General features: G+C 43.2%; 2 protein-coding genes and 2 long non-coding RNA genes across 7 annotated transcripts; 3 read left to right on the forward strand and 1 right to left on the reverse strand.

Moving 5' to 3' along the window:
• Positions 1-24,739: 24,739 nt before the first annotated feature.
• Positions 24,740-34,851, forward strand: tnnt3a (troponin T type 3a (skeletal, fast)). Of its 2 annotated transcripts, XM_015965619.3 has the most exons (12): positions 24,740-24,956; positions 26,503-26,543; positions 26,871-26,884; positions 29,698-29,716; positions 29,809-29,854; positions 29,934-30,050; positions 30,511-30,588; positions 30,752-30,865; positions 30,951-31,063; positions 32,035-32,125; positions 34,321-34,361; positions 34,559-34,851. In XM_015965619.3, the coding sequence occupies exons 2-12, from the start codon at positions 26,524-26,526 to the stop codon at positions 34,593-34,595; spliced, it is 690 nt and encodes a 229-aa protein (XP_015821105.1). In that variant the 5' UTR covers positions 24,740-24,956; positions 26,503-26,523; the 3' UTR covers positions 34,596-34,851. The 2 variants fall into 2 exon arrangements, with proteins under 2 accessions (XP_015821105.1, XP_054602481.1); XM_054746506.2 differs by lacking the exons at positions 24,740-24,956; positions 26,503-26,543; positions 26,871-26,884 and adding an exon at positions 27,885-28,019.
• Positions 34,852-37,832: 2,981 nt separating this feature from the next.
• On the forward strand, positions 37,833-38,940 carry LOC139062651 (uncharacterized). The gene is made up of 3 exons (XR_011516224.1): positions 37,833-38,063; positions 38,204-38,384; positions 38,718-38,940. It is a non-coding gene; the product is annotated as an uncharacterized lncRNA (long non-coding RNA).
• A 200-nt stretch (positions 38,941-39,140) lies between these two features.
• LOC129164901 (uncharacterized) lies at positions 39,141-39,776 on the reverse strand. The gene is made up of 2 exons (XR_008564368.2): positions 39,639-39,776; positions 39,141-39,290 (listed from the first exon to the last, which is right to left on the reverse strand). It is a non-coding gene; the product is annotated as an uncharacterized lncRNA (long non-coding RNA).
• A 2,037-nt stretch (positions 39,777-41,813) lies between these two features.
• Positions 41,814-117,669, forward strand: LOC107389476 (anoctamin-1). Of its 3 annotated transcripts, none has more exons than XM_054746505.2 (24): positions 41,814-41,943; positions 65,590-65,679; positions 65,754-65,958; positions 75,988-76,086; positions 79,079-79,230; positions 81,316-81,370; positions 81,857-81,902; positions 86,820-86,875; positions 87,681-87,722; positions 89,099-89,163; positions 89,723-89,857; positions 94,576-94,736; positions 94,830-94,912; positions 99,750-99,818; positions 99,912-100,113; positions 100,570-100,681; positions 100,754-100,811; positions 105,706-105,806; positions 106,750-106,892; positions 107,332-107,484; positions 107,560-107,612; positions 113,518-113,702; positions 113,835-113,940; positions 116,808-117,669. In XM_054746505.2, exons 2-24 carry the CDS (start codon positions 65,609-65,611, stop codon positions 117,000-117,002), a joined length of 2,547 nt encoding a protein of 848 aa, XP_054602480.1. In that variant the 5' UTR covers positions 41,814-41,943; positions 65,590-65,608; the 3' UTR covers positions 117,003-117,669. The 3 variants fall into 3 exon arrangements, with proteins under 3 accessions (XP_054602480.1, XP_054602478.1, XP_054602479.1); XM_054746504.2 differs by lacking the exon at positions 41,814-41,943 and adding an exon at positions 56,507-56,648; XM_054746503.2 differs by lacking the exon at positions 41,814-41,943 and adding an exon at positions 56,418-56,648 and having other exon boundaries at positions 65,590-65,958.
• Positions 117,670-125,000: the final 7,331 nt, after the last annotated feature.

The following is a 125,000-nucleotide window of genomic DNA, read 5'->3' on the forward strand; positions in this document are numbered from 1 at the left end:
AATCAGCACTAAAATGTAAATCAGTGGTTAGTAATCATGTTCATGTTAATGTACCCCTAAGGAATTGTGATTAGTAAAGATTAAAAAAAACAAAATTTTGGACAACAGTACTATGTGGCCTAACCCACTCATTGTTACCTGGCCTTCTACCTGACTCCAGGAGCCCACAGCACGTCCGTCTCAACACACCTTAAGTCTGCACGTGACGTATAACAGGAAAGACAACCATGTACACTCACAAACAAACAAATTTGTGTAATCAGAGATAGAAATCTGTGGAACCAACGGGACGCGTTTATCACCCCCCTTTTGAAGTCGGTGGATTGTAGTTGTTGGTGTCGGCCAAATCTGTGGGACCCTTGTGCAGTTTGATATGGTCCCTGTGTACCCATTTGTAGACGGGCGCCTTGTTTTTGTCGGCAATCTTGATCTGATACACGACCGGAGAGATCTTATCTGTAATCAGGTATGGACCCGACCATCTGGGCAAAAGTTTCTTAGCCAGCTTCCCCGAGGTCGCATTGTTGTTACCCGTTTTGGGAGCGAAAATGTAGTACCAGGCCTGGTCACCTACATCGAGTTCGGAATGTGAGGCTTTCTTATCGTAATAAGTTTTTCTGCCTTCAGCTGACTTTCCCAGAGAGGCCTGTGCGAACGAGAATGCTGCCAGCAGGTGAGTTCGCAGGTTCTGGTCGTAGAAGTGGTCCATGACCTTCTCAATCTGTAACAGAAGTTCCGGGGGTCTACCCGGTGGCTTCGAGAGTGGTGGTGAGGTCGAAATCGCGTACCCCTGCGAAAGACACGCCACCGAAGGGCGTCCGCCTGTGTCAGGCCACGGTTTGCACGGCTTTGGCTCCCGCACACGTGCAAACAGTCGTCCGGACGCACCGCTGATTCCAGCGTCAAGGCGTTGGAGACAGTCCAACCCTAAGAGCATGGGCATCGGCATCTCCTCGGTGATGTACACGAGGTGTTTAAAGGACATGCCCCCTATCGAGATGTTGACCTCAGCCGTCGCAGCCGCGGGCGAGGGAGCGCCATAGAACTCGTCAAAATCCTTTGGGCCCGAAATGAGTGTGGGGGTTGAGATGTCCTCCCCCCTTTGTTCGCACATGCTGCTGTAAAGAGCTCCGCTGATGAGCGAGATGTCCGCTCCTGTGTCTAATAATGCGACACAGCGATGTCTCTGATTTACAGTGACCTCCACTGCGGGCCTATTAGATCCCTTTCTCACGACCAGAGGTGCAAGCAAAATTTTCTCATTTACGGCGGTGGTAGTAGTGGTACTGCGGTCGTCATCCGCGGGTTCATCGCCTAACATCGCCACGGATGGAACGACCGGAGAGGTGTTGTCGCTTTCCTTAGAGGTGTTGTTGTTTTCCTGTGAATCAGAACCTGTGAAAACATCAACCTGCAGCCTTCCAGTCTCATTTTGTGGCTTCTCAGGCAAACCCGGACCTGCAGCCCGTGTCGCCTGAGAATCACGCATGAATTGTTTGACGTCCTCGCCGTCTTTCTGAAGAGCGCAAATCATGTTCATCATGTTAGTCATCATGGGAAGGAAAGTGTTTTGAATCGCCGCCTGAAGTTGGGCTTGAAATTGCATCGCTACCTCTGAGTCCATTTTCCAAAATAGTAAATAGTCTTTTTTATTTTATTTATTAATTTACCCTTCTAATTAGATGTTTACTTAGAGAAAAAAAAAAAAACCTTACCTGTAGATTTTTTAAAGAATTAGTTACAGGGAAGCTTGGCTGGTGAATGAATATTTTGGGCAAAATTGTTCAATAATGCCAAAAAATATCATTGTCATTTGACCTGCCCAAGATGGCGGGTCGAGCTACGTGTCGGGCACCGAAGATGGCGGACCGCCGCGCATGCGTCGTCCGACACCCGGCCTGGATCCCCGTAGCAATCACACGATTCTGAACACTGGAGCGTGTTTCAGAACCGCCGCTAAGGTTACCTTAAAGTACTTTGTACCGGAAGGTTTAGCGGATTAAAGGACGCAGTTCCGCTGCGTCGGAACGGCTAGAAAGCTCCGCGGGACGCGTTCCCGAGCCTTCACACCGAGAGTGGCTAGTTAGCTCGTCGGCTAATGCTAGCGAACGCCCTGTAGCGATCAGGGTCTCAAAATTGCCTCGATCAACCAACGTGCCTCTCGCTCCGTGATTGATAGGGTCTTAAAAGTGTACGCAATCTGGATTCAGTACCGCTCTGCGGGTGTTCTCGGCTGACAGCGTTTACCGAGCAGTCAAGCAACGGCAGGTGCTAACGAGAATTCCGACTAAGAACAGCGCGAATCCTGCGCTCATCGAACGGAAATAAATTTCCGACGGAGTCTTCTGTCTCCGATTACACAAATGGACGCACACAGTGTCACAAACACCACGACAAACAATAAACAGACGGTTCCAATGCAATAAAACAGGAGAAATGTTTACCCTTAGATGTAGGCCTCAAAATGGCCACCAGCACACGTCAGCACTTAAGGTGTTTTGATGAAACAGCGCCTCCCGTCGGAGGGTGATGAATGTGCACCCCCCCTTTCTGAGAGCTGAATGAGGAAGCGCCCGCCTTTTTCTCTTTTCTCTAACACACAGACAGTGAACTAAAAATCCCAAATAAAATGTCTCAGAGTCGGCACAAAGTGTAATAAACTGTGCAGATATCAAGCTTGGCTCGCCATATGTAATGGAATCAAAGTGATGTAACTAACCAAAGTTGTATTTTAATACACTGTTAGTAGTTCACTTTTATAAACAGAAGAATAGGCTGTTTTTATCATCAGGGAGTTTAATTAAACACTCTGTATTGACTTTGAGACAAGAAAAGAGAGATATATGGGATCGTTTGAGAATCTTTAATTTCTGAATTATAAATTCTAAACAATCTACCAGGACTACTCTGTGATGGATGAGAATGGATTCGGATGTTGTGTTGGTGCGTGTGTGTGTGTGTGTGTGGGTCTGGTTCAGATTCTCCAGGATGACGTAATCGAATCTGGTCGTCTTTGTTATGACTAGATATCACGAGGCTTATAAAGTGATGACATGAGCCGCTATTTTGCCGTGTACGTACCCAGTGGGGTCTCCCAAGTAGATCAGGAATTGCCAGGTCTGGAAACCTCGGATGTACGATGGAGCTGTCGGTGCAGCGGTCACAACGTTTCAAAACCCGTCTGGAGGGTCGGCCCGGTACGATTCAGCAGCGTCAGCAGTTGCTCTTATTTTGAAAGGACGTCGTCTGGTTGTTAAACGACGAAAATCTCCCGTTTCACAGTTCTTAGTTTAAAGAAAACGCATCCGGCCAGGCTGCGCTTGTCTTTAGGATGATGGTGAATAGAACTGAAGTCAAAATGGAACTGACTTAAAATGGCGTTGCCTTGTTTTATATCTCTGACTTGTTGATAAGTTTCAGTAAAGTAGATTGGACACTTGAAGTCAACACCAGATTCTCCTGCGGCAGCCGAAAGCTCTGATTGGTTGGAACAATGTGTCATGCGTTTCTATGGAGATGAGGATCAGTATGTCTGCACCGTAGTCCTGGTTTCATTAAACATAATTCATGACATATTTATTACAGTATGTATGTATGTATGTATGTATGTATTTATGTATGTATGTGTAAGGTTATGAAGTTCATGGTTTTCAACTCCATACAGCTGGCCCCTGGGCACAATAACACCGTGTAGAAAAACCAAGGTCGGGTTGTTCCTCAGACTGTTTACATTCCAGGAGAAGAGTCCGAAGGAGAAGAAGAAGCTTTACCTAATCAAAGTACTTTATTTGTGATTAAAATTATTAAGCAAAACAGATGTTGATCAACAATAATCAAGTGAATGATCTGTGAAATAAATATGTCATGAATTATGTTTAATGAAACCAGGACTACGGTGCAGACATACTGATCCTCATCTCCATAGAAATGCATGACACATTGTTCCAACCAATCAGAGCTTTCGGCTGCCGCAGGAGAATCTGGTGTTGACTTCAAGTGTCCAATCTACTTTACTGAAACTTATCAACAATTCAGAGATATAAAACAAGGCAACGCCATTTTAAGTCAGTTCCATCTTGACTTCAGTTCTATTCACCATCATCCTAAAGACAAGCGCAGCCTGGCCGGATGCGTTTTCTTTAAACTAAGAACTGTGAAACGGGAGATTTTCGTCGTTTAACAACCAGACGACGTCCTTTCAAAATAAGAGCAACTGCTGACGCTGCTGAATCGTACCGGGCCGACCCTCCAGACGGGTTTTGAAACGTTGTGACCGCTGCACCGACAGCTCCACCGTACATCCGAGGTTTCCAGACCTGGCAATTCCTGATCTACTTGGGAGACCCCACTGGGTACGTACACGGCAAAATAGCGGCTCATGTCATCACTTTATAAGCCTCGTGATATCTAGTCATAACAAAGACGACCAGATTCGATTACGTCATCCTAGAGAATCTGAACCAGACCCACACACACACACACACGCACCAACACAACATCCGAATCTATTCTCATCCATCACAGAGTAGTCCTGGTAGATTGTTTAGAATTTATAATTCAGAAATTAAAGATTCTCAAACGATCCCATCTCTCTCTGTTAGTTACAACACTTTGTTTCCGTTACATATGGCGAGCCAGCCAGGAGATCTGCACAGTTTGTTACATTTTGTGCCGACTTTGAGACATTTTGGGGTTATCTGTGTCTGTGTGTTAGAGAATAAGAAAAAGGCGAGCGCTTCCTCAGTCAGCTCTTAGAAAGGGGGATGCACATTCATCACCCTCCAACGGGAGGCGCTGTTTCATCGAAACACCTTAAGTGCTGACGTGTGCTGGTGGCCATTTTGAGGCCTACATCTAAGGGTAAACATTTCTCCTGTTTTATTGCATTGGAACCGTCTGTTTATTGTTTGTCGTGGTGTTTGTGACACTGTGTGCGTCCATTTGTGTAATCGGAGACAGAAGACTCCGTCGGAAATTTATTTCCGTTCGATGAGCGCAGGATTCGCGCTGTTCTTAGTCGGAATTCTCGTTAGCACCTGCCGTTGCTTGACTGCTCGGTGAACGCTGTCAGCCGAGAACACCCGCAGAGCGGTACTGAATCCAGATTGCGTACACTTATGAGACCCTTTCAATCACGGAGCGAGAGGCCCGTTGGTTGATCGAGGCAATTTTGAGACCCTGATCGCTACAGGGCGTTCGCTAGCATTAGCCGAAGAGCTAACTAGCCACTCTTCTCGGTGAGAAGGCTCGGGAACGCGTCCCGCGCAGCTGTCTAGCCGTTCCGACGCAGCGGAACTGCGTCCTTTAATCCGCTAAACCTTCCGGTACAAAGTACTTTAAGGTAACGTTAGCGGCGGTTCTGAAACACGCTGCAGTGTTCAGAATCGTGTGATTGCTACGGGGATCCAAGCCGGGTGTCGGACGACGCATGCGCGGCGGTCCGCCATCTTAGGTGCCCGACACGTAGCTCGACCCGCCATCTTGGGCAGGTCAAATGACAATGATATTTTTGGCATTATTGAACAATTTTGCCCAAAATATTCATTCACCAGCCAAGCTTCCCTGTAACTAATTCTTTAAAAAATCTACAGGTAAGGTTTTTTTTTTTCTAAGTAAACATCTATTTAGAAGGGTAAATTAGTAAATAAAACAGGAAAAGACTATTTACTATTTTGGAAAATGGACTCAGAGGTAGCGATGCAATTTCAAGCCCAACTTCAGGCGGCGATTCAAAACACTTTCCTTCCCATGATGACTAACATGATGAACATGATTTGCGCTCTTCAGAAAGACGGCGAGGACGTCAAACAATTCATGCGTGATTCTCAGGCGACACAGGCTGCAGGTCCGGGTTTGCCTGGGAAGCCACAAAATGAGACTGAAATGCTGCAGGTTGATGTTTTCACAGGTTCTGATTCACAGGAAAACAACAACACCTCTAAGGAAAGCGACGACACCTCACCGGTCGTTCCATCCGTGGCGATGTTAGGCGATGAACCCGCAGATGCCGACCGCAGTACCACTACTACCACCGCCGTCACTGAGAAAATTTTGCTTGCACCTCTGGTCGTGAGAAAGGGGTCTAATAGGCCCGCAGTGGAGGTCACTGTTAATCAGAGACATCGCTGTGTCGCATTATTAGACACAGGAGCGGACATCTCGCTAATCAGCGGAGCTCTTTACAGCAGCATGTGCGAACAAAGGGGGGAGGACATCTCACCCCCCACACTCATTTCGGGCCCAAAGGATTTTGACGAGTTCTATGGCGCTCCCTCGCCCGCGGCTGCGACGACTGAGGTCAACATCTCGATAGGAGGCATGTCCTTTAAACACCTCGTGTACATTGCCGAGGAGATGCCGATGCCCATGCTCTTAGGGTTGGACTGTCTTCAACGCCTTGACGCTAGAATCAGCGGTGCGTCCGGACGACTGTTTGCACGTGTGCGGGAGCCAAAGCCGTACAAACCGTGGCCTGACACAGGCGGACGCCCTTCGGTGGCATGTCTTTCGCGGGGGGACGCGATTTCGACCTCACCACCACTCTCGAAGCCACGGGGTAGACCCCCGGAACTTCTGTTACAGATTGAGAAGGTCATAGACCACTTCTACGACCAGAACCTGCGAACTCACCTGCTTGCAGCATTCTCGTTCGCACTGGCATCTCTGGGAAAGTCAGCTGAAGGCAGAAAAACTTATTACGATAAGAAAGCCTCACATTCCGAACTCGATGTAGGTGACCAGGCCTGGTACTACATTTTCGCTCCCGAATCGGGTAACAATAATGCGACCTCGGGGAAGCTGGCTAAGAAACTTTTGCCCAGATGGTCTGGTCCATACCTGGTTACAGATAAGATCTCTCCGGTCGTGTATCAGATCATGATCGCCAACAAAAACATGGCGCCCGTCTACAAAGGGGTACACAGGGACCATATCAAACTGCACAAGGGTCCCACAGATTTGGCCGATACCAACAACAACAATCCACCAACTTCAAAAGGGGGGTGATAAATACGTCCCGTTGGTTCCACAGATTTCTATCTCTGATTACACAAATTTGTTTGTTTGTGAGTGTACATGGTTGTCTTTCCTGTTATACGTCACGTGCAGACTTAAGGTGTGTTGAGATGGACGTGCTGTGGGCTCCTGGAGTCAGGTGAAAGGCCAGGTAACGGTGAGTGGGTTAGGCCACATAGTACTGTTGTCCAAAATTTTGTTTTTTTTAATCTTTACTAATCACCATTCCTTAGAGGTACATTAACATGAACATGATTACTAACCACTGATTTACATTTTAGTGCTGATTTACATTTCCGTTTTTTTTATAGTACCTTTGACCAGTTGATTTTAACAGTGAAAATTATGTTTGTGATTATCAATTCTTTGATTTATCCTACTGGGCTGTAACCAATTTTGCCCCTGTCCTGACACGAGTATTTACAGTGAGGATTCACTGATACCGGTTAGGGTTTCTTTCATTTTTCTGCTTCTCGCATCATCCCTTTTTGCATCTTACACAGTCAGGGCTGCATCCATTTCTTCACTTAATGGGTAATTACACTTAAAACTAACACATAGTACAAAAGGCACTCATAGGGTTAGGTTTTTATTATTTTTATTTCTTTGATGACATGAAATGCACTTTTGTCGTGTCTACATTGAAGTGCCTACACTGTGCTCTCTCTCCTCTGTTGAGCTTGTGAGGATCCTGCGTCCTGGGGGTGGATCCGTGACTCGTCATCTGCATCGACTACTCCTGAGGGTGCTCCGGCTCGTTGGCCTTGGACGACTGTGGTTCCGGCGTGGCTGCTGGGACACCTCATTCGTTGGGTTTACTGTCACCCGCTCTTCCCTTTTTGTGGATTACGATAAGTACTCTTACATAATTCAATTTTTATTTGGAATATTGCCCTGCCTGCGGATACAACAATCGATTTTTAATTGGAATACTACCCTGTTCGTGGATACGTTCAAGATTTGCTCCTGCTTTGCTTTATTGCCCGTGAGGATATGACGTTGCTGTTGCTTCGTTTATGGCTTCCATGGGGAATAATTAATAACCTGCTGACTTGTGTTCTTCCTGAGGAGTGTGCGAGACTGTTCTCCGGCGTGGGGTTCGTGCCTCACCACAGATGGCTGTTCCCTTGGGATCGCATCCGGTTCTGTTGTGAAGATTCTTCATAACTTGGGTTTGTTCAACGACCAAGTGGTCTCTTGAAGGACCACATTGACCTTGAAAAGGGGGGATATGTAAGGTTATGAAGTTCATGGTTTTCAACTCCATACAGCTGGCCCCTGGGCACAATAACACCGTGTAGAAAAACCAAGGTCGGGTTGTTCCTCAGACTGTTTACATTCCAGGAGAAGAGTCCGAAGGAGAAGAAGAAGCTTTACCTAATCAAAGTACTTTATTTGTGATTAAAATTATTAAGCAAAACAGATGTTGATCAACAATAATCAAGTGAATGATCTGTGAAATAAATATGTCATGAATTATGTTTAATGAAACCAGGACTACGGTGCAGACATACTGATCCTCATCTCCATAGAAATGCATGACACATTGTTCCAACCAATCAGAGCTTTCGGCTGCCGCAGGAGAATCTGGTGTTGACTTCAAGTGTCCAATCTACTTTACTGAAACTTATCAACAATTCAGAGATATAAAACAAGGCAACGCCATTTTAAGTCAGTTCCATCTTGACTTCAGTTCTATTCACCATCATCCTAAAGACAAGCGCAGCCTGGCCGGATGCGTTTTCTTTAAACTAAGAACTGTGAAACGGGAGATTTTCGTCGTTTAACAACCAGACGACGTCCTTTCAAAATAAGAGCAACTGCTGACGCTGCTGAATCGTACCGGGCCGACCCTCCAGACGGGTTTTGAAACGTTGTGACCGCTGCACCGACAGCTCCACCGTACATCCGAGGTTTCCAGACCTGGCAATTCCTGATCTACTTGGGAGACCCCACTGGGTACGTACACGGCAAAATAGCGGCTCATGTCATCACTTTATAAGCCTCGTGATATCTAGTCATAACAAAGACGACCAGATTCGATTACGTCATCCTAGAGAATCTGAACCAGACCCACACACACACACACGCACCAACACAACATCCGAATCCATTCTCATCCATCACAGAGTAGTCCTGGTAGATTGTTTAGAATTTATAATTCAGAAATTAAAGATTCTCAAACGATCCCATCTCTCTCTCTTTTATTGTCTAAAAGTCAATACAGAGTGTTTAATTAAACTCCCTGATGATAAAAACAGCCTATTCTTCTGTTTATAAAAGTGAACTACTAACAGTGTATTAAAATACAACTTTGGTTAGTTACAACACTTTGTTTCCGTTACATATGTATGTATGTATGTATGTATGTATGTATGTATGTATGTATGTATTTATGTATGTATGTATGTATGTATGTATGTATGTATGTATGTATGTATGTCAAGTCAAAGTCAAAGTCATTTATTGTAATTTCTACCACATGTGCAATACATACAGAGAAACAAAATTGAGTTTCAGTACACTCAATTCAGAGATCAGACATACATGGGCAAGACACATGACAAGAATTGGTGACTGCGGTCATTCGCAACACGAGTCGCGCTACCTTAATAGATGAAAAGGGAATTACATGAGGATAAGTTGGGGGAGGGAAAAAACAGTAATACCAGAGTTACTCCTGACAGGGCGTAGCTGTACTATGCAAAAAAAAAAAAAAAAAAAAAAAAAACACACACATCTGTCTGCATTCCTTCCTTGTATGTATGTATGTTTGTTTGTATGCATGTATGTATGTATGTATGTATGTACGTTTGTATGCATGTATATGTATGTATGTATGTGTAGGGTTTGGGAAGTTGAGTGCTTTAACATATATATATATATATATATATATATATATATATATATATATATATATATATATGTGTGTGTGTGTGTGTGTGTGTGTGTGTGTGTGTGTGTGTGTGTGTGTGTGTGTGTGTGTGTGTGTGTGTGTGTGTATTGCCTCTACTTATGACCAATAAGCTGTGATACTCTGTCTAAATATAGAATATCAACCCTGCTTGGTCTTTACTGTGTTATCAGAAGATTCTAAAATGATTTATTTATTAAGGGATTGTACACACTTCGTTTTGATTCAGAAAAGAGTCAGGTTTATAAAAGTAAGAATTTATTTTACCAACAATTAAAACATGACAAGTTAACTAACATTTACTGTGATGGATGGAACTAAATGTGATGTAGGATACCTATGTGTGAACGCGATGTTATCAGAACTTCTGTATCTAGGAGAGCTGAGTTCTGGATGCAAAAGAATTTAGTTTGCGTTAAGCTATGAAGTTGATTATTGCCAAAAGCACATCGGATGCAATCGGTGTGTCTACTTCACCTGTTCTCGGAGACCCTCTTGGTGGATCCAAAGGTCAGAGAGGTCGGATGATCTCTGGCACCGAAGGGCTATAGAATACCGTAGCACAGACTCTTCAGTCCAGAGTTGTCTTGGGTCACGACAGATGGATGGAACCGCACGTCTGGGACTCGTAAGGAGGATAAACAATATCAGCTTGTTCTGCAGGAACTGTTTCTGTATCCTGAGGATGGTGTTAATTGGATTTACCTTTTCAAGTTTGGGAGTAACATTGACTATTCTCTGGTGTGGGGGTTTGCTTTCCTCACTCCTGATGCCTTTGCCTGGGAACTAACCTTTACTTCCTCGACTGAGTCCTTTGGGCCATTCTTCAAGGCACTCGAGGAGTACAGACGCTTCTCTCTTTTTCTCCCTATCTTTTTTTCCCCAAGGCTCTTTGTCCTGTCTGCCCACAGAGCGCTTCTCTGCATTTCTTCTGAAAAACTCTGTTTTTACTAACAATGGATTTGATAAACTGGTCATTCAATGCGATCGATACGATTTTTTTCAACAATGAGAACGGAGCAGGGGGCTCCCACATGTCCACAGGGTACACCCGATGGGATATATTTTGGATTCCTGGAAGGAGTGGAAGATCATATGCCTCAGCCAGCTGTCCATTGAGGATATCGAAGACGTGTGGATATTCGGCCTGATGATCACTGGATTTATCCTGATTGGAGTGGGAGGATATCTGATTTTCTGGAAATTTGGGAAGACGGGAGCGATTGGAGGGAGACCCGCACCCACGGAAAGCACCGTCCGTGTGGAGACTTCTCAGACTGGGACGTTACTCGAGGTGAATCGTTAGCTGGACAATGTTCTAGCTGCGATACCGGTATTAGTGCGCAAAATGGATGTCATCTCGGAGAGAGTCACCGGACGGTATGGACAAGTTTAAAAACCCAAAATTGGCTTCACTGAAGGACTGGAAATGATCAGTTTAATGACTGAAGGCAGAGAGGAAATTTTCTCAGCCTGACCCAAACAAATTCTTGTTATCTGAATCTGACGCCCTGGTAGCCTTGAGCTGCAAGCAACTAAAACCCCCACGAAGGAATGCAGACAGATGCTGTGAAAACCCGACCTACATTGATTGATTGATTGATTAATTGTTTGATTGACTGATTTTTCAATGACCCGTGGTTTCTGCCAGGACCCCGTGCCCTTGAAAAGGGGGGTTATGTAACGTCAAGCAATGGTCAATTTTTAGGTACAGTTTGACCATTTAACATCTGGTCAAAAAGGAGACACCAGACTGCATGTGTTCCCTTTTTGACCAGATGTTGAATGGTCAATCTGTACCTAAAAACTGACCATTGCTGGATGTATGTGTGTGTGTGTATGTGTGTATGTATGTATGTATGTATGTATGTATGTATGTATTTATGTATGTATGTATGTATGTATGTATGTATGTATGTATGTATGTATGTATGTATGTATGTATGTATGTATGTATGGGTAGTTGTATGTATGTATACATGTATGCATGTATGTTTTAGGGGCTCCTTTTACTGAGCTCCTTTTACTCTTGTTTTCGCATCTTGGTAAAGTTGTGGAATGACTCAGAGAGAAATGCCAACGAGATGGTAGTTGGTATCGTGGTGCAACCACATTGACAAGCTTGCGAAAACCTTTGTTCTCCACTACTAGGTAAGGCATCAGGTCAAGACAAATCATTTCTCCCACTGTGTTTGTTATTTGCTTTGCTGTGGGGTGGTTGGGTGGATAAGCCTGTTTTGCATTAAATGCAGCTATTACAGGTGATTGAAACTGACTTGCAGGGGCAGAGCATGGCTGTTTTGATGATTTGATGCTTGTGGGGGGGGGGGGGGGGGTTGGCAGACAGTACCAGGAGAGGATGCTTTAAGCTCATGTGATTATCCATAGCAGATGTTGACAGATGTCTGATATCTCTGCCTCTGCTGATTTGACTTTTGCACACATTGCATATCACTTTGGTTTTATCTGCAGCACTGACTGTGAAATGCTTCCACACAGAACTTGAGCACTTTTTTTGGCTGGTGGAGGACCAAGCAATGGCTCAGCAGCAGCCATGCTCGTTTCTATTGGGTTGCCCAAATCCATGTGGAGAGTTTCAGCTAAGTTAATGAGTGACGGGAAGCTATGCTAAGGCTAACTAGCCTACAACTTACATCTTGCTGTCTGCAAGACAGAGTATCTTAAATCTATCAAAAAACTCCCACAAGTCCAGTCAGTTTGGCACGACTACAAGCTTTGTTTTAACCTTTTTAACTGAATGTTAACATTACTCTGTCAACAGCCTATTGTCTAAATTACCAAGCTAACAGAGCTATGTAAGCAGAGCGAACATGAGAGTACTTGACTGCAGGCGTCAATAATGCAGCGCAATAGAATAATCCCTGGATCAAACTCCGCTTCCCGAAAGATATAAACTGCCTCCGGAACCCAGTTATGGTACAAAAATCTTCTCAACAAAAACAGTGATGCAGTTAAGTCTTTTCTCGCTCAGTCAAGCTGTGTGGGTCAGTCTGTCAGCCAGCACAACCTTATGTAACACACCCCCGCCAACTCCTGAACGTCACTCTCTCATCCGGGAAAGCACTGCGTTCTCATGAAGAAATGCAGCTTTTTGATATAACGTTTTTCTTGCTCCCGAGAACAAATATTTTTTTTTCAAGTATTTGTTCAAAATAAGTATTTGCATAAAACACGTTATTTGTGTCTTTCCGAATACCGTATTCGGGTTCGGCTCTACCCCTAGTATGTATGTATGTATGTATGGATGGATGGATGGATAGTTGTATGCATGTATACATGTATGTATGTATGTATGTATGTATGGATAGTTGTATGAATGCATACATGTATGTATGTATGCCCTTTCTCTGAGTTTTTTGATCAGATCTCGGATGCTTTATCTGATTTGGTGCTAAATACTGATAAGGTCATTATAGTGGGGGATTTTAACATTAATGTGGACATTGAAAATTATAGCCTCAATGTAGCCTTTAGTAATATCTTAGACTCAATTGGTTTTACCCAAAGAATACATAGCTCCATCCACTCCTGCCATCATACATTAAACCTTGTGCTGAACTGTGGCATAGAGGGTGAGGAAATAACAATATTTCCACATAATCCAGTCCTCTCTGATCACTTTTTGATAACCTTTGAGTTTTTTATAACTGAGTTTTGGAGAAATGAAAGTAAATTTCACCATAGTCGGTCTCTATCTGACAATGCAGTTGCATCTTTTAAATCAACTGTTCCATCTTTACTGTCCTCAGCATGACAGAGGAACGTGGCAGAGGGTAATATTTTTCATTTCTAGCCCTTCACAAATTGATGCTTTAGTTCATAATGCTACTTTCTCTTTACGTGTGGCATTAGATGATGTTGCCCCTTTAAAAAAGAAGGTAATTAGGGACAGGAAGTTGGCTCCCTGGTTTAATTCTCATTTACAAACTTTAAAACAAATTCTAGAAAATTGGATAGAACATGGTGCTCTACGCACCAGGAGGAGTCCTACTTATCCTGGGAAAATAGTCTTTTTCTGGGTCTTCATTACGACCTTGTTTGACTGGCAAAGCTAACTTTAAACCAGCTTCTTTAGCATCGTAAGTATATTCTCTTCAAATTGCAGCATGCTTACTAAACTTGGCAAAATTTGACCAAAAACAGATTAATTAATAGCAGTAACAAGTCTGAATTTAAGCTAGGTCAAACGACCCTCTGAACTTGACCACACGTGTTTAGAATTAGAAATAGCTAAAAAATTAAGAATTTCCATTAAAATACCTGTCTTACCTGCAGTCGAAGCAACAGCATCATCACGCTGTTTTTTCTTTTGTGTCTTTACTGCCCCGGACTCCTGCAGCCTTTTCGGAGCCACAACTGCCTGCTGCATCTCCGTAGGTGTACTGTGGGGGTGTGTCTGTGTGTGTGGGGGGGGGGGGGGGGGGGACACGGTGCGACGGATGGTGCGACACGGTCCATCTCCTTTCCTTTTGTATTGTTTTCTAAATGTAAACATGCTGTTAACTTGCTTTGCACATCTTCTAATTGAAATCTGTCTTTATCATATATATATTATTTTTTCATAGGCTTGCGTTTGGGGCCTAACCCTAACCCTAACCCGTCAAGATCAGGAGGTGTAAAGGTATAGCTTGACCTTATGGAGCCAGAGTCTGTAGAAGCAGTTGCGGCAGCCGACCACCCATCTTGAGATACTCCCGGGTCACGACAATTTTGTTGGCGTCTAGTGAGACCCAAACCTGGGTCGTGATGGGTCAGCTTTTATTCTGAAAGGAACCGTTGCAGCAGTTGGAACAGCAACAGATTTTATCCAGCTTGTCGTTGGTTCTTTTGACTGAAGAGGAAAGTTACGGATTGGCCACTCCGACAACTTCTCTAGAACGCTTTGAACTGGCGTTAAAGATGACGTGGGCATAGTTTTATTCTTCGGATGTTTTGGTTTATGGTCGAATGAAAAGTTGACAGATTTACCAAACACCACCAAAAATATGCCTCCGTCAGATCTGGCAGATTCTGATTGGATCAGTAAAACAATGTGTTATGTCTTTTAACGCTACGTGAGATCAGTCCTAATGGAACAATTAAAGTCATATTACTTTTATATTCTATAGGATTATAATAAAGTAATTAATATTTTGATTCCACAGATTGGTCACATCTTATTTATTGACTAACACTTTCCTCGATTAGCTTATTAAAATAGAGTTCTTTGATTAATTAAAAGGACAGAGTTCATTCTTCATTCTTCTGTTGAGCTGAAAAGAAGCAGTTTGTAAGCAAATGCATGAGACCTTGAGGCCATATCTCATGCAGACTAGTCCTGTGTCAGAGGAGAGGGGAAAAATGACTATTGGTGGAAAACAGTCATTTTATTCTGTTACAGTAATGTACTAGAGGTGCCACAAGATGGTGTTAGAGCTCTAGGCACAGTGCGGGAGGGGTAGTGTGCATCACTCTGTGACGTCACTCCGTTACGCACAGTGCCGTCATATAAAATGGCGGACGGGCTCGGTGGAGATCGCTTTATCCCAATAAAGTCAAAATATACACTCAAAACTACTAAAACCTGCTGGGAGCTTGTTTTGTATAGTGTAGCGAGTTATGACTAAGGCAACCGCTGCCAAGAACGGTTGACAACGCCGCTGGATCTGCGTGTCCGGTGGCATTGTCAGCCTTGTTACCCTTAGCTTAAGAGGCAAACAGGCTAAGACCGTCTTTTTGTGAAGCGTCTCTGTTGGCATGATTCACAAGGTAGAATCAGCCCGTCGACTGGCGGAATACTGTTCAGGTTCTCGCTCTAATATGTCGGCAAAAGTATCAGTTGCGGCATGCACTCATCCCTATGCTCCTTCCGTTTTTGTGCCTGATACTAATGTTTCTCAGCCGAGGGGGGGGGGGGGGGGCTATGGGAAGTAGCGCTAAGTTCTGGCTAATTAAATAGCCTCGGGCGTCCCTGGTGTAATTCTGATTGAAAAACAGAACTAATATCCGGTATTCTCGTCGAAAAAGCAATCGCCATGCGGTGTTAGTGTGCTAATAATCCCAGCTGATCAGACCGCATTAGCAAGCAGCTAAATGCTAAGTGGGAATCAGTTTCCTGGCCCAGTAACACACACTTACAACAGTGACAAAACCACACGAATAATGCAGCAGAATCACTTCAAAGACATGACAGACTCATACACATAAATGTATTTATCTTAAAGTACCAACAAATAGTTAATTACTTGCAGTTTAGCTCAAATGAAGCTTTCAAATAGACATGTAGATGGTGAATGACAAGGGAGAGCAGTGCCCCTTGGTGGCGAATAACGAGATTGCCCTCGTTTTTCACCCAGACACAGAAAATAGATTTTTGAAATGTTTAATTAATAATTAGAACTATCTCGAAGTGTACAATTCTAATAAAAGCTGGCTGGCTCGCCAATATGTAGTGTTACTAAATAGTATGTTTGGTTAAGTAAATTGCTTTAAGAGCTATTTATATTATTAACACCACTTGTGACCAATAAGCAGTGATACTCTATTTAACTAGAATATCACCTTGCCTGGTCTTTAATTTTTGTAGTCAGAAGATCCTAGGATTCTTTTATTCATTAAGGAATTGTACACACTTCGTCTTGATTCAAGAAACAGTCAGGTTTATAAAAGCAAGAATTTATTTTCAAACAATTAAAACTTGACAAATTGGTTAAACTATTATACTGTGAGTGGATGGAACTAAAAGGTGATGTCTGGAACCTATTGTGAATATAATATAGTCAGAATCTCCGTATCTGAGAAAGCTGAGTTCTGGATGTAAAAGAATTGTCTGTGTTAAGCTATGTAAATGGATTATTAGCAAAACCACATTCAGACGCAATCTCACTGTGTTCTACCTCACACTTTGATGACCCTCGTCACGGTTCCGGAGATCAGAGAGGTCGGATGACCTCGGGGCACCCAGGTCCAGTAGATTGACCGCAAGCACCGACTTCTGCAGTCCAGAGTTGTCTCGGGTAGCACAGACGGATGGAACCGAGCATCTGGGAGTCTTAAGTAGTCTAAACAATATCAGCTTTGTTCTGCAGGAACTGTTTGCTGTATCAGCTTCGCAGGTGTAACAAAGGTTTAAAAAGGTTTTCACGACGTGTCAAAATCTTTGATGGTTAAAGAGCGTTGCTAAAGATGGCCAGTCTGAAGCTTGCTCTCGAACTAGTGAGGAACCAGAGTGAACTGGTTTTAATGGAACGATATTATGATTGAATAGCCAACCACAAGTTGAAAAGTTTGAGGAATATTACCAAGCATCTCAGACACACACCCTCATCGATCTGGAGACTCTGAATCTGGGTAAAAGGTTAACTATGTGTCAAGCGTTTACTTTGTTTGTGTGTGAGTGCAGATGGTGATGGCCTCGTCAAGTAAACATGCTAAGCATATATCATTAAGCACAGATTAATGAAACATTTCATCATTTATAATTACTTTAAGTAGCAATAACAAAAGTTTATTTAATGATTATCTTTAATTATAAAAATCTTCTTTTCTTCTGATCTTCTGTGAGTCAAGGAGTTCATTTGATGAGTTCCTCTGTAGGGGGGGGGGGGGGGGGGTCCATTGCAGGGCAACACAGAGACACACAGGACAAACAGTCATGCACACACACACACACACACACTCACACCTAAGAACAAATTGGACAGACGACTTAACCTAACAGTCATGTTTTTGGACTGTGGAGGAAGCCGGAGTACCCAGAGAGAACCCGCGCATGCACAGGGAGAACATGCAAACTCCATGCAGAAAGACCCCAGGCCGGGAAGCGAACCCAGAACCTTCTTGCTGTAAGGCAACAGCTCTAACCACTGCACCGCTGCACAGCCTTACATCAACACTGGATTACTGTAATTCATTACTCTCAGGAAGTCCACAGAATGTAGTTAAAAGTCTTCAGCTTGTTCAAAATGCTGCAGCTAGAGTTCTGATGAGAATTAAAAAGAGAGATCATATCTCTCCTGTCTTAGCTTCCCTATATTGGCTGCCTGTTAAATTCAGAATAGATTTTAAGATCCTTCTTCTCACATATAAAGCTCTTAATAATCAAGCTCCATCATACATCAGTGATCTGATTGTTCCATACGTTCCTAACCGAGCACTTCGCTCTCAGACTGCAGGTTTACTGGTGGTTCCCAGAATATCTAAAATTAGGATGGGAGGAAGATCTTTTAGTTATCAGGCTCCTCTTTTTTGGAACCAACTCCCAGCTTTAGTCCGTGAGGCAGACACCTTGTCTACTTTTAAGACTAGGCTTAAACATTTTTATTTGATAGGGCCTATGGTTAAAATCTGATGTTGGCCTAGATCTGGACAAGTAGGGGAGTAGAGGGAGGTGGCGTGTACAGTCGGTAACATCTCCCTTGCCCTGCCTCCATCTACAAGGCTAGGCTATCCAGAGTTATCTCAGTAGTTATGCTGCTATAGGCTTGGACTGCTGGAGGACACACTGACCACATTTCACACTCCACCACTTTCTTCAACAGTCAGGGGCCTCATTTATCAAGCGTGCTTACGCACAAAACGGTGTCAGAAAACTGCGTAAGCAACTTTCCACGCAAACTTTGGGATTTATGAAGAAAACTTAGCGGAAAAATGTGTGCAACTTTAAGTTGACTAAGGACCTGGCTTACGCACATTTTTGGACCTTCTGGTCCTTAGGTTTTTCTCTTAGGTCATTTTCCTTTAGCTACAGCTGTTCATATTATTAGTCTCGCTAGTGTGTTCTTCCCATTGGTGTTTGAGGTCCCCCCATTAGATTATTAAGTTATGTTTCCTGCTCTTCTTGTCTTTAGGTTTCATTCATAGATCATGTTAGTTTTCCTCCCTGATTAGTAACTCAGTTCACCTGGTCTCTCTCCCCACACACCTGCAAGTCATCTCCCTCTCATCCTCCCCAGTGTATAAAGCCCTGTCTGTTTCTCAGTATCTTGTCGGTCCATTGTTTGGTGTCAGTGTTGTTTTGTGCCTCGTCTCTAGGTTTTGTGCTCTATGTGAGCTTTCGTTCTCCTGGTGTTCAGGACTTTGGTTTTGGCTTCCTGCCCTTTTTGGATTTTTTTTCCTCATCCTAAATAAAAGGATTTTACTTTAAAACCGCTCCTGCCTCATCTGGTGTTTCTGCATCTTGGGTCCTAACCTCCTCCTAACTCCCAACGTGACACAGGCAGGACTTTATTCCCAGACTGCCGGATGAGAGTCATGTGCACCAACCAGCCAGCCAAAGGGAATTCCTCTTGGCCAAGTAGCCATGGCGCGGGGGTTGTATCTTTATAATCTTTGGCAGTTTTGCCGTACTTCTAAAAGTTACAAAATGCATTTAAAGGGCATGTCCCAGTCAAAGTGTCAGCACAAAACCTTTCAAGTACTTGTGATGTTATTATGATCATTTTTCAAAACAATCCAACAAAACATTTCTTATAAAATGAAGTTGAAGATATTTTAAATAAAACAAAATGTGATGAAAAAACTCAATTCTAAATTTGCTTTGACCCCAAAGTCTGGACATACGGCCCTGTGTGGGACGAAGCTTGAAAGGTGATCTGAATTTTATTGAATATGTAAATCTTACATGCTTATATATTATTGCTATAAATCTACCTATATTTTCCTTTTCAAGCCCTTTTTTTTTGTCTGCTGGATTTTATTTGACGATTTTCCTGTTTTTTTTTCTGTCTCTGATCTTCCTGCATCTCCTCTCAATTCTCCAGAAAAACCTATCCAGTTTTAAACATCTTTGATGTTAGATATTATAGAACATTACTGTGTTATAGAACATCAGAGTAACGTGAATGTTACTTTGCTAGGTAACAAATTACTTTACAATTGTAAGGCCCGACTTGAGCTGAGCTGAACCGGAGCAAGAGTTCGGGATGTAGCGTGTTTTTAAACCCAAGCGGGGAGTGACTGACGCCGGGCAGATTGACACGTGGTTTGTTCTAGGAGTCAAACTGTATAATGACTGGAGAGCACGGCGGCTCCAAAAGGTAACAAGCAGACTTACTTTGAGTCGGCAGGGTGAGTAGCACGGGCTGATCTGGTCAGAATGGGCTGAGTGATCGGGTTGATCTGGTCGGAACTTGGAGCACAGTTCGGTTAGAACGATGACTGAGTGGTTTGGCGTTGAGCTGTACTTCATTATGTAGATGTGGCGGGTGATGTGTGCTGGAAGACTGGCTCTGGGAATGCTGGGTAGTGGAGTTCTGTTGGCCTGAGTGAGTGTGTGGTCCTCCCCCAGAGGATGTCGAGGGTTGTGAAGGGGGCAGCGTGACAGGACCCCCCACTGGAGGGACGGCCCCAGAAGTCCCAGGGCGGCGGGCCCAGAAGTCCGAGATGAGCGAGGGGTCCATGATTGCACTCGTTGGCTCCCAGGAGCGTTCCTCAGGGCTGTAATCCGCCCAATCCACTGGGTACTGCCAACCTCTGCCACGGCGACGGGCGTCCAGCAGGCACCGCACAGTGAAAAGCCCATCTTCTCCAACCCCTCGAGGCGGAGGCTCGGGATCTGGAGGAGGAGCGAGGAGAGAAGTCTGTACTGGTCTTAGCTGGGACACATGGAAGACGGGAAGGACTTTGAGAGGCCTGGGCAGGCGGATACGATACACCACTGGGTTAATGACCCTCTCCACAGGGTAGGGCCCCAAAAATCGTGGAGCGAGCTTCCGGGAGCCAGCGGGTAGGCGCATGTTCCGGGTAGACACCCATACCTTGTCGCCAGGTTGAAAAGTTGGCCCAGTCCGGTGGCAGCGTTTGTGCTGGCGAGAGTATTCTGTGTTAGCTCACTTGATGGCCACCCGAGCACGGACCCAGGCGAGGCGGCAACGCCAGACAAGGGGCGGGGCAGTGGGGACCTCAGTCCTGGTGGATGAAGAGAGGGGGCTGGTATCAGTAACATAACTCAAACGGGGAGAGACCAGTGGCTGAGGAGACATGGAGATTGTGGGACATCTCCGCCCACAAGAGGTATTTGGGCCAAGTAGTTGGTTGGGAGGAGGCAAAGCAGCGGAGGTACTAACCAAGTTGCTGATTTGCACGCTCAGTCTGCCCATTAGTTTAGGGGTGGTAGCCAGAGGAGAGACTACTACTGGCACCAACCAGCCAACAGAAGGTCTTCCAGAATCTTGACATAAACTGGGGTCCCCGATCCAAGACAATGTCCTGGGGAAACCCATGGAGGCGCACAACCTGCTCCAGGAGAATCTCGGCCGTCTGCTTGGCTGTGGGCAGGCCAGGAAGAGCCACTAGGTGGACCGCCTTTGAGAACCTGTCCACGATGGTTAGGATGGTCTCGAGCTGGTTGACAGGAGGTAACCCCGTGACAAAGTCTAGTCCGATGTGGGACCATGGTCGGTGTAGAATTGGGAGAGGGTGTAGATCTCCAGTTGGGGGTTGGTTTGGGGTCTTGGAGCAGGCGCAAGTGGGACTGGCGGCCACGTATTCTTGGACATCCTTGGCCATAGAGGGCCACCATAGCGCACGTCGTAGGAACTGGAGGGTTCGGGTCTCCCCTTGGTGACCAGCCAGGCGGGATGCATGCCCCCAGGCCAGGGCTTCAGGGCGGCAGGTGGAAGGTACATAAAGCCAGTCGGAGGGCGCGTCGGCAGGCACGGGATCAGTGGGCAAGGCAGCCCGGATGGCGTCCTCTACTGGCCAGTGGAGAGCTGCAAGAAACTTCTGGGCTGGTAGAATGGGTGGCGGTTCCCTGACGGGTGCAGATTGTGTGTAATGGCGGGAAAGGGCATCAGCCTTCAGATTCTTTGAACCAGGGCGGTAGGCCAGGTGGAAGTGAAATGACTCAAAGAACAGTGCCCAGCGGGCTTGACAGGGATTGAGTTGTCGAGCATTCTGGATGTGGATGAGGTTCTGGTGGTCCGTCCAAATGGTAAATGGGTCCGGCATACCCAACAACCAGTGCTGCTATTCCTCCAAGGCCCATTTAATGGCCAGGAGCTCCCTGTCGCCTACCCCGTAATTACTTTGGGTTGGAGATAATTTACGGGAAAAGTAGGCACAGGGATGATGCTTAGAGTCGGGACCGCGTTGGGATAGGACCGCCCCTGCCCCCACCTCAGAAGCATCCACCTCCACTACAAAGGGTCTTGTTAGATCCGGATGTACGAGGATGGGAGCAGTGGTGAAGCGGTGGACCAGGGTGCGGAAAGCCTGCGTGGCCTCAGGAGTTAGACGGAATGGGCAGGTCTGGTTTGACGATCTGGTTAGGGCAGTGAGAGGAGCCGCGATGGAGCTGAAATCGCGTATAAAGCGGTGATAGAAATTCGAGAAAGCCAGGAAGCTCTGAAGCTGTTTCAGGGAAGTGGGTATTGGCCACTGGGCCACAGCCTGGACTTTCTGGGGGTCCACTGAGAACCCCTGAGATGAGACAATGAACCCCAGGAAGGAAATGGTCTCCTGATGAAAAGCACATTTCTCTAACTTACAGTAGAGCTGGTTTTCCAACAACCGGGAAAGGACTGCTCGGACGTGTGTGACGTGCTCCTCCAGGGTTCAGGAATAAATCAATATGTCATTGAGAAAAACGAAAACCCATCTGCCCAACTTGTCCCTCAGGACATCCATGAACAGGCGTTGGAAAACTGCTGGGCTGTTGCATAGGCCAAAAGGTATCACTAAGTATTCCCAGTGGCCTGTCGGGGTGATAAAGGCGGTCTTCCACTCATCGCCTTGCTTTATCCTGACTAGATTGTAAGCACTGCGCAAATCCAACTTGGTGAAGATGATGGACTGGGACACTACGTCCAGGGTGGTAGTCATCAAAGGCAAGGGGTGACGATCTCGGACCGTGATCTTATTTAAACCCCAATAATCAATGCAGGGTTGAAGACCCCCTCCCTTCTTCTTCACGAAGAAGAACCCCGTGGCTCCTGGCGAGGTGGAAGGGCGGATGAACCCATGTTGAAGAGCGTCAGTGATATAGGCATCCATGGCCTGAGTCTCTGCTGGGGACAGGGAGTACATGCGGCCCCGTGGTGGAACAGAACCGGGCAGGAGTTTTATCTCCAGGTCATAAGGGCGATGAGGAGGAAATATGGTGGTAGGACTCTTTGAAAAAACCATACCGAAAAAATGAAGTGGAGACTTCTTGGACACTCTATTAGTGCAATTAATGCCACAGCAAGTCATTTTGTCCAACAATTGCACAAATAATATCCAAAAAGAATACACAAACACAGAGACTCAAAATCCCAGAACACTTTCCAAGCCAGACCGAGGCTCAGACTGAGGCCTTTCCACGGAGCTAGCTCTGTGGTCACGTGGGCCTGATGCTCATTAATTATACAGAATTTTAGTCTTTTAATACACTTAAACAGAAGAGTGAGAAAAAAATTCACCCCCCTCAGAGTTGTCATGAGTATAATCTAGATCATTTAAACCAAAAACATGTTTTGGTACCAGGCTGTAAAAATGTTTATTTCTGCTGTGAAATTGGTATTTTTAACATGGGAGTCAATGAGGATTTGCTCGCTTCTGACACCAGCCCCCAGCAGATGACAGGGGCGTGTCCAGGGAGTGGCCTGGGGTAGCAAATGCCACCCTTGGAATCTGATTGGCCACCCCAGGTGCCACCGCACTGAATTCCCTTTAAATAGGCTTTTCATTGTCCACAAAAGGCTTGGGGTAAAAAAAAAGAAAAAGAAATGCATAACCATTTGTGCCACCCATGCACAAAGTAGTGCCTCACCTGGGCCACCCCATTTTAAAAGATCTGGACACGCCACTGGCGGATGAGAGTGGAACCTCCTACGACCACGTACTACAACCGCTGACCAAAATGAAAACGGGTCAGGAGTAGAGCCAGAAGTCGATGTTCGTGGTGCAGAGGGAGCTCAAGCAAGGGTGCCTTGGAGTACAGAGTTTTGCACGGATGCTTTATCTTCAAACTGACTGAGAAAGTTCTCAGACAGTACAGGGATACGAGATCTTAAACTATCCAGCAGCATTTCCTTCTTTTGCGGTTCAGCAGAGTCGCTCCCTCCGGAACACTCGACCCTTCCATCTCCTTATTGAGATGAGGGGAAAGTATCTTTCTGCTGCTAATTTCACATCTCATTCATGTTGAAGCTGAAAATGTTTTTATAAAGTAAGCAGAGTAAAGGAGAAAGTAAGTCAGATAAACTTTGTCATAACATTTTGATTTGTTCTTTCCCTTGATCCCACCGCCAGCTCCTGAAAATCGTGGTTCGCTCCTCTGTCCCAGTAAAGAGCTCAGCTGATATAAGACCAGAGACAGGTCAGCAGCAGAGAAAGGGAGGGCATCGTTGACATTTAGATCTGATTTAAAAGTTTGTGATTGAGAAGACCACGTTGAAACTAGTTAGCATTAGCAACACAAGCTTATAGCTGCACTTTAGTCATCAAACACGGTAACAAGTTTAACAATGGAGGAACGATGTTGGCTAATAAATCTATTTGCGCTCACACCAAATGATTAATTTATGTGTTTAGGGATTTTATGTTTTTGCATTTTTTTATATTTTGACTGAATAACAAGTAGATGACTCAGTGTGTCAAATTTTAAGTTTCACCAACAAACTGGTTCTTGCCATGCTATGCATGAATTACTGTGTCAGAGGCTCTGGAAACACCACCTGCCATGCTTCCCTGACGTCAAGCTCCCTTCCAACTCCCAGATGAAATTTGCTTGCCTAATGTAGCATCCCCAGAATAGCATCCTGTGGACACCCTGGCCGTTGCCTTCACCAAACTTGAGGCTCCCTGCGAAACACTCGAGCCTTCCATCTCCTTATTGAGTGGCTGCTGGTGGGAGGGGGAATCTGAAAACAGGGGTCCTGTCCCATCACGAGGACAGCCTCACCTCCAAGCCCCCTCTTTGGCCAATAGGGAGCACGAATGGATCAAATGTCACTATAACAGAAAGACATAATCAGCGAGGTACGTTTGCAGAACCTTACAGCCTGTCTCGGCCAGCAGGGAGCTCACTTCGTTCAGCTTTTCTGAGGTAAGGAGGAAGGGGAAAAAATGAGTGTGTGAATGAAGGAAGAAATGGCTTAAAAGCAACGTTCCTGACACTGATCAGATTAAGACAGCCAGACCCACAGGCACAATAAAAGAGGAAGGACTTGAATAATTATAAATGTGGGTTTAAACCTCATTTTTAGGCCCAGTGGGAAATCCTGTGTTTTTGCCATGGTACCAAATGTTTGTTGTGTGCCAGAAGAGGGGCTGAGCTATGGATTTGTAGCACTGGGATGTTCATCTGAAACATCTGCAGAGTGTGGTTGATTACTGGTGTGTCTCTGCAAATGTGTGGCTGCTCTTTGCTTCTGTATGGGTCTGCTCTGAGGTCTGATGAATTCACAATCCACCTAAAGATGCAGACGTCCACTTCAGGAGACAGAGAATGAAATGAAGGATTTATGTAACACCACGAGAACGATTAAAGCTTGGCAAGTCCTTCCCTGGCTTTCGGGGTGAACATTGCTGATCGCTGTAAATTGCCGTGGCAGTTGCACACATTAGCCCTTGCAAAGCTAGTGGGTAAACACGGGGAATGTCTTAAACTCCACTTTGATGTGAAGAACAGTTTGAAGAGCATTCCTTCTGCAAACAAACATCACTTCATCATGTAGACACCTCAAGTTCAAGATTTAAAGATCAAATTAAAAGAGGCCAGGCACCTGAGCTTTAAACCTCCTGATTGCCTGTTGAGCTTATTATAATTCTCCAGCAATGTGGCCTCTGTCGACAGGCAGCCGAGGGAGATGATTGAAGGAACCATGTGAGAGTAGAACAGCCGCTTAAAGGGAACGATAGTAGTACAGGGGATGAAATCCAATCCTCAGCATGAAACCGGATCTGGACCCTGGGCAGCTGTCTCCTGGAGGATCAGGAGGGTTTTCACTCTAATCAGACTAATGGGCAAACATTTCTCAACACAGTTCAGTGACGGATTCCAAAACATCCTTAAAATCAGGTTCTGTGTGTTTGTTGCTGCTCAGTTTTAAACACAACTAGTCAACTGTGTTTGGCAGATTCAAATGTTTAACATGGGGACGTTTAACATCCAGATGAGACATACCTCTAAAACCATTTGATGCTAAATAGAGAACCCCCCCCCCCCCACCCCCACCCCAGCAGCAACATCTAACTCCTCTCTCAGCAGTTAAAAACAGACTGTTGGCATAAATCTGTGTTTGGTCTCCTCACCTATCATGAGAGATGCACATTCATGACTGGAGCTCACATTTCCTTCTGAAGTCCGACACTAATTATAAGGCCAGGATGCTTGGATGTGCTACATTTTATTACATATCAGCAGATTTATTTCCACTGATATTGACACAATCTCAAATGACTCTAAAATAGAGCCATGTGTTTCCTTTAAGTAGGTGAGAAACAGAAATGTCTGTGGGTTTGGTCAGGGTGGGTCCAGCAGCGCATATTTAAGGCATCTGCAAATGAATCCTGAGCTGTAAATAAACAGGCTGGACTCGCCCTCGTAGAAAAAGCCTAAACCTCTTTATTCTCTTTTCTTTGCTTTTCAGGTTTCAAAGTCCACTTCCACCATGTCTGACACAGAAGAAGTGTAAGTTCACTCATCTTTGTGTTCATGGGTTTTAATGCTTCCGTACAGACAAAAGGTTAATAGCTTTCTGTATGGGAGGAGGCGCTCCTGCGTTCAGATCTCCGTCCCCACTCTACAGACACTAGATTTCCAGCCATCATGATGTTCTCCACTAATGATGCTAATTTAGGCCTAGAGAAACATAAATGCCAGGAGATGTTTGAGCTTATTCTGGAAGTCTGTGGGAAACGGTCTGAAACTCTTTCCTACCTGTTGTTGAGCCAAACATCTGTTCTCAGCAGTGACGCTTTGCTAATGCCGACCCTTCGTGTGTGTTCTGTTTTGCAGTGAGCAGGTTGAGGGTAAGTAGCCCCATCTCCCCGGTTCAGGTACAGTTGGGACTCCCATGCTTAATCCGGTGCTAAATCTGGATCCCACATAACTCACCTTTCATCCCCTGTAGACAGTCATTAGCACTGGACACATTTGTATGTTTGCAGGTTTGGCTTGACTCCTCCAGATTCACGCTGTGCCGTGAAGGCTCTTCTCTGAATGAAATGCACACATACCCAAGTCTTGCTGTACGATTGTTGCTGCCGACAGGAAAGCTTCACACTTGCTGTGTGAACCCAAATTCCAAACTTAGACAGATTTAATCACCGTTGATCCACTGACCTGTTGGCACAAAGAGCACGGTCGCTCAGCATGACTACCTGCAGTTTGAGCAGTCCTTTGGAGCTGAACAGTGTTTTATAGCTGCTCCGTCAGCCCAAACAGACTGCTTTGTGTAAACCAGCATGGATCCCGAGTGTACCCACCATTTGCATTTGTGTTCTATCAAACTGGGTACAACTGGGATCTTTTGATGATGTTCTTCTGCTCCTTTCTTTCTCGGCTTCACGTGAAGATTATGATGGTAAGAAACAGCCAGTGAACTTTGGATGATAACTTTATGCCACCCGTACTAATTTGTAAGACATTTGTAAATCCCTCCAGCATGCATTTAACACCATCTGTGGCTCAAGAGAAGAAACACGCAAAACTCTTGCCTCTTCTATCTGATGACATGGGGTTCCTGGGCAGGTGTTCTAAGAAATCCATCAGACTTTTTGCGTCTGCAACTGCTCGCTGTGTCCTTTGCTTTGGCACCATCTAGTGGCGATTTCCCCAAACTGCTGCATTTTAAACCTCATTCCTCACATCTCTCCTTCCATTTACTCACCTCATCCACCTCTTCCCCTTTCCCCTGCTTCTATTAATGTTCACTATCCCCCTCTCCTTTTACCCTCTACTGTCAACTGCCTGCATGTTAAGTTGTACAAGAGGAGGTAGTAGAAGATGTAGAGGTGGCCCCTGAGGCACAGCCAGAGCCAGAACCACAGCCTGAGCCTGAGCCAGAGCCAGAACCAGAAGCAGTGGTAGAACCAGAACCAGAGCCAGAGCCTGTGGTAGAACCAGAACCAGAACCAGAGCCAGAGCCTGAGGCTGAGCCTGAAGGTATGTGGCAAGGAGGGGGGTGGGGAATATTCTATCATCCTTTACCATCAGGCATTAAAGCGCTCCGTAGACTAAAGTTAGCAGCCAGACCTGACTGAATCCTGTTAAACACGTGTCACAATGCTGCCTTCCCTTCACCTCTGCTGTGCAAACGCACACAAACGACCTCAGGCAAAACCCTTTCTACTCATTAGAAAGGTCTAGGTCTAAAAGCCATTTTCTCTCCCAAATGGGAATATTTCCTTTACTGGAGGTGGGAAACATGAAAGTAGTTTTATTTTATTCTTACTTTTGCAACATTCATACAAGTCTCAGTCTTTACAGTTAAGGTGAAACTCCAAAGTTAATGTCTAACCGAACTTCTTTAAAGTTTTAATATTTCATCCTGATCTAAGTAATGTTGCTGATATCAGACTCGCTCTTCAAACTAACAGTCCATACTTCTAAATAAATTACACAAAACAACCGCTGTTTCCTTCATTTTCAGAGGAAAATTCTCTAATGAAGTGCCTTCTGATTTTAGCTTTAGAGGCGCTATGAATATATATATATATATGAGGTGTGTATTTTGTCCAATTGAAGAATATTTTAATAGGTTAAAGTGAGATTCTGTGTTTAATGTGATTCATACTTGCTGAATGGCCTCAGTTTGGAGAAATAGAGTTTAACAAACTGAAACCCGCCACTGTTCACAGCATTAAGACCTTTAAAACCTTTGGAAACGTTGAAAAAAACAACATTTTTGTTATAAGTGAAACCCAGTAATAATGACGATGACATAATTATGTAGACTAGAGCAAAAGAAGGTTCATTTAATCCTGATTTTCCTACCAAAAACAAAAAATAAAATAGCAAACTGCACATTTTAAAATGATGTCTGATGCAGTTACAGCGTTGGTCTTTTATGAAGACACACTTCCATCCACAATGAACATGAAGTAGATGTTTTTCTGTCCCGATCTGGATGTAGTCAGCTCTTAGGTTTCAGAGCTTGCTGCTCGTGCTCTCATGTCTCTTTGCTTGCTGCATGCAGAGACCACTGAGGAGAAAGTAACTGATTCAGAGACTTCTGATGAATCCAAAATGTATTATTCTGTTTGGGAGTGACAGCATCTGGTCTGAGGCCTGCACTTCAGTCTGTCTGTCCAGGTGCGCTGCCTAATTGGCTCTGTCTAAATTTAATTAAACAACACGTCCCGATTCTTTTTTAATATGTTAAAAGACAAACTAAAAGTACGATTGGATATTTAAAAAGGGTGAAAGAATATAAGCTGCTAACATGCTTCCCAGCACAGCAAACCCTCTCTTGCTATGTGGCTCAAAGCGTGCATGACCCAGAGCCACCAGAATCTGGTTTAAAGTCAATCAATTGGGAAATAAAGTTTTTGTGCTTGTGCCAAATAGTTATGGGGTCAAGCCAAAGGACAGTGACTGGTCATTATGGATGTTTAGAGATAAACACCTCCAAGGCTCGAGCACATGGATGAACCCATTTCAGCTGTTTGGTTCTGTTTTTAACTGCTCAGTCAGCGATAATTCATGCTCATTATTTAATCTTTTTCCTCATCACTTTAACACAACCCTCACAGTTTCCTCATAAGAGCTGAGATAACTGAAATCATCTGCTCCCTTTTAATCCCATAATATGTACTTATCCCCTTTTCGTTTTAACCTACAGAGGAGAAGCCAAAATTCAAGTAAGTTTTCTAGTTACCAGCTGAGATCATCAACATTTTATAGATGAGATTTTTAAAAAGCTGACATGTCCAACCTTCTGACCCAATCACAGGCCCACTGCTCCGAAGATCCCAGATGGTGAGAAAGTGGACTTTGATGTGAGTGGGCCTGGAGCAGGATGTCTCTGTCTCTCCGTTGACTCTGGTTAACTTCCTTGTCTGGTTTCCTTCTGATCAGGACATCCAGAAGAAACGTCAGAACAAGGATCTGATGGAGCTGCAGGGTCTGATTGACGCTCATTTTGAGTGCAGGAAAAAGGAGGAAGAGGAGCTGATCGCACTCAAAGAGAGAATTGTGAGTTTTTCAGACAAAATCTCAGAAACAAGGTTCTCTGGTTGTTATTTGTTATAACTAACAGCACGCTTCTCAGGACCGAGCCAGTAGTTAGGGCAAACATCTGTGTGTTAAATCATGTGACTGGAATGCAAATAAAGAAACGTTTTAGAGAGTAATGTTTAATGTAGGCATGCATTGCTCGCCTATGGTTGTAGTGTATTCACTGCAGCTGTGAAGGACACCAACAGCCAGTAAAATGATCTCACTTTGGGCATCCAGCAGCCACCAGTTAGCTGGATCCCAACAACGTTTTTCATTTGTAGAAAAACCTGAAGTATTTTTAGTTCATTCTGTGCACCAGAAGACGACTATCATGTTTTCAATCTGCCTGGAAGTTGGAGATTTTTCCACATGACAGGATGAAAGCGTGGTGCAGGGAGCTACATGGAAAGAACCTTTTGTTTCTGCTGTCCTGCAGGAGAAGCGTCGTGCCGAGAGAGCTGATCAGCAGAGGGTTCGTGCTGAGAAAGAGAAGGAGCGTCAGGCCAGACGTGAGGTCTGTTGTCTTTAAGTTTTTAAATTGCAGATGTTCATTTTTTACTACTATCGTGTGTATTCTTTAGTTTTTGTTTTTAACATTAAAACTAATGTCCGTGGCCATTTATACCATTGATGTTCTGTGAGGCCTCACTCTGCTCGTTGTGTCTTCTAAAACTCAGGAAGAGAGGCGAATGAAGGAGGAGGCTGATGCCAAGAAGAAATCTGATGAGGAGGCCAAAAAGAAGTCAGCTCTGTCCAGCATGGGCTCCAACTACAGCAGCCACCTGCAGAGGGTCAGCACACACGCATGCACGGAAACACACGCGCGTACACACACACGCACACACACCTGAACCTGCATGTGTCGGAACCTAACAGGCTGACCAGAAGAGAGGAGGGAAGAAAGAAACTGAGAGAGAGAAGAAGAAGAAGATCCTGGCTGCCAGACGCAAGCCCCTCAACATCGACCATCTGAGTGAAGACAAGCTGAAGTATGTTACATTTCTTCCATTTGCTTCAGATCTGATATTCAGCACTTTTTCATATCCTTTAAAGGGATGTTCCACCTCTAAGTGAAATTTAGTCTTGGCCATGTTCCCTAGAATTATATAAGTGGGAAAAAGCATGTTGTAACCAGCCCAGTTGTTCTGGCAGTTAGCTTTAGCTTAGCATAAACAATGTAAGTGACAGCTAGCATCATGTGTGTAAAAGTCATGAAATTACTCATTAATGATCCGAATTCTTCTTGGTGATCTTATTAAACATATCAACTGTAAATGACAAAAATCGAAGAGTAGAAGAAATTACACAAGCAGATTTAGACTTTAGACTACTGTACGACAAAGCGCCGCTGTGAGACGCCGCTACAAGGTGCAAGGACGCAACGCAGCGGCCCCAAAAGACACTTACCCTTTAAAACACAAATGCATGAGCTGCACTAAGTTGTTAGATCGGGTATGTTACAATTTTAATGAAAGGAAATGGTTTTTGCCTGCGTAGCAAAGGGTTGTGAAAATACACAGCAACACGGTGATTCACAGAATTCCATCTAATGTTGAACGAGAAGACAATGGCTGCTGCCTTGGGAATTTCTCCAGTGACAACCGCGGAGAACATCTGGGTTCTGAAAAGCAAGTCTCAACACAGCACCACAATGAAATAATAATTGGGACCATTGTTGAGTAACTTTCATGACTTTTTCACATGAAATGCTAGCTGTTACCATTCACTTACATTGTTTATGCTAAGCTAAAGCTAACAGATTACTATGGGATTAGGAGAATGACCGGCCTTGTTACAAAATGCCTTTTCCCACTTATCAAACTCTGGGGAACATGGCAAGAAACAAACTTTATAAAAAGAAACATTACCACAGCTGTAATACGCATTTGAATGATCTGATTTAACGAACAGTTCTATTTCAGAAACCTAATTCACTGATTGTGTTTTGTTTGTGTTGCAGGGATAAGATCAATGAGCTTAATGAGTGGATGCGTCAGCTGGAGTCCGAGAAGTTTGACCACATGGAGAAGCTGAAGCTCCAGAAGTATGAGGTGAGACTGGCAACCAAAGAACAAAAGCTGTGAAGGGAAGGTGTAGAACACAACCGCGTACTGAGTCAGAGGATTAGGGGCTGAATGCAAAAGACTAAATGGTTATTCCAAGATTACAAGTTTCTGTTTGCTGCCCCTGTTGCAGCTGGAAAACAGAACGTATGGATTAGTCATGGGGATGGGTATGTTTGACATTTGAATCGATCCGGTACTAATTCCCGGTACCTAGGAATCGATACCGGTACTTAACGGTACCAATTTGCGATACTTTTGAGTGTTTAATATTTTAATTCTCCTTTATAATTAAATATATATTTTTCTCAATATATAACAATATTTGATAAATATCACGATAAATAACATTCAACTGTTTGTATTTAAACATCGTCCTTGTAGTTTTATAAGCTGACAATTAAACTGAAGCAAACATCTTTACTGTGAACTAAATTTACTGTGTATCTTCATTCCTTTGGCCATCTTTTTCATTTGATTTTTCCTACTGGGAAGTTAGAATTTCCGAGGAGAAAGCAAATGCACCATTAGCTGATAACAATGGTGGTGATGGAAGCTAAAATATCAAGCTAACGTTACTTAAACAGTTTATTTAGCTGCTGGCGCAGATTAAAACGATGATGCCTCACACTTAGATCGTTGTGACTGGTTTCATCTTCACCCAATCACCCGTCACTTTTAGTAAAGTGAAGCCAAACTTTAGAGCGTGTTCATGTTCTTGTAGTCGGAAATTCGGAGTTCCGAGGAGAAAGCGAACGCACCATTAGCGGAACGGAAGCTAACATATCAAGCTAATCTTATCTTAAACATTTTATTTACCTACCGGAGCAGATTAAGATGAGGATGTCTCACTTAGATCGTTGTCGCTGGTTTCATCATCACCAAGTTACCCATCACATTTAGTGAAGTGGACCCAAGCTTTAGCGTGCATTCTTTCTACCATGCTGCTCTGTTTAGCGACCGACATAACGTTCTTGCGCATGCACAGCTGTCTAGGCAAGTTCTCATTATGAAGGACGGGTACCGAAAAGAGGCACCGTTTCAAAAAACGTGAATTGGTGCTCAGTCGGTACTGTGGAACTCGGTCGGTACCTTAAAAAGTACAGAATTCGGTACCCATCGCTAATTAGTCAAGAAGTGGGCTCAAACTGTTGGCATCACAGAGGAGATCAATAAGGTCTAATAGGAACCCCCCCCCCCCCCCCCCCTTTTAGATAACTATAGCTCAGATATCTTACAGAGCCAAACTTTTTATGACTGAATCAGGATTTTCTTATCTTTTGAACATTTTATGGTTTTTGATATTTTACAATGCAAGGAACAAAGATGCTTTAGTCATTTTATCCACTGTAACAGATTACTTTCCTTGTAATCCCCTGAGTGTGTGTTACTAAACTGAGAATTTTATTTAGAAAACCGGAGGATCTTTTTTTTTCTCATTACATCTCTCGTACAAAACAAATATTTACGTAAAACAGAAACGTTTTATCAGGCATCCAAATAATAATAATAATAATAATAATAATAATAATAATAATAATAATAATAATAATAATAATAATAATAATCCCATTCTGAGTAGCTGCACTGGCATGTTTAACAGAGAGCAAAAGACAAAATAATATGAAAACATCTAATCAGATAAAATATTTCTGGACAACATGCTCTTGTTGGTTTTCATTTTATTCAGTGACAAAACATGAAAATTTTAAACATTTGGTTTATTTGACATGATGCATTTTCTAATTGATTTAATTAATTATTTAAACATTTTTGATGAAAATAATCCATTTGAAGTTTACTTCTGAAATGACCCTTCCAATGATGGAAATGTGTTTCAGACTTTAAAAAGAACTGCTATTGGAATCCTAGATGTTCATTTTCTAAGTACTTCTCTAATGTTTTAGCTGTAGGGACACAAAACTAAACTTAAAAGGGAAACAGCTCCTTTACCAGACTTCCTGTTCCACTCTCTGGACTTTTGTCTTGTCTTTTGTAAACTATTAATTTAGTGTTTGAATTCAAAAATAGCTTTTTATTGTTTCTGATGGGATGAGTTCAGGCTGATACTTGAAAAATCAGGCTTCCAGTCATCCCGGTCTTTTCAATGGTCTATGAACGACGTGTGTCTGTTTGTTTTTGATCCAGCGTTTATGTTTCATGTACACTTTGTTTTCCTCCAGGTCACAAGACTGCGCAGGAGAGTGGAGGAGCTCAGTAAATTGTAAGTAGCAGAGATGCAGACTTTTCAAATCTGAGAGAAGAATTATTATATCATCAGTTTTGATTTAGAAAACACTAAATAAGAAATGTGATGAGAAGCAGTCCACAGATTTTGCAACTGTCACATCCAAAATAATCACTTTAAAGCCAAATTTCTGACATGTTTGCTTGTTCTTTTCTCTGTCTTCCAAATAACAGCAGTAAGAAGGGAGCTGCCGCCCGCCGCAGAAAGTAGACACTCAGTCCGCTACAGCTCACAAACCAAACGAATCGTCAGGAACACATGTCAATCAAACTGCACGGGTAGGGGCTGCACCTGTGTCGACACCGTGCATTTACCCAGCCCCATCCTGATCCATGCAACGCAGAGTCTTTAGCTGCTGTTCAGTAAGAAGAAAAACGACTGAACACATTTGCCATCTTGCTTCTTGCTCGCCTTCAACTGTTTGGTTCTCAGTATTTTTGTAAATAAAGTGTGACTCTTCAAGCCATGTCTGTAGATCTGTTGTCATTCAAAAATCAATAAATGTCCATATTTTCAGATGTGTAACTTTAAAATCGTTTATTGAGCTCGAGCTCAGCGGGAACACAGAGCAGAGGCCAAGCCAGCTGTGGAGTTTGCATCAGTGCTGCTTTACCATGGTGATGCTGTGTCCTTACCACTGAGGCTTGGTGCTCCTCAATCAGATCATCTCAGCTCTGGTGCACGAGTGTCCTTAATAAACTCACGTCTCTCTTCTGCTGACGTGTTTTCTAGTGTGACCTCGCTGAAGGCGGGGCTAATGCTAGCTCATTTCCTCGGTTTTTCATTTATTAGTTCAGTTGATAAACATTGTTTTTGGATTTCTGGACACTACTGCACCAAAGGAAAAAAGGCATAAATACATTTCCCCTAAATTACAAATGTAGTTTGGATGTTTTTTCTGCTATTACCCACAGTGAACGCCAATGAGCAACCTGTGGGACAAACATGTAAGAGCTTTTCATCCAGCTTTCTAGGATCCAGACCAAGTCATGCAAATGTAACAGAATGAAATGACTGTTTCCACCTAAACGTCATTTTCCCCCTCTCCTCTGACACAGAACTAATCTGCATGAGATATGGCCTCAAGGTCTCATGCATTTGCTATAAAATGTTTTCGTTTCCTGCTCAAGAGAAGAATGAAGAAAGGACTCTCTCCTTTTAATAAATCAAAGAACTCTATTTTTACCAAGCTAATCAAACAAAGTGTTAGTCAATAAATAAGATGTGACCGATCTGTGAAATCAAAATATTAATTACTTTATTATAATCCTACAGAATGTAATAAGTAATATAACTTTAAATGTTTCCACTAGAGACTGATCACATGTAGCGTTAAGACATGACACATTGCTTTTACTGATCCAATCAGAATCGGCCAGATCTGACGGAGGCGTGGTTTTGGTGGTGTTTGGTAAATCTGTCATCTTTTCATTCGACCATAAATCAAAACATCCGAATTATAAAGCTGTGCCCACGTCATCTTTAACACCAGTTCAACGCGTTCTAGAGAAGTTGTCGGAGTGGCCAATCCATAACTTTCCTCTTCAGCCAAAAGAACTAACGATAAGCTGGATAAAACCTGTTGCTGTTCCAACTGCTGCAACGGTTCCTTTCAGAATAAAAGCTGAACTCACTGACCTTCCGGGTCCATCTGACGCTGTCAACCAACTGTCGCTTTTTGCCTGGAGACAATCCAAAGACTAGTCTGTCGTACAGCTGACGCTGTTTCATCGGCTCCTGTACCGAAAGAGGGGTTCGAGGACCTGGCAGTCTGGATCTGTACGGTAGTCAAACTGAGACATTTGGCAGGATACCAAACAAAAATCCAATTCCTATGGCTTTCAGGCCTCGAGGCGCTCGAAGAAAGGAAAAACAAACCAAATGAAGATTTTAAGGTGGCCACCATAAACCAATAAGAAAAAGAAGGCTACATCTCACATTCCCTTCAGACTTCTAAACAGTTTAACAGAGTATCAAATATCGAAGAGATTCAAGTGATGACAACCACTAATTTGGAATACCCCATCTGTAGTTTTGATGCAAACCGGCACTACTGAGCCATATATATACCCGGGTTTTGGGTTGTCACCACCCGAAATTCCCTGTCTGGATATGAAGGTTTTGGAAATTAGTACTTCCAGAAAGTAAACGGAAAAAGAAAAACCCAATATCCACCATAAATAAATATAATACTCGGGTCACAAGAGCAATAAATAATTAATAGTTGTGCCGCTTTTATTTTGGCTTGTTACAGGAGCTCTTTCAACCTTTAATTTGTTTTTATTTTAGGGTAAAACTACAATTTGGAGACTCCCTTTCGACCACCATTTTGATTTTTTAATTTAATTTCATTTGACTTCTAATTTTATTTTATAGCCCTTGGGCCTTCATTCAATTGATAAGATATTACTTGGTAAGTAATAACCAGGCGCAGCCATGATGTGGATTAACCTGCACTTGGCTAAACCTCTGAGGGTTTCTATAATTCCCCCTGTTCTGGGGGCAGAAGGTGGAAATGTGGCTCATTGGACTTTAAAGAGCAAGTAACGTCTAAATTAACTTTTTTTTGCTGATGAACTGTATAAATGAGTGTCTAATAGTGTTTTAAATGTGTGCATTCTTTATTTTAGCATTTTGGTGCATTTTCTTTAAAAATTAAAAATTCTGTCTAAAAACCACAGTAATGCGCCACCTTCAGCTGAAAACATAGAATTTGAGTCATTTTGAATAAATTTTAGCCAATGGCTAAAGAGTAAAGTACTACGTAAACCAGTAGAGTACTACGTAGCAGCTCCGTGCCAAAGTTATAAAAGCAACGAGCGTCTCGGCCACGCCCTGTGGCGAGTGGGAGTTGGATTTGCAAGCGAGTGTAGGAGGTCAGCGGTAGTTCAGCATTAGCATATAGCATTAGCATATCCTAGTCTTTAGCATATCTTTTAGTGTTATAAATACTTATTTAGTGTTAGCTTGGCTGTTGTATATTATAGTTTAGTTAGTGTTTGGCTGTTAGTGTAATTGGGAAAGTATTTCGGGTTTAGTGTTCCATATCGTCTTAGTATTGGTGAGTAGGTGTAGTGTAGTATGGTTGCGGTGACTCTGTGGGCATTTTACCCGCGATTCTGCACGTCTCCGTTTGAAGAGGGAGGCTGTGCCCACCGTGGCTCTTCCGCGATTTAGATGCAGCCCACCGACTCTGCTCCCCCACCACGGCGGGCTCCAGTCTGAGGTGAGTCAGCTAAATAAACGTTTTAACATCTTCTAAAGACAATTCCCTACCTAAATGCAAAGTCTGAGAGACGTGGTTCACTTCCTTTAGCTAGTCAGTCGGCAATTCTGCAACAGTGACTCTAACTGACGCAGCACTTGTTGACAGCATTACAGCGTGAAATCCAGCTTGTGACCCGGTTCTGTGAGGAATTCTGTTCAGGAGGTCGCATTTCAGGCTCTCCACATCATATGTGACTGACTTTTACGTTATAACAACGATCACACACTAGGAATGTTATAAAGCGCCTATATAGGAGATTCTTTTGTATATTATCTGACTATAAACTCCAACAACAATGTGCTTCTATTTTTTTTTTCAGGCTAAATCTACCCAAGACACTGGCTGTCAGACTGATTTAGCTGCATGAATGTACTTGTCCAGGCTGATGTGAAACCTTCCCTGTAGCAAAGGTGAATTATTTTTAATAATCTTCTATGCAAACATTTTATTATCACCTTCTAGTTTTAATTTGTTTTACAGATTATTTTTACACGTGATTTTATGCTCTTTTAAACATTTATAAATGTGCTGCTTCTTTGTTTTTACATAGCCAGCCAGAATGGAGTTCACAGCCGCAGTGTGTCTGGTGACCCACGGGGACCATGATGAAAATTCATCTTCCAGAAGGTCCCAGAGCGTCCAGACCCCCTGAAAAGACCAAGGTGTGAGGTGTCTGCTATTGATTCCAGCTTCCACCTCAGTGACAGTGCAAGCTCAGTGAACTGTTCAAGGTAAAAAAAAAATTAAAACATTTCAGAATTTTTAAGATATTAACAATTAAATAAGTATGTGATTACATCATGACGGAGGCTACTGATTCTGCCCGTGACACTTGGTGGTGACGTGTAAGCTGATTCTCCTGGAAAATAACTTTTACATTAAATATTTTGTTTTTGCTATCAAAAGTAAATTAACTAATAACCTGCATTATTGCAGGACATTCAGCAAAATATGGACTACACCATGAGGCATGCACACATTAATATTCTATAAGAGCACATAAGGTGAGCAACACCACATATTGTACACTGTCCTGAATTTGTTTTCTTTCTGCATCTCATTAGCCTGGCTGATCACCTGATAACTCCTGTCATCTGGTTATGACAGCATGAGGATGTCCTCACACACCTGTTACCTATCAGCTCATCTGGCAGAATAGAGAGAGAAGAGACAACACCACATCTCCTGTTCCTGGAAAGCCTTCAGCCTTCCTTCGATGACTGAGAACCTCCATCAGCTCTGTCTCCTGTCTGCCTACAATTATTATAATAAATATTGTGTTTGACACGTTTTTTGTGCTGCCAAATATCTCATTTAGATTCCAGTTTTGATATTTTAATGGATATTTATAAATTACATTGAATATCACATTTTTGTTGCATGTTTAACTAGCTATTGTGATTAATTAAACTAGCACCTCACTGTTAAAAGCTCGTTCTAATTTCAAGCATGTTTAAGTATTTATGGACATGAACAAAAACAGGAAATATATAAATTGAGATTTATTTAATTAATATAACAAATAAGGGGGAAAGAGTCATTGAAAGGCACATTCTTCTGGAAGTTCCTGATCCTGAGGACACCAGCAGAGGAGACCAGCTGCAGACACCAGAGACCAGCTGCAGACACCAGAGGACCTAGAACCGAGAGAGCAGCTGTTATTAGTAAATAAATAAAGAAATCAGGGCAGTTTTAGTGGGCTGAACACATTACAGAATAATTTTCTCATGGGGTATTTTCATAACTTTATATGCAGCAGACTGTACCTTGAGCCCAGGGCTACCGGAGAGCTATCCAGCATGTTTCAGTGGATTTTCCTGCTTTAACAGGTTAGATTAGCTGTTAAGCAGCTCAGCTATTTGTTGCTGATTAAAACCAGGTGTGCTGAAGCAGATAAACCTCTAAAACATGCTGAATACTAGCTTTTTGGGGCCGTGGAGACAAACCCTGCAGCTAATCCAATGCTATGGCTAACGGCTACTTACCTTTCAGAGGTGATTCTGTTGGGTCGGTTCTGGGAGTTTCAGGCAACTCACAAGCTCAAAACAATAAGACTCAGGTCCGCTTGTCTCCTCCAAATAGACTTGGTCCCTTTCTTCTCGAGTGTCTGTAAGGAGGGGGAGAAACGTCCTCCACTTCTATCAACTGCTCAGAGTGAAGGGAGCTAGCTTCGTCTAGTTAGCCATCGTCTTCGTCACTGCCGCGGCTCCGCCCTCTCGCTCCTCCAGGCAACGCCTACTAATGTTGCATTTTTTAAAATTGATACGTGGGTGGAGAAGGACTCCGAGGCTCAATTGACCCGCTCTTTAACTCTCCCACGCTCATCGACCGGACCTCATCCCTCTGGGTTAAGGGTGTAATTTGCCGTTTTTGACTAATTTAGAATTTTCCTTTGTATTTCCAAAATAAAAACCATAATAACTGCCTTATTCGGTATCAACCTTTTCAGCACATCCTGGGCTATATGAATTCATAACTATATATTTTATTGGGACCTAAAGGGGTTGCATATTAGACCTTAAATCATTCCAAACATTTTTAAAGCTGAATTGTAACTGAAACTCAGGGAGGAGGAGTTTTGCTGCTACAATGTTCCAAATCAGACCTGTTCAAAAGATGCGTATACGCGTCCTTAGACCTAAAGGGTTACATTTCCCCAAATCTTCCAAATCTATCCTTAACCCAACAACTGCCCTGTTTCTTTCCCTCTCCATACACACCCGTCGGACTCCAGTCAATTCTTCACAAACACACACACACCGTACCTGCCACACGCAACATTCCTAAAGTCCCGAGACATGCATACCTACACACACACACGCACGCGCACACACACACACACACACACACACACACACACACACACTCACACACACACACACACACACACACACACACACACACACACACACTGCAGCATGTTAGAATCTTTTGAATTATTTAGTAATAATTTCATCTCTTATTCTGGAGTAAAATAAAGAAACAGGCTAAATCATCACATATCTGTGGCATCAAGAAGCATCTTCTTAGTTCAAACACAGGGATGGAGCACAATGTTTACACCTGAACAGTATCAGGATGTTTTAACTCACAGAGGCCTGCAGGTCTTCTGTTTTATGAGCAGAGCGCTGAGAATCTGCTTGTTATGAGCGCTAAACGTTATTTTGCCGCTTCCGTGCGGAGTGGTAGAGAAACACATTTCAAACACGGAACCGAGTCTGGTTACCGAATCGAGCAGAATTCTGATGACGTAATACCGGTGCGCGAAGGTGCGGGTTCCAACCCACAGGAGAGGAGGGAGAGAGGAGGTAAACAGCGAGTGGATCACAGGGACTGAACTGATGTTTTTGAGCGAAACTGCGGTAAAAATGGCTGTTTGTCCTCATTATCAATGATAATGTTTAGGTGCTCATGCAGGTGTCTCTTTTTGTTCCGACGCTGCAAAACGTAATATTTTTAATTTATTAAGCCTACAATTTATTTTTACTCAGTAACGGATATGATTTAAAATGTAGCAAATTACAATTCTTTTTTAAAAACTTACTCAAGTAAAAGTAAAAGTACAGATTTTAAAAACGACTTAAAAAGTATAAATATACAAGAAAGCTACTCAATTACAGTAATGCGAGTAAATGTAATTTGTTACATTCCGCCTCTGGTTGTTACATAATCTCTGCAATAAAAAGTTCCAATCTTCTGGTTAAAAGCACCCACAGATCCATAAGGTTGATTTCATATTTACTATGGAATCTCATGTCTTATGGCTCAGTAAATAACATGTAATTAAACTCATTACACAAAGGACTGATGACAGCTAAGGATGACATCACAGTAGAAAGGAAACACATCACTGTTGTTTCTACCCATGACCACTAGGTGGAAGACTCTGTTTGATTTTGAAAATGTGTAAGTTGGCAAATGTTTTCAGGATGAAATTAAAAACTAAAAGAGTAGTTACAACACAGTCAAGAAAAGATGAGTCAAAAGAGAAGATGAATTGGATCGGAGCTTTGCTGAACTGCAATAGACTAATAAACACAACTTTTATATTTAGACTGTAATGTAGACAATAACACAAAAATAGATTACTATGATTCAACACAATTCCTGTGGGGTTGTATTCATTACAATATTTGGGATTTTAAATGATATTTCCTTCCAGGAGGACACCCTGATCCTTGGGGCCATCCCAGTTGAGCTTTCTGGGCTGGGGAGATGGTGGAGGGGCTTTCCTGGTAGATCTGCTGACCCAGAACTAGAGAAGCAGAGAAAGAGAGCCAAACTGTCAGGGTAAGGGACAAAACTATTTACAAGGGTAGAGTGAAGAAAATGTGAACTAATTTGTTTGTTTCATTGCATTACTTATGCAGGACAGCATGATGCTCATTTGTTTATAGGATACCACAAAACAACACCTCTGTTGTCCTGGACTAAGACGTTGCAGTTTGACACCACACACACACACACACACACACACACACACACACACACACACACACACACACACACACACACACACACACACACACACACACACACACACACACACACACACACCTCATCTGGGCCCCAGACAAGCTGGTTCCCAAAGTCAGAGACTCTCTTGGTCAGCTTGCTTCTCACACCAAACCTTCCGTCAGGAATCTTGGCGTGACCTTTGGCCCAGCTCTCACCCTGGATTCTCATGTCAGTTCTCTTGTTTGCTCTTCCTTCTTCCATCTCAGGAACATTGCTAAGCTGAGTCTCATTCTGTCCCGCTCTGAACTTGAGACAGTTATCCACACCTTCATGTCCTCGTGCTTAGATGATTGTAACTCTTTTCACATGTCAGAGCAAAACCTCCCTTAACCGTCTACAGGTGGTTCAGAATGCCAGTGCTCGGCTTCTGACCAAGTCCTCCAAACACACCCGCATCACCCCGTTTCTCCTCCGCTTCATTGATTGTCAGTCAACTTGAGATTTCATATCAAGATCCTGGTTCTGGTCTGTAGGGCCTTACATGGACAAGCACCATCATACATTGGTGATCTTCTTAGTCCCTACATCCCCAGCAGGTCCCTGAGGTCCAGTGATCAAAGCCTACTGGTCGTGCAGTGCACCAGGCTAAAGACCAAATGTGACAGATCATTTGCTGCTGTGGCCCCCAGACTCTGGAACTCTCTCCACCTGAGCCTGAGATCAGTGGGCTTAGTGGATTCCATTAAAAAGCAGCTGAAAACTCATTTGTTCAGGCTGGCTTTTGTATGACCTTCATCACCCTCTCCTTGTTCTGCTCTCCCTACCTATTCCACCTTCCTTAGGATCCTTTGATTTCCCTCTTTCCTTTTCACTCTCTCTCTCTGTCTTTACATTTTTAATCACAGTTGTCTATTTTCTGCTCATGTAGAAAATATTTTTAATCATTTTTCTAAATTATATTTTATATTTTTACATTTTTTGTTTTTGTGAAGCGCCTCGAGATTTTTATCTTGAGAGGCGCTATAGTAAAGATCATTTCTTCTTCTTCTTCTTCTTCTTCTTCTTCTTCTTCTTCTTCTTCTTCTTCTTCTTCTTCTTCTTCTTCTTCTTCTTCTTCTTCACAGAATATGATTGTAAACCTGTAGATTGAAATAAATAATTTTGTAAGGAGTAAAAGCCTTGTCTTCTGCATGGTCCTTGGAGTAGTGGTTCAGATAAATGAGTCAAGAGGAGGATTTGGTTATGGCTAACTATTGGATGCTGCTGTAAGGAGTGTTTAAGCATGGAATTGTTTTAATATAGGGAAGAAAATGGGAAATGGCCTGTGTTTGAGACAGTGCCTTCTAGAGTCCTGAAACCCCCCAAGGCACTTTACATCACAATCAGTCATTCACCCATTCACACACACATTCACATGCTGGTGGGGATGAGCTACGTTGTAGCCACAGCTGTCCTGGGGCGCACTGACAGAGGCAAGGCTGCCAATCACAGGTGCCACCGGTCTTTTCAGCCACCACCGGCAGGCAAGAGGGGTTGAGTGTCTTGCCCAAGCACACAATGACAGCGACAAACTGAGCGAGGCTTGAACCTGCAACCTTCCGATTGCAGGGCGAGCACTTAACTTCTGTGCCACTGTCGCCCCAACATTCCTAGCAGAGGAAGGCTGTTAGACACCCGACTGTGTATTTGACCTCTGACATTGTTGTGGACAAATACATTTGTTAGCCCTTCACAACATTACACAACATTGCGACAAGTGGCATTACTGACTTCATTTAGCCAGAGTTACAAATATGATCCCTCATGAAGTTACTTTACATCAGAAGAAAGTGGAGATGTTTTACTTCAGACTGAGCAACACTTATGTGTGTGTTTATATTGAAAGTTTTGGAGTTTTTAGACTCTGCCGAGAGGTTTTTGGTCAGGGAAAGGATGAGAGGACGAGAGGAGGAGACGAGCACAGCACGAAGATGGTGAATATTAGAGGTATAAAACTTTGCCGGCAGGTCTGGTCTTTGTTGATTGATCTCTTTGTCTGGTTATGACTGACTCTGATTATGAAGCAGATTATTGACTCTCTGATCAAGAAATTCACTCATCCAGGCAGAAAGATTTATGCTGCTTCAGCACACAGCAACAGGCAGCTGGTGCTCCACGAAAGTAAGGTATATGGAGCTTACAAGCTCCAAATGTTGGTTTTGAAGTTTGTCTAACCATGCTTGGGACATGGTGGATGTAGAAATAATGGCAAAACACTGCTAATGTGGCTGACGTAGCAGCAATGCAAAAAAAAAAAAGCCGTAAAAAGTGGCAGATGTGTTATATATGGAAGAAGAAGAAGAAAATATCATTTCTATAGCGCATTTCAAGATAAAAATCACGAGGCGCTGGAAGTCGCAGTGTGCCACATAGTCATTTAACATTATTTTACTTGGATAAAATGAGCATAACATTCAAAGGAAGGACATACTTGAGGTAGTGCTCACTCCTCCCCCCTGCCACGTGGACCTCATGGGATAAACCATCAATCCTGCTCAATGGTCAACTTTCCTCTTGGGGCCACCCATGAAGACAGTGGGACGGTAATTATTTCAAACTACATCCTTTTGAAAAAGTAATAACAAACTTGAATCTTTTGTTGAAAAAACTTTGGCACTCAAAGGGCTAAATGTGGGTCAAAAAAGTAAAAAACTGAAGAGATTTTTAACAGGAATTACTCTTTACACCATTATGTATTCATATTTAGTTTGTATAATTGTGAATATATAGTCTAAATATTTTATATAAAAGATCCATGTGTCCTTTTCAACTAGCTGAAGCTTGTTTTTCTTTAATAAAAACTCAACTCAACATTTGGTCTGGTCATTTTGGAGAAATTTTCAGTTTTCCACATGACCTGACTCACATGTGAATTAAAAGGACTGTGTGTGTGTGTATTGGAATCAACCAATCAGTGATGATCTGTGTGAATATTCATGAGGTCCTGCTATTACATAACCAACCACTTGGGGCGCTGTGGATGACACACAGATTATACACAAAATCAGGTTTATGTGTATTAAACGGTCATCCTCGTTTTTGGGGGGTTAGTGGACCAATAGAAACACTTCTACGTTTTTAGAATTTTCTCAAAATTAGCAGGACACCGTCCTTGCCCTGTTAATTCAAAATGTCTCTCTAGTGTTGCGTGTATTCCTACAAATTGTCCTTCTAATACACATTCACCAACGCACACACACACACACACACAATCGATAGATCGGCCACCGATCAAAATCGGCTGATTTCCGATCTACTCCTTTTAGAGCCAATCACATGTCTCTGCAGCGGACAGAGGACCTGTGTAGCTGCAGCATCACATCTCCCTCACCTGCGTGCTACACTAACCAACCTTCGTCTGCATGAGCGTGACCAAGAGAAACCAGAACAACTAACCTGAAAAGTAATTAAGTCATCTTGCTGGATGCCTTTCTGTGGTAGACGACACCGTGTCCAGCCCGCTAGCATCCACTACGAGTAATAAATAAATAAAATTTAACGCAACGACTCTGACTTTCTCAGGTTACTTGTTTAGGGGTCTTTTATTCAGACTGCTAACCCACGCCTTACAACTTCTCCATTTATCCACAGAACAGTTCAGAACAGAGCCGCTGACCGGAACCGGAAGCAACCCATTCCACCCACTGAACTGCCCATCAAAATAAAACTAACACATAAAATGGCACTCTTGTGCCCTTTTCAGACAGACATTCTGGAACATTTGCGGACAATTCAATCCGGTTTTTAACGGAACTGTGTTTTCAGACACACCACTTTTGTACCGGAACTTGTCCTTTCGGCTGCGTTCACACAGCAGGGAAAAGTTCCACTTGTGTGACGGCGGTGGGGGGTGGGGGGAATCGGACTTATGTTAAGAAGAAGAAGAAAATATCGTTTCTATAGCGCCTCTCAAGATAAAAATCACGAGGCGCTTAAGCATAATTCTGCGCACACGAAGACGCATAAGAGACCTGGATGATGATTTTTCTTCAAAAAAGCTTTGAGTCTACTGATTTAAAAACAACATCATATTATTCCGCATGTTAACACTGCCATGTGAGAATATTTTGGTAATTTTAGGATGAGTTATGTATTTTTCATGATTTTTTTAAACATTTTTTTAAACATATGAATTTTTTAAATATTTTTTGGGGAATGAAAAAGTTTTTTTAGCATAACTTCAAAATATTTGGACATTTTTCAAAGCTGTTCATAACAGTCAAACCTAAGGTCAATTCAAGTGTATGTCTTGATTTTCACCTTGATTAAACAATAGGGGGCGCTATAAATAGCAATACATTATACTGCTGACCTGGTTAAATGGATCTGCACGAAACTTAGTGGTTGTCATCATTGTAGAGTCCTAAGACTACATTATCAATATGGTAATGATTGATCAATGTGGGCGTGGTTTATGATCATTTAAAATTTCAAATTTGAAAAATTTCCTAAAAATCATTATTTTCATGTAAGAAGCTACGTTTTCCAGATTATGTTAACTGGATAGCCATGAGCTTAGATATTGAAAACCGCAGCTCCACGAAGATGTTTGCGCTTTAAATTTACAAAAATACATTTTTAGGCTAGCAATTGTAGCGCAAATTCTGTTTTCACAATCGTATTGACATTTGCCATAAAGTTCACTCTTAGGTGGTTAATGAAACAAAAAAATGTCGTCTTGATTTGAGCTCCCCCTTGTGTTTAATTATAGGACATATTTTTGTCTACAGCAACTAACGCAAATATTATTTTATTGTAGGTACAATTTTACATTTATGACCCCAACAAAAATATAAAAAGAATTCTCACATCACAGAGGCAATCTCGGAATATTTTGAGATTTTTGTACGAAAGCATTGATTTTTAATGAATTTTTTACTTTTTGCCAGTTTTTTGTATAGTTGGACAAAAAGTAACTAATTTTTGTAAGAACGTTTTTTTTAGGTACAAAATAAATATAACAAATTGATAACATTCCACATGTGCCTATGGTGATCTGAGATTTTTCTATAAATTTTAGAAAGTAGCACTATTTTTTATGAATATTTTAATTTTGACTGTGACCCTTACAGTTATATTTACTGATTTTTCTTCAAAAAAGCTTTGAGTCTACTGATTTAAAAACAACATCATATTATTCCACATGTCAACACTGCCATGTGAGAATATTTTGGTAATTTTATGATGAGTTATGTATTTTTCATGATTTTTTGAAACATTTGGTCAGTAAGTCACAAAATGAAACTCATTGTTTTTGTTGAAAATCAATTAAATCTAAAGACATTATCAAGTATTTATGTTGTTTGTAATATTCTGTACATGTATAGATTATTGTTTGATAATCTCACTCATTAAATCTTCACGTTCTTTAATAAGGAAACAGTGGAATTCCATTGTAATCACGATTGAGAAGTCAGCCATGCCTCTGAAAGATGTGTATAGGCTTTGCAGGTTTAATGACGTATCCTGAGTGTTACTTTCATTGCGCCGGTTGAGGTGAGCTGACGGGACGCCGGCGGGAGAACGTGTTTTTGGGGCGGGACCGCGTGAGGACCGGCGAAGTTGAGGGCGGGGCGGGTGGGCGACTGGCGCTGGGGGCTTGGAACCCGTTGATAACTGCTTGCAGTTCTAGTTTTAGTTGCTTTCCTGCACTATTTAGAATGTTTAGAGCTTCTTTTAAATCTGTTAGATTGTTACTGATAGCGGCTACATTGTGATGCTTCAGCATGTTGGTGTAGATTCTCAGTCATCCTGGACATTGTCATCTTAAGAGATTTACTTGAAAATATCTGGACTCTTCTGGTTATTACCTCTCATCCAAGAGACATTTTCAGCTCTAAACCTTGGGTTGTGAGCAGGAGGCGTAGTAGTTGTGGTCATAAACAAACACACTAATTGTGCTGCAAGCCTTTTTGTCTCTTCAAAAACATAAAAAAAATTTTAGTCTAAATTTATACCGGCCATGTAAGGTGATGTTATAGTTCCTTTATTCTCAGATCATGTAGCCTGTAGCAATCACTATAACTTCACAGAAAATCTTTGGCCAATCCGTGTGATCTGTATCGGTGATCGGCACTTTTGGAAATCTGTATTGGTGATTCCTGCAGAATTTCTGGTTATTGACAGGGCATAGCTTTTTATTGCGCAGATTGCCACTGAGCTGACTTCTTAGGACTTGCCTTACCAGGTGTACATATTTGGCTGTGGCTCCTTTCCTTGCAGCTTCATCAAGCTTGTCATTTGCTTGTAGGATACCAAGGTACTCATAGCTGTCCTCAATGGCTGCTATTGTTCCTTCTGGGAGTGAAACCCCTTGTGTTGTTGTGAGACACGAACGTAATAGAAGACAAGGGGCGTGGCTAAAACACAATTCAAATCACACTATTTTCTTAGGCCTATTAATAACACACACACATGATTTTGTTCATGTGGAAAGTTTATGTGGTTAAATCCACCAACTACCGGTAAACACATTCTGAACTTCAACACAGCGCATCAGCGCATAAGGAGCACGAGCCATCAGCGCACGCAATGAGGAAGTGCAAGTGTGCTCTAAACCAGGTCTGAACCAGGACTAGACCAGTAAAGTGAAGCATGCTTTTGGCTGTTTTAATTTTCACAATGTCTGGATTGCACTGATGTGTTCCGAGTCCCAAGCCCGCACAGATGTTTTACCGGTACGTTTTACCGTGCCCGCGCCCTATAACCCGGTGCGCCTTTTGTATGTGTTAAATACCAAAAAGACACCCCTAACTGAAGCTGCGCCCTATAACATGGTGCACCCTATGGTTGTGAAAATACGGTACCTTCCTTTTCTTTGTCACCATCCGACCACACTTCTCAAGTCCAATGACATTCTGACATCAGTGCTGTAGATCCCGGTGAAGTGGATCAGCGAGTCGATGTCTTGCTTGCTCTTGCCGTACAGCTTCATGTCATCTATGTGGAGGAGGGGGCTGATTGAGGTTCCTTTCTTGAGTCGGTATCCATAGCCAGTCTTGTTTATTATTTGGCTGAGAGGGTTCAGATCTATGCAGAACAGTAGTAGCGATAGCCACATTTGATGGAGACGTGTGCAGTTGGCCTCAAGGGTGGTTTTCCACAGTCTCATTGAGTTCACAATGTAGGCTCTCAGAATCCTGTTGATCTACGAGTGTGGCATTGAGTCGTAGGCTTTCTTGTAATCAATCCAGGCCGTGCACAAGTTGATGTGTCTGGCTTCGCAGTCTTGGGCAACTGTTTGGTCTATCAGCAGCTGGTGTTTGGCTCATGTATTGACCACTTATCCTAGCCGCTATGATGCCTGACATAAACTTCCATGTTGTAGAGGGACCGGTTATTGGCTTTCATGATCAGGATTGTGTGCCCTTCAGTTAGCCATTCAGGGTGAGTTAATTTGTGCTGCCAGGCTTTAATGGAGTGCAATGAGCTTCTTAAGCCAGTAGGCGTGGATCGTCTGGTGCTGTCTAGTTATTTGTACCTGAGACTCAGTTGCTGCTTCGTTCAGCGTTGTTTCACTTATTGGGGCTTCATACCGAATCTCTGACCTTGTGTCTTGGCTCTCCCTTGCCGTAGCATTTGTGTTGTAACTCGTCAGTCTCAAGTTTTAATGGCAGTTGCCGTTTGTGGATATTGGAACACTGAGCTACTAGTTGTTTGGCAGTTAGTGTTGAGTGCGGGGTTCGAAGTCATCATTCTTCCCACATTCTCTGCATGTAACCCCTCTGACTAGGGTTACTGGAGGTTCTTGCATCTCACCCACCTGTCTGCACCTGACACAGGCCTTGTTTGGCCGGGCGACGTCTGAGCCAGCATCTCATTAATTTTGGTGGCTCGCATCATGGTGTGAGGTATAGGTGAATAGCACAAAGGGTCTTGCCTAAGGGCCCACACTGGATGTTGTTGTTTTTTGTTTTTTGCCCCAACCCAGTTTTGAACCCACTTTTCCTTATTTTAAGTCCAGTGCTTTTCTATTTATTTATTTTGTTAAGAGTGCACCATTTCAGCCATGCCAAGGGATAAACTATCGAACATGTTTAATCACCCCGTCCTTGAGGGGTCCCCTGACAGTGGAAGGGTTAAATGAGCGCCATTCCTAAGCCAATGCAATCTTTGTAGTTTTATTCCATTGCAGCTCTTGTACTAAGCATGCTCAATGTCTCTATAAAAATAGAGCACTGAAAGGCTGATAGTGATTGACTGGTCACAAAATTGTTCAGTCTAATGGTAGACCTACCGAGGCCAATGGAGCATGGCTAGACTGACCTGCAGAGCTAAAATTTTTGCACAATTCTTTTTAGAACAGTCATGCTCCATCAGCAGCCCTCCGCTCAGCTGACAGAGAACTGTTCCACGATCAAAGTAACAATGGCAAAGTCATCTGAATAGCTGAGCACACCAAAGGTGTGCCGAGTAGTTAATGGTCAGAATACAGTCCCCCATGGTGCTGTGCTGCTGATATCCTGGTCAGACACATGTTTTTCTAGTTTGATCATTGATGATAGAAAATCTGCAGATTCAGAGAGAAAAGGGCCAGCTGGACCGGGAGGTCGGTAGATAAAAATACAGTGAAATACATTTTGTAACCCTGCTTTGATGACCTGACATTCAAAAGTTGTAAAAGGGCAATTTTTCACCAGATTACCGACATGTTTGTCTTTAAAGACCACAGCAAGACCTCCACCACGACGTGTTGGGCGAGGTGTGGTAAACACAGAGCAGTTTGGTGTCACGTTCTGAGGATGTTAGGACCCAAATATGCAGTTACCCAGGATGACACGAGGCAGAGATGATGAAAAGTAAAAATTCTTTATTTTGAAGGCGGAACAAAAGTAAATCCAGGCAGCGAGCCAGAAGTCCAAAATTCCAGATAAGCTCTGGAGATCAAAAACTCTAGAAAGTCCAAGGGGCAAAGAACACTGGTAATCCAAACGAGACGAGACTGACAGAATAACAAACATTCAATGGACCGACAAGAACACAGAGACAGACAGGGCTTAAATACGCTGGGAGAAGTGATTAGGGAAAATGGGAGCAGGTGTGTGAAGTGAGAGCTGGAGGGAAGACAGGTGAACCTAATAATCAAAATGGGCAAACAGAAACAGAGGAGGGCCAAATAAACCTAAGAAACTCTAAGACACCAAAACTAAATCTAAAGGCTGCGGGAAGGACTAATACACACACACCAAGGCACTAATATATAAACGGGAAAGGGGAATGGACAAGCACACACACACACAGAACAACACACACACACACAAACACACAAACTGAGCAGGAGACTGGATCTCACACACACACGTTGAGCTGGGGACAAGGAAGCTGGGGACTACAAGGACACAGAATGTAAACGAGACCTGGAGGACCTGGGGAAGAATGAGATGACACAAAACCTGGGAGGACTAGACTTAAAGGACTATAAACATAAGACACTAAACTGACACGCAGAAAAAGGACACATGAGGGCGCCAAAGAGCTACAGCACAAGGGGAGAACATGGAGTGGAGCACAAGAGGAGCTGGGGAACAAAGAGACACAAGAGGGAATCTAGAGAGGGATGGAGGACACCAGGAGACACATGGGGAAGACAGACGCAGACCATGACAGTACCCCCCCCCCCCTCTAAGGGCGGATACCAGACGACCATAAGACAGACAAACACCACAAGCAAAAGACAAGACCAAAACCAGACACGAAACAACCAGAGGGAGGGAGAGGAGGGAGCAAACAAAACACAACCCAAAAAGGGGCGGGCGAGGAGGGAACAGAAGAGTCTGGGGGGCCGGCGACGGGGAACCAGGAGCTGGGACTGTAGGAGTCTGGGGGGCCGGCGACGGGGAACCAGGAGCCTGGACTGTAGGAGTCTGGGGGGCCGGCGACGGGGAACCAGGAGCCTGGACTGTGTCAGCCTGGGGGGCCGGCGACGGGGAACCAGGAGCCGGGACTGTGGGAGTCTGGGGGGCCGGCGACGGGGAACCAGGAGCCTGGACTGTAGGAGTGTGGTGATAGGGGAAACTGGACCAAGACTAAGACTGAGAGGGAAAACTGGACCAAGACTAAGACTGAGAGGGGAAACTGGACCAAGACTAAGACTAAGAGGGGACACAGGACCAAGACTAAAACTAAGAGGGGACACAGGATCAAGACCAAGACTAAGAGGGGACACAGGATCAAGACCAAGACTAAGAGGGGACACAGGATCACTACCGACAGGGGACACTGGACAAAGACCATGACTAAGAGGGGACACAGGACCACTACCAACAGGGGACTCTGGACAAAGACCATGACTAAGAGGGGACACAGGACAACTACTAACAGGGGACTCTGGACAAAGACCACGACTACGAGGGGACACAGACTGGGGAACTTCAGACTGGGGAACTTGAGGGGGACTACTACTAACAGGGGACTCTGGACAAAGACCACGACTACGAGGGGACACAGACTGGGGAACTTCAGACTGGGGAACTTGAGGGGGCGTAGACTGGGGAACTTCAGACAGGGGAACTTGAGGGGACGTAGACTGGGGAACGTCAGACTGGAGAACTTGAGGGGACGTAGACTGGGGAACTTCAGACTGGGGAACTTGAGGGGACGTAGACTGGGGAACTTCAGACTGGGGAACTTGAGGGGACATAGACTGGGGAACGTCAAACTGGGAGGCTTGAAGTGACTGGAAGGCTTGAGGTGACTGGAAGGCTAGTGACTGGAAGGCTTGAGGTGACTGGAAGGCTAGAGACTGGGAGGCTTGAGGTGACTGGAAGGCTTGAGACGACTGGGAGGCTTGAGGTGACTGGAAGGCTTGAGGTGACTGGAAGGCTAGAGACTGGGAGGCTTGAGGTGACTGGAAGGCTTGAGGTGACTGGAAGGCTAGAGACTGGGAGGCTTGAGGTGACTGGAGGGCTTGAGGTGACTGGAAGGCTAGAGACTGGGAGGCTTGTGACTCGGGAGGCTGGGAGACTTGAACACTCGAGATGGGAACACTTGAGGCTTGGGGAACTGGAACACGTGTGGGGAGACTTGAGACAGAGATGTCCGCTTCAGAGCAGAGGCTCGAGACGTCTTCTTTGGGGTCCGAGCCGGGTGCGTCCACTTCGGGGCTCGAACCGGGTGCGTCCACTTCGGGGCCCGAGCCGGGTGCGTCCACTTCGGGGCCCGAGCCGGGTGCGTCCACTTCGGGGCCCGAGCCGGGTGCGTCCACTTCGGGGCCCGAGCCGGGTGCGTCCACTTCAGGGCCCGAGCCGGGTGCGTCCACTTCGGGGCTCGAGCCGGGTGCGTCCACTTCGGTACCCGAGACGGGAGGCATCGACTTCTGGCCCGGGGGCCCGTGGACGGCCTGGACCAGAGCCCGTGTGTCCTCCACTGCCGAGGCAGGATGCGATGCGTCCTCCTGGACCATCACGGAGACAAGGTGCGATGCGTCCACCTGGACCACCGCTGAGGCGAGGTGCGATGCGTCCACCTGGACCACCGCTGAGGCGAGGTGCGATGCGTCCACCTGGACCACCGCTGAGGCGAGGTGCGATGCGTCCACCTGGACCACCGCTGAGGCGAGGTGCGATGCGTCCACCTGGACCACCGCTGAGGCGAGGTGCGATGCATCCACCTGGACCACCGCTGAGGCGAGGTGCGATGCGTCCCTCGGGACCACCGTCGAGACAGGATGCGAAGTGACCCTCGGGACCCCCGCTGGAGCAGGACGCGATGCGACCCTCGGGACCACCGCTGGAGCAGGAGCCACCTGAACTGTTGCCCCAGAAGACCTCTGACGGCGGCTGCGGCGACGTCGTCGACGTGGGTAGTCTTGGGTCAACAGAGGTGTGGAGGTGACGCTGGCAGGCACTGAGGATGAGATACAGCCCACCAGAGAGGAAGTGGTGGTGCTGTCGGGACCAGGTGAGGGTGTGGTAGAGCTCTCTGGAACTGGTGGAGGTGTGGTGACACAGACCATAGGAGGCTGAGTTATGGAGACGGCAGGAACAGTTGGAGAAGTGTGGTGGCAGCCCACCGTAGAGGAAGTGGTGGTGCTGTCAGAACCAGGCGGAGATGTGGATGCGTGGTGCTTTTTAGATGCTGAGAAGGCAGCTCTTAATATGGCGCTTGCTGATGGATTATAATCCACAGAGAAGGAGGGAAACTGTGGGCTGCTGCAGGCGTCCAGCAGATCCTCTGCGAAGTCCCAAAACACCAACTCCTGAATTGGATTCTGATCAAAATATAGGCTGGCCCATTGCAGAGCTCTCCCCCTTAGGAGGAACACCAGGTTAATTACCAGATCAATGTCTGGCGTGTCCGTGTCATGAAGCCTAACAAAGTCCAGAAGAAAAGTCTTACAGGAGTCCGGGTCGCCGTGGAAGGTGTACATCCGTGGCCGCTGGGTCCTGGTTGGTCGGTCCATTCTGTCACGTTCTGAGGATGTTAGGACCCAAATATGCAGTTACCCAGGATGACACGAGGCAGAGATGATGAAAAGTAAAAATTCTTTATTTTGAAGGCGGAACAAAAGTAAATCCAGGCAGCGAGCCAGAAGTCCAAAATTCCAGATAAGCTCTGGAGATCAAAAACTCTAGAAAGTCCAAGGGGCAAAGAACACTGGTAATCCAAACGAGACGAGACTGACAGAATAACAAACATTCAATGGACCGACAAGAACACAGAGACAGACAGGGCTTAAATACGCTGGGAGAAGTGATTAGGGAAAATGGGAGCAGGTGTGTGAAGTGAGAGCTGGAGGGAAGACAGGTGAACCTAATAATCAAAATGGGCAAACAGAAACAGAGGAGGGCCAAATAAACCTAAGAAACTCTAAGACACCAAAACTAAATCTAAAGGCTGCGGGAAGGACTAATACACACACACCAAGGCACTAATATATAAACGGGAAAGGGGAATGGACAAGCACACACACACACAGAACAACACACACACACACACAAACACACAAACTGAGCAGGAGACTGGATCTCACACACACACGTTGAGCTGGGGACAAGGAAGCTGGGGACTACAAGGACACAGAATGTAAACGAGACCTGGAGGACCTGGGGAAGAATGAGATGACACAAAACCTGGGAGGACTAGACTTAAAGGACTATAAACATAAGACACTAAACTGACACGCAGAAAAAGGACACATGAGGGCGCCAAAGAGCTACAGCACAAGGGGAGAACATGGAGTGGAGCACAAGAGGAGCTGGGGAACAAAGAGACACAAGAGGGAATCTAGAGAGGGATGGAGGACACCAGGAGACACATGGGGAAGACAGACGCAGACCATGACATTTGGTGGACGTATTTCATTGAAGTGTACACTTATCTATCTTGCTGCCACGTCTCTGTAAGAAATAAATAGTCCAACTTTTCTCTAATGAACAGCTCATTTAAAATAAAGGATTTGTTTGAGATGGAGCGAGCATTTAACAGGGCACACTGAACTGAATCCTGGAGAAAATTTGTCTTCTTAACCTGTTGGAGAGGGATTGGTCATAAACGTCTGGTGTTCTGGGTTCTCCAGCCATTAATACAGTTTATGTCTTTTTCTATGTATTTTGGGGGATTTTATATGCAATATTTAAAATGTAATGTTGAGTCTGCAAGTAAGCACTGATGCATTAAGTGAATAATGTTGCATGCTGGGGTTTAGTTGTGTTCATTTTTGTACCGTCATGTATTTCTCTTAATTATACTGGTTCTACTTGTGACTGTTAATAAGCTGATAGTTGACAATGGAAGATTAATGGAAGGAAGTTTACAATTTAATCTTGTAAACGAACCAGGAGAAAAGCAACCAGATACTTGCTGCTCTGCTGCATCATGGGTGTTGTAGTTCAGCAAGACACCTGAAATCCCTACTTCAATACAACACGTTGGCATAAATGACTGCTACCTCCCACCACACACACACACACACACACACACACACACACACACACACACACACACACACACACACACACACACACACACACACACACACACACACACACACACACACATTAATGAATAGAAGTAAATCATAACTAAACAATAATCCACTAAGTGGGTTTATTAACGACTAATAAGGTGTAACATTTAGAACACTAAGTGAAAGAATTTCTCTGATGTTTTAAGATGCAGCAAAAATGAAGCAGTTGCTCATTACAGTTTAGCAAATACAGAGATCCGAAGGGTGGGAACTTTTTCTTCAGCTTTATGGCTTCCTAAGTTTAGAACTTGGCCAACAGACAACATCTCAAGTGTCAAGGCTGGAGGCTCACTTCAGCAACTCCACACTGAGTGTGGAGCTCTCCTATAACTAGATGTTTCACGTAGTAGAGACACCCAGATGAAAGTGGAGCACAAAGTAGGGCATTTGCTTTCTTACTGCTGCTTCTTTTCTTCGTTCAATCAACATTATGACAGATGAGGCAGAGTCAGGACTACAGCCACCTTTAACCTCTGACTTCAAGCAGGAACCACATTTTCTACGAGATGTCATCTTCCACGGCAAGTTTAAGGCGAGTAATCATTTGAAACGGAAACATTTTGGATGGCAACAGAAGCATGGAAGGAGTGATGTGGCATTAGAGGTTCACTCTAAATATAAATGAAGATGAGTGTTTTTTAACAACTATCATCAGAGCAGGTTTAATATATTATATTTCATGTTGGTAATGTGGTTAACATGTTGATAATGTGGTTAAATAACATCCATCATAGTTTACGTGAATGTTTAGACAATTAAATTTCAATTCTATTCAATCTAAGAAAAATTCCAATGCACAAGGAATATTATTGGCCTGGAAATGTTCTCATCTGGTGAAGTTATGTTAAAAATGTCCACACGTGAAGCATCCGCCCATGCAGCGGACACCCTCTCCTGTCTGTTCATATCATTGCACCAGTTGCAGACCTGCAGGGAATGTTAGAAATTCCTCCCCTTCCTAAAAAGCATTATCAGAGGACTACAGGATGTCACAGATTTACAACACTATCACCAGATAAGCGGCGTGTTTCTCTACAACGTGTAGTCTCTCAGAACCAAAATAGAGGAACCCCATGATGAAGACGTATTTTGCATGCCGATAGTTGAGCGTGGTGGTGTTCAGTGACACCTGGCTCAACTTGAACATTCTCAACTCCATGATCAAAACAGAAAGGGTGTGGACTTCTTGTCTGTGCAGACTGAAATGAAACCCCAAGCAAGACCGCCTGCATGTTCTTCAGAATCATGGGAAACTCTGCGGAGGAAGTTTGGGAACAATGTTTTCTGTTTAGGACAGAAAATGTAGCCTAAGAAGGACCTTGTTGACAACAGAGTAGCTATTCCAGGAGCCTCTCTTCATGCTGTGAGATTTTAGTAACTGTAAAATGAATGATTTTTTATTGATATTGGTCCCTCTTTAGCTAAAAGCATTGTTGCCCTTTTTGCACAAATTCTAATTGTGACTATTTTAGATGAGTTTGACCCTCCAAACGCTAATGATCCAGGCCATGATGAGATAAAAGCCAGTCTTATAAAGAAAACAGCTCCATCTATTTTGGAGCCCTTTAAATATATTCCATCTTTGTCACTGAAAACCAGTTTTATACCAAGGGATTTATAAATAGCTAAGGTAACTCCATTATTAAAAGCTGGGGACGCTAGTTTATTTCATAATTATCAACCTATTTCGATGTTACCTGTGTTTTCGGGGCGATGTTGGCGCAGGAGTTAAGTGCTCGCCCCGTAATCGGAAGGTTGCAGGTTCGAGCCCTGCTCAGTCTGTCGCTGTCGTTGTGTCCTTGGGCAAGACACTTAACCCACGTTGCCTGCTGGTGGTGGTCGGAGGGACCGGTGGCGCCAGTGCTCGGCAGCCTTGCCTCTGTCAGTGCGTCACAGGGGAGCTGTGGCCAGATTGTAGCTCATCCCCACCAGTGTGTGAATGTGTGTGTGAATGGCTGAATGACTGATTGTGTTGTAAAGCGCCTTGGGGGTTCCAGGACTCTAGAAGGCGCTATATCAAATACAGGCCATTTACCATTTCTATTATTCTTGAAAAATGTGTTTATTCAGGAATCGTAGAGTATTTGTTTGAGAATAGCACTCTGTGTAATCATCAATATGGATTTAGAAAGCAATTTAGGCAGAAATGGCACTTACAATTTGTCAACAAGATTTTCTCTGATTTAGATAATAAAAACGTTTTCTGGGTGTTTTCTTAAATCTGTCAAAAGCATTTGATACAGCTGATTTTAAAATTCCTTTAGCACCATTGCAAAAGTACACAATAGGAAATGTTGCTTTAAGTTTATTCCATAGCCAACTTTTAGAAAAGGAGAAATATATTTGCATTAATAATCAAAATTCTACTAGAGTTGAATAGTGGGGTTCCCCAGGGTTCCATTTTGAGCCCTCTTTTCTTTTTAATCTCTATCTTTTTAAAATAAGCTTGCAAAAGGCACTGTCTCTGATGTTTGCTGATAAAACTTTTAATGTCACACACAAACATAGATGGTCTGGTAAGAGAAGCAAATGAAGAATTGTTTAATATTTCTGATTGGATCAAGGTTAAGAAATTGTCACTTAATATTCAAATAACAAGCTTTATCATTTTTGGAATAAAAAATAAAACCTAGTGCAGAAGACAAACATGGTTTTTGAGGGTATTAATATTGTCCAAGTTCAACAATTATCAACAGGCATTTGACAAAATTGAATCTGGGTCTGAAAGATAAATGAACATGTACACATACATGGAATGATTCTCCTGCACGCATGTGTACATGTTCTTTTATTTTTGTTGATAAATGCCTGTTGATAACCTATTATGTCTGATCTGTTATGTGTTTATCAGTATTTTTTGTTGTTTTTGTTGTATTAAAAATAATTTTTATTTATTATTATTATTGCTGTTGTGGTTGTTATTTTTCTTTTCTTTTATTATTATTGTTATTATTATTAGTTTTCCTTCCAAGACCCATTAGCCAGATCATGTTTGAAAATGAGAATATGTTCTCAAACGCACACACACACACACACACACACACACACACACACACACACACACACACACACACACACACACATCTATATATATATATATATATATATATATATATATATATATATATATATATATATATATATATAGGCATTATTATTGATGAAAAACTAACTTGGAAATAACTAGTGTTGGGAGTACCGCGGTACAAAAGTAATTAATTACTGTAATGCATTGCTTTTTGCTGTAATGTGGTAATGTAAGGCATTACAGGTAAAGAAAATGGTTATAATTACTCTGTACAAGTGTCAGTAACGCGATAATTACAATGCATTTCTAAACCCAGAATAAAGATGTGGGTTTCCTAAAAATTCAAATTGCGGGGAGCCTGAAACAAGATCCAGTATCCACATATATGATGTCATTTATGGACTCAGCTTTGCGGCATTCTATGAGCAGAGAGGACGCAGCGGTAATGGCTCAAATACTCCAGCTGCGTTCTGCGCGCGGCTACTGTTATATTCACAAAATCGCTCCACCAAAACAAAGTCATTCATTTGTGATCGTTTATATCAGCCCATATTCTCTGGTACTTCATGTACTTTTCAGCTGAGTTCATAATCTGTGCCCCGGTGATTTCAGCTCATTGCTGCTGGAGCGCAGCGCATATTAAGCTTTGTTTTGCGTTCGGTAGATCCCTTTGGCTGATTAGTTAGAAAGTAGGAAATCTAGGAAACAGTTTTGGAAGACGGAGAAAACATGCAGCATGCAGGAAGGTTAGAGAGAGAAAGGGCCGGAAATTATTCAAATAAAATCAAGAAAAAAAGAAAAAAGTAGGTAGATTTATCCCCAATACACATTTTTACCAGTGAAAAGCAATAATATATAAGCATTTAATATTTATACATGTGATCGAATCAGATCACTCCAGAAGTCAGTTTCACATTCAGGACCGTATCAAGGCATTTGGGGACCAAGGCAAATATAGGCTAGGAGCCCCCACCACCTCACTCCCTGCTCAGATGGCCCTATAAGATAGCAGCATGCTGAGAGTACAGATTGTTGTTGCTTTTATTTAATAAACAATCATTTTAAAGCACTGTTATTATATCTGACTGTTTTTAACAGCAATCCTAGCTCAGACACCACATCACTTTCCACATATATGTCATGAGCTCACTGAGCGTCACATTACCAGATTCATACTGAATTTGTTTTGGTGAAAGTAACTTAAAGTAATGTAAAAGTAGTGTAATGCCTTGCATTTTAAAATCAGTAATATTGTAATGTAATGAATTACTTTAAAATGAGGGTAGCAAGTAATAAATAATGCATTACAGTTTTGAAGAAACTTGCCCAACACTGGAAATAACACACTGAATTTGTCTGTAGAATTATATCAAAATCAGTTGGGATCTTGAGTTGAATTCGTCATTTTATTATTTGTTCTTGTACGGGATCATTATATTATAGTTTTATTTATCTTTATATACTGTGCCATGTTGTAAAATAGTTAGGGGCGTTACTTGTCAGTCATATCTTAAAGGGGCATTATGGAAGTTTGACAGCCAAAACATGTATAGAAATAATAAATTTCTTCTTAATACATTCTCCTGCAATGCCCTGGTCCTGTAGAATGAGCCCTGGCATTTTTACTGTGATTGCCTGTTTTTCTGTAAAATCACAGAAAAAGAGAGCTGCTCGGGTCGAGCAGGCTGCTTCATGCGCGTTCACGCTCGGGCACCGTTCTTTGAACATTGTTTCAGCTGTCATCAAGGATATAAATATTACAGATACAAAGGACATCATTGGTGCTTTAGCTCGCCTAGTAAGACATAGGACTTTTGTTCAGAAGACCTGGGTTCGATTCTGGATGTGATTACACTTTATTTAGAGTTTCTTTTTTACATTAATGGTATATTTTCTTACAGTAAGATGCCCACATTTTAATTTGAGACTCGCCGAACGGCATTGAATTCACAGATAAAAAAGATGTGGGTTCAACTTTCATTGTGGAACAATTTTTCAAGCAAGCGAAGGGAATGATCTGAGCATGCAGGAGGACTGACCCATCATAAACCTTTGTCGGCCCAACTGAAGAGAAAGGTACAGAACCAAATGATTTAATTAATTAGCTGCGCATTCTCCTGTCCTCTGTCCTCCGGGCCACACACACACACACACACACACACACACAAGGAACTGTCTTAGCTGTTATTTTCGTTAAGGAGTGTGCACTTACAGCATGCGCGCCTCGTGCACGAGCCTACTATTGAAGCTGCGATTATGCTTTTGGCCTGAGGGGGCAATCGCGAACATAAAAATTCAAAACTCAGTGAAGTCCCTTTAATAGGATGTTTTGTTTTGTGAACCTTTCAATTCAATTCAATTCAATTCAATTTTATTTATATAGCGCCAAATCACGACAAGTCGTCTCAAGGCACTTCACATAATAAACATTCCAATTCAGGTCAGTTCATTAAGCCAATCAGAAATAATGTTTCCTATAAAAGGAACCCAGCAAATTGCATCAAGTCACTGACTAGTGTCAGTGACTATACAGCAATCCTCATACTAAGCAAGCATAAAGCGACAGTGGAGAGGAAAACTCCCTTTTAACAGGAAGGAACCTCCAGAGAATCCTGGCTCAGTATAAGCAGCCATCCTCCACGACTCACTGGGGACCGAGAAGACAGAGCAGGCACACACACACACACACACACACACACACACACGCACGCACGCACGCACGCACGCACACACACACACACACACACACACACACACACACACACACACACAGGACAAAGTAATGTGTCTATAGTTATATTGGGATTTCTTAGTAAATATTCTATTTGGTGAGATAAACTTTATTGTATTTATCCTAGTGAATCTATAATTAAACGGGTAAACTAGTAGTAGCACATCCAACGTCAAGGAAAGCAAAAAGTTATTATCAGGAGAGAGAGAATGCATTAGTGGTTAGCAGCAGTGTGCTAGACGATGGACCCCTCCATGAGGCCACCACAGCTCAGCAGAACATCACTGTAGCTTCGTCTGGAGAGAAAATCACTTAGAGAGAAAATAAAGTTAACAGCTGAAATAGCAGAAAATAGTACAGTTAAAGAGCAGATTGTAGAAGAAAGCAGTAGAGTGTTGAAAGTGGTCAGTGTGTCCTCCAGCAGTCTAAGCCTATAGCAGCATAACTACAGAGATAACTCTGGATAATCTATCCTATTTAGATGGAGGCATGTTGGAGGCAGGGCAAGGGAGAGCCGTCTTTACCGACTGTACACTCCACCTCCCTGTGCTCCCCCACTTGTCCAGAGCTAGGCTAACATCAGATTTCAACCATAGGCCCTATCAAATAAAATGTTTTGAGCCTAGTCTTAAAAGTAGACAAGGTGTCTGCCTCACAGACTAAAGCTGGGAGCTGGTTCCACAGGAGAGGAGCCTGATAACTAAAAGATCTGCCTCCCATCCTATTTTTAGATATTCTGGGAACCACCAGTAGACCTGCAGTCTGAGAGAGAAGTGCTCGGTTAGGAACGTATGGAACAATCAGATCACTCATGTGTGATGGAGCTTGGGACTTCGTTGCCATGCTAGAGTTGACATTGATGAGCTTGCAGTGGGATAGATGAATCCAAGATGGCCTCTCAGCAATCTTTACAGCAGTCGGGGTGGTCAGAAGAACTTGAAATGGTCCCTCCCACCTCGGGTAGCGCCAGGTGTCCCTTTTCAGCACCTTGATGAGAACCCAATTTCCTGATTTCACGACCTGTGAGGGCGAAAAAGCACAAGAGGGTTCTGGGAGATCATTATTTATCTTGATTTGTATATCACTAAACAGTTTAACCATCCAATCTGCCAAAGTATTTTCTCTGTCACTGTGAATCACAGGATCCATGATGTGGGGGAAAGGAAATCATCTTCCATGAACCTCTTCAAATAGTGTTGGTCCACCAGAGAGAGCTGTTACCCTCATCCACAGTTTTACTAATGACAGACACTAGGCCATGGACATCCTGTCTCAGCCACTGTTTTAGCCAGCCTATTTTTAATTGTTCCGTTCGTACATTCAACTAAGCCAGCTGAAGATGGGTGATAAGAACAATGATGTTTCAGTTCAAACCCTAAGGTTTCAGAGCAACTGGTCAATACCTCATTCACAAAATGTGTCCCATTATCTGATCTAATAAACGATGGGATTCCATAAGCAGGAAAAAAATGATTGCACAACACCTTTGCCACTGTTAGAACATTGTTTTTCTTTGTAGGATATATTTCTGGCCACTTGGATAAGGCGTCTATTACCACCAAGCAATATTTTGTTCCTTGCGCCTGTGATAGTTCAATAAAGCCCATGTGTATAGTGTGAAATGGATAAGCAGGTGTTGGGGAGTGTCCCTGTTTCGGTCTTAAACGCCCTTGAGCGTTGTTTTTCATAAAGATTAAACATTTTCTGCAATAGTCATTAGCAAAAGTAGAAAAATTAATGGCATGAAATGTACTATTGATTAACTGAGACATCCCCCCTTTGAGACATGGGTCAACCCATGACTCATAAGGGCAGCAGTGGGAAACAAAGACTTAGGCAAAATAGGCTAGTTATTTACATGCAACACACATCAATATTTACAGGTTTAAATCTAAGTCAGGACCGCTGTTCCTGATCGGAAGCAGAAGTCTGTGCTTCATGTAGGATGTCACGTGAGATTGTGCCAGAGCTGTAACAGGAAGCTCCAAGGGTGAGAGGCAAGAGGGCTGCAGATTTAGCTTCTCTGCAAAATTATTGCCTCTCGTGACATCAGAGTCATGTTTGATGTGCAGGGCATTTGCACAGAGACAATTTGCGTGGGAGTTGTACTGCTTCCAATAGCTCCAAGAGCCTTGAAGTGTGAGTCAGCTGCTTACCAGAGGAGGTGACCATGCCAAGTTTTTCCAAATCTGGGCAAAGTGGTGCACTGAAGCATAAACATACTCACTATCAGTGAAAATGTTTATGTCTTGTACTGAGAACAGCTGGCAGGCTCTAGTCACAACCACCAGTGCACACTACCTGGGCAGAGCAATGAGGAGGCAATGGTTTAGCCTCAATAACTGATGTTTGAGTGGTCACTGCATAACCAACCAGGTTTTTCCCAGAAGCATCTTTAGTAGCCGACCCATCAACATAAAGAGAGATGCAGTCAGGCTGAGGAGTGTCTAAAATGTCAACACGTGGTTTTGCTATTCCATTCGTGAGTGTTTTGCAGCAATGTTGTTCTCCATCTATGTCAGCAGGTAAGAGTGAAGCAGGGTTCAAACCACCACAGCGCACTATTTCAATATGTCACTGCGACAACAGTGTAGAAACATATGTGAGATGTCTATTGTGTGTCAGAAAGGACAGGTTTGTTCTCAGCAGGATCAACGCAACAGAGTGCGGTACTTGTAATGTGAGGTGATGTTGCAGGACAACGTCAGCGCTCTGCATAACAGCCTCTGAAGCGGCAGCACACGCCTGTACACAGCTGGGCAGACCGGCTGCAACTGAATCGAGTAGTAAGCTGTAGGTCTGTGCTGGCTGCCATGTTTCTGAGGTAACACAGCTTTCATGTGCCCCTCTGCTACATCCACAGAACGGAAAAAGTCTTTGGAGTAGTCAGGCAACGAGAGAACAACATTTGTTTGTAAAAATTGGTTTAACTCCACAAAAGCCTTATCTGCCTCAGGAGTCCAACCATTGCTAAAGTCGTCAATGGCAGTGAATGAGTTCAAAAATGTAAGGAAAGGGAGAGAGAAAACTAATAAGAAAGAGAGAAAACAGTGGATCCCGGATAAGGTGAGATTAGCAAAAAGAGCAGAATAAGGAGAGGGTGATGAAGGTCACACCAAAGCCTGAACAGGTGAGTTTTCAGCTGCTTGTTAAAGGAGACCACTGAGTCCACTGATCTCAGGCTCAGGGGGAGAGAGGTCCAGAGTCTGGGGACCACAGCACCAAATGATCTGTCACCTTTGGTCTTTAGCCTGGTGCTGCACAACCAGTAGGCTTTGATCACTGGACCTCAGGGACCTGCTGGGGGTGTAGGGACTAAGAAGATCACCAAAGTATGATGGTGCTTGTCCATGTAAGGCCCTATAGACCAGAACCAGGATCTTGAAATCCTCTGAAATTTAACTTGACTGAAATTAACCTGCAGCCAGTGATGCTGGATGTATTGTTCACAGCCAACTCATAGGATAGAACACAATAGACTTTATTGATCTCACAGTGGAGAAAACTTAAGAAAGCATATTTTCACACATTCGAGTTTCCATGAAGAAAAAACATAAAGACACAACAGACACACACACACACATCATGACACAATTTGGAATAAACATATGGATCTTTTAGATTTTTGGAAATAAAATATGACATTCTTGTCAAAGAAAAGTAAAATAGGACCAATAAAATCCATTCTTACCAGCACTTTGTCTACCGTTGCAGGCTCTAACTCCAGAGGAGAATGCCAGTTGCCAGCATGGGCTCTTCCTCCAGGATGGTCAGAAGCGTGTTGACTACATTCTCACCTATCCGGTTAGGGAGCCAAGCGAAGGACGCTGCAGCCAACGGTCAGAGCAACGACTCACTGAAAGTACTGTAACCCACAGTGCATGCCACAGCCCACAGATCCAAGGTGGAGATCTTCAGCTGCACCAGCTCCAAAGGAGAGATGCCTCATCAGCAGTGGCTTATGTGGAAATGGGCTGTGTGGAAGAAAACAACAACAGTCAAGAAGATCACAGATCATTAAAGAGAGAAGAATTTGAAGAAAAACTGAGAAAAATGGGGCTGGAAATAGAGAAAGACGAAAAGGTAATTTGAAAATCAACATTTGTTCAATAGCATAGATTTTTTTATTGTCTACGTGAAGCAATGGCTGCAACACACGATGCTCAACGTGTCATTAAATATGAAAACCGTAAAGGAAGTGTGACCTTAGTGAGGAAGACTTTGGTTTCCCAGACAACATGGGAATATTTAGATGTTCCACTCTGCAACAACTTACTGTCATTGGGTCTGGCTCTGTTTCTGTCTCTGTCCAAACTGCTTCCTTCCTATCAAGGGTTTTTGGGGTTAAAGGCTGCAGCCCCTGCCCACCCACAATGTTGACATGGTTGAAAATCATCAGGCCGTGAAAGTGTGCAGCTAAACAACAGCGGTTTGTGTCACATGCCACGTCCTGGTCAGCTGATGGTGGAATGTGTGAGCACACAGAGAACTGAAAAGTAATATGGAGGCCTACTCTTAAATATTTCAAGTCTGGCAAGCGTTTGGAGCTAGAAGTCGTTCCTTATGATGTTACAAATGCCTTGATCCTTGGCCAGGAGACTCTCAATTACTAAGCTGTTTCCAAGAGCCAAAACATGGGTGCCCTATAACTTTTCCTTAACATGCCCATACAATATATATAAACCTGTTGTGATTGCATCATGAACATGTAACTAATTATCTGAACATGCTACTTATTAAGGACTGGCCTCTGGCACTAACCCAGCACATACCCTTTATCTATACGCTGCTCATTTGGGTTTATGATTCCAGTGACCGTACGGCTGCCCATCCCTTTTCTTTCTAAAACACATTTCCATCTCGCAGATGAAGCTCATCAGGCCTGCTCTTTCTACACTCACACTACACAGTTTCTTCTAATCAACAATGACGTTTTTTTTTTTTTGGTAAGAAAGGTGTATTATTCTTTACCGGCTTCTCACTTCAAGCCTTCTTCATGGGCTGTCATCTGTGTGGACTCAACAGAGATGAGGGGGCTGTCCCATACTTGGGACGTCCTCATCAAGGCAGCACCGAGCGCGTGTGGAAGGGTCCGCGGACTTGACAGATCCGCTCACCCCGCACACCAAGGTTTCCGGTTATACGCCATGTTAGCGTCCACACAGACGACAACTCATGAAGAAGGCTTCAAGCCAACAGGTGAAGAGTTTTCCCCCTTTCTTACCAAAACAATCATTCCCAAATAGAAGAAACTGAACATCTCCATCTGTTTTAGTCCTGTTTGATACTGCCCATGTCCTTTCCTCCTGTTTCCCATCATGTCTCCTCTCCTGTGTCATTTAGATTCCCTCTGCCTTTGGTTTCTCCAGTGTTTTAATCTAGTGCTTCACTTGTTGTTTATTTAGATTTAGATTAGATTAGTTAGATTGGTTTATTCCATTCAGCTTTCTAGTCTCACCCTTTAGTCCTAGTGTTCTATTTTAATCCGGTTTAGTTAGTGGCCTCTTCCTTTCCTGTTTTTTCTTCCCCATTCAGCTTGTTGATTTGCCATGCTTCCCATCAGCAGTCCCTCTCTACACACCTCTCCCCGTTTCCCTGAGCACGTCCCTCCGTGTATTTAAGCCCTGGTCTTGTCTTCTGTGTTTCTTGTCAGCATTGTTAGTCACCTCCTGTGCTGCTGTTAGTCTTATTCTCAAATTACACTTCTTGGTTCAGTTCTGCTTCCTGAGCCTCTGGATTTTTCTTTACATCATTAAAAATAAAGGACTGTTTATTTTTGCCACAACTCACTCTGTGTCTCTACTGGAGCACTGCACTTGCGTCCAAACCTGACATAACAATCGGACCAACATGGACCCAGCAGTGTATCCAGCGACACCAGCCCCACAGCACCCGGACAGGTGTGGAAATCCTGAAATCTGCAAAAACTTTCTTGGACTGGGCCCGCTGTTTTCCTTACCTGTCCGCCTCAGACTACGACAAAATTGCCCATTTGGTGCTCCATCTGGGTGGTGATGCTCTGCGGTGGGCTGCGGACGATTTTGACTCTTATCCTATGAGAACAGTCTAATTCAGAACATTTGTTGGTGAGCTGCTAAAGACTTTTGACTTTGATTCATTCGCCTGATCCTGTCAGTGCTGCCTCTTTACCTCTGGTAGTCCTATCCTCCACTCCACATACATGACTAACCCTAACCCTGTCAAGCTGAAGACCATTTTCATCATGTTTCTCCCCCATCCTCTGACCCTTTGCACATTGAGTTGCCTTTCTGTAGGACATTGCTATATAAATAAAGCTGTCTTGTCTTTAAGCCTGTAAATCCACAAATCCTACTTGTCCATTCATGTTGTTCAAACGACGCAGATTTTTGTCATTATGCCATCTGCATGCTTCATGAACTGTTTGTGCCAAATGGAAAACAGAAAACAACGTTAATGCACATTTTGAGCAACTTTTGTGAAAGGAGATAAATTTCCACTCTGGAAACACAAAAGCCATCTAAACCCAGATGAGAACGTATGCAAACTTCTCTTAGGTTTCCAGATTTTTTATGTAGAGAAGATGTTCTTACATTTAATTAGAAACCATAGAATGTGAAATATCATGAAATATGAAATATCACCTGAATGGATCTTTGAGTGAATTTAACCAGAAGATCGGATCTTTTTATTGCAGGGATTGAGCAACACTTCGTATCAACTCCAAGAAAGAGAGAGAGTCAGGTTTTAAAAGTTAAAATATTTATTTCTAAACAACTTGAACAAGACTAACTTTAAACACTATGTGATGATGTAACTAAGGTGGAGTAAGACTGAGGATGGTGTGTGTGTGTGAATATGTTCAGAACCAGCAAATCCGGAGAAACGATGAGTTCTGATGGGAGTGAAAAGGTGTTTCGCTCTAAGCTTTGGTTGGAGATCATAACACACATATTGAGACACCATCTGTCGGTCTACGTACCCCTACGGAAGTCCCCGTTTAGATCCGGAATGTCGGGGGTCCAGCCTGGACCTTCTTGGAACCGACGCCTGTAGCTATGCAGCGGTTGCTGACCCTTCCAGTCTTGAGTTACTCCTAGGTCACGACAGTTTATTGGCATCAGCGAGACCCTGAAGGGTCGTGATGGTTCAGCTTTTATTCTGAAGGAACCGTTGCAGCAGGTGGAACGTGCAACAGATTGAATCCAGCTTGTCGTTAGGTTCTTTCGGCTGAAGAGGAACGTTACAGATTGGCCACTCCGATAACTTCTCTAGAATGCTTTGAACTCAAGTTAAGATGACGCGGGGCATAGTTTTGTAATTTGGATGTTTTGATTTGTGGTTGAATCAGAATTTGCCAACAAAGGGGGATTTACCAAGCACCAACAAAACCACGCCTCACGTCAGATCTGGAAGGTTCTGATTGGAGAGACAAAGGAATGTGTCATGTGATTTTATATTACGTGTGATCAGTCTAGTGTGTAGTTTAAAGTTATATTACTTATTAAAATACTATCATAGTATTATAAATCAAATAATTAATATTCTCATTTCACAGATTGATTGAACATTAGCTTCACATGATTATTTGATTAACAGACGTTATTTAATTATTATTTAAAGTGAAAAGTTCTGTTTCTCCCCCGACCGTCGGGGGAGAGGTCCTACCTCAAGTGGAGGAGTTTAAGTATCTCGGGGTCTTGTTCACGAGTGAGGGTAGGAGGGATCTGGAGATCGACAGGCGGATTGGTTCGGCGTCTGCAGTGATGCGGACGCTGAGCCGATCTGTCGTGGGGAAGAGGGAGCTGAGCCACAAAGCCAGGCTCTCGATTTACCGGTCGATCTACGTCCCAATCCTCACCTATGGTCATGAGCTTTGGGTAATGACCGAAAGAACGAGATCGTGGATACAAGCGGCCGAAATGAGTTTCCTCCGTAGGGTGGCCGGGCTCAGCCTTAGAGATAGGGTGAGGAGCTCGGACATTCGGGAGGGACTCGGAGTAGAACCGCTGCTCCTCCGGATCGAAAGGAGCCAGTTGAGGTGGTTTGGGCATCTGGTCAGGATGCCTCCTGGACGCCTCCCCGGGGAGGTGTTTCGGGCATGTCCTGCCGGCAGAAGGCCCCCTGGTCGACCCAGGACACGTTGGAGAGGTTACATCTCCAATCTGGTCCGGGAACGCCTTGGGGTCCTGCCGGAGGAGCTGGTGGACAAGGCCGGGGAGAGGACGGCCTGGAGCTCCCTAATTGGGATGCTGCCCCCGCGACCCGGACTCGGATAAGCAGAGGAAGACGAAGACGAAGAAGTTCTGTTTCTAAAAGAGTTCTTCTTTCTTCTGCTGTCCGAAGCAACAGTTTAGATAAGATCACAGAGCATGAGTGGCCTTGGCCCATATCTTGTAGATGAGGCTTGTGTCAGAAACTTAAGGTTTTGCTTGGGCAGAGCAAATAGAGCAGGTCAAAGATGGACCGCTACATTTATAAGACAGTTGACAAGCATGCCATCTGTTAGGCTGTAGTAAAAACTGTAGACCCTTAAGTAGGATGCTATGGTGCAGCTAGTGTAAAAATAGTGTGAATACTTGTGCACAAGCAGCAGTGGAAAACATGAATAACTATGTTTCCAGCTCGAGTCTTAATCCACCAATATGGAGGCCAAGCCAGCATCATCTCCTTGATTATCAACCTTTATGAACTGTACTTGGATTGCAGCTACTGCTGAGGATAAATACATGAAACACACACACACACACACACACACACACACACACACACACACACACACACACACACAAAATGCATAGCTCTATTTCCTCTGTATCACATAACCTGACTAAACATCTACTGTTTCAGGGCTCCTGACGTTATTTCTGTTGGATCATTAAAGCTTCTAACTGGAGTAACACCTGTGGATGCATTTTAAGGGCCATGCCAAACACACTGGTTCTTTCTGTAACATCATGGGAATCCTTAGGAGTGTCCTGCCATTATGCCACACAGGACTGGTTCTGTGTTCCTGATATAAACATGTTATCTGAAATGTGTTTCAAATGCAGAATCAAAGCAAAAAGCTCAAATGAAGAGGCTGGCTGGCACTACCCACATGGACTCAAGGGTCACTCAGTAAGGATAAAGCTGTAACTCCAAAAGCAAAAAGCACATTAGAGGAAATGATTAAGTCTTTAGACGCCTACCAGGAAGAAGAACTACAGAGAAAAATATGTAAAGCTAAACTAAAATTAAATGAAATAATTGAGAAAGAACCCAGTTCGTAGCACAAAAACTGCAAATAGAAAACTGTGAACATTGTTAGAAATCAGGTTTTAGCTAACCAGTTGAAAATAAAGAGGAAACAGTTGTGTGAGCTGTTGAAGGACTTGCCTCTAAAACCCAGGCCACTGCATTTATTGGCTGTTACCCGGGACTGCTTCAAGTCCCTGTGAGGACTGTAGAGAAGTGGCACACTGCATGGCCCAGGATTTCAGTGATCCAAACTGCTAATGTCCCTCTGTTGCTGACTACACAAGCATTCTTGTCGAAATGCATCTGTCACTAAAAGCTGACGGATACCAAAGAAAAGAGGAAAACACCAACATTAACACTTCTTTTATTTGACTCCAAAGCAAATTCCAAAATGGAGTGGTCCAGCCGTTCTGGCATGTAGCCTCCTCTGTTGCTAATGTTGTTAAATTTTGCATTGTACACTCACACGTGTTTTCATTGGTCGATTGCAGACCAGAGTCGTGGGTTTTCTGATACTGCTGGAAGACTGTTGGAGACGGAATGAGGTCGAGAGAGTGCACGGTAACCTGGTCAGTAAAGCTCTTGGTCCAGCTGGGTTTCCAGCAGAGTTCTCTAAAGAATTCTGGATCATTCTGGCTCCAATATTCTTCAGGAAGATGCATGAAATTGAAGAAAATGGCATGCTACAGTCAACTATGAATTCAGCCAATATTATAAACCTGTAGTCTCATGTTACAACCAGCAGTCTCATTTATCAACTGTACTTACGCACAGATCTGTGCGTATTTTGTGTGTAGGAACTATACTCATTGTGTGGTATTTATCATTTTGTACTTGTGTGTGAAAAGGTTCCTAAACATAAGAAAACCTCTGACCATGCGTACAAACAGCATCTAGTAGTAGAACGGAACAACCGCAATACTGAAGGTCTCGCCCACACACGTTCCTCGTCCATAAAGTATTTTACCTAATAAATAATTGTTTTGGTGGAAAAACAGCTGTGTCGCATAAATGGTGCTAAAACCAATAAAAGACACCTGCGACCAACAGACGTTGTAACACGACTGATGTCTGGCCTGTTTCAACACTAGGCTTGTGAGGCCTTGGGATTGGGCTGCTCACCTTCTGATCAGTGGTCAACCATCCTTCTTGTTTAGCCACTGCCACCCTATGATACGCAGTTGATGTATTACTTTCTCTCCAGCATTCACAATCCTTTCTCTTTTAGACAATGGAATGGATAAACTCATTTTCAAGAGTTTCAGATTATTCAATAAACTGGTTAAAGTCTAAAGTTGTTCCAATAAACTGCCTTTTTCTCAGTTACCTTAATACACAACTAACAAGAAAGATTATGTACTTGTGCATAATTGTCTTTCCCAGGCTGGCAGATTTAACTAAAATTAACCACATGCCAAAACTGAACAAAGTGGAAGATGACCTTGTCGGGTGGAAATCGCTACTGATTTCACTCATATAGAAGTTTGCTTCAATTAAACAGGGCAGCAATAGATCAGGAGGTAGAGTGGGTTGTCCGGTAATCAGAGGGTTGTAGGATCAATCCCGGCTCCCGGCAGAGAATGCTTCTGTTGTGTCCGTTAAGACACTTCACCCAACTCGTCTACTGGTAGTAGTCAGAGGGACCGGTGGTGCCAGTGCTCAGTAGCCTCACCTCTGTCAGTGCACTCCAGGGCAACTATAGTTAAGATGTAGCTCATCACCACCAGCATGTGAATGTGTGTGTGCTTGTGTGGATGGCTGGTTGTGTTGTAAAGCACCTTGGGGGTTCTAGGACTCTAGAAGGTGCTATATCAAATACAGGCAATTTACCATTTAAAATGGTGGGGTTACAACAATCTACCTCTTATTCCCAATTATCCCAAGCAAGCCACCGTTTAACTGGTCTAGATCACTGGAATCCTCCATCTCTAAATTCCGTTGGAACGATAAACCTCAACATAGCAGCTCAAAAACACTACAGAAGACCAAAGGCAGAAGACCAAAGGCACAGTGGGGCTGACTCTACCCAACTTTTATCATTATTTCTTAGCCATCAGGCTCCAAGACATATCAAGGGTTGAAGCACCCTCCAAGGTGCTTTACAAGTCACTAGTTATTCTTTCATTCACACACACATTCACACACTGGTGGCGATTAGCAAAATTTAAGCCACAGTTGTCTTGGAGCTCACTAAAGATGCTTTTCCGGGAGCACTGCTCAGAGTAGCTCGGACCAGTGTAGCTCGGCCTGACTGCTGTACCAAGGGCATGGTTCGGCATTTCCCCTCTACTTTCAACACTATTTTAGTCCCTGCTCCGCTGAGGTACCTGGTAAGGCTGAATTAGCATTGGGGATCTGGCTGCTGATTGGCTAGGGGGGTGGAGTCACTGCTCCAGAGTTTTCGCAAATCATCCATTTTCATCTGCTTATCCGGAGTCGGGTCGCGGGGGCAGTAGCCTAAGGCGAGAGGCTTAGGCCAGCTCCTCCGGGGAAATCCCAAGGTGTTCCCTGGCCAGGTGAGAGACATAGTCCCTCCACCGTGTCCTGGTCTACCTTTAGGTCTCCTCCCGGTTGGACGTGCCCGGAAAACCTCACCAGGGAGGCGTCCAGGAGGCATCCTGACCAGATGCCTGAGCCACCTCAACTGGCTCCTCTCGATGTGGAGGAGCAGCGGGTCTACTCCGAGACCCTCCCGAATGACTGAGCTTCTCACCCTATCTCTAAGGGAGAGCCCAGCCACTCTTCGGAGAAAACTCATTTTGGCCGCTTGTATCCGCAATCTCGTTCTTTCGGTCACTACCCAAATCTCATGAACATAGTTGAGGGTAGGAATGTAGATCGACCGGTAAATCGAGAGCTTCGCCTTCTGACTCAGCTCTCTCTTCACCACGACAGACCGGTACAACGCCCGCATCACTGCAGATGCAGCACCAATCCGCCTATCGATCTCACCCTCCAGTTTTCCCTCACTTGTGAACAAGACCCCGAGATACTTTAACTCTTCCACTTGGGGCAGGACCTCATCCCTGACCCGGAGAAGGCATTCAACCCTTTTCCGAATCAAGACCATGGTCTCAGATTTAGAGGAGCTGATTCTCATCCCAGCTGCTTCACACTCGGCTGCAAACCGCTCCAGCGAAAGGTGAAGATCACGTTCTGATGAAGCCAACAGGACCACATCAAAACGGATGCCCTCCACACCTTTCTGCACCTAGAAATCCTGTCCATAAATGTTATGAACAGAATCTGTGACAAAGGGCAGCCTTGGCGGAGTCCAACTCTCACTGGGAAGAAACCCGACTTACTGCCGGCAATGAGGACCAAGCTCTGACAGCCTATATCAGAGGGCCTGGTATCCTCAAATCAAATCAAATCAAATCAAATCAAACTTTATGTATAAAGCACTTTTCATGCTCAGGAAGCAACACAAAGTGCTTAACAGATTAAATTGACCCATACAACACACATTCCCTCACTTTCCCACACTTAAAACAATTGCGACAGTTTCACCCCCAATCCACAAACTATTCCCACACACACACACACACACACACACACACACACACACACACACACACACACACACACACACACACACATACACACACACACACACACACACACACACACGCACACACGCACGCACGCACGCACACACACACACACACACACACACACACACACACACACTTGTACACATAACACATTAAAAGACCACAGTAAACACTAGGCTGAGCTCAGAATGGACAGGTAATGAAAGACACACCATCAAGGGAGCCATCTGCCTCGACAGCAGCAGATCCACGGCAGCAGCCAAGACACCAATCCAGGGCGCCCTGGGAGGGAGGGTGGCAACCCCCACCACCACCTGGGCACTACCCTAGGACCACCCCAGCCGCCGCCACTGACCACCGGTCCCGAGGCAGAGGGCTCCACAGAGGAAACACTGGAAGGATTAAATACGTAACATGTAAAATAACAAGAGTTAATATGGAAAATGTGTCAAATGTATGATGTCAAATATCCAATAAAATGTGATTATAGACATAAAACCTAAATGTGTAACCCAACAGTAATTAGAAATAAATAAATAAGTAAAACAAGCAATGTAATAAATAATAATCAGTTCAAAGCTAAACTAAAAAGGTGGGTCTTGAGCCTGATCTTATAAACATGAATGTTCTCTGCGACCCTGAGATCCTCCGGCAGCCCGTTCCGGAGGTGAGGGCCGTAATAACTAAAAGATGCCTTGCCGTGAGTGTGAGTTCTGCCCTCTACCTGCCTGCAGCCATTTCCTGGTTCAGAATCTGACAAAAAGCCATAAAACTGAGCAGAATATCCAACAACAACACATTCTTTCATCTGAGATGTGTTTCTGTGGAGCGTATAGTTTACCGTACACCCTTTACTGATCACCTCATGCTATTTTCATCATGAGTAAAAACTGTGCTCCTCCATAACTTGGTATGGCGATGAGCAAGTTAACTAGATATACCCACCATAGAGTTCCTTTTATTACAGTTTACAAGCTATCAGATTTCAGACCAGAGGTGATTTGGATTTTCAAGCATCTCTATGGAAAGCACTGCCTCTTACTCTGCAGATGTTAGCATCTGTGAAGGCTGTTTAAAAAGCAGCTGAAGAAGATGCACTTGTTTTAAAGGCGTTTGGTGCCTAGGGTATTATGGGTGACATTCTTGCTTGTATAGATTTGTGCTGCCTGGATTTAGTGCTCATGCTTGCTTATATGTGACTGTTATTTCATCCAAATATTTATTTAACCCACTGCAAAGTACCTTGTGTATTTGTTTCTGTGAAAAGTATAGATTACTAAATTTCTCGTATTTCTACTGGACTTCATTTTTTACATAAAATCTCCTTTACATATCACAGGCCTTGGTTCCTGGTGTGGGGTTTGTGAAGATTCATGCTCCCTGGAATGTTCTGTGTCGAGAAGCCGAACTCATGAAGCTAAAGATGCCCACAAAGAAAGTAAGACTGACTTATTTTAGCCACTGCCAGTGGCGCCATGTTCTCAGTTCTCTGTACTGTTGTATTGTTTGTTTGTTTGATTTGAACTACTTCCTAGAATTAGATTTACTCATACTTTACTTCAACGTTTCCCACTACCCAGATCCTCCCACGTGTTGATCTCTGCTTTGGTTGTTGGTAAAACAACTTCAGTCTCTAGTTCACTGATAGTTTATGGTCAGTGGAAAGACGCTATAGTTCAAACAGAATTGCATGTTGCCTTTAACCCTTTTGAAATAGAAAACAGATTGGAATAAATACATAAAAATATAGTGAAAAATCCAATAAAGTAGTGAAATAATTGAACAACAAAGCTTCTTTTCCAGCGAATATATATGATTTATGCTTTTAACCAAGCACTTCCCTTCCATTCCCAGCCCCTAAACCATAACGAAAAGGCAACACAATGTAGTTCCCTATGCTGACATGTTGTTAGCAAATGAGCTTTAGTTTTGCCCTGACTCGCTCAAAGGAATGATGAGATTGGACTCCTGTCAAAACGCTTCATATGTAATAAAACAGAAGGATTACGTCATTAGTAAAGTAGTTGTACTTCTAGTCATAATGCATGGGTGACAACACCATCATCTGACTAATTTCAGAGGAAGATGAGTCTGCATAACAAGGAGAGGTCCAGAAACATGATGTTCTGCAAACAATCTGTATCTAAGCACCTCAAAAAAACAAAATAAATCACTCTGGACTTCCAGTACAGCATCTCTGCAAGGTTTGCTAGGTATCCTCTGCACTTCTTAGAATACTTTGCCACTTGATGGTACATCAGATTCAGTAGGGCCCAAAACATCTTCAAAAAACCCTCCCAGCCTGTTCACCAGAACCAGCCGACTGAGGGACAGCTTCCTTCCCACAGAAGTCAGAACACTAAAAAAATTAATAAAGTCATCAGTGGAATCAATTCATGATTACTTGTTAAACGTTACTACTGCTGCAACAAACTATTTACCTTTTCTCTTATATCAGGGAGTCAAACAACATATAAGTGAGCCCAAACAACTCACCAGTTCCTGTTTAGATCCTGTTTACCCACAGTGTTTATAAAAAATACTTCCCATCTCACCCTCCACGGGTGGTCTCATCCTTCTAAGCTCTGGTGCTCTACTAGAGGCCTGGGAGCTTGAGGGTTCTGCAGTACCTTAGCTGTTCCTAGAGCGGCACTTTTCTGGACTGAGATGTCTGATGTTTCTGCTAGGATGTGCTTTAGCCTCTCCTCCAGTCTGGGGGTCACTGCCCCGAGTGTCCCGATGACTACGGGTACCACAGATGTCTTCACTCTCCAGGCGTTCTCAAGTTCCTCTTTGAGGCCCTTGTACTTCTCCAGTTTCTAGTGTTCCTTTTTCCTGATGTTGGTATCACTTGGTATCGCCACATCAACCACAACAGCTGTCCTCTCTTGTGTGTTTACTACCACAATGTCTGGTTGGCCCACCATCACCATTTTGTCAGTCTGGATCTGTAAGTCCCAACAGGAGCTTGGCTCTCTCGTTCACTTAGCCTTAACCTTACACCTTAGGGGGTGTTACCCACTTTGACCTTGGGGCTTCCAGTCCATACTCTGCTCAGATGTTTCCGGACACGATGCCAGCCACTTCCATGTATGCTTTCCCTGCCAGCATCTCACACCCTGCAGTTATGTGGTGGACGGTCTCAGGGGCCTCTAGCCTACACCTTGGGTCTTGTCTGGTGTGGTAGATCTTGGCCTCTATTGCTCTGGTTCAGGGACTGTTCCTGTGCAGACACGATGAGAGCCTCTGTGCTTTCCTTCAGACCAGCTCTTTCTAGCCATTGGTGGACATTTCAGCGAGACGAGGATCCCAAACACAAGATCAGGGAAACAATGAACTGGTTTCAAAGAAAGAAAATCAAGTTGCTTGAATGGCCCAGCCAATCAGCTGACCTAAACCCCACAGAACATCTACGGAGAGAATTGAAGATCAAAGTTCCTGAAAGAAGCCAAAAGAACCTTCAAGATTTGAAAAGCTTTTGTGTGGAAGAAAGGGCCAGAATCACTCCTGAGCAAAGACGATTGGTCTCTCCATAGAAGGAGCTAGAAGCTGTAATCACCAACAAAGGCTGCAGCGCGCCAAGCTAAAGACCAAAGGTGACAGATCATCTGCTGCTGTGGCCCCCAGACTCTGGACCTCTCTCCCCCTGAGCCTGAGATCAGTGGACTCAGTGGTCTCCTTTAAAAAGCAGCTGAAGACTCACCTGTTCAGGCTTTTGCGTGACCTTCTGCTGATTCGTCATCACTATCTTCTCAATCAGCTCTTTCTACTAAATCTGCCTTTCACAAGAAAGGCCTTGGTCCACTGACTACCCCTTCTAAACAAATTTTCTTTTCCCCTTTCCTCACATTTTTATCACAATTTATACTTTCCTCATTTTTATGATTTTTTTAAATGATCTTTTTTTAGCTGTTGTTCTTGGGAAGTGCCACATAATTTTGAGATTCTTCTTCTACAAAGTATTACATAAAGTGAGTCCAATACTTATTTCCTGTCATTTAACTTTATTTATTATGACTCAACTTGTATTCTTAAATGTTCCAATTTCTTTGTATGAATTTAATATTTGGTTTGATGGCAACATTTGATGCAAATTTTGTGACCAGAGCAAACTTTGAAATACAATTACTGATAAAAATGCTGATGTGTCAAATACTTATTTCCCCCGTTGTATAAAAACAAGTAGAATCAGAAAAAAGCACAAAGAAGCAGAGGAACGTTTTAATAAAACAAAGCAATCTGTGGCTAGACTATGACAAAAATATAAAAAGTTCTTTGAAATATTTTTCTTCACTTTTAAAATGTATGTCATGTTCTAAAATTAATGAGTGATGTAAAGCATGTATATCAGTTTGAAGGACCTTTTTATTCTCAACAGTGATTATCAGTATTTGTCAGAATGATTGTGCTAAATGTGTTTGTTTCCTCAGGTCTATGAAGTCAAACAATCAACCGGTGTTGTAAAAACAATCAGCTCCTTGGTCAATAAAGCTCTGGAGCTGCTTCATCCTCATGTTGATGAACATCAACAAACAAGCATCAAACACCTGTCACACACTTTCTCCAGGGACAAGCAGCACCTGTAAGTGCAATCGTTGGATCTGATGAAAAAAGTGTTAAACATTTATTGTATTAAGGTGTAAACATGCATCTGCAAAAGCTAGACGACTTACTGATTAAATATATATATATATATATATATATATATATATATATATATATATATATATATATATATATATATATACATATGTGTGCGTGTGTGTATATAAATATCAATACACACACACACACACACTCACACGTCAGGCGCTGACGGGTTTGGCCACACAGTTGAACGGACTGGGTGCGGGATGGTGTGACATAAAGGAAAGGGTAGAACTGATGTTGAGAAGATCTGAGCGCGTGGCATAGATAGATTGAATGAACTGATGACTGAGCAGCAACCGAACGAGTTTCACTTAGAGTTCCATGATGATGGGAGGTACACCGGAAAGCTCTGGCAGTCCTGAGAGACCAGGACTCATAAAAGCAAACAGGGCTATGATGGTACTTTACTTGTCCTCAAATACAAAACAATTATCTTGCTAAAGGAAACAAAATTGGCAAACCTAACTGTTATGTTATGGGGTGACGGTGGCACAGGAAGTGCTCAACCCATAATTGGAAGGTTGCAGGTTCAAACCCAACTCAGTTTGTCACTGTCGTTGTGTCCTTGGGCAGGACACTTAATCCCCCTTGCCTGCTGGTGGTGGTCAGAGGGACCGGATCACTAGATCACTTGTTTCACCATAAAACGTTGTTCTGTTTGATCACACATCACAAACTTCAAACATTCCTCTGTGCAGAGGGAAAAGCCCTGAAATGGTTCTGCTGGTTTGAGGAGCTCAATTCACAAGATTTTACCTCTCGTCTCGTCTTCTTCCACCTATCCGGGTCTGGGTCGCAGCATCCCAACTAGGGAGTTCCAGACCGTCCTCTCCCTGGCCACCTCTACCAGCTCCTCTGGCAGGACCCCAACTGGACCAGTTCGGTGATGTACTTTCTCCAACGAGTTCTGGGTTGACCAGGGGGCCTCCTGCCAGCAGCAAACACCTCCCTGGGGAGGCGTCCAGTCGGCATCCTGACAAGATGCCCAAACCACCTCAACTGACTCCTCTCGATATGGAGGAGCAACGGCTCTACTCCGAGTCTCTCCCAAATTTCCAAGCTCCTCACCCTATCCCCAAGGCTGAGCCCAGCCACCCACAGAGAAAACTATTTTTGGCCGCTTGTATCCACGATCTTGTTCTTTTCGTCACTACCCAAAGCTCATGACCATAGGTGAGGACTGGGCGGAAGATCGACTGGTAAATCGAGAGCCTTGCTTTTGGGCTCAGCTCCTTCTTCACCATAACAGACCGGTTCAGCGTCCGCATCACTGCAGAAACTGCCCCAATCCGCCTGTCCATCTCCAGCTCCCTCCTTCCCTCACTCGTGAGCAAGTCAAAGTCCAAGAATTTATGTTTTGGATGCCATCTCTGGATTTAGTGATTAAAACTAATCTAATTGAGTATGCAGAAATAGTAACTGTCTTTTTAAATTCTACTTGAAAGCCTATATTATCATAGATCATAGGATCTACACTTATCAGACACCAGTGATCCATACCTCTTCCTTCAAAAGCTAGGATTGGCTGCTTTCAGATCAAGGGATAGGGAGTTTTTCAAGGAAGTTAAGAAAAATACCAGAACAGCCATAAAATCAGCCAAAAGATTGACCAAGAGAAAGTCACTCAAGGTACCTATGGAAGGGTCTGCAAATCATCACAGAGTAAATAATTATTAGCTTTACTAAAATGACCGCATCACCCCTGATGACCTGGTCAAGTTTTATGCCCCCCGTCCCTCAGACTCAGGCCCATGCAGCTGTGAGGGAGATAAAGCCCCGATCCATTCCACCAGCTGTCTGAGGCTGTGTTTTAAAATGTAATACAGGCTGGGTCTACTGGCCCTTGTTAAGTCCGGCCTCAGCCAGCGTTCTCCTGTTTTTACACACATCTATGGCCTGTCCTGTTTAAAATGTCTGCTCTCTGATGCTGGTACAGTTGTTTTCTTTGGATGTAAAAGTCTCAATATAAACACAGCTACTGAAAACTGTTTTTATGTTTGTTTCTGGGGTTTACCAGGTTTGACCTCTCGGACAAAGACAACTTCTTCGACAGCAAAACCAGGAGTTCCATAGTAAGTTCAGGTTCAACACAAATATACAAAATATAAGATTTTGTTTTGGCACAATTATTTTATTTAGAACAAAAGTTGAAAGAAAAATGAAGCCAGTCCTGTTCCATTTGTTGTCTTTTACACTGTCCAACAATGTAGACACGGTCATCCTGGAAGTAAAACCAGAGTGCCAGTCAGAACTTGGTGCAAACATGCATGTGGCTGTACAGCTGTGGCTTTCTGGCCTGAGCCTAACGTTCAGTTAGAAGATCCCTCACAGCTTTTATGAAAAGTTGAAGCACTGAAGAGATGCTAGTCAGTTGAGTTTATTGTCAAAATCTCAGTTTTTACCAATGATGATGTTCATTTCAGCTGAAGCTTTATTTAACATACTGTTTAAATCTATTCTTGAATGATGAAATTGTGCCTCTGTCACTGGCAGCTCTTCCTGTTGCTGCATCTAGTTCTTTTTACTTCAGTAATATAAGTATTTTGATTCCATGGCAGGTGTTTGAAATACTAAAAAGGACTAAATGCAAGGCTGACAGTGCAGGTAAGTCTGAATCTTTGTTGTCTTCCTTCTTGGCTAACGTCTTCATTCCAAATTCCAACGGACAGATGGTTTTATACTTATTCAAGCACTTTATGGCTCAAGTTCTTGAACTTTTCATTTTCTTTAGATAAACAATTTCAATCAGAAAAATTGAAAAGGGACTGTCATGGATTTTATCAATAACCATCAATAACCAATTTCCTGTAGTGAAGAGAGAAGGAGACAATGAACAACAAGTCAAGCAGTTATAACTGTGGCAAGATGCCCGAAGCATAATGCACCAAACATCCGGTCACAGTTTATTTATAACGAGGGAGAGAGAGTGTGTGTGTGTGTGTATGTGTGTGTATGTGTGTGTGTGTGTGTGTGTGTGTGTGTGTGTGTGTGTGTGTGTGTGTGTGTGTGTGTGTGTGTGTGTGTGTGTGTGTGTGTGAGTGTGTGTGTGTGTGTGTGTGTGTGTGTGTGTGTGTGTGTGTGTGTGTGTGTGTGTGTGTGTGTGTGTGTGTGTGTGTGTGTGTGTGTGTGTGTGTGTGTGAGTGAGTGGCTTACTGCAGCTGGGTACGAGTGTGGACTGATTGGGTGCCAACTATTTGAAATATTAGTTCGTTTTTGGAACAGTGAACTTAGTTCAAACATTTTTTTAATTATGAACTAAGACATGAACTAGTTCGTTTTAAAATGTATGAACTGACCTTTGAACTAGTTCGTTTATTAAACAAACTTCCCCAACACTGCTTGACACTGGATAGTGTAAAGCTCTATATGAACATTAATATTGATTGACTGAACTCTGTCGAGAGCTATACTCTGAAACTCTTATGTCTTCATATTAAAACCTGAAAAGATCATTTCTCCTAATGCACGATGGCTAGAAGAGACAAAATGGTGAAAAAAAACAGGATTTGTTTGGTTACATTTCAAAGCAGCTTTCAGAGTACACTCGCGTGGTATTGTGCACGCTCTCCTTAAATATCAACAGGAAGACCACTGCCCTCATGTGACAGAGCAACGGTTTTTGTATTGTAAACAGTCTCACTCATTACCACAGCTCATTTGCTTGAGCAACACATTTTACTTTCAGTTTTGGAGCAGCTCATTCATTGCTTATTCCTATGCAGTTTTTTCAAATGGGGGGAAAAAAGACGTGTTCTAAATTCTCAACTAAAAGAACAGTGGACAATGAAAATGACTAGTTTAAAGATCAATATAACAATTTGCATTTATTCTTCCTCCATCCAGCACCAAGAGACCCTGGCAATGATAAAGATTTCCTGTTAGAAACAGGGGTATGAGACCAAGCACATGGATTTTGAAGTTACATTTCCTCAAAAATCTGAAACTGTAAGAACAGCAAAAATAAATGCAAGGAAGTCATCCAACAAAGCTGCAAGATGAATTTTAGTTACATCTGTGCAAATTATTAGCCAGCGAGCAGTCTTGCCCTCATTTAGATGATCAGATTTCTAGAATGACAGGGCCGCTTTTAAATATGATGGCAAGCCATCCCCATTTTCTGTAATATTTAATCTAAAATTAGCATTTTGTGGATGTAAAATAAAAATCTGATTATTGCACAAATCACATCTCCTGTCTTTTAGTCTCAACAAATTTCCCTCAATGGTTTTGGCTGATTGTCCCATTTTAATAATAATAAGAGCTCAGCAATAAAACAGGAGTCCGAACACCCTCCACCCCTCGCTCTGTGCAGCGCACAGCCATTACATCAGACCTGTCAGCTGATCAAAAAAGGATGAACCTCCAACTTTATTTTAATATTGTCAACAATATTAATGCTGCAAAGAATCATTTTACCTGCAGTTATTCACTAGTGAAGAAAACAACTCCTATGATTTTGGCATGCAGCTCATGAAAACCCAAAACTCCTATCTCAAATAATTAGAATATTTCATCCAACCAATAAATGAAAAGTGTTTTTAATACATAAAAAAAGTCAACCTTCTAATAATTATGTTCAGTTATGCACTCAATACCTGGTTGGGAATCCTTTTGCAAAAAAAATGACTGCTTCAATGTGGCGTGGCATGGAGGCAATCAGCCTGTGGCACTGCTGAGGTGTTATGGAGGCCCAGGATGCTTCGATAGCGGCCTTAAGCTCATCCAGAGTGTTGGATCTTGCATCTCTCAACTTTCTCTTCACAATATCCCACAGACTCTCTATGGGGTTCAGGTCAGGAGAGCTGGCAGGCCAATTGAGCCCAGTAATATCATGGTCAGTAAACCATTTATCAGTGGTTTTGGCACTGTGAGCAAGTGCCAGGTCGTGCTGAAAAATGAAATATTCATCTCCATAAAGCTTTTCAGCAGATGGAAGCATGAAGTGCTCCAAATCTCCTGATAGCTAGCTGCATTGACCCTGCCCTTGATAAAACACAGTGGACCAACACCAGCAGCTGACATGGCACCCCAGACCATCACTGACTGTGGGTACTTGACACTGGACTTCAGGCATTTTGGCATTTCCCTCTGCCCAGTCTTCCTCCAGACTCTGGCACCTTGATTTCTGAATGACATGCAAAATATGCTTTCATCCGAAAAAAGTACTTTGGACCACAGAGCAACAGTTCAGTGCTGCTTCTCTGTAGCCCAGGTCAGGTGCTTCTGCCGCTGTTTCTGGTTCAAAAGTGGCTTGACCTGGGGAATGCTGCACCTGTAGCCCATTTCCTGCACACGCCTGTACACGGTGGCTCTGGATGTTTTTACTCCAGACTCAGTCCACTGCTTCCGCGGGTCTCCCAAGGTCTGGAATCGGTCCTTCTCCACAATCCTCCTCAGGGTCCAGTCACCTCTTCTCGTTGTGCAGCGTTTTCTGCCACACTTTTTCCTTCCCACAGACTTCCCGCTGAGGTGCCTTGATACAGCACTCTGGGAACAGCCTATTCATTCAGAAATTTCTTTCTGTGTCTTACCCTCTTGCTTGAGGGTGTCAATGATGGCCTTCTGGACAGCAGTCAGGTCGGCAGTCTTACCCATGATTGCGGTTTTGAGTAATGAACCAGGCTGGGAGTTTTTAAAAGCCTCAGGAATCTTTTGCAGGTGTTTAGAGTTAATTAGTTGATTCAGATGATTAGTTTAATAGCTCGTTTAGAGAACCTTTTCGTGATATGCTAATTGTTTGAGATAGGAATTTTGGGTTTTCATGAGCTGTATGCCAAAATCATCAATATTAAAAACAATAAAAGGCTTGAACTACTTCAGTTGTGTGTAATGAATCTAATATATATGAAAGTCTAATGTTTATTAGTACATTACAGACAATAATGAACTATATCACAATATGCTAATTTTTTTAGAAGGACCTGTAGTTTTATGTTCATCCTGTTAGAAAATTTGTGAACAATTATAATAAAAAATAGAAATTAAATAAATGTATTTTTAGTGCAAGTACCCCTTTAAAACTCTGTCTGTCTGGGTGCTTCTCTCCTGTTACCAACACAACTTTTGAGACTGAGCATCTTCAGACACTCGAGGAGTACAGACACTTCCCTCTTTCGCTCCTTTATTTTTTTCTCAAGGCTCTTTGTCCTGTCTGCCCACAGAGCGCTTCTCTGCATTTCTTCTGAAAAACTCTATTTTTACTAACCATGGATTTGATAAACTGGTCATTCAATGTGATCGATAAGATTTTTTCAACAATGAGAACAGAGCAGGGGGCTCCCACATGTCCACAGGGGACACCCGGTGGGGTATATGCTGGATTCCTGGAAGGAATGGAAGATCAAATGTCTCTCCCAGCTGTCCATTGAGGACATCGAAGACGTGTGGATATTTGGTCTGATGATCACTGGATTTCTCCTGATTGGAGTGGGAGGATATCTGGTTTTCTGGAAATTTGGGAAGACGGGAGCGATTGGAGGGCGACCCGCACCCACGGAAAGCACCGTCCGTGTGGAGACTTCACAGACTGGGACATTACTTGAGGTGAATCGTAAGCTGGACAATGTTCTAGCTGCGATACCAGTATTAGTGCACAAAATGGATGTCATCTCGGAGAGAGTCACCGGACGGTATGGACAGGTTTAAAAACCCAAACTGGCTTCACTGAAGGAGTAGAAATGATCAGTTTGAAGACTGAAGGCAGAGAGGAAAATTATCTCAGCCTGACCCAAACAAATTCTTATCTGAATCTGACGCCCTGGTAGCCTTGAGCTGCAAGCAACAAACCCCCACGAAGGAATGCAGACAGATGCTGTGAAAACCCGGCCTACAAGAACCCCCCCCACCCCACCCCACCCCCACCCGCCTTCGGATTGGTGGACTTCAGCCTGGCGAGGTCATCAGCTGGAGGAGTCAATGTGCTCTTTGCTTCTCCCAAGATCTCCCTCTCACCTGTGACTGTACAGTAGATGAGCGCCGTAGATGGCTGCTCTCGCTGGGGGAAACAGGATCCCAGCCCCCCCCCCCCCCCCCCCCCTTCCTTTCTATTGGAGTCTCATGTTACGTTGTGTTGTCTGAAGTCTGTAGCATATCTGTTTGAGGTGTTTTTTGCAGAGCACAGCTGCCCTCCTGGTGGAGGGTAAGTTTGAAGTGCCTTTTTTCCCCTCCACCTGAACCAATTCCTCATTTTACCCTCTTATCTCTATTAATGTAGCGCGACTCGGGTTGCGAATGACCACAGTCACCAATTCTTGTCATGTGTCTTGCCCATGTATGTCTGATCTCTGAATTGTGTGTACTGAAACTCTAATTTCCCTTTGGGATTAATAAAGTATTGATTAGTTGATTGATTGATTGATTGATTGATTGATTGATTGATTGATTGATTCATTGATTGATTGATTGATTGATTGGTCGATTGATTGATTGATTGATTGATTGATTGATTGATTGATTGATTGATTGATTGATTGATTGATTGATTAGTCATTTTGATAACACCTCCTTCTGTTTTGTTGACAGGACTCAGTGATCTCCTTAGTAGCTGTGTTTATATAGCAGCTTACCCACTTCATGATGTAAGTACCAGTGTTTTATTACTCTACTGTCAAGTGTATTGGAGTTTTCTCACAGTGTTACATTTTTGTAAACACATCACATGTGGCTGATGGGATGGGCAGGTTTAATTCACTGTGTAACCAGTGTGTTTTTTCCTGTTTGTGAGAAAAACCCCTCCTCCGTAACCACGTTACTGGTACGGAAGCCTGGAAAGGCCAACATTCCTCAATCGTATTTTTCCTACTGACTGATAAGAATTTATTGAATAGCACAGAATAGACTTTATTAATCCCACAGTGGGGACATCCAATCATTACAGCAGCACACACACTTGGAGAAAAAGAATAAGATTACGGGTAAAACTGATTCCAGCCATGTTTGCTTTCATAACTTCAACAACTTCATGCTGTTGACCCACATGAACATAATCCTCTGTTTAGTTTAGCAAAAATAACAACTGTTAATATTGTAAATGTCATGGTATTTCCCACCCCTGGATGACATTTTAATTAATTTACATTAATTATGATTAAAAGTTCCTGTGTGTCATGCAGCTGTAACCCTTTACTGCTGATAGATAGATAGATAGATAGATAGATAGATAGATAGATAGATAGATAGATAGATAGATAGATGATAGATAGATAGATAGATAGATAGATAGATAGATAGATAGATAGATAGATAGATAGATAGATAGATAGATAGATAGATAGATAGATAGATAGATAGATAGATAGATAGATAGATAGATAGATAGATAGATAGATAGATAGATTTCTTTTCAAGACACTGATAATCAGTTTTTCCTTGTTTGTTTTTCAGGGTGGTATTAATGAAGAAAGTGCAGAGCCTAATGACAGAAAGGTAAGAATGATATTGACGAAACCCTGAAAGTCAAAAGAAGTGGAAAAAAACTAGCCTACATATTTCTTTCGAAGTTCAAAGTTGAGACGGGGGTCAGATGGATTTTGAGATGGGCAGTGGCCAAAGGCAGGGAGCTTGGCAGTCTGATCTTCTGCAACAGAACCATTGTGATGCTTGTACATTGGAGTTTGAGAGTGAGATGGAAGCCTGCTTCCGCCTACATGTGGGGAGACATGTCCTGACTGTTCTGTGTGCTTATGCACCAAACTGCAGTCCAGACTACTCATGGAGTGTTTGGAGGGGGTACTGCAGAACGCTTCTTCCGGACTCTCTTGCTCACCTGGAGAACTGCAGCGCTCACAAGGGCAACAACAGTGAGAGCATGAGAGCTGGAAAGGTGTGCTTGAGAGTAACCCCCCCAGCCCCCCGATCTGAATCAGGACGAGTCCAAATGGGTAATGTTCTGTGCGTCCATTGTCAAGTTGGCCAGCCACAGCTGTGGCCGCAAGGCTGTTGGTGCCTATCATAGCGGCAACCTCCAAACCTACTGGTGAACACAGGCGGTTAGGGATACTGTCAAGATGAAGCAGGAGTCCTATCATGTCTTTGTGGCCTGTGAGACTCCAGAAGACGCTGATGGGTACTAGCAGTCCAAGCGGAATGCAGCTTGGATGGCTGCAGAGGCAAAAATCTGGGGGTGGGAGTAGATCATTGAAGCCACGGAGAAAGACTTCCGTATGGCTTTGAGGAGATTCTGGTTAACCATCCGGCATCTCAGGTTGGGACAGCAGTGCACTAATAACACTGCTTGTATTAGGGACCATGTACTGTTGACCTTGACTTGGGTTGCTGTGTATTGATGAACGGAGTGCTTTGAAGACCTTCTTCAATCCCACCGGCACACTTCCAGTGAGGAAATTGAGTAAGGGGACTTTGGGTCGGGCTCTCCAATCTCCAGTGCCGATGAGGAGATTCAAAAGCTCCTCTGTGGCAAGGTGTTGGGGTGGATGAGATTTGTCTAGGGTTCCTTAAAGCTCTGAGTGTTGTGGGGCTTTGTTGATTGACGCAGTTCTAACATTTTGTGGGCAATGATGGCAGTTCACAAAGTGTGTGTGTGTGTGTGTGTGTGTGTGTGTGTGTGTGTGTGTGTGTGTGTGTGTGTGTGTGTGTGTGTGTGTGTGTGTGTGTGTGTGTGTGTGTGTGTGTGTGTGTGTGTGTGTGTGTGTGAAGTGGCAAAGAAAGGAAATGAGAATAAAATGTGTCATAAGTATCTCTACTAACAAAGCTCTTTGTCACTTGAAATATTGGCTAATAACAGAATGGAAGAATTCTTTTTTAAATCATTATAAAATTAAAAGTTTTATTTTTCTGCACAGCTCCTGTATGAAGAGTGGGCAAACTACAGTGTCTTCTACAAGTACCAGCCAATCGGACTTGTTCGGTAAGTAAAACTGGCTTAATATGTTGTCAGATCCACAGTTCTGTGATTTGTTATTGTCTGGTGATCTTTGAGACATTTTACCCTTAAATGCACATTTGAAATAGTCAAGTCCAACAGTTAACTTTGTCTTCATTTTTGTAACTGCACTATGCCTTACCCTAACCCTAACCTTATCTACAACTGAATTAACACCAGACCTCTAAAACCAACTGATAAGCTTAAAAAAATGTGAGGACCAGAAATATGTCCTCACTTTGTAGGGAAGATAGTGAAAATGGTCCTCAGTATGTCGTAAGTACAAGCACACTCACACACACACACACACACACACACACACACACACACACACACTCACACACACACACACACACACACACACACACACACACACACACACACACACACACACACACACACACACACACTCACACACCACATTCTCAATTACTTTAAGATGGCAGCTTTCCAAGTAGAGTTTGTGGATGCTTTTATTTAGTCAACAACAGCATCAGCATTTTTTATATTTATTGACTTATTTTTCTTCTTGTCTCTCTTTAAGAAAGTATTTTGGTGAGAAGATTGGTCTTTACTTTGCTTGGTTGGGTCTGTACACCCAGATGCTCATCCTAGCATCTCTAGTCGGAGTCATTGTTTTTCTGTATGGATGTGCAACAGTCAATGACAATATACCAAGGTAAGCTCAAACACATGCATCTATGGGAAAATAAACTCTGCTCACTTGTTTTAATGCTAGAATTTGAAATATCAGCTACAGTATTTATAAAGGTTACTTATGTAAAACCAGGATCTGAAACCTGCATAAGTATGTTTCCCTGGAAACGTTGGGATTCATAAAGAAAACCTTTATGGTGAGATGGTAAAGACTCTTAAACCCCTGGGTGCACACACAAATCCAAAAGTCAAATCTTTAAACTGAGAATAAAAATAACACCTGTAATTAAAATAAAAAAATAAATTTAATATATTATTTTCATATGTCTTCAAACTAATACCAGGCGTGACCAAGGCGCCATGCTCCACACCAAGTGCGGCAGGGGGAGGGGAGGCGAAGATGTACAGCATCAAAAGAAATCCCAGGAGAAGGGAGGAGTCAAAGGCCCCACCTGACATATACAGTCATACACAAACACAGTCACACACTCCGTCCCTCATGCTCACACATACACATACAGCCAAAGACTTACATGAATGCACGCCATACACCCACTCATGCTCCCCATACACACCCTATTTACTCTGGTCCCGGTACTGCTGCACAAAGGGTACAACCGGTTCCTAGAGTTCGACCCTTTCTGCTGGGGTGCTGATGAGCAGGCTCCCCTGCCCAACGCTGAGCAAAGCAACCCACCACCCCAGACCCCAACCAGATGGCCAGATCCCCCTCCTAGCCTCCAGCCTCGGGAAGCCAAGCGGCAACAGAGGTGTGCTAAGACCTCTAGTCTCCCTCGGCCTGCTCCAATACAGTGTTAGTGTGTGCTGATGAGGTGTATTACATGGCTGTGGTAAGCAGGCATCATCTGGCCTATGCCAGCTCACAGACATGTCTCCCACTGTAAAGTTGAGGAACACCACGTTCGGCAAGGTCATTTGACTTGAAGAGAAAGGATTGATGTTCATGGCGCAGGGTGTGAGTCCTAAGACGTGACCCTGTGCAGCTGCAGTCATGCGGACCTGCTCCCAGAGAGAGCTGGACGTGATGGTGAGTCCGTGATGCCCTCACATTCAAATGCCCCCTCCAGGGTCACCGGAATGTGAGTTTTTTCATTAGGACCGTCACGGATGATTTTGCAGGGAAACCTTAGTGGAAGTCTGATCGGTGAGCTAGGCTCGCCGGGTCTGGTGGCAGGTGCTAGAGGACCAGCCCAGACGGAAGCGACCACAGCAGACCTCGCCGAGGTCTCAGGTGTCAGCGGACGCACCGTTGTGGCAGGCTTAGCCTCTGCAGAATCTAATGCTGCAACCAAGCCACACGCAGGTTTGGCAGGTGTTGGAGGATCTGCCGCAGAGATGTACAGAACCGACTCACGTTCTGTCGAATCTTTCAACAGGTCAAGAAGTGAGGCACCCAGACCATGAATTTTTCCAGGAGATTGGCTCCTAGAATCAGTTATTGGCCTTGGGGCAGGACTGTAGTCCTTGCGACCACTACGCGGTGAGTTCTGGCCAGAAGGAGCGTGGCTCTCACCTCTGCCAGGCGACTCTCTCCTGGAGGAGTATGATGGACTCTCCTTTTCTCTAAAAGAAACATGATGTTTATCAGACCAAGTCGTGGTGACTTAGGGTCCCCTCCACCAGCCGGTGGAGGGGTCCGAGGTCTGTTAGAATTCTGGGGCTTGTTATTAAGAAAGCCTCGCGGCTTAGAGTTGTTATTAGATTTCTGGGCCTGTTGTTTAGCACCATTGTTGCAGTTTCTATTGATTGAGCATTGGGCTCACATTATTATTGGCAATAACAAAGTTGTTTGATTATGTGTTTATCAAGAAAGTTCTTCGTCTTGAGCTGTAAAAGGTAAAGCAGTTCAGATGAGCAGAGGGCATGAAAGACCTTTGCCAATATCTCATGTAGATTAGGCCAGACGCAGCAGATCATGACCTTTAGGTCAAAAACAGGACATTCATGACGCTACACCTGTGTTGAACCAGATTAGTGGAACACATTGGTCTGAACTTAACTGAATGGTATAAAATATGAATGTATTGAATTAAATCATGGATGTGGACATATTATACAAAACTCACCTTTTGCATTCTTTAGTGCATGGGGAATGAATACCATTGGAAGGAACTGTACACATATGTGCTATCCTTTTACAGTTTTTCTCTTACCGTCTGTAGCGCTATCAAAACGTATCTTCATTTGAAAAAGTACATTACAATTGTTGGTAGTATACAATTGCAGTAGCTCTGACATGTTTTGTAACAGAAGAATCTTTCTGGGATGGGGTCAAGTTTAAACATTTGAATGTCTTATTACGGTATATGAAGATTTTCTTATTGCTCAGAGCCCAACACAGCATGAGCCCCACGAACAACCAAATGAACAAATTCCTGAGTGGGAACTGATCGAAATAGATTTCAGCATGCAACAAAATCATGAGTAGACTGGGTGGGTGCACAAGTCCAGAGACACTGCAGGTTCTAGGTTGTGCAGTGCATATCGAAAGTTTACACACAACACCCTAAAATGAAAAAAGTTTGTTTGAAATTGTGATGAACTATGAATACTTGATTTTAATTGGCTCAACAGAGATAGAAAGGCATCATGTGTCTTGCATTGCTTGGTTCTAAGTGGCAGAAGAAAGTAGCAGAGTGTGGAAAGTGGTCAGTATGTCCTCCAGCTGTCTAGGCCTAAACCAATGTAACTACAGAGATAACTGGATAACCTGGGGGTGGTCAGAAGGACCAGTGATGCCAGTGTTTGGCAGATGTTGCCTCTGTCAGTGCATGCCAGGGTAGCTGTGGCTACATTGTAGCTCATTCCCACCAGCGTTTGAATGGGTGGGTGACTGACTGTGCTGTGAGCCACATTGGGGGGTTGTAGAACCCTCAGTAAAGCACTACACAAATACAGGCCAATTACCAGGCCATTTAACCTAACCTTTTAAATGGAGCAATGTGGGAGGCAGGGCCAGGAAGAATCGTCTTCACCACCTGTATTCCCCGCTGTACTCTCCATCTCTCTCTGCTCCCCCACTCATCCAAACATGGGCAAACATCAGATTTTAACCTAATAATATGGGGAGGGGGTCGGAGATCATCTTCAGTGTTCCTGTCACAGTCTCAGCAGCTTCCTACTGACCAGTTTTCATCAGTTTTCCCCTCTCTGCCTGAAGCAGCTTCATTTCTAAGGCTTGTTTTGCTGAGAAAGTTCTTCTAAAAAAGCCGTTAGCTATTTCACACGGAGATTATTGTTTATTGTTTACTGTGCTATTTGGATCCCCATTAGCTTCCACAGCAGCGGTTGTTAATCTTCCTGGGGTCCATTTTCAAACTACAAAATACATTTAACAATACAAATGATTAAAACATTGTAAATTATTACATTAGAATTTTAAAAGCTGTAGTGGCCAAACAATACCATCGACAAGATCCCCGATAACTTACAGAGCTCTCTGAAAATACCCTTCTTCTCGTTCTATAACAACTGCAAAAACAAGACAATAACAGAAGATGATTTTAATAGAATAGCTTGTTTTTATGTTCTTCTGTATGTTTATTTATGTTTATATATTTAGCAGACACTTTTATCCAAAGCGACTTACAATTTATAACCTATAGGGCATGTTGTGATCTGTGGGGGAAACCGGAGTACCCGGAGGAACCCCACGCATGCATGGGGAGAACACGCAACTCCACGCAGAAAGGCCGCAGCCGAGTTTCGAACCTGCAACCTTCATGCTGCGAGGCAACAGTGCTAATCACTGCGCCACCATGCAGCCCATGGTGGCACAGTTGTTAAACCATAGTTAAAAGAGCCATGATTTTGGATTCCCCTAACACAACCTGGTAGTTTATTCCACTCAACAGTCCCTCTATATAAAAGGGTTTTCTTCATAAAATTATTTCTAGGTCTTGGCACTATCACCATGTTATTGCTTACCAAGCGTGTTACGTGCTCATGGCAATACCCACTAAGCAATATTTTGTCTTTCATATGATGATGAATACTATTAGTCACAACTAATAGCACTATTAGTTTGAAGAGAGTGAGCAAGCTGGAAAGTTGGTTGCTTAGCAACAGTGACTATGTCTGTCATCCGCGGGAAAACTTTATCATGTAAACAATAGAGCCGTCAGACTGACGGCTTGTGGGAGACGAAGACAAAAACAACTACCTTATAATTGTTTATTGAGACATTATTTTATGGAAAATATAACACAAAAATAAGAAAGCCAGAACAACATGAGATCCATCCAACTAAAGTTATTACATATCAAAATATGAAAACAGTCAAAATGACTGCCTTGGGAGTTTTTGTGTACATTCTGTGGGTTTCCCGATAGTAAGGAATTACAGTAATCCAGTCTTGATGTAATAAATGCATGAACTAGTTTTTCAGCATCACTCCTGGAAAGGATGCTTCTAATCTTGGCAATATTCTGGAGGTGGAAGAAGGAAATCCTACAAACCTGTTGAACGTGACATTTGAACGGCATGTAACACAGAGGTTCTTTAATTAATGCTGTTGAGATCAGGTGATTGACTAAGCAGTTCACCTTTTTGAGGTTACTGTTGTGTTTAAGCTCAAACCATGATCTTTTACACAGTACGTGTTTCTGGTCCCATTGTTTGATCAGGTAAACATTACATGTGCATTTGATCAATTTAATTGTTCTTTAACTGAACAGAGAAATACAGCTTTGTTTATATACTTTGATGTGTAAATTCCAGCATGGAGATCTGCCATCCAAAGAACAACATCACAATGTGCCCTCTGTGTGACAGAGTGTGTAGCTACTGGAAACTTAGTACATCCTGTGGAACTGCCCGTGCCAGTTACCTGTTTGACAACCCTGCCACTGTTTTCTTCTCTATATTCATGGCTTTGTGGGGTGAGCACTAATAAATTAGCTTTATATTTATGGATTTATGAGTTCTCCTGAGCTAAATGTCATGACCCATTTATTCTTATTCCTGTTTCAAAGCCGCCATGTTCATGGAGCACTGGAAGAGAAAGCAGATGCAGTTGAACTATGAATGGGACCTCACAGGGTTGGAAGATAAGGAGGTGAGTGATAGCAAACTCACACAGCACACAATTCATAATAATAACACAAAGCGTGAAGTTGATTGTCATTTTCTTTATGAAGCACTTAAAAAACAACGGGAGCGGCACCAAAATGTTAGCAGTTTAAATTACGTACGAACGTAAAAGCACATTTTATATGTTTTTTTAATTAATGCATGAATTAGTCAGTGTTTACCCATCTGATCCATCAATATTCACTCTCATGTCATTTACTAAATAATTCTCATGAGCTCAGACCCAAAAGTAAAGAGACATTTGGTTTTAGCCAGTTTTATCTTGTCCAAGTGAACTTTTAAAACCTATTACTTTGGATCCTCTGCACATAGAGATCATTACAAGTAAAATAAGTTTGCATGTGATGTCATGCTACTCATGGTGACACCAGTTTAGTTGTGACCAACGTCAAAGGAACTTCGTAACCTATATTGCCGCACTAACAGACAAGGGTGTAAACACAGCTTGCCTTTTGTAAGTTTCTAAAGTTTGCATGTTTTCTACCCCTCTGCCATTCCTTTTGTAACTGATGCTCCTTTTAGCACTCGTCACTGTACTTTTTAACTGGTCATTTTTGCACACCTGTCATAAAATACATTGGTTTGTGTTAATTTACAAACTCTTCTTGGATTGTAGCTCAGGGGGTAGAGCAGGCTGTCCAGTAATCGGAAGGTTGCAGGTTTGATCAAAGCTCCGACAGGAGAATGCTGCTATTGTGTCCTTGGGCAAGACACGTAACCCGCCTTGCCTGTTTGTGGAGGTCACAGGGACCGGTGGCGCCAGTGTTCGGCAGACCTTGCTTCCATCAGTGCGCCCCAGGGCAGCTGTGGTTACATTGCAGCTCATCATCACCAGTGTGTGTGAATGGGTGAATGCCTGATTGTGTTGGGAAGCACCTTGAGGAGTTGTAGAATTTTTAGAAGGTGCTATACAAATACAGGCCATTTACCATTGAAAGTCTGCTAATATCACACCTTGCTTTCCTTGGTTTGGCTCCATGACTTGCTGCCATACTGTATGTGACTTTTGTTAAACCATCAGACAGAAACTAAACAGGAGGAACAGTTGTTAAGGTTTGTGTAGAGCATCCATCATCAGTTGAGTCCGTAGCAGAAAGAGCAGAGGAGAGCTCAGCACATTACAGTCTACATGAGAAATGTTAGAGAAATGTTAAACAACAACACTCATCTATCAATGTTGTTTCTACTGCACATACACCCACTTGGACAGATAATTGATTATTTTAATAATGTCTCTAATCACCTATATGTAGATGATATTCAGCTGTACTGCTCCTTTAAGGACTCTGAGCTCTACAAACTGTCTGAATTACTAAAATGTCTATCAGCTATCACCAGCTGGCTAGAAGAAAACTTCCTCCAGTTAACCCTCTGGAGGCAGGCGTTGCAGATTTGCAACGTTAAAACCTATCTGGTTACTCCACATAGGTATTTCATGAGCATTTTTTTACTCAGAAGTTCCCCTGAAGGACTTAGTTGTTCGTCCTTTTATCAAAACTTATTTTGAGCCTGAGAGGGTTAAACTCTGAAAAGACTGAATGTCTGATCATTGCCCCTGAGAGCATGGTTCCCCTCATTAGTGTAAAACCTGGTCATTTATCCTCTGCTTTCAAGCCAAACTTAAGGAATTTGGATGTGTTTAACCAATCAATGTCTCTTGAAGGTCACTCAAAAACATTGGTCTGAAACAGTTTATATCACTTAAGAAATATCTCGAAATTGCAAAGGTTGGTGTCAAAACATCAACTTGAAATGGTTCTCCATGCTTTTATTTCCTCCCGTCTAGATTACTGTAACACACTCTTCACATGTTTTAACAAAAAAGCCCTTGACCACCTTCAGGTAGTCCAGAACTCTGCAGTGAGGCTCCTAACTGGAGCAAACAGAAGAGCACACCTCACTCCTATTCTGGTGTCTCTGCACTGGTTACCCGTTAACTTTAGAGTTCATTTTAGAATCCTGACTAGAACTTTCAGGGCTCTACATGGTCAAGCTCCTCCCTATATTACTGAACTGTTAAAGCCTTATGGTCCAACCCGAGCCCTCGGGTCCACACACCAGAACCTTCTAGAAGTTTCAAAGACCAGAAGCAAAGGTCGAGGTGATCGCTCCTTCCAGACTGTTGCACCCCGACTTTGAAATGATCTTCCTTTATCCTTACGTAGCGTTGACAGTCTGGACACTTTTAAAAACAGCTAAAGACCCTTTTATTTAAAGCTGCTTTTACCTAAATCTTTTATTTTCTTATGTTTAACTCAAATTTGCAATCATCTTTCATTCACTTTATTTTTTCTGATGTTAATCTATTTCTGTTTTTAGATCATTATGTTTTATTTTGTTTTGATCTATGTGATGCACTTTGTGATTCTGTGATAAGTGCTATATAAATAAAATTTACTTACTTATATTAAAACCTAGATGGCTGGAAACTTTCTACAACTGAATGAAAATAAGACTGAAATCCTCTTCTCTGCCCAACACAATTGTAAAAATTTAATTTAATTATGATTATATAACACTTCGTATTAACTCAGAGACAACAGAAGAGAGATTCAGGTTTTAAAAGTTTAAAGATTTATTACTAAACAAATTAAAACTAGACTAACTTTAAACACTAAATTCATGGTGTAACTAAGGTGAAGTGAGACGGAGAATGGTGTAGTGTGGAATGTTGTTCAGAACCAGCAAATCCGGAGAAACGATTATTTCTGATGGGAGTGAAGGTGATGTCTTCATGCTAAGCTTTGATTTGGAGATTCAAAAACACACAAGACACCGTTTTTGTCACTCCGCACATACCCTTTTGGAAGTCCCCGTTAGATCAGGAATGTCGAGGTCCAGCTTGACCTTCTATGGAACTGAAGCCGGTAGGAAAAGCAGCGGTTGCCGACCAGACCAGTCTTGAGATACTCCCGGGTCACGACAGTTTTGTTGGCGTATAGCAAGACCCAAAACGGGGTCGTGATGGTTCAGCTTTTATTCTGAAAGGAACCGTTGCAGCAGGTGGAACGGCAACAGATTTGATCCAGCTTGTCGTTGGTTATTTTGGCTGAATAGGAAAGTTACGGATTGGCCACTCCGTCAACTTCTCTAGAACGCTTTGAACTGGCGTTAAAGATGGCGTGGGCATAGTTTTATAATTTGGATGTTTTGATTTATGGTCGAATGAAAAGAGGACCGATTTACCAAGCACCACCAAAACCACGCCTCTGTCAGATCTGGCAGATTCTGATTGGATCAGTAAAAGCAACGTGTGATGTGGCTTAACCTTATGTGTGATCAGTCTCTAGTGGAAACATTTAAAGTTATATTATTTATTATATTCTGTAGGATTATAATAAAGTAATTAATATTTTCATTTCACAAATTGGTTCACATTTTATTATTGACTAACACTTTGTTTGATTAACTTATTAAAAATAGAGTTATTTTATTTATTAAAAAGAAAGTCCTTTGTCCTCATTCTTCTCCTGAGACCTTGAGCAATATCTCATGTAGGTTAGTTCTTGCTGAGGAGAGGGGGGGAAATGACTTTTAGGTGGAAAACAGTCATTTCATTCAGTTACATAATCTAGTTCATTGACTTTATTACAATCATGACATTTTGAACAGCCTGAAAAGCCATTGCTAAACTCAATATGTATTTATTAGAGTAACTAAACCCCCAAAAGACTTTTTTTTGCTTATAAACTGTACATTTGGGTCTTTACAAATGCAATCTTTCTGTTTCTGAGCATTTTTTGACATGTTTGTGTAAACTTGATTAAATCTAGAATCTAGGTCTAAAAACGTCTCAGTGCTGCCCCCTGTGGCAGAGCAGCAGCTACTGCTGTTTACGGCTGGAACAATTTCTCATCATTGGTACAGTCTCCTCCCACTCCCCCTCCCTCCCAGGATGGAAATTCCCCACACTTGGCCATGCCACTCTGTGCCTCCTGGCAACGCCCACTTTCATAGCATTTTTCAAATCTTGACTAGGGGGTGCAGTTACATTTTCTGATGGTGTGCAGTCCAAAAGCAATCCTGGTACTGAATAAACCGTCAAAATAAAGGTATTATGAAACAACCCATTCAATAGATTAATATACCCAAGCACTACAAAACTGCCTATGTGCACTAAATTGTAAAAGGCCTGTATTTGATATAGTGCCTTCTAGGGTCCTGGAACCCCCAAGGCATTTTACAATGCAATCAGTTATTCACCCATTCACACACACATTCACACCCTTGTGGTGATGAGCTACGTTGTAGCCACAGCTGCCCTGGGGCGCACTGACAGAGGCGAGACTGCCTGCTTTTGCGGATTTCTAAATAGTCATACACAAGCTCTGAAAGGACTCTGTCATGTTTAGAGGGTGAGAATCCAAACTCTGGTTAGTGAGTAACTACAAGTTTGCAGAGAAGTAAAATGTTATACAAGCTTTTGTTGTTTCGTTATGTCGGAGAACTATTTGTTACATTTTAGTAGTAATGCTTGAACTAAAGAACAGAATAGAAAGTTGTTTTGCAATGGCAAATTTGGTTAGCAAATTAGCTCAAAAACATTTTTCCATGCCTCCTAACAATGTAATAATATAGTATAGCGGGGGGCACCAGTGTATGACAGCCTCAGCAACAACCCCCCACCCCCCCACCCCCCCACCCCCACCCCCTGGCAGCTGCAGGCCGGTGTGTGTGAGCGGATGAGTGTAACGTGCTTTGAAGTCCTCGGATTCAGTGCAAGTTCAGGTCATTTATTGTGTTAGATTTCAGATCCACACAGGTAAGACTGCACACAGCAGTAACAAATGTTTTTATTTTAGATTGAAGAGACCTCAGGTAGACATCGACTTCCTGCCTACGTGACCAATGTTGTCATGATGCTGTTAATGGTAAGTCAGCTTTCCCTATAGTGAACACCACTGATGCTCTGTGAAAGGTTCATTAAAGGTTCTCGTGTTTTTCCCGCTTGGTGTTCCTGTCAGATTGGTGTCACATTTGCCGTTGTGTTTGGTGTGATCCTTTACCGAATCTCCACTCAAGCTGCTCTTTACATGAGCTCTAGTCCAACATCAAGAAGCCACATTCAACTGACAGTTAAAACCACAGCAGCCATCATCAACCTGGTAATCATCCTCATTCTGGATGAGGTGTATGGCGCTGTGGCCCGATGGCTCACTGTACTCGGTAAGTGAACGGACTGAAACAGTTAGAGAGGCAGTTTGTGCCATTCATGCGAGCGGCATTTTGAAAATAACAATTCCAAGGTCCAAGCCCCTTTCCTCAGGCTCCCCTCTAGAGTCATAGAATCCGGTGGTTGTAGAAAATGGTATATTCCAATCTCATATGTACTTACGTAATAAAAATATTGTGACTTTTGTATTTATTAAGTATTTTTGGTTTTGAAGGGCTTAACAGTGTTCTCTATCTAATAACTTCTTTTGTTTTAAAACAGCAGGGATAAAACTAGTTGTATTCATTGAAAAGTACGAAATGTAAAGAAAAACTACTCTAAAGATTTTAACATGTGATAGATTAAATCATACACATTTGCACAATAAGTTATTTTTCCTTTAAATGTCTTTAGTGGTGAACAAATTTCTCTGATTGAAAACGTGTTTTAACTAATCTGCTTCCTTCCAGAGGCACCAAAAAATGAACAGAGTTTTGAGGAAAAGCTCATCTTTAAGACCTTCATTCTGAAGTTTGTCAATGCTTTTACACCAATTTTCTACACTGCTTTCATCAGAGGAAGGTTAGCCACACTGTGGCTGCATGTCATCGTTGTGCTTTTATTTGAATAGAAGCAACTTTATTTCTCTTCCAGACTGGTGGGGAGACCAGGACAGTACCTGTATGTGTTTGAGTCATACCGAGCAGAAGAGGTAAGGTTTCCATTTTTACACAGAATAAAAGCACAGAAGTGTTTTCAGGGACGTCACTAGGATTGAGAGATAGGGGGCTTAGCCCCAAGAGATTGAAGTTGAAAATTTTTTGCCAACTGTGCAGAAAATGTGTAAATTAATTCATTATTTGAAGAACATTTAACAGAACCTGTTATTTTATCATTTTCTTTTCCTTCCTTGCCTTCTTGCATATATATATATATGTGTGCGTGTGTGTGTGTGTGTGTGTGTGTGTGTGTGTGTGTGTGTGTGTGTGTGTGTGTGTGTGTGTGTGTGTGTGTGTGTGTGTATAAACATTAAACATTTGATATTTCCAACTAAAGTTATTCATTCAGTCTACTGCAAGTAACAGGTGTGGTCATTAATTTAATTAGTTTCATTACAGCTTAGTTAAAATCCTACTGAAATCTGACAATAAAGAACAAATTCATAATTGTCAAAGCTTTATTCTGCCAAATGAGTATAGTTGAGACAGTTTAATATATATAAATAACATTGGTACATGGAACAAATGAGGTGTCTTTGAATTAACAATTAAAAGACAAAATAACAGTAAATAAAAACTATCCAGTCAGTAGTCCTCTTTAACCGAACAAAGTACAATTTAGCAGTTTATAGGGACGGGAAATGTGACTTTGGAAGTGAACATGGGGTCAACCTAATCATGACACATAAAATACAACTAAGCATCATTTTTGCAGCCAGTGGATGGTTAGGGTTAGGACTGCTGATGTTGAGCTGGTGACCGGTTGCTAAGCAATTAGATGAAATAGAGCTGTTTTTGATTGGTTGGCGGAGAGTCTACTTTGCGTTGTAAGTTGCATTGACCGAGAGCAGGGAGACGTGCAGAGACAGAGTTGAGTTGTTTGTTTGGGTAAATGAAATTATTGTAAATACTACAACAACAACTGATGAAATGATTATAATATATTATATATAAAAACGTCTGTCTTTCTCTCTGTCCCTCAGTAAGCATGCAAACTTAGGCTAGTAGGATGTTTTCCTCTAATTATCTGTACACACCAATAATAACACTAAGGATTGCAAGGCTATGAGCCAAAATTAATAACACAGAGGTGAAGGTTTATGCATTTAACAAAAAACGTCTTAACTAATAGTCAGGGCTTCTGTAAAATCTGATCTCCAGTCCACATCCAGTCAGAATTATCATCTCTTCTGTTTCATGATCAGGAGCAGCTGGGTCTTTATGGCGTAAACTTTATGCTCACAAAGTTGTTGTTTTTCCAACATCATGCCCACTTTCAAGTGAAGCACACTCCTTTTTTGACTTTTTGTTTCTTGTGTTTGCTCACAATCCGTATAACTGGTTGTCTCTCCTCCTCCATGGATCTACCTGTCTGTCGGAGCATTGAACCACCGGATGGACAGCTGCTGCTGCAGCTGTCAGTCATTGCAGGAATCCGCGCGGTGTCAGAAAACTCTTCTCTTTTATTTTCTCCTCTGCCTGAGCTGATGGTCACGCGCGGCACGCCTAGCAGCAGTGATTTTACGCAAAACGCGGTCCTTAATGGAGCACGTGCCACACTGTGGATGACTGGTGTTGGAGGACAAATATTTTTTTCAGAAATCTCAGAGATTTCCACAAATGAATACCCGGAAAATTTACCGGTATACGGACTGTACCCTAGAGAGCTGGGATGCTGAAAGGTTATAATTAGATTTTTTTCACCTTGTTAGTCATTTTCATTCCCGCTCATTGTCACCATTTTACGCTTAGTTTTTGAATATCTGATCAATAGAGCTCATTTACATCAGATTGCAGCTGAACTCTTGGTCCTAGTGCTCAACCATTTGATTTAATATAGCGTGCAGGGGACAAAATTGACCCCCCCCCCCCCCCCCCCCCCCCCCGATGGTGGTGCTTTCCCCCTGAAGGAAGGATTTAAAGTTCGCTGAACTTGCAGCCATTTTCTCCATGTCTGGTTTGATGATGTCACTTTGGTGAAGCGCATTCGTAGTCCCGGACTTATTTTCACACAAAATCTAAAATAACGTTTCCCCCGTTCAAAAATAATTGCGTTTTTGGTATCAAAATGTATCATTAAAATTCATGGACATCCATCCATCCATTTTTATCCGCTTATCCGGAGTCGGGTCGCGGGGGCAGTAGCCTAAGGCGAGAGGCCCAGACTTCCCTCTCCCCAGCCACTTGGGCCAGCTCCTCCGGGGAAATCCCAAGGCGTTCCCTGGCCAGGTGAGAGACATACTCCAACATGTCCTGGGTCTACCCTTAGGTCTCCTCCTGGTTGAACGTGCCCGGAAAACCTCACCAGGGAGGCGTCCAGGAGGAATCCTGACCAGATACCCGAGCCACCTCAACTGGCTCCTCTCGATATAGAGGAGCAGTGGGTCTACTCCGAGCCCCTCCCGAATGACCGTGCTTCTTACACTATCTCTAAGAGAGAGCCCAGCCACTCTTCGGAGAAAACTCATTTCGGCCGCTTGTATACGTGATCTTGTTCTTTCGGTCACTACCCAAAGCTCATGACCATAGGTGAGGGTAGGAACGTAGATCGACCGGTAAATCGAGAGCTTCGCCTTCTGACTCAGCTCTCTCTTCACCACGACAGTGGCCTAGTGGTAGAGTGTCCGCCCTGAGACTGGGAGATCAGGGGTTCGATTCCTGGTCGGGTCATACCAAAGACTTTGAAAAAATGGGACCCAATGCCTCCCTGCTTGACACTCCGCATTAAGGGGTTGGATTGGGAGGTTAAACCACCAAATAGTTCCCAAGCGCGGCTGTGTCTGCAGCTCACCGCTCCCCCAGGGGATGGGTCAAATGCGGAGAACAAATTTTGCACACACACCTGTGTGTTTGTGACAACTAATGGGACTTTAACTTTGACAGACTGGTACAACGCCCGCATCACTGCAGATGCAGCACCAATCCGCCTATCGATCTCACGCTCCAGTTTTCCCTCACTCGTGAACAAGACCCCGAGATACTTAAACTCCTCCACTTGGGGCAGGACCTCATCCCTGACCCGGAGAAGGCATTCTACCTTTTTCCGAATCAAGACCATGGTCTCAGATTTAGAGGAGCTGATTCTCATCCCAGCTGCTTCACACTCGACTGTGAACCGCTCCAGCGAAAGTTGAAGATCATGTTCTGATGAAGCCAACAGGACCACATCATCTGCAAAAAGCAGAGACCTGATCCTCAGGCCACCAAAACAGATGCCCTCCACACCTTGGCTGCTCCTAGAAATCCTGTCCATAAAGGTTAGGAACAGAATCTGTGACAAAGGGCAGCCTTGGCGGAGTCCAACTCTCACTGGGAACGAGCCCGACTTACTGCCGGCAATGCGGACCAAGCTCTGACACCAGCAATACAGGGACCTAACAGCCCGTATCAGAGGGCCTGGTAACCCATACTCCCGGAGAACCCCCCACAGGGTCCCACAGTGCCCCCCAAGGAACGCGGTCAAACACCTTCTCCAAATCCACAAAACACATGTAGACTGGTTGGGCAAACTCCCACGCACCCTCCAGGATCCCTGTAAGGGTATAGAGCTGGTCCAGTGTTCCACGGCCAGGACGAAAACCACATTGCTCCTCCTGAATCTGAGATTCAACAATCCGACAGACCCCCCTCTCCAGAACCCCTGAATAGACCTTACCAGGAAGGCTCAGGAGTGTAATCCCCCTGTAGTTGGAACACACCCTCAGGTCCCCCCTTTTTAAATAAGGGGACCACCACCCCGGTCTGCCAGTCCTGTGCTACCATGACAATTTTCGGACGTGGACACCACGTTGGCATCGGGCCAATGTTTATTGGGAACTGACATCCCACATGTAGAATAAAGTGGCACTAATAAGTGCAAACCGAGCCGAGCTCTGGTGTCACAACCAGAGTTAAATGATGCGCAGCTCCAGTCTAACAGGGACGGCAGGGGTAACCAGTATCTGTCTGGGGAAATTCCTCGTGGGCCAGTCTGGTCGGTGTTTTAGTCATCTTTTTGTTTTTCCGGGCCGGTGTTCAGTCACATCTCTGTTGATCACCTGCTGTCAGTGTGGAAGGAACAGGTGAGCTGCTGCCAACAAAGCTTTACTTCCTAGAAACTCTTTCTATGCACAGACAGTGACCTGTTATTTATAATATTATAATTAATAAGTTAATGAATACAATAAACCCACAGCACGTGATAGAACATAAGATTTAAAAAGTCTGAATATTTACCCCACAGCTCAGCTCTGTTATAGAAATAAGCAGATGTCTGCTTAAGCTGGGCATCATCAAATATAAAGAGTGTTCACAGATAACTTAATAAAAAAAATATTTTTTTCATTTTAATATTTATTTTATTTAAAGTTATCTAAGGTTTGGATGTCTGTGAACATTACATTTTTCTGATTAGTGTAAAAAACATAATAATATGCATGATGTCATTAATAACAGTCATGAAGCTCTGCCCTGGGCCTAAAGTCCTGCAGATACATTTAGTTTCTATAAACACCAACAATTCAATTCAATTCACGTTTAGTTATGAAGCGCCAAATCACGACAAGAGTCGTCTCAAGGCACTTCACAAAGTAAAAATTCCAATTCAGGTCAGTTCATTAAGCCAATCAGAAAATTTTTTTCCAATACAAGGAACCCAGCAGGTTGCATCAAGTCACTGACTGGTATGGTATGGTATGGTATGGTATGGTATGGTATGATATCCAAGAACATTATAGATACGAGAACAAACTACAAGTGTTTGAGTATGAGAACCGTATCCTGCCTGAGAACTTTTTGTAACACTGTTTTAGCGATGTTTGTTTTCATGTTTTTTACTTTCTGTTTTAAGCTCCAGCTGTTTTCCTGCTGCTGAGGTTTAGCTTTTCTTACTGTGATTCCTCTTTACAGTGTGCTCATGGAGCCTGTCTAATGGAGCTGTGTATCCAGCTGAGCATCATTATGTTGGGAAAGCAACTCATTCAGAACAACCTTTTTGAGATTGGAATTCCGTAAGTACAACCCAGATAATTAAACATTTACCACCGAACGTTGAAAGGCTTGTGTTTGTAAAGCTCTTTCAAGAGTTCTATGAGCCCCCGAAGCCCTTTCATCCAGTCACTCCCCCACTCACACACGCATTCAAACGCTAACATAGCAAGAGGTTATCATCCATGAGTCTCAACATGGTTTAGTGTTTTTCACACAATGCTGAGAGAAACTGTCTTCCCAAAACGTATTTTTACATTTTTCATATATTCAACACTATCAGTTCATTTATGTTCCTACATTCTGTTACTACAAAGTACCTCCCTGTCAGAACGTATCCCCCCTCTCAGTTCCAAAGTTTTGAAGTTCAGCTTATAATAAAAATGATCAGTTATTTCTGAGGCTCTTAAGTTATTAAACTCTAACCTCGAGTACAAGAAAACAACCATCTGTCAGCATGGTAGAAGAAGACTGATGATTTGGGCTTCTTCTGCAGCCACAGTACCTTGGTCGGCACCTTGCAGTCTTTGAGTGTACCCCAAACCTCTCTGGATATAAACTCAAATTAATTCTGTTTATTCATGTGCTGAATCACAACAGCGACAATGACTTGGATTCAGAGATACTTTATTAAGCCAAAGGGAATTTAGACGCTGTAGAAACTCATTTAAGATTATAAAAAGAGCTTTTCTAGATGGTTCTAGCTATGGGGAGGGGCGATTTCAGTAGCTGTTTATGTTGCAGCAGATCTGAAGAAGTGTCTGACTGATCAGTCTACGCTGATGATTCACTGTCTGGACATGACGATCAGAATTGTCCATCATCAGTGGTTCTAAATAAAACTTCATTCTAAGAACGTAATTTACATGACCAAGAACAACTGTATGCATTCACTTTGTCCTTGTCTGTGTGTGTGTGTGTGTGTGTGTGTGTGTGTGTGTGTGTGTGTGTGTGTGTGTTCCTCAGCAAGTTTAAGAAGCTGATTCGCTATCTTCGCTCAAAGCAAGGATCTTTTATTGAAGAGGAGAGGAAGAAGAAGCTGCACAGATACGAAAGCGATCACTTCCTGGAACCATTTGCTGGATTAGTGCCAGAATATATGGAAATGAGTCAGTAACACGTGACATTATTGCACAAACAACAATAACAACTTGAATACTGTTGACTACTGTTTCAGTGTTTGACTCGCTTTTGTTTTATTGGTATTTTTTGTTTATGCTTTTCTTACACAGTTTTCCCCACTTGACAATATCCTTGAGTCATCCTCTAGTTTGTGCAGACTTTAATTCTTGGTTAAATCTGTTTGAAATGGGTGTAGGTGGTAGCTTACCTTCATTGGATAGCAGTCAGTGTAACCAGAGCTAGACCATCTCCTCCAACAGGTCCAACATCTTCCTCCTGAATGTCAGAAACTGGCTTTGACCAGAGTTGTTGAGTCTTGAACTCAGGAGGAACCATGTTTGTTTTCTATTTTGGGGAGAGTTTTGGTTGTGAATTATCTACAAAAATGGCGCTGAACTCAGTGGGATTCATGTTTCTGTTTCATAGTCATCCAGTTTGGTTTTGTCACGTTGTTTGTGGCATCCTTCCCACTCGCTCCACTCTTCGCGCTGCTCAACAACATCATTGAAATTCGGCTTGATGCTAAGAAATTTGTGACAGAGCTGCGCCGGCCAGTGGCCACACGAGCCAAGGACATAGGTGGGTCTGGTTATAAGAACGTTTTAGTGACAATGAGTGATGTTGATCTGCTAATGTTTCCTTTTCTGTTGCCAGGTATATGGTACAGCATACTGAGAGGAGTGGCATTAGTCGCTGTCATCATCAATGTAAGTAAAAAAGCATCAAGATTCCCACACACACATATCTGCAGGAATCTAGTGGGCTATGTTTAACAGCATGAATCTAGCTGCGAATCTACAACTTTACTGTTCCTGCATGTGGGCGCAGAGGGAAGGGCAGGCGAGTTGCAGAGATGAGATGTAAAAATGAGAATTATATGAAAAATGTCCTTTTCAAGAATGAGAAATTTCAAAAACACCCCGACAACATCATGGTTAAATGCCACTGATGATCCAGTAAGTCATTTGAAAACATCCGTATGAGAAAAGATTTTACTCTTGATTTTATTTAACCAGGAAGAAAATCCCATTGAGATTAAAAATCTGTTCCAAGGTCAAGACTGGCAGTAGCAAGCAGTTCACCCAGTTAGAAATGTTTCACAATTAAAAACACAAACGGTAAGCAAACTAAATGAAACAGTTACATGTCATGGTGCTGTTCATGACGTCTTAGTTTAGATTTTAAAACACTCAACGAAATAAACTCCGTCATGTTCCAGTCGGCCTGCAGCTCATTCCAAGCTGAGGGTGCTGAGTGGACCAAAGCTCTTTAGCCAAGTCCAGTGCATGTAGGGCAGTGAGCAACAAATCATCTTGCAGATGAAGAGAATAGTGACTAGAAGGGAACGTATGTGAGAAAGCAGCAGTCGGAGTGAGTTATATATAAATCTGTATGAGTGAGTGCTCCTCCTGCTGGTTAAAGCAGGCCGTCCCACCTGAGGGTATAACTCAGAGAGGAACCTCAGAGCAGCACGTTCACAGTGTGAAATCAAAGCAGAAGCATTCATATAATAATCGAGCACAGAAAAAATGTTGCAGAAACCAGTAGCTTCTTTGCATTAACCCTCTCAGGCTCAAAATAAGTTTTGATAAAAGGACGAACTACTAAGTCCTTCAGGAGAACTTCTGAGTTATAACATGCTCATGAAACACGTGTGTGGAGTATCCAGGTAGGTAGGTTTTAACGTTGCACATCTGCAACGCCTGCCTCCAGAGGGTTAAGGAGAAATTAGTTGTTTTGAAAATAAAAACTCAGTCTTAACTTCAGCTTCTTCACAAGATTCTCCATGAGGTTTGAAGGTAAGCAAATTGTCAAGCCAACACCCAGACATCAGGACATGTGAACCAATGCTGCTTCGTCACCCTCAAGAGTGGTCACAGTAGGTGTGTGTGCGTGCGTGTGCGTGTGTTACACCCCTCCAGGCCTAGGATTACCAAGAGGGGCAACACAAGTGTGGTGGGACCAAACACGAGGACAATAAAAGTCAAAAGGAGTTTATTTAACTAAAAGTATCCCTGGCAGGTGAAAACTGGTCCTTGAAAATAATAAAGCCAGAGGTCTGTTTAAACTAGTCTCTTAAAAATATAACTAAAACTCTGGGCAAGGCCCCACACTCGTATAATACCCTCCCTTGGGTATGTTGTCCTCCTTTCGGTCCCGTGCTGCTCCTAACGTGGTCGGCGTCTCACACTCTCCTGTTCTCTCGGTCTCTCTCTCTCTCTGAGCGGATGGTTCTCCTCCAGGAAAAGATCCCCGTGTTATCCGTCTTCTCTTGTTCAGGTAATCCACGGATCGTGTATGTAATTCGTCTCCACGATCTCCGGCTGCAATTCTCTTCCGGAACACCGCTTCTACTCGGCTTTCGCTTCTCTGTTCCGTTCTGCGCTCCTTCTTCTAAACTCCCGAACTCTGTGACTCCTCTTCCGTTCTGCGTTCTCGCTCCTTCTGACCACTCAAGCGCTCTCTTCGCTTTTTGTCTTTTCCGTCCCGCACCTTCACCTCTACACTTCACATCCTTCACCTCTACACATCCCCACGTCCTCCGCGTCTCGTCTTCCTTTATAAGAAGTCCTGATGAGCACTGATTGTCCCCAGCTGGTGTCAGCGGGCCGGCGGGAAGGGTGAGTCTCGGCGTGCCTCTCTCCATGGTGCTGATCATGTCTCAGCGGGGCCAGAGCGAGGAGCTGTCCCTGGTGCGGTGTTTTAAAATAGAGCTCAGGAACGCAGTGGTCATAACAGTGTGTGTGTGTGTGTGTGTGTGTGTGTGTGTGTGTGTGTGTGTGTGTGTGTGTGTGTGTGTGTGTGTGTGTGTGTGTGTGTGTGTGATAACTTCACCGTGTTACTCACCGGTTGTGTCCAACATGTTCTTACACCAGGTCAGAGTTTGCTTGTTTTCCCATCAGGTTGTTCTTTAAAATCAGTAAATTTGCATAGAAAATGACCTCGTTAAGTAAGCCTCATAAATACAGCTTCTGATTGGACAAAAGATGTAAAATGGCTGCATGCATCTGTTCCAGTCTGTGAAACACAATTAACCACTTCATTTCATAATTCATTTGAATGAAAATGCCTCAAGGTGAGGGCTTTTCTTAGCAATTGTAGGTGAGATTAAAATGAGATTGATGAGATTAATTAATTACACATCATAATTAATCCCTCAATTATTTTGATCTCTTCACAGCACAATTTAAAATATAAATAAAAAATACTAATCAAACCAGGATGTGCTTCCATCTAGATTATGGTGAATTAACCATATATATGTTGTAATATTCTGAAACTAGAATGTTTATTTTTACTTGTAATATTTTTATTCAATTAATTAAAGAAGGCATTTTAATCTGAGCTTGGTGCATTTACACAAACATTAGTCTTAACCTTCCCTCCAGCTGGAAGCTGCAGAGAAGCAATCGTCTCATTCCTCATGTGTACTAAAGGGCAAGTGATGTCGTTTTTAAAGTGACGTCATTTTACCGTCTCACACACTGAAATCAGCTGCTCCATTCAGCACCTACCAGAATGAGCCACGTTCTGCGTTCGCACATGTAAAGGGTTAATTTACATTTATTTAACGAACCTTAAGACATGAGATTCCATAGTAAATATGAAATCATTCTTATGGATCTTTAGGTACTTTTAACCAGAACACTGGAACTTTTTATTGCAGGGATTATGTAACACTTCGTATTAACTGAGAGACAAGAGAAGAGAGAGTCACCTTTAAAACGTTTAAGAAGATTTATTTCTAAACAATTTTAAACAAGACTAACTCTAAACTCTAAGTGATGAATGAATCTTGGTGTGAATGAGACGTGAGATGAATGGCGTATGTGTGAGTGATGTCATCAGAACTCTCGTATCCAGAGAAGCAAGTCTGAGTGATGAAGTGATGTTTTGCTCTTAAGCTATGATCAGAGTTTCATGAACACATGAGACGCCATTTTGTCGTTCCACACATACCCTTCAGGATGAGACCTCCGTACAGATCCAGACTGCCAGGTCCTCAGACCCCCCTTTCGGTACCGGAGCCGATGAAACAGCATCAGCAGTACGACAGACTAGTCTTTGATTTGTCTCCAGGTAAAAAGCGACAGTTGGTTGACAGCGTCAGATGGACCTGGAGGGTCAATGAGTTCAGCTTTTATTCTGAAAGGAACCGTTGCTTGGTTGGTAAAATACAACAGAATTTATCCAGCTTGTTGGTTTGCTTAAAAAGGAAGTCCAGGTGGCCGGTCCGATACTTCGCTTAGCATGCAGTGAACTGCAGTGAACTCAGAGAACTGAACTAAGATGGCGTGGGGACTGGTTTTATTAATCTGGATGTTTTGATTTATGGTCAAATCAAAGTTGGACAGATTTATAAACACCACAGAGACTATGCCACACTTCAGAAAAGAAGGTTCTGATTGGACGAGTAAAAGCAATGTGTCATGCATTTACCTTACGTGTCATCAGCATGTCTAGTGCAGCTAGATTAAAGTCATATTACTTATTAAACTTACTAATCATAACATTGCCATTTCACAGATCGGTCAACATTATATTATTGACTAACACTTTGTTTGATTAGCTTTATTAAAAATAGAGTTCTTTGATTTATTAAAAGGAAAGAGTCCTTTGTCTTCATTCTTCTCTTGAGCTGGAAAGGAAGCAAATGCATGAGACCTTGAGGCAGTCTCATGCAGCTTAGTTCTTGCTGGGGGGGGGGGGGGGGGCTTTTAGGTGGAAAACAGTCATTTCATTCCGTTACACACACACCCCAACAGAAGACTGCGCCCTACGGTCTTCTGTGAAATGCACGTGGAGGACGTGTGCAGTAAGGCTTCGAGCATGTGGTACACAAGTGTGCAAATAATTGCTGAATTGGGAAAAAGAGCATTTTGTCATCGAATAGGGATGCCAGGATGCTGGTCCTTTGCCACTTTTTTAAATAAAAAACTTTATTAACAACTTTCAAACAAACAACCAAACAATTATTTGAAATTAATTTACCTTCATTGCTGCTTTGTCTAAAACATTCAGAGCATCAATTAATTGTCCTAAAATGAACTACTTTGATTGGAAATACACATTTTCAGAAAAGGCACTTGAGCCTTTTCTCCCACAGCAATGGATTGTGGGTGATACCCTTCACTCAAGTCTGCATCGATACAGACTTGGGTGAAGGGTAAAAAAGTGTGATCAGCACTTGCACGACAGAGTCAGGACACCCTACACACTCACACCCCCGGCCGGGATTGTGCAATTGAAGGGCACATGTGTGAACATGCGAGTGTTGGAATTGGGCCTATGAAAACAAGCTGCTTGTGGCCATGCCCACCCCTCTCTTTATAGGCTGGGCATTTTTCACAGTAGAAATGGGGAATTATGGCCATATTTCTTTCTCTACCAACAGTGTTATAATTAAAGCTTTGTGTCACCTTCAGATGGTTTAAATCCAGAAATCACTTAGGCTCTGTCCTTCATGATCAATGATCTGCACTTTTATGGGGCTTTCACACCTGGGCCAGTTGAAGTTCACACCTACCTGTAGAGGGAACCTCTGATTGGTGGGTAGAATCAGCCAGCAGTGGCTTCCCACATGTGTGATTAATCATAGGTCTGAATGCAGTGGAGAAAACATCATGTAAGCCTGTCCCTGCCTACATCTCCCTCTTCTGCTGATCTGACACGAAGAGTGTGTACAGCTCTTCGGATAGTTTGCTAGCTAATCCTGCTGTATAATGTCCAAGGTTCCAGATGGTGTTCTGACCCTCACGAGTCCAGCTACTCAGCAGAAACAAAAGCAGTCTGCCTCAAAGTGGATTACACACACCACAGAGTTTTGCCAACTGTTGCTGGCTTTCTGTCTTCATTCATCCCACAGTGTCAGTCAGTCTAGGGCAGGAGCTTAAAGAGCAAGTCACCCCCAAGTCAACTTGTAAACCCCAAGTAAACCGTCAGTGTGGCGCCCTCTTTAGGTAAAAAGTCTGCTCTACATTTGAATCTAAATTAGTCGTTGTTTATTGGCTAAGCAGTGATTTTGATGTAACAAGTGTTTCTGATGTGGCTGTCAGATAGCCCATAAAGAGACTGCTGACTCACCTGGCCAACGCTCAGTCGTTGTTGCTACCCTTTCATGTCTGAAGCTTAATTCACCTCAGATTCACTTCCGAGAATCGGCTGTGTCGTTCTAAATCCACAAGACTACATAAATCACCTCCATCATCTTAGTAGTCCCGCTGTAATACCTCACTGACATTGGTATGCAACCAGGAGTCGCTTGTCCATTTTCACCCAACGGTAGTGCTTCCGCTCACTGCTGCAGCCCCGCCCTCTTGGTCCGCCAGGCCGCCCCTCCATTAGGCACAGTTTTGAAACAGGAAGAGTGGGTGGAGTGAGATAGTGATGGGGGTTGACCTGCTCTTTAAGAGCCTAAAACTCCCTGACCCAAACCAACCATGGCGTCACAAACTGATGCAAAAAGTCACATTTGCACAATGCGTCCTCATTAACTGTTTACTGCAAAGCTTAATAAATGCGGAAAAAACATCTGAATTGCAAACAGTATTTTTGATGGCTTTTTTCTTGGTGAGAACAATAAAAGATTGAACTTCTGTTACTTTCTTTTAGGCATTTGTCATCTCCTTCACTTCAGACTTCATCCCCAGAATGGTCTACCAGTATATGTACAGTCCTGATGGCTCCTTGCATGGATTTGTCAACCACACACTGTCCTACTTTAATGTCAGTCATTTCGAGCATGGCAAAGAAACCATGGATCCGTTACATCTTGGGTATCCTGTTGAAGTTTGCAGGTAGGAAATCAATCTTCCCTAACTAATTTCCACAGGTGCAGTAATACAATAACGTTTACCACCCGTGAGTGTACACATACATGCGTTGGGATTGTGTAAGCATGTAAATCCTGTTGTCATTTTGTCTTAAAGGTATAAAGACTACAGAGAACCTCCTTGGTCTCCCTCACCGTATGAAATCTCCAAGGAGTTCTGGGCGGTGCTGGCTGTGCGACTGGCCTTTGTTATTGTTTTTCAGGTAGTGTGAACTGAGTTGTAAACAATAATACCAAAAACCAATCAGAGTAAAAGTAGCAGCAGTTTGGTTTTGAATGATATCGTTTAACAGAGTTTATGCCTCGTTTGTTCCTGTGAATGGCGTGGCCGATGTGTGTCGCTTCTGGTAAAATGGCAGCATGGACATGTTGTTAATCCTTCTCTTACTGAGAAGATGATGTATTGTACTTAGGGATGGGTACCTTTGACATTTGAATCGATTCGATACTAATTCCCGGTACCTAGGAATCGATACCGGTACTTAACGGTACCAATTTTTGATACTTTTGAGTGTTTATTATTTTAATTCTCTTTTATAATAAAATATATTTTTTTCTCCATTGATAACCATATTTGATAAATATCACGATAAATAACATTCAACTGTTTGTATTTTAACATCGTCCTTGTAGTTTCATAAGCTGATAATTAAACTGAAGCAAACATCTTTACTGTGAACTAAATTTACTGTGTATATTCATTCCTTTTGCCGTCCTTTTTGAATTGATTTTTCCTTCTGGGAAGTTAGAATTTCCGAGGAGAAAGCGAACGCACCATTAGCTGATAACAATGGTGGCAATGGAAGCTAACATATCAAGCTAATGTTATCTTAAACAGTTTATTTAGCTGCTGGAGCAGATTAAAATGATGATGCCTCTCACTTAGATCATTGTCACTGGTTTCATCTTCACCCAATCACCCGTCCCATTTAGTAAAGTGAAGCCAAACTTTAGAGCGCATTCATGTTCTTCTAGTCAGAAATTTGGAGTTCCGAGGAGAAAGCGAACGCACCATTAGCGAAACGGAAGCTATCATATCAAGCTAACATTATCTTAAACATTTTATTTACCTACTGGAGCAGATTAAGATGAAGATGTCTCACTTAGATCATTGTCACTGGTTTCATCTTCAACCAATCACCCGTCGCATTTAGTAAAGTGAAGCCAAACTTTAGAGCGTGTTCACATTCTTCTAGTCAGAAATTTGGAGTTCCGAGGAGAAAGCGAACGCACCATTAGCGAAACGGAAGCTAACATATCAAGCTAACATTATCTTAAACATTTTATTTACCTACCGGAGCAGACTAAGATGAGGATGTCTCACTTAGATCGTTGTCGCTGGTTTCATCATCACCCAGTTACCCATCACATTTCGTGAAGTGGACCCAAGCTTTAGCGTGCGTTCTTGCTACCATGCTGCTCTGTTTACAACTGGCTCGCAGTGACCGACGACGTAACGCTCTTGCGCATGCGCAGCTGTCTTGGCAAGTTCTCATTATGAAGGCCGGGGACCGAAACGAGGCACCGTTTCAAATGACGTGAATCGGTGCTCAGTCGGTACTATGGATTTCGGTCGGTACCTTAAAAAGTACCGAATTCGGTACCCATCGCTAAATGTACTTAAGCTAACGTTGCAACACTGCACTGTTTGACTTCATGCTCAGTGCTGCATGACTAATCGTGTTGCAGAGTATGTTTACTTGAACATTTCTGAAACATTCATGTGGGGAACGGGAACTTTTAAATGATGAGCATGAATCAGTGTTCTAGCCCGAGCAGCCAGCCCCATGCTTCCTTATGGGAACTGTTCTCTGTGTAGACAGCGTCCGGCAGGCCAGACGTTTCAGGTTCATCTGTCAGCTGAACTCGCAAACGTTTTCATTCACAAGGTATCAAACCAGGTCTCTGTTGGTGTTTACCTCTCTATCAGACAGGTGAAATAAAATATTTAAATACCCATTAACAAGGAAGTTTAATATCAAATCAAATTTATTTTTACTATTTTTTATATATTTTATAAACATTAAGAGGCGATGCATTCTTATAGTTACCATTTTGGAGCAGTTCAGTTGGCTCAAGTGTGAATGAATGAAACGAACACCAGAGGGCACAAAAACACCAGACAGCGTGGAAGGGAGGCAGAGACCGTTTCTATAATCAGCCTTTCAGCTCAGAAGGGATGGTCAGACAGGATATGCCTGTTCAGCTGTTGTATCTGTTGGGATTAACAAGGTGAGAACTCAGTCTGGTCCTCAGGTCAGACAGAGGTGTACCACTCATCTGGACCAGCTGGTGCAAACGTGTCGCATAAAAATCCGACCGGTGACATTAATCAGTTTGTATAAGGAAGTTCAGCCTGCACCAGGCGGTATACCAAACATGTCCATGTGGATCTGAGCATATGTGGAAGTGACCTCCCCTTGACATGCCCCCTTTTAAATAAGCAAACATCTCCTGGATCTGTGATGTTCACCAGATGTGTGGGGATGAAGAGGAACCATACAGAACTTGACTTGGAGACACTTTTGAATGAAGAAGAGGTGCTGTAAACTTTTTGGTTGGCACACACTTTTATTAAGATAGTAGTTAATGTTTACTACCTTTTAAGGTATGAATACCACATACGTATGCAAGTCTGTCCATGTTAAGCCCTAAAAACCAGAACTCTGAGAGAGGTTCTGCAAAGGCATGGGGTGACGTGAGCCTGGCACAAGCCTTCTCAACCGTCTTTGGATGCATTTTTTAAATCCTTTCAAGACATGGTTGTATTAATTTTACGTTTACATGATGAACAGTTTCCTAGTCCTACCGCAGACAGACCAGCATGCTGTGACTGGACTACCAGCATCTTGAATTTGTGTCCAGGCTGTTTTGGTTTGAGGTTTCCAGTCCACTTTTATTAATAAAGCACGTGCTGCAACAACAGCTGCACTGGCATGTACTTACAGAAATGCAGACATGTGTAAAGGTGAGGTGATCATTACTGACTATTAGCCTTCTGTGTCACCATGTTAGAAGCACGACTTTAAATGATGATGATTAGAAGAGAACCTTTGGTTTATCTTGGCAGAACGTTGTGTTGCTGATGAATGAGGTTGTTGACTGGCTAATCCCAGACATCCCCAAAGACATCAGTCTGCAGATTCACAAAGAGAACACTCTCCTGGTCGACCTGGTGATGAAAGAAGACCGAGACAAGACCAGAGTGCCTGAGAGGGGGGCTTCATCCGGCACCAAGAAGACCTACAGGAACAACAACAATTGAAAACTTGCTGACATCAACAAAAACAAATTATTCAGTCATGTCTGCAACATTCCAGCCACTGACAGAGCAGCTGGGTTATGGGGTGTGACAGCAGCTAACTGTGCTTAAAGGGAAGTTGCCAGTGTCAAAAACTACTCAAGTAACAGTTACTTTTTTCTTTTCTTTTCTTTTTTTACAAATTTACAAGTCAAATTTTCTAGTAACGTGAACCGTGTCCACACTCAACACGTGAGAGTGTAAACTGTATGCATCTGTTGACTAACCACCATGCTGCTGGTAATAAAACGTAGAATTTCCTGTTCCTATGGTCCTGTCTAGTTACGTCGTTCTTTCTCAGAAACACAACATGAACATCACTGCTGCAATAGCGAGAAGTAGAACATGTTTCCATTAAAAGCTGGTTTTCTTCAGCACTGGCAGGAAGGATCTGAGCACGCCAGCATCCATCACAACCCTCAGAACCTCACAGACATGTAAATCAGTTATTTATTCATCAGGTCTTCACAGCAAAACATCTCAAAGACCTACCCCAGATCCAGGTCCAGATTCCAGAAACTTTTTTGCAGCATGTTTGATTCAGTTGTGACAAAATTTCATTTCATAGTTTCTAAAATGGAAATGAGTCAAACTGAGGAAATCAAAAATAAAGACTGTCCTTATTCCATAACTTTCACTCAGCCTGTATTTGTTAAAGCACCTTCTAGAGTTCTAGAACCCCCCAAGGCACTTTATAACACAAACAGTCACTCACACACTCATTCACCTCCTGGTGGTGATGAGCTACATTGTAGCCGCAGCTGCTGCTGACAGAGATGATGCTGCTGAGCACAAGCACCATTGGTCCCTTTACGTCATCACCCATCGGTTTTAGAACAGCTGAATCAAGGCCCATTCCTGAGTTTCACCCACGTGACTCTGCAGTCGTGTGAACTCAAACGGTAGACAGGAATTGTTTTGCTTCTCTACAAAACATGATGCGATGGATCATGAGAGCGATTTGACCAAGGCTTTAAATGAGCTGGCACAGACGTGATATCACAGAGTATACATCTTCCTTTAGGTCATGACCCATATAGTTTTAAAAGTCTGACTTTTCATACACTGTGGAGGATTTATCCAGCGCTGAAGCAATCGGTAACAAACTTCCTTGTGCTGCCTTCCTCATTTCACACTGCAAACCAAACGAAAGCCTTTTACAAGCCCGGAAGCCTGCAGCTGTTTTATTTTAGGTTGGTTAACCTTTAGTGATCCAGAGAAGCTTTAAATTCAATTCAATTCCATTAAAAAATACTTTATTAATCCCAGAGGGAAATTGATTGCTGTAGTAGCTCAGAATAATAATAATAATCAAGTCATCAAAGAGGTATTGTATATTACAATGGCTGCTGGCAGGAAGGATCTCCAGTAGCGGTCAGTGTTGCAGCGAAACTGAAGAAGCCTCTGACTGAAGACACTCTTCCGTTGTCGGACAGTCTTGTGGAGAGAATGCTCAGGGTTGTCCATCATTTTCTTGATTCTCTGGAGAATCCTTCTTTGCATTATCTCCTCCAGTGGTTCCACAGTCGTCCCCAGAACAGAACCAGCCTTTTTTATTAGGCTGTTGAGCCTTTTCAGGTCCCTGCTTCTGATGCTACTACCCCAACAGACGATGGCTGAAGAGATTACACTCTCAACAACAGACTTGTAGAAGATCTGCAGCATCTTGCTACAGACATTAAAGGACCTAAGCGTCCTCAAGAAGTGCAGTCTGCTGTGTCCCTTCTTGTAAACGGCTTCGCTGTTCTTTCTCCAGTCCAGTCTGTTGTCCAGGTTAACTCCAAGGTATTTGTATTCCTCAACCACCTCCACTTCTTCTCCCATGATGGAAACAGTGTTTGACTCCACCCTGTTTCTTCTGAAGTCTAAAATCATCTCCTTTGTTTTGTTCACGTTCAAGGTCAGATGATTGTTTCCACACCATGCCACAAAGCGCTCCACCAGCTCTCTGTACTCAGCTTCCTGTCCATCTCTGATACACCCGACAACTGCAGAGTCATCCGAGTATTTCTGTAGATGACAGGTCTCTGATTTGTACTGGAAGTCTGAGGTGTACAGGGTGAAAAGAAATGGTGAGAGCACAGTCCCCTGTGGTGCTCCAATGTTACTGATCACCTGGTTTGATGTGCAGTTCTTCAGCCTCACAAACTGTGGTCTGTTTGTCAGGTAGTCTTTAATCCAGGCAATAGTTGAGGTCCCCACCTGTGTCTTCTGGAGTTTCTGGCAAAGTACATCAGGCTGGATTGTGTTAAATGCACTGGAGAAATTAAAGAACATGACCCTGACAGTGCTGCCTGCTTTGTCCAGATGACAGTGGATTGGTTGAAGCAGCTGGATGATCTTCAACTCCAACTCCATGGTGATAAATGACCATCGTCTTGTTCTTGCTCAGGTAAGTATTGAGTCATTAGCTCATTATAATAAAGCTAACAACCAGCATGTTTATGCACTAGGATCTACTTGTAAATAACATGCCTTTTTGAAATCTAATTAGTAGTACGTTTGGCTTTAATAAAGTATTAACGCCGGGTTACATCCAGGGGCGTAGATGGGATTTTCAAACTGAGGAGGACAAAGGTCCACTGTATCCTGCCGCCCCGTGCACGTACACATACACAAACTATTGCAAGAGCCTTAACTAGAGCTCAGTCAGTTTGTGTAATTTCATCCAATGGGTTACGTAAAAACTAACTATTATATATGTTTGAAGCCATTGTGCAACAAAGCTCTGCCTGATCAACACTATCCAAGTCAGTCATTTGTTATTCTCCCAATCAGTTACTAACCAAAACCTCATGCTTTACGCTAAACATGTTTTATTTAATTTAAATATTAACAGATTCTCAGCAGACCAAACTTTACAGAAAATATAAAAAAAAACTGTGTAAAAAACTATGATATTCACTTATCACTTAGAGCAGTGGTTCCCAAACTTTTCAGCCTCTGACCAACAAAATTACAACGTATGAGGCCTATCACCCCGACTCATGGTTTCTTCAGATACTCTAGATTTGTTTTTCTGAGTTAGTTGTGCAATGGGAACACAAACATCAATAGCCAATATATATTGACTAATATGTTTTACTTTTATCAATTTGCTTTGATTTATAAAAAGTAGTCCCTTCCTAGTTGCCATTAGAGATGTTTTCATTTCTGATATTTACATTTTTTTCTCAAGAGGATTTCAGGACTCCACACTTACATGTTTGTGACCCCAAGTGGGTCCCATCCCCAACTTCGAGAGCTACTAAATCAGAGTGCCGTAACCCAATATCAGAGTTACTACGCATTACTTCACTCTTTGGACGCCAGAGTTTTTACAAGAAAATATAAAATGTTGACATGACTATTTCAAAAGGTTGTAGCTTGGAAATGGTTAGAGACACAGCTAAACTATAGAAGAGAAAAATCTTCAGTAGGACCCAAAGTTTGTGTTGGGTGGTGTCACGATGTGCGGAGGTGAGTTGAGCTGGTGGTGAGGATCCAATTGCAAGGAAAGAAGGCAGGCAGACACAAGAACGGTTTATCAAGGTTTTGATTAAGAACACGCAGACATGGAAGCAATGAACCAACAAGACACACAGAACTGAGAGGGTTTGAAGACATGAGGAGCTGGGTGCTTGGGTGATTGGAAAATGAGAGGCAGGTGGGAGTAATCAGGAGACACAGGACTGAACAGAGTGGGGAGACAGGACCGGTGTGACAGGGGGGGGCAAAGTTTGTCACTGGTCACTTTGGCAGCGGAGTTTGCTCTTTGATGTCACTGTTCTATGTGCATTTTTTTCTGTTTGAGGGCAAATAAAACCAACCAAATGAAAGTCACTTCCTGGATGACTAAGCATTAAGCAAACAGGTAGGAGCCTCCTATTGGATGATTACTGAATGAGTGATTATTCTTCAGCTGCAATAAGTGACCTAACCACAACTGGTGCAACAAGCTGCTTCTCGTTTCTTAAACAACCGGGTGGAAAGACACGTCTGGTGGTCGTGGCAAAGATGTTAGTCTGTGTGAGAAGGGTCAGATCATCGGCATGCATCAAGCAGAGGAAAGATCTAAGGAGATGCAGAAACAACTAAAACTGGGTTAAGAACTGTCCAACGCTTTATTAAAACTGGTCTGATGAGTCCAGATGGACCCTGGTCCAGAGTGATGGTGCATCAGGGTAAGAGCACCGCGATTGATAAGTGTGATCTTGTGTATCTAAACAGAATAGAGATGAAAGTGAACAAAGACACACACACACACACACACACACACACACACACACACACACACACACACACACACACACACACACACACACACACACACACACACACACACACACACACACACACACACACACACACACACACACACACACACACACACACACACACACACACACACACACACACACACACACACACACACACACACACACACACACACACACACACACACACACACAGCAAGGGCACAGGGGCTGGGGTGGGAGGGGCTGGAAAACAGTAGCAAGCAGAAAATTCTCGCCTGATGTGGGCGGAGGAGTAGCGGGCCCAGTGTGAACTAGTGAGCGATTCGCTTCACAGCTGATGTGATCCCGACGTAAGAAAGAACAGCTGAAACAAGGACATGAGCTCAAAGGAACAAATGTGTATGTTAATGAATGCTTCATATAGAAAAAATGCAGTTAATCCTAAACAAGCCAGATCAATGAGGAAGCAGAAGAAGATCCAGTCCACCTGGACTTCAGATTGTAATGTTTTCATTCAACTGACTGGGCAAGCTAAAGTCCTTGTAATCAGGGAGATCTAGAGAAATACAAATGATTGATGGGATGTTGAACCGCAAACAACAGAATACCTACATGGCTAAAACATCAACCTGCCTGAGGATTCACACAGAGATATAGACCCAGATTATAATTCCTATAACAACCAGAAATATGACTGCACTCATTATTCAAACGATCGCTTTAACACTGAGATAAAGGTAGAAAATAATTTTACTGTGGTTTGTTTCAACAGTAGAATATCTACTGAATGCACTTTTTTTTTTACAGTGTCCTGTCTGGCTGTGAAGCAAACAGAATTGATGTCTGAATGCTGGTGACAAGCCTTACAGATTTATTCTCAGGTGGAGCATCAAAGCGTCTGCTTTTAATGTCACGCCTGATACTTAACACTTTATTGTTATTGTTTTTGCATGCTTTGTAATTCCGACCAGACACAGAGTCAGAGGTGAAAGAGAAAGGAAAAGACAAAAGGTGGGGAGAGAGGAGGAGGAGGGGGGGGGGTTCCACAAAAATAAACAATAATGAACAAGAGTCTGCTTCTAGACCTGCAGAAAAAGACAAAAAAAGCAAAAGAACAAAAAATGTGGGACACAACAACAATTCAACAAGATCTAGCTATCACTGTGTCAACTTGATGAGGAAATAAATAATCAACATTGTTTAACTGAAGAATCACGATAATAAATCACAGTGCATTTAGTGCCCACCATAGTCTTAAGACCTGTGTTTAACGTGCCCAAGTCCATACTTTTGAGAGCACCATGTGAGCACCTGTGTGTGTACACGCGCTTGTTTATGTAAGGTTTCTCTATAGGAGTGTCCAACAGAGAGTGTGAGGGACCACAGATCCGCCCCCCAAAGATGCGCAGGAGACGGGGGGAGCTCCAAGTCCCAGAGATCCAGGCGCTGCCCCAGAACACAGGAACCCCAAGGAGACTGCAACCAGAAAGGCCCCCGCCCCCCCGAGAGGCACAGAGGATCGCCCCGGGGGGCCACAACCAGCAGCCGGCAGAGTCCCGGGAGATATCAGCGGCAAGCCCACAGGCCCGCCCGCAGCCTCCCACCCCCTAGCCGGCCGAGCCCGGGACCCAGCGACCCGGGACCCAGGGGCTACCACCCCCGCCGGGGACCCAGCCGAGCCCAGGGACCCAGACCCCACCAGGCAGCCACCGGGATTGATCAGGCAGACGCCAAAAATCTTAAACCCCCAGGCCCGGTTGCCACGAACACTCAGGCAGACCAAGGCACAACCTGAATGTACTGAATGCACCTTTTAATGTAATAGCCATGTCAGAGACGTGGAAAGATCCAGAAAAATATCAAGATTTTAACTTACTGGTTATGAATGTTTGCATTTAGACAGCCAGGACATAAAGACGGAGGTGGAGCGGCACTGTACACTGATAAAAACCTGCATTACAGGTTGGTGACTGGTGGTGATGAAGTGATGGAGTGTTTATGTGCAGTAAATTATCTGGAAAGAGAGCAAAACATGACCGTAAACTGTATTTACAGAACACCAGGATCCAAGTTTGAAACCTTCAGTAATGGTGTTGAGAGACTGTCCGGTACTTTAAGCCAGGAAAACACATCATCTTCACACATGGACTGGCCACCACAGAGTCCAGACCTTAACCCCACTGAGAACCTTTGGGATGTGCTGGCAAAGGCTTTGGGCAGAGGTCAGACTCTACCATCATCAGTGCAAGATGTTGGTGAAACATGAATGCAACACTGGACGGAAATACATCTGGTGACGTTGCAGAAGCTTATTTAAACAATGCCACAGCCAATGAGAGCCTGAAGGTCCAACAACATAATAAAGACTGAGACTTTTTATCCTGGGTGGCAACTTTGTTTTTTGGTCAGGCAGAGTGTGTGGTTAGATGATTATCTGTGAAGTATAAGTGCAGAAAAACAAGCCACGAATAAAATCTGGGAAATGTCAGACCTGCTGAAGGTCTCTGAATAATTCTCTAAAACTTCAATCGTCACGTTGATACGAGAAATTTGGTTACTTGATGTTTCGGATTGCAACGTTGTCCTCTCAACAGAATATTCACATTAAAGTACGTGTCTTCTGCTGTGTCCCACAGTCTGTGACATGAAGGGATTTTCAGATTTCTGCAGTATGCCTCTTGGGACCAAACCAGTTCTAACTCACCTTTCGGTTGTTGACTTTATTCTGGGAATGTCATTTTGGATCACATCTCAGAGTTTTGGGGTTTCAGAGACTAGGTGGAACCAGATGGGTGTGATGTTGCTGCCCTGCAGCCACCTGTCTGCACGTGTGTGAGGCGGTGCTGCCCTCTACTGGCTGCTTCCTTTGTCTATAAGGACACCTCCTCCTCCTCGTCCCACAGAGCACGGGAGGCCAGAAGCATCAACGCAGAAAAAATTGCCAGCTGTCAGAACAACATAAAGACACGATGAAAATGCATGCGCACGCGCACACACGCTCACCACCTTTTCTTCCCCTCCCCTGCTGTCACTCCGTCCCTCCCTTCCTCTCTCTCCTCCCTCACCTCCCTCCTCCTCTCACTACCGGCTTTTTTTTCTGCACTAGTCTCCTCAATCAGTCAAGGAGAAACTAATTGAAGTAAAGAATAGAGAAAGGAGCTGTTGGGAAACTGAATCAAGTCGTTTACGTTTCTAAATTATGCCTCAGAAAGGTAAGAATAATCTCCTACGTTTCATTCTCCATCTCTTGCGTTTATTCTTTTATTATTATTATTATTATTATTATTATTATTATTATTATTATTATTATTATTATTGTTGTTGTTATAGTTATTATTATAGTTATTATTATTATTATTATTATTATTATTATTATTATTATTATTATTATTATTATTATTAAGGCTCATAGTTTGAATTATTGAGCCAACAATATGCAGGCCTAGGTCATTTTAAAGTGCATGAAGGAGAGTTTCAGTGCACGCAGACAGACAGCTGGAGACTTTTTACTGAGCTGACTTTAACTACAGATTCTCAGTTTGAACGAACTTCTCCTCTGGAGCCCAAGCAGACGGTCTAATTAATGACGCACGCATTAACTGATGAGCTCAATAATAAGCAGAAGTCTGATCTGTGAGGAGATGAGGGCTTTTCCTCCTCGCGAGGCCGGCCGGCCGGCCGCTCAGGTCGTTACTCTGTGAAGTGTACATAAGTCAGCTATGAC

This window comes from Nothobranchius furzeri, chromosome 14 (assembly GCF_043380555.1).
Source record: "Nothobranchius furzeri strain GRZ-AD chromosome 14, NfurGRZ-RIMD1, whole genome shotgun sequence".
NCBI lineage: Eukaryota > Metazoa > Chordata > Actinopteri > Cyprinodontiformes > Nothobranchiidae > Nothobranchius > Nothobranchius furzeri.

What these genes read in the sequence shown, in the direction of transcription:
- tnnt3a (XM_015965619.3), top strand. Translation starts at nt 26,524, where the DNA reads ATGTCTGACACAGAAGAAGT. An exon ending in ACAGCAGCCACCTGCAGAGG is followed by an intron (nt 30,866 to 30,950) that starts GTCAGCACACAC and finishes GGAACCTAACAG; the next exon opens with GCTGACCAGAAGAGAGGAGG. An exon ending in TGAAGCTCCAGAAGTATGAG is followed by an intron (nt 32,126 to 34,320) that starts GTGAGACTGGCA and finishes GTTTTCCTCCAG; the next exon opens with GTCACAAGACTGCGCAGGAG.
- LOC107389476 (XM_054746503.2), top strand. Translation starts at nt 56,547, where the DNA reads ATGACAGATGAGGCAGAGTCAGGACTACAGCCACCTTTAACCTCTGAC. An exon ending in AGTCATACCGAGCAGAAGAG is followed by an intron (nt 100,812 to 105,705) that starts GTAAGGTTTCCA and finishes TCCTCTTTACAG; the next exon opens with TGTGCTCATGGAGCCTGTCT. An exon ending in CACACGAGCCAAGGACATAG is followed by an intron (nt 107,485 to 107,559) that starts GTGGGTCTGGTT and finishes TTCTGTTGCCAG; the next exon opens with GTATATGGTACAGCATACTG.